At 57.4% G+C, this 140657-nt stretch overlaps 1 protein-coding gene across 1 annotated transcript; it reads left to right on the top strand.

The window, feature by feature from the left end:
* Positions 1–31549: 31549 nt before the first annotated feature.
* On the top strand, positions 31550–117852 carry LOC141575832 (tensin-3-like). The gene is given in 22 exon segments (XM_074356841.1): positions 31550–31573; positions 45194–45246; positions 46567–46738; positions 48365–48415; positions 51101–51223; positions 53969–54033; positions 56702–56785; positions 62419–62531; positions 62870–62930; positions 63803–63878; positions 71637–71766; positions 72196–72591; positions 83042–84283; positions 95535–95704; positions 96514–96640; positions 96731–96807; positions 106474–106480; positions 111556–111718; positions 112873–113156; positions 113159–113509; positions 114054–114140; positions 117427–117852. Coding segments are annotated over 20 exon segments (4011 nt in total). The 5' UTR covers positions 31550–31573; positions 45194–45246; positions 46567–46588; the 3' UTR covers positions 117681–117852.
* Positions 117853–140657: the final 22805 nt, after the last annotated feature.

The following is a 140657-nucleotide window of genomic DNA, read 5'->3' as shown; positions in this document are numbered from 1 at the left end:
CAATATCAGTTCCTGGCTCACTGGTGCCCTCTCTACCATACCTCCTGCCTTCTCTTAGCATGTCCAATACAAGGGTAATAATCCTTCCTGTGCCCCACCCTTCCATTCCACTGAACTTCTACCTTCCCATCACCTTGACTTCCTTCTTCACATAAACAGCCACTGATTTCCACGGACACACCCACATCTCGTCATGACCAGTTATTATGGTGCTTTGCCCCTCCGGACTTCTAAGTACTGGAGAGTCCCCAGGCTCAGTAATCGGTCCTCTTTTTGTCTCTGTCTCTACTTGCTCCCTGGAGATCTCATCCAAGTTGATGGCCAGAAATACCATCCACACGCCGATGATGCCCAAATGAGTATCTCCAGTCCTGTCCTCTATCCTGAACTCCAGAACTGGACATCCAGTAGTCTACTCATCTTTTTCACTTGATTATATAATACATGTCTCAAACTCACACGTCCACAACTGAGCTGGCTTCCCCCACCAAGCTTGCTCAGCCACAACATTTCCCATATTAGTGGACAGCAATTCCATCCTTCTGGCTACTCTAGTCTAAAACTGAAGTCTCCTTGGACTCACCCTTGACTCCTCTTTCTCTCACGCCCTATATCCAATCTATCAGGAATTTCCATTGTCTCTTTCTTCAAAATATACCTGGAGTCATCAAGAAAGCAATGAAAACAGAAGTCTGCACTTGAAACATTATTACATAAATCTAAGATTAAAATATGTAATCTGTTCTGCCAACTCTGTTTCCATACTGAAATGGCTTGTGTACTTTTTCCTGCATGATCATCATCATCTTGTCAGGCCACTTCTCAAAACTGGAAACATCAGAAACTCAACGCTTAAGTTTTCAATCTAATTATCTGTCACTCACTCAGTTTTCAGTGTGGGCTACAGGCAGCAACACATGGCTATGAAGGATTATTCACTAGATTAAATACACTATATAGTAAATAAACACTCAACACCTTTAGCAAAAGGAACAAGAAAGTCATTTTAACCTCATTTTGGCCAATAGCTTCCTAACTGTCCTCTATTTTCCTCCCAGTGGTCCACAAGGACCAGATATTGGCAAAGCCCAGAGCAGGTCAGCAGCAGAGCCTAGAACCTGAACTTAGCACCCTTCCCAATGTGTGTCTATGCTGTGATGAGGGCAATAAATCAGGCACAACAAGAGACATCTTGGCCCTTGCTTAGTCCTGTGCCATGAAGGCTGTAAAAGTCGGGATTTCCATCCTATTCCTCAGCCATTCTTTTTGTCATTTTATTCTACTTATCTATTAACAAATAACCAATTTGGGAACATTTCATGATCGTGGTTGAGAAAACTCTGGCGTGTTAAGGAATTGGCTGAGTGTTTTGATAACTTTTCATGGCATGTTTGGCCATACTGCATAATTTACTTCATAAACATCCCAATGTGAACTTAACTAAGTCTGGTGCGAAGAAACAACACTCTCAAGAAATAAGATAACAGCAACCAACATGGTTCTTGGCTCTTGCAAAAATTAGATTTAGACTACTATAAATATACTCCACTGTGCATACTGCCAAATACTATATTTCAGTGTTTGTTCATAAAACATAATTTGAAATACATGTCGGATGATAAACAGCCTTTTTGTAAAAGGAAGTTATTATCTGTGATAAAAGCAGTTGTTGACATTAGAAATGTGGATGTGAGGATCCAGATGGGAAATTTAATAAAAAGAAAACAAATGTGGCAGGGAAAAGGGAGGTTAACAATATGGCAAAGCAAAGCCAGATCTGGCTGAAAATATCCACCTACAGGCAAATCCTGGACTCCTACCTTTCAGATGTGCCATCAGGGGCCACAAGAAGCAAAACATGGCCTCAGGTTTAGAAAAGGAAAATAGACTATTCAATGTATCACTGCTTGCTTAGCAGGAATCCTGTGAGTAGACATAGGTACCTGTTAATTCTGAAGCACCACTTCTTTTGGTGTCTAATGTTAATTGCCTGTGGATTTCCACTTTGCCAACCTTCCTCATCCCACATCCTCCAGCAGGCCCAACCCGTAGTCTGATGAACTGGCTTTAATTATAATCCCCAAAGATTTGAAGGTATGAGGCCACACTGTAGGAACTGTATTTCAACATGTTTTCCTAGGCTCAGCTAATCTGTTAAATGTTAGCTTCTTTAAATAAAACCCACTGGAAAGTTCTCCCCTCTCCACATCTGTGCAGTTTCCTCCTGGAAGTGATTAGCACGGATCACCAGGATCCTGTGAGACTCCCAGCGTGTCTTCCGGATGCGCACCATAGCAAGCCATCACAGTGGATGCAGCCACTGGTGTTGATGCTGTTTGGAGCTCATGTTTTTAGTACTTCCTGTAAGACAGTTGTGCTTTTCAGCTAGTGTTTCACCCCAGGCTGTCTGTAGCAGGGCTTTTTCTTTAATGTCCAAAAGAATTCCACACCTACACAAGTAACTGAAAATTCATAGGTTTTCCAAAAGGGGTTTGTGGGGTACCAATTAAAATTTGTCACTGGACTCCAAGGGTTTACTTAAGTTTGGCTTTTAAGTTAGACATTTGTTCTAAAACCCAGAAAGGATATACTAAAAGCATCAAAGGAGAGTCAAGTTTTCTGATGTATTTTTAGTACAGGTGCAACCCTTTCAAGATGGAAGCTCTTGAGAGTTCTCCAAACTTCAGCATAATTTAGCAAACCACTCAACGATAACGCCATTTCAGGTTTGAGAATTCCTATCACTCAAGGCAACCCGTAATCTTGAGTACCACAGAGCCCCTGTCTTTTCCTTCTCTTCCTAAGTAAATCGCTGGAAGATTCAAATTATAATAGAACTAATGTACATGAAAACTGTGGGTGGTGTGGAAACGTTTGGCCCTGCCTCAAACCCACAAAAACTCCAGAAGGAAGGCAGCACCCAAGGGTGTGCATACGACATCACAGAAAAGGACAGACCTTGAGATCCTGAATGATTTCCTATGTTTCCTGTGTGTTCCATAGCACAGAAATGTTTCTAATAAGATGATTCTCAATAAGAATCAAACACTTCTTCAAGTCTTGCCATGAATGTATTTGAAAACAATAGCCACATGAATAGAAATCAGATCTGGAAAGATCTACCCAGGTTGATTTAAGGGCATCCAAGCTAGGGAGTTTAAGAAAGTTTAGACCTTTCAACATTTTCAAAGCAGTATTAGGCAGCACCCAATTGCTAGTTGAGACCCACAGCAGGGGGATGGAGGTCCTGCATTGAAACTCTCAGACTTAGGGGCCATTTTCAGCCTCTGGGTGAAAATCCAGAGCTGGATCTTTGGGTGGTAACTGCCTCCCAATCCTCTCTGCTGATGTGGGTTGGCAGCCCCACAGAGCAAGCACACATGGAGCCAGCTAGTTAAATTTTGGCCAAATAGTAACCTTAAAGAGGGCACTTTCAGGATCTGGGTATGAACATGTAATTATTTCTTTTAAAGATTTCAAACCTGCAGGATATTGAATAAACAGGTAGTTAAGAAGGTTGGGGAAAAGCCAATCTGAATGCATACCTCAACTTCAGAGACACTCAGTACATTCATTTGTGAGAATGCTGTGCTTGCTGTGATACAAAACAAGATGGTTATGTACAGAGACTACTAGTCTTTCATTTTAATTCTAATTATTTGCAACTTTTCTTATTGCAACAGGAATACATGAACGTAATATAAAATCTTAGAATATATATATGCAAAAAGGAGAAAATTGGTGTCATCTCTGATCTTAGCCCACAGAGGTAACCAATGTTAGAATTCTGGTGTATGTCACTCATTCCTTTACTCCTTTGTTACTCAGTTCTTTATTTAGCACCAATTAAGGGCCAGGACTACATATATTCTTTCTGTTCTTTATCTATAGATAAATATGCATATATTTAAAACATGGAAATATTTTCTACATAGGACTTTAAGCTGATATATACTAATATATTAAAAACATTTTATATCACCTACTGTATACCATATTAATAGCTATATAATATTCCATTAAATGTATTGATGGACCATTATTTAAACAAACTATGATTGCTAAGCATATGCCTTTTATGTAATTAAAAGTACTATGCTAAATGGAAGCTGTACACACATCGATGATGGTTTCATGATCGTAAGTTCTTATAGGTAAGCTTACTATATCAAAGAACACGTTTTTTAAAGGATTTTCCAAACTTATTACCAAATTATCCAATACTTATATTTTATATTCCCACCAACAGTATGTGATTTCTGTTCCAAAAATTGATCCTTTTTTCAAATTTTATCAATTTGCTAGGTAAAAATGACACATCATTTTGACCTGCAGTGTTTTCAATTATTAGGGAAATTGAGCTTTTTCTCATTTGGCTAGCTTGTTCCTTCAATCAACAATAAAAGGCACTTATTGAGTACCTATTATGTTACAGATCAGTTCTAGGCTCTGGGGAAGATTAGTGCTTTGCAAATCATGTGAAGAATAATGAAATACTAGGAGACATAACACAAAGCAAATAAGACTTAGAAGGGACAGTCATTTCAAGAGCTACAGTATGAAAAGGAAATTGGATCAGATGCATTTTTTTCTTCTTGTAATCTCTTTTTAAACTTTTTGTTTTGTACATATACTACATACAACAAAATACATACAAGTTAACATTTTAAAGAACTATAATTTGAAAATAAATGAACCAAATGCCCACACACCTATCACCCAGCTTAAGCAACAAACACAGCTGACTACCCTGAAGCCCTCCTATGATGCCTCCACCTGCCCCTCCTTCCTTCCAAGAGGTTAGCTGCTGCATCTTATATAAGCCACTCCTTGATTTTCTTTCTAAATTTTCCCAGATGTGAGGGTATCCCTGAATAACATACTGTTGAGTTTCGCCTGGCTTCGAATTGTGTGTAAGTTCTTCCGCAAATTAGTATTTTGTTTGTTTTGTTCTATTTGGCTTTTGCATACACTGTGTTTTTACCTGATCTGTGTTGACTACAGATTCATCATTTCCACTGATCTAAAGTCTTCCATTGCATAACGCACCCCAATATGCATATCCATCGTGCTGTCAGTGGACACAGAGATTTAGGGCATTTTCTCTTCAGAGCTGCCACAAGCAATACGGCTGTGAATAATCCTCCACGTGCCTCCCAATCAAACAGTGTGAGAGATCCCCTAGGATATCACTTAGATCTGCCCACATGCAATGATCATTTTTGAACGTTAAAAGTGGTTGAGTGATTAGCTTGTAGGATATAGATGTGTTAGACCTAACTCCTAATAAATTGTTTCCTAAATTGGTTTCATCAACTCACTCAGGAACAGCAGTGTTTGAAAGCTCCTTTTGTTCCAAACAACACTTGCTATTGTGAGACACTTTAATTGGGGCCAGTGGAGGGTGTACAGTGACATCTCATTGCCGACTGTCCTGATAACTAGTGAGGCCAAGCACTTTTCACGTGTTCAATAGTTCCTCATTCCTCTTCTGTGTCTTCCCTCTTCATAGTTTCTGTCTCTATTTTAAGTGGGGTATTCATCGTTTCCCTATTAATTTGTAAGCATTTGTATGTATCTTCAGAATACTAATCCTTTGCCAGGTATGTGTTGAAATATCCCAGATTGTGATTTGCTTTTTCACTCTCTCACTGGTGCTTTTTGAAGGCCAGAGGGTCTTAATTGTACTGTGGTTTAATTTATCCACTTTTCCTTTATGGTTCCTGCCTTTTGTACTTGATAAGAAATCCTGCTCTAGTCCCAAAGTCGTAAAGATATTCTTCTATGTTTTCTTCTAAGTATGTTAAAGTTTTGCCTTTCACATTTTGGATTTTAATCCACCTTGCCCTCTGGCTTCAGGATTGTCATTTGAATCTGGACTATGAGATAGCTTTTATGATTTTCCCATATACATAACAGACCCCAGCACCACTTGTCCAATAACCCATCATTTCCATGTGGACCTGCAATTGTGAGCTCTGCTATTTATGAGATTTCTGTTTTACAGGCATATTTCTGGGTTCTCTATTCTATTCCTCTGGTCTCATTGTGCTGATTGTGTCTTAACTGCTAAAACTTTATAAAAAGACTTGTTATCTTATAGAGTTATATGTTCTGCCTGGATCTTCTTAAGACTGCCTTGGTTATTTTCATCAATTTACCCTTCTATTTAAATTTTAGAATCTGCTAGTCAAGTCCCACAAAAAATATCCTGTTGGAATTTTTATTCAATGGCTTTCAGCCTCTAATCAGAGATCGAGAATTGACAGAATTTGCGTCAATTGAGAATTTAATAATCAGTGGTAGAGAACTGACATGTTTGTGATAAGTCTTCCTACCATGAATATGGTTCTTTCTCCATTTACTTAGTTTCCTTTATTGTGGTTGAATACAACTGTATGTGTCTACATTAAAGGACCTGCAGGGCATTTGTTAAATGTGTGATGGGCATTCTCCCTTTGCCCTCGAAAGTGCCCTTCACCATTCCCATCATGCCCTGTGCCCAGGAGATGAACTCTGTAGATGCTACATCAGGAAGTCCCTGCATCCTGACTCCCAAGAGGGATGGAAATAAGCAATGGCCAGGAGATCACAGGAAGAGAGTAAGCCTAGGCATTGTCCTCCTGCCCCCTCTCTTCAGGCAACTGGTCAGAAGGGCTGTGCTCTTCTACTGAAACACTCACCTCCCACTTTCAGTAGTTGCCTAAAGCTGCAGCTCCCCCTCCAGATTCTGTTAGCCACTCCCCACGCTCACCCACCGAAGATCTGAGGGTCCTCTGGTGTTACTTACCCTGGGGGTTTGGCCATCTTTGTTGGTGTCCCTTCACCCAGCCTGCATCTTTCTAGTCATCAAACTCTACCTTGAGAATGCTACCTATTCCCTATGGAGACTGTGACTAGATACAACAGTGTATGTGTGTGTGTGTGTGTGTGTGTGTGTGTGTGTGTGTGTATGCTCTCTAATCCAGCAATTTCACTTCTAGGAATAAATTCTAAGGAAATAATCAAATAAGTATAAAAAATGTATATACGCCCCAAACATTTAACATAGTATTGTTTATACTACATTGGAAACAAATGTACATAAATAGGGGACTGGCTAAATAAATTCCAATACTTTTTGAATTAATGAAAAACTATACAGCTACTAAGAATAACATTTACTGAAAGGAAAGATAGCCATACTATAAATAATATTAACAAGTTAACAATATTAAAGTGACTAAAAATCAGGCTGTTAAACAAATTGTAGAGCAGGATCCCTTTTATGTTAAAATATAGATAGGAAGGTAGATAGACAGACAGGTAGGTATGTAGATAGATGATAGATTACCTAATAAAGAAAAATCCACACTGGTAGATAAAAAGGCAATAATGGTTGTCTGTGGGGGATGAGGTTGTATTCAGTCTTTCACTTCTTGGTAAATGCAAGTAAGGTTTTAACATTTTATAATATAATATGTATAACATAATATAACATTAAGTTATACATTTTATGGTCTGATGGTTTTACAAACATTTTTTCTTCGATACAACAGAAACAGTACAAGCCCTTTAAATTGTACATAAGATCTCCTAGCCCCTCCAAAAAAAGACAATGGCCTATTTAATTCTCTGTGTTTAAATCATTCACTATAAAGGAAGGTTCAAAGGAAAGGTGGCCACACGTGCTGGGTGTCCCATGCTGGTCCTGGGTTGCACACACTGTCCTGCCATAGTTATTAAAACTGTCCACTTCCACTCTCAAAGTTTCCTGGTTGGGGGATAAACTATAAGATCACGCCACTCAAAGATGAAATCTACAAATGTAACACTGCTAAATTTTATCCTAATACACAGTTTGGCCAGTCTCCCAGAAGTTCTGTTTGCATCCTCCAGGCCCCTCAGCCTTTGCTGTCTAATCATTTCATGTATTATTTATAGACAGAGACCAACCTAAAATATTCTGCCCTTCGATTCCCTCTAGCCAACAGCTGAAGTAATTTACCTTTGCCTTCACTGAAGACTAAATTGTCTCATTAAGGCTTCCATCTAAACCTTGTTATTTTGACTTTTTGACTTGCTTTGCACTCTCTGACATATAAAGTAGCAACAATTTCTACAATGAACAAGTGTATTTGTCCACCAGAAATTCTTTCTGTCCCTCAGCTTCCTAATGGTTATGTATTTGATAATCTGAAAAATTGCCTGGCACGGTTTAACGAGAGCATTTAAACAGACTTTCCCTACAAAGCTTATCAGGTAGTTACTTAACCTGTATGAATAGGTTAAATATTTTCCATAGTATTTATACAAATATGATACCTGGTATCATGTTCAACCTAATAAAAAGGAAGTTATTCTTTCCTTAAATTACTCCCGTTTCTTTCATTTTTTTCTTTCCCTTCTTTACAACCACTTGACTAACAGAAATGCACAGGGCAGATGTGGAAATGTCGCTTTATAAATACAAGATGCAGCCAGTATACTGTTGTTGTCCTTGTTTTAGGGAAAGAAAAGATAACTATTCCTCCAGGATGTACGCTTTGGCCATGAAACTGAGGTCTAAAATCAAGTCAAAGGACTATGTCAAGTTAAAAACAACAACAACCTGGAAATGAAACAATCTATGTGCTGCATCCAGAGTGGTGATGCAGAGGCTAGTGTGATACACAGAAAGTATCCCAGCACGTTCTGGGTGCTTAACAAAGGGCTCCTTGTTTCTGTTATTTCCCAAAGGCTCCAAGCACACATACGCTGCAAATTCTCTGCCAGTGGAGAAACGCTCTGCTAACGGCTTCATTCATTCCCACAAGCTATATTTATTCATTCTTCAACCAAAGTGGCATATTGAACATGTATTCCTGGAAATTCCTGAAATCCATTCATTAGGCTTTCAGCTAGCTTCTCATGCACCTCCACATGCCAGGAGCCAACCCTAGCAAACCCAAGTCCCAGATGCTCCATGGTCAAATGCCTTCATATCCAGTGCCAGGCAAGGTAAAGGCCTTTAGGCCAAGACTGCATGATGGTGAGTGATCAGCTAGCCCTGCATGTCCCCTTTTAACTCATAGTAAACCCAACCCCCTATGACACCACCCAAAATATTGCCTTCCATTGCAGGTCCTATGCCTTCTGCCTTCTGTTTGTTTCCCTAAACTCAGAATAGAAGAAGATTAGACCAGCAGATGGCTGACACGCTCTTGTGATCTGGGACAGCCCTTGAAAGTAGGAAGGTGGGAGGGAACAGCTTCAGACAAGCAGGTCGCCCACTGGCAACCTCACCTTGATCATTCCGTGCAGCCCAAGAGACAGCATGTCATTCAGAGGGTAGACAGCAAAGACCCTGACAGCTACAGCTCAAGGACCATCATGCCCCCAGCACAGTTTACATTTCTCAGTAAACAGGGAAAGAAAGCCCCCTGGAAACACATCTGAAATTGGGCAGTTTCTAACAGAACTAGAACTAAAATGTAAACCTTTTTTAAATTACATTTTCCCATTGTAAAAATTTCTAATTCGGAAAGACTATGGTTCTAGTGCTTCAGTTTACCTATAAAACCAGAAACACCGCTAAATACAGGTAATGACAAGTGACCTCACAAAGCTGTCACAGCTGATGTCTGGAACAGCAAGAGGATATAGGGGATAGTCCCCCAAAAAAGTTTAGAGACAAATGAATTATTCCATGAACAAAAAGTGGGGCCAATCTAAACATCAGTATATGAGACAAATACTACATGGTATCACTTACATATGCAATGTAAAAAATACAACTAGTGAATATAATAAAAACACAGACTCACAGATACAAAGAACAAACTAGTGGTAACCGATGGGGAGAGGAAAGGCGGAAGGGCAATACAGGGGTAGGGGACTAAGAGGTACAAACTATTAGATATAAAATAAGCTACAAGGATATATGGTACACCATGGGAATAGAGGCCAATATTTTAAAATAACTATAAATGGCATATAACCTTTAAAAACTGTTAATAACTATAGTGTACACCTATAACTTATATAATACTGTAAAGCAACTATGCTTCAATAAAAAAATAATAATTTAAAAAAACCAAAATATAAACATGCTATATGAATGCCTCCATGAGAAAAACACTAGGTTGGGAGTTAGGAGACCTAGGTTTCAAGTCCTGCTCTGGGGGTCATCCAACATATGACCTCAAACAACTTAATCCCTCTGGGTTTCTATTTCCACATCTATGAAACAGACATTAGATTTGATGATCTCTAAAATCCCCTTTCTGCTTGAAATGCATATCGTCCTGTAAGGGACTGGATTTTCAATATAAACCCCTGCAGCCCTGCAGAGAGTTCTGAAGCTACAAAGCCCCGGGATACCTTTTCCCTGTCTTATAAGCAGCCCACAGGCTGTGTCTCAGATTCCCACACTGGGTGCCCAGGGGCTCGGCTGTCCTGGGGAACGCCTGAAATTTAGGCAGGGGCCGCTCTGGGGCTGAGGGAGCAAAGGGTGCACATACTAAGATGAAATGCTGTGATTTTCACTGAAAAGTACCATATCCAAGCAAAGCTAGTGTTCACACTTTCTCCTTAGCTTGGAGGTCTTTCCTGGAAAAGAAAAATCACCAGCAAAACCACAGTCCCTAATCAGTAGGCCCCAAACCCAATCTTTCAGCAGGACAAGAAAGGTTCAGGGAAAGCCAGAGCTGTACTTCCCGGCCCACAGCCCACCCACCGTGATCCAGCCCAGCGTCAGCTCCAAAGGTTGGGAGGGGAGAGGCAGGCCGCTTGCAGCCTCCTCCTGCCTGACCCAGCTTCACATGGATGGAGAAAGAGAACCCGCTTCTGGATTCTCAGCCTGCACAAGCCACAGCTCCTCTGATTCTATCCCTTAAATCCAGTCTCCATCAGGAAGCAACCAAGAAAATGTGTTCTGTCCCGAGGCTGATTCTGGAACAGGGGAGATAGGTGACCTCCAAAGAATCCAGAACAGGGGAATGTCTTCAGCTACAACAGAGGGCACTTGCGCTAGATGTAACAGCTCTGCTTCATGAGTTTAATAATAATAAAGAAAAGCCCAGAGATCAGAGCCACTGACTAAAGCAGCTGTGCAAAAGGAGAAGACATCCTCTGTGGAAACGTTGCTCAGTGATCTATCAGTGAGGGTACTTATGCTCAAAACTAAGTTACATAAACAAGGACCAGAGTCAATACAATGAGGCCTGCACCCCTACCAAGCACCGCTGAAGGGGAGCCGCTTGTAGCTCCAAAGTCAACGGCAAAGTTTTATCAAGTAAAATAGCAGAAAAGGGGAAAGCAAAAACATAACCTGTTGTCACAGATATTTGAAGTATTTGAAAACAAATCCGACCAGAATGAGCAACTCACCATTCAAAACGTAATTCAAGAAATTGCAAGAAAGTATTTGAGAAGGAAACACAAGTAAAAAGGGCAAGAGTTCTACCCTGGGTACAGCAAGAAAATCTGGAAACAACGTGTTCGTGTCCTGGGGGGAGAAAGCTAACCCTGAAGAGATGAAAGAGGCACTCACAGAGAAAGGAGGACTAGCAGATAAGGGGAGGCGAGATGGGGCCTGGGATAAAAGGGACCCACGTCAGTGAGGAGCTTCAGAAATCTAAGTGACAAAAAACATGCAAAGACCACATACACAAATTGTCTGCTGGGAGGCAGCCCAGTTCCCACAAGGAGGGCCATTGTCATCGGCACCGAGTGAAAGGGTAAGACGTGATTCCACCCTGCCCGGGGTCCCTCTGCCCTAGTCCTATCTTTTAAACCTGAAACAGGAAACTCTTCTTGGAAGTAAACAGAAGAAGCGGGGTGAAAAGTGTCAGGCTTGAGCTGCCTGGCACTGAGGGCAATTAGAATAAAGTGGAGGTGGCACATACAGTGAGTTATTCTGGGGAAATACTTATTTTCAAGAGAAAAATGAGACTCTGGTCTCAAAGAAGAGGAGACCAGGCATAGCCCAGTGTGAAGCCTGAGGAGGGGCAGGAGGGATGGGAGCTGCTCTCCTACGGCTGCCACCAGCTGGAGGGAGAACCTGGCATGTGGGGTCCACAGGAAAGGGATGGGCTCTGTCTCCCAGGGTGAAGCTGTGCCCCAGGGTGAAGCTGTGCCTGGACGCAGCAGGACTTAAGCTAAGGTATCCTTCCTCTGCTTGTCACTCACACCCTAGGTGGACAAGAAGATGTCTCCTGGAGTTGGGAAGGAGGAAGACAGAAAGGTAGTACTATGACATGCCCGTTCACTCCTGCATGTGTGATTCAGCCCAGCTATAAAGAAGTCACTGGCATCACTGCCACCACCCTGGTCCTGGCCCTCATTATTTCTCACTGGGCCATCATGATTAGAGTCTTCCACACATCCCTTCTGACCTAACTCTCCCTACACCTCAGCCCCACCAAATCTCTGCCACACTGCTTGCCACCAGAGTACGCTTTCCAATGCACAAATCTGATAACGTCCTTTCCTGCTTAAATGTCTACAATGCCTCCCACTCTCTACAGCGGTCAGCAAGCTGACCTGTGGACCAAATCCAGCCTGCAAGTGACAAATGGGTTTAATGTGTTTAAAGAGCTGTAATAATAATAATAATAATGGAATACTACTCAGCCATAAAAAAGAAGGAAATAATGCCATCTGCAGCAACATAGATGGGCCCAGAGATTATCTATACTAAGTGAAGTAAGTCAAAGAAAAATATATGCTATCACTTATATATGGAATCTAAAATATGACAAGTGAACTTATTTATAAAACAGAAACAGGCTCACAGACATAGAAAACAAATTTATGGTTACCAAAGCAGAAAGGGAGAAATAAATTAGCAGTTCGGGATTTGCAGATACAAACTACTATATATAAAATAGATAAGCAGCAAGGTCCACTGCAGAGCAAGGGTACTATATTCAAAATCTTATCATAAACCATAATGGAAAAAAATATATATATCCGAATCACTATGCTGTACACTAGAAATTAACACAACACTGTAAATCAACTCTACTTCAATTAAAGAAAGAACTGTAAAAAAATAAAAAAGGAATATTTGACAGAGATGTATGTTCCCTGCCAGGTCTGAAATATTTACTATCTGGCCCTTTTCAGAAAGTTTGTCACCCCTCATAACTTTGGCAAAGAGCAAAGCAGCCAAGTATACAGCAGATCTTTCATGATCCTGCCCGGCTGCTCCTCAGCCCCCTCCGCCCGGCTCTCCGGGCTCTGAGCCCCCCGGGGACAGAACCATACCTGGCCTTGGTCCTCACGGTGCTCTGTCCTGTCGTCCGTCCGGGAAGGCCAGCTCCTGGCGACGATCGCTGACTCAGGCTTCCTAGGGAACTGCAACTCCGGAAACAGGGTACTTCGGCCGCCCCTCGCAAGTCTTTCCTTTCTTTACACCCATCGGGCCATGAATTCACAGGGGTGGGTTTCCGCGGGGCTTCTGCGAGGCTTCCGCGGGGCTGGCTCCTTCCCCTCGGCTCTCACGCCGCCCGCTTCTGGCCAGGGGCAGGCTGCCACCTCACCGGAGCCCTCTCCGGCTTCCCTCTTTCTCCGACCACTCCGCCAACACGAGTCAGGAAGCGCTTCCGCTCCGCGCGGCGGGAACCTGGCCCTCGTTCGTTCGTTCACAGCGATGCCAGCAGCGCGCTGGGTACCGCCGCCACCGCTTCGTGGTGCCGTTCGCGGGGCCTGCCTTTTCCAACAGTACCTATGCCCTCGAAGGCTCCAAGGCCCCTTTTCTTGTAACTCCGCGTGTACGGGGCCCCAGGAGCCACTCCACCTTTGCTAAAAGGCCTGGAGAACACACAGCGCGCACCGCTCCACTTTCCCTCGGTGTAGATTCTTTCTGGAAGCCGCTGGAACAAGGCGGGGCGGGGGCCGGGCGGGGGCGGGGCCCTCCCAGGAAGAGGGCGTGGCCACGGTGCCCGCTCCAAGGACCCCGGGTAAGGCTGCCCTCCGCGTCGCCTGAAGAAACGCAGCCACACGGCGCTGATGGTGTTCCAGTTTCTCCCTGATGCCAAGGCACCTGTCTTGATTCTTTGGGGACATGCCATCATGTGCAGGCCAACGCTGCTGCTTCCTGCTGCCCAGATTCACCGCCCTTCTCCTCCAGGGACCCGATTCGGCCACCTGGAGCCCTGGAAAGGCTGGCGTGTCCGTAACCGCCCCCTGAGGTCCCCACCTGCCGTGGGCGGCTGGGCTCGTGGGCACCACGTCCGTCTGCCCCTCCCTCTGTTGGCCTCGGTACCCTAAGCATAGAACCTCCCTCGGACAGGACTTTTCCAAGGATGGGGAGTTCGGAGACGCAGGAAGGGCTGGGAACCGCTCAGCACCCCGTCTGTCTCTTTCTCTTGCAGCCTGCAAGTACGCCTGCCACAGGACATGTGAAGCCAAGGTAAGCGCCGCCCGGCTCCTGAGGGTCTGCTGGGGCCACCTGGCCGCGTTGGGCGGCGTCGCGGGGGGGGCGCTTTGGGCCGCGGCCACGGGCACGGCTGCTCGAGGCTTTCTGATACGGGTGTATCGTTTTCAGCCCAAGAATACACCCAGGCGCGCTGAAATCCGTGTTTTCGAATTATAGAAAAATAACTCCAAAGAATTTGGTTTCAGATAAGACTTCGGTCATTGTGTCCCGGCCGTGTGACAGCTTTTTCTCCACAACAAATGATCCCTTTTTTCTGACGCTTTATGGGGCAGGGTGGGCGTGGGGACGAGGTCGAGGGCACGCGCCCGGCCTGGGGATTTTCTGGCCTCTTTTGAGGGTAGTTCAGAATTGGGCTGGGGTTTCGGGCTGTCACGGAGGTCTGGGGCCCTGGATCGGGCTGGGTGCCTGCGTTTGTGTCTTCTCCGGAGGGGTTCAGTTGCTCGGTTGAGTTGGGACTTAAGTTAGTAGGAATGAAGGTTCCTGGAGGTGGAATGTGCCTGGGCCACAGTGTCTGCACCGGCCAGGGGGTCCACGTATGATGTTACCCATCGATCGCCCCTGCTGACTGGCCAGCCCCACCTTTGCGGACCCCTCAGGGGTCCTGCAGGCTGTGCCTTGGGTGGAGGTCCAGGGAGATGGGGTTTTGGGGAGTGTGGGGATTTTGTCACTCCTGAGAATTTCCAGCTGGTCCTGGGGCTCCAAGCAGAAGGGGTGTACGTGTGCTGCAGGCTGGCTTGGTGACGAACCACGAGCTGGCTTCACATGCGTGTGTTCTCCATGTGAGGACCAGGGTCCTGGCCCCTCCACACTCCCTGCCACGTGCACAGGCAGGAAGACGCACTCATGGGGGTCCCCGTAGTGCACACCCCCCACACACACGCACACCCGTGGACATGCACCCACCCACACGCACACCCATGCACACGCCCCCACACCCGTGCACACGCACCCACACACATGGACACCCGTGCACACAGCCCCACACATGCACACCCGTGCACACGCACCCACACACCAGCACGTGTGCACGCATACCCACAGACATGCACACGCAGAGTTGGAGAAACCAGAGGTGGGTCCAGCCCTGCTTTTTTCCAAGAAAGTGGTTAAATGACTTTTCCTGTGTAACTTTCCATTTTGGAGCGTTTGGGGCCCACACGGGAGTCGGGGAGGTGAGCTGGGCTCCGTGGGACCCGTGGCCCAGACCCCATGCTGGCCCCCCACCTCTCCCAAGGTGTCATGGGATATGTGCTGTAGCCCGTCTGAGACCAGGCCCCACTGCAGGCGTTTCCAGTCTTGCTCTGGAGAAGCTTCCCCTTCTGTCCGAGGCTGGGCGCTCCCGCTCACATCCACCCCTGGCCTGACTGATTTCTGACCCGGCTCTCTTTGGGGTCTGCTTCGCCCACAAGTGCACTGTTCTCCATCCCCACTGTGTGCTTTACGCCTCACTGCTGGTGTCTAGGGGTGTGCCCTGGCGGGAGGGAGGACGTCCCCTTGGGGGAGGATTCTGAATTTCGGAGAGGGTTCCCCACCCCTTGTGAGGATTTAGCTGGGCTCCCAGCCCCCGGGGGTCTCTGTCCTGTGTAGCTCGTGGCTCCTCACCCGGGTGGGGAGGCTGAGGGGAGAGCCACCCCCAGGGACACAGCAAGATGTGTCATTCTGCATGTGTGTGCATGCATGTGCGTGTGTGGACGTGTTTGTGCACGTGTGTGCATGCTCGGGCGTGCATGTGGATGTGTTTGTGCATGTGTGTGCATGCATGTGTGTGTGTGCGCGTGCTCGGGTGTGCCTGTGCGGGCCCCCACCTGTGACACTCTGGCCAGCCGGCAGCTCCGGACCTGCAGCTGCACACGGCACCGGCTCCTAAAAGGCAGCCCAGGACCAACGCCCCAGGGGATTGAATTCTTTGGTTCAAAGGAAACTCCAGGAGGCTCTCTTATCCTGGATCCTGGCATCGCGAGCCCCGTAACTGCAGCGTGCTTGGCTAGGTGAGCTTTTCTTCGTATTAGATCATGGTCGGGGGAAGCATATCCGTGTCCATTTTTTCGATAACGCGGCTTTGAATGGCAGGAGAGAGCGCCAAGCAGCGACAAAGGCCCTTCTGATTCCAGAACCGCAGCGCTGTTGCTGCTGGGCAGACGAGGGCCGTTAAATTCTCAGCCGCCCCCGGAGGACGGGCGGTCAGGGGGCCGCTCAGTCTCCCAGGATCTGAGACGTGCTCTCCGACGGCTGGTCCCCGCTCACTGCGGGTGTGCACCTGACTGTGTGTGCCGGGTTTCTCTGGGGACGCTTTGGTCAGGAACATGGGCTTCAGTCTAACATCTGGTCCGTCCACTTACTGACTCGGGGGTGGAGTGGCTGCGGGTCCCTCTTTCCTCCTCTGCGGCCCTGGGGAGGACCAGAGGGGAGGGCTCACTATGCGGAGCATGGGAACCTGCCAGTGTTGATGTCATGCCGACGCCACCAGGGCCACCGTCAGAGGCTCCCAGAGGGCCTGGATGGCCCCTGGGTGACGTGGGAGGAGAGGGTCCTCCTGCAGAAAAGGGGTCGGGAAGTGGGGCCGGGAGCTCGCATCAGGCCACTGTCTTCTGGGTATCGGGCCTCGTGTGTGATGAGGTGAGGCTGCATGGTCCATTCCAAGGGCACCAGGAGGCAGAGACCTGGGCTGCATCCCAGCAGGGCACTCGTCTGCTGGGGCGCATCCACTTCCCCGAGCCTCAGTTTCTTCGTGCATCAAATGGGTGCATGATCCTTCTGCAGTTCCCCTGAAGCAGCTTGCTGTTAGCTGTTAGTGGCAGTGACTGTAATCCCTGAAGCTTTAAGGACGAGGAGTCACTCATGGGTGCCCGTCGGGGAGGCTGGAACTCTGGGGGTCTTGCTCGCTGGGGGGCCGTGCGCCTTCACGGCCACGTGTGCTCTTGGGGCATCGTGATTTGGCTTTTTCCTGGCCGCTGTTCACTCCTGGTGAGAGGAAGAAGGAAGTGGGAGAAACCAAGCCGATTCAGGAAGGTGGACGATGGAGAGCGGACAGGAGGGCGGGGCTGCTGGCGGTGCCCTCAAGCTGTGACAGAGGAGGGTCCTTGCTGGGCCGCCCATCGCCCAGGCCCGTCCCTGCCCGGCCCCTGCTCTGAGAGGCATCCTGGGTTCAGTCTCAGAGGCTGCACAGACCCCCAGAAGTTCCTGCTACTGTCGGCCCCAGAGCTGGGAGCACGTGCCACTGGCTCAGAGGATGCCCCTGGGCCCCTCTGTCCATCTGGGCTGCACAGCACGCCGGCCGGGCCCCTTTCTGGACCTGCTGTGATGGGCGCCTGGTCAGAGACACAGCCCAGGACCGACCACGAGTGCTGCCTGCTTGGTTTCAGGACGGGAGGGGCATCCCGTGCTCTGCCCAGCCCCCCTGGCTCCCGCGGTGGCCGCTCCCTTCTTCGTCCTCCCTGTGGCTTCACGTGGTGTCCCAGCTGGAGGCCGCCGCCCACTTCCACTTCATACAGAAGGAGAAGTCTCTGCCCTGAGAAGGAGCATAGCACCCTGCCGCAGACCGCCACCCACTCTGCCTTTGCCATGGACCCAGGGACCCACGTCACACTGATGGCTGATGCAGGAGCTGCAGTGACTTGGTCGGACAGGCCGTCTTCCAGAAGGCATCTCTGTGCCAAGGGACGGATGAGGCCCAGAGCCGGCGACCTCCCCAGCACCAGCCACCACACCTCGCCTGGGTGTCCACAGGTACCCACTGGCTTCACGCACGGGTCTGTTTGGTTTTTAATTGAAGGATGGTGGATGACCAGTGTTGTGCTGGTTTCTGGTGTACAGCGTTCAGCACATGTGTATCTGTTCTTTTTCAGATTCTTTTCCATTATAGGCTATTGCGAGGTATTGAATACATTTCCCCGTGCTGTACAGTAGGACCATGTTGTTTATCTCTTTTATATACAGTAGTGTGTGTCTGCTAATTCCGAACTCCCAATTTATCCCTCCCCACCCTTTCCCCTTTGGTAACCACAAGTTTGTTTTCTGTGTCTGAGTCTGTTTCTGATTTATAAATAAGTTCATTTGTGTAATTTTTTTAGATCCTACATATGAGTGATCTCATGTGGTATTTTTCTTTCTCTTTCTGGCTTACATCACTTAGAATGACAATCTCCAGGGCCATCCATGTTGCTGCAAATGGCATTATGTTGTCTTTTTTATGGCTGAGTAGTATTCCATTGTATAAATATACCACAGTTTCTTGTTGATGGACATTTAGGTTGTTTCCATGTCTTGGTTATTGTAAATGGTGCTGCAATGAACATTTAACTTACGACCTGTAAACATTAACTTATATGTCTGCTGGTTGACCTTTGTCTTCAGACGGCTCTTCTCCGTGTAAGAAGGTCAGTGGCTTCCCTTCTGGGGCTGCTGTGTCTCTGGCCTGGTCGGTCACTGGATGAGATCCCGCAGTGACATGACCCACCCACTGTCACACGACTTCCAGATGCTGGCGTTCAGGGGCGCTGGGTTTCTGAGTTCAGGTTTCTGCTGTTCCGGGTCGCTTTGGTGCTTTGCATCCCTCACGCATCAGCCACAGAGCTGATGTGAGTCTGTGTGTGAGCCTGGTGGAAGCCCCCAACCGTTGGGAGCTCTGGCTTGCTGCCAGTCTCCCTGGAACCCCCACCCACAGGCTCGGGCCTGGGCTTCCCTGCGCTGCCCGGAAGGATGCCCTGAGGACCCAGGCGCCTGCCCGCCCCTCCCCGTGGCCCTGCTCACCTCATGTCTGTGATGTCTTCCCTGAGACCCCAGCCCTCCCCGGAGACACAGGCAGGAGAGCATGTCTCCCCAGCTCCCGGCAGCTCCCGGTCAGCTGGGCTGGGCCTGAGCTGCTGGGAATGTGAGTGTGGATGTCCGACGGCCTCGCTGCTGGAGCCTGAGACAGCCCTGCACGAGGGAGCTGGGGCGCTGAGCCCCATTCTCCTGCCCAGCCCTCCCATCCCTCGAGGCCCCAAGCCCACTAGCCAGCTCCGATCCGGGCAAAGCGCCCCCCTCTGCCCGCACTGAGCCTTCAGAGGCATCCGGTGCAGGAATGAACTGGTCTCATGGTGGGAGAGGGGTCTGCCTTTACCTCCCGCAGGATGTCGGCTGTGGCATTCCTTCTCCTGGGAACAAATGACCTGAGTGAGTAAAAAGGAACGAGGGAGTTTTCTCTAAGACCCCTGGTCCCGCGAGCAGGGCGCCTGTGAGGGTCTGTGTGCGCGACACCCTGGCCCCACGTCCACGGGCAGCCTGACAGCCTCGTGAAGCACAGTGGTGCCTGTGACCCAGCGGGTGGCTTTGGGGTGAGGAGATCGTGCAGCCCAATGTGGAGCCAGCAACTGGCCACTAACACATCTCAGAAGTGAGAGCCGTCAGCCACGTCCCTGAGGGTCATCCGTGACAGTCTGTCTGTGAGCACCACGGCCTCTCTGGGAGGTTGTCCTGTCCTTGCCCAGCCTCCAAGGAGGCCCGGGGCCCAGCCTCTGCGTCTCAGGAGTGTTCACCCCGCCCTCCCCTCCTCCCACTCCGCCCGTTAAGGGAGGAGCCGGTTAATGTCTAAAGTGCCCAGGTCAGCAACGTTCCCAGATTTGCTGTGGGCCAGGCCCCAAGCTGGCTGCCAGGGCCATGTGGGCTGCCGCCATCCGGGACCAAGCAGGGAGGTCAGTCTGGGTAGAGGTTCCGTTGATCCATGTGTGCATGCGTTTTCACATTTGGCCATTTTTTTTTAATGAATAGTTCTGTTTTAGGGCAGTTTCGGGGTCGCAGCAAAATCGAGGGGAGAGTACGAATTCAGGGACTCGCCCGGAGCCCTCTTCCCACCGGCGTGCATGCAGGCATGGTGCCACTTGTTCAGCGACGCTCCAGCACTGCTGCCTTATGGCTGACGGAGTCCGCGGTGCACACGGCGGCTCACTGTGTCGTTCACCCCGCGGATCTGGACAAGCGTCCGATGACATGTACTCCCCGTTAGGGTCCCACAGAGAGCAGCTTCCCTGCGCCGCACGTCTTCGGAGCACTGCCTGTTCCTCCGTCCTCCCCCGACCCCTGGCAGCCCCTTTGCTGTCTCCATGGTTTTCCGTATAGTGGGAACCATGCCGCCGGCAGCCTTTTCGGACTGGCGTTTTTCTCTTAGCCACGTGCATCGAAGGTCCCTCCCTGTCTTCTTGTGACTTGACCATTCACTTCTCTTTACTGCTGAGTAATATCCCCCTGTCCGGAGGGACCGCAGTTTATTTATCCATCAGCCATGGAAGGACATCCCGGCTGATTCCCTGTCCTGTGTTTCATTTTCATAAGTTGTCACTGGGGTTGGAAGAGCCATTAAGCTCCCGTCCCTTTTCCTGTAAGACCGCTTTCCTGGTAGGCCGTCCCCACCCATCTTTTTTGATTTTTTTTTCTTTAATTGTGTTCCACATTTTTATTTGTTTATTTTTGGTGAGGAAAGGTAATTAGGTTTGTCTGTTTATTCCTGGAGGAGGGGCTGGGGCTCGAACCCAGGGCCTCACGCATGCTGAGCGCGTGCTCTACCACTTGAAGTATACCCTACCCCTTTTTTGGCTTTTTAATTAGAAGAAAGTCACTCTGCACATTGCAACCCCGAAGCTGTTACCCCAAGGCCCAGAGTTTGGGGGCTGCCCCCACCACATGAATTCCTACCAGCAGAGGCCATGGCCCGTGCGCGGGGGCTGCTCGGGAGGTCAGCACGCCTCGTGCAGCCGTGCCAGGGAAGTGCTAGTTTTCTGTAAACACAGCGGCTTCCTTTGTGCAGAAATTTGTGTTTTTAAAACCATGAGTCGTCTGGGCCCGAGCTGGGGCTTCGGTCTGGGCCTTGGGTCTGCCTTAGGCTCGGAGGCGGCCAGCTGGACAGGTCCCCCGGGGACCGGCTGGCTCTGCTGTCGGTGGCCGCGGGTCCCCATTCTCCATGCCCGTCTCAGGGGCCTTGCTGGGCACCAGGCAGGCTGGTGGCACCGCGTCTGCCATTTCACGGGAGGAGACAGAGGCCGACGTGGAGGCCGGCATGGATGTGGTCGCGTCATTGAAAGTCTAGCCCCCCATGACTGATTCGCTCCCCAGTGCAGCCCACGTCTAAGTGATGTTTATGTAGGATTCACCAGCCTGCCCCCAGAAGAGCCCAGAAGGGAATTCTAATCTTTTGAAATACATTCATTTTAAGTAAATCATAGAATATAAAAACCTGCCCTGTTTTCCCCAAATCGTCACTTTTTGTTCCACATTGTGGAGTGGGTGGCCCACGAGGCAGGACCCACGCAGACCCAAGGTAGACCTGCACTCACCTGCCGCCCGGCAGCCTCCTTACCTGGGGAACAGGAGGCGGTGGGACAGCCTGGGCCACCACACGTCCAGACGCACTCTGCTATTTACACATGGGAGGCGACCTGGGAACCAACTTTTGGGCCACATCCTTCCCACTCCTGGAGCCACGTGTGTCACACATTCTTACTGGAGAGGCCATCCCTGAGGGGAGGGGCACCTGGGCCTGGGGGCTTCTTATGTTGCTCAAAACAGCGTCTGATATTCTGGGAACACGCGTTTCTCCACGTTCACTGGAGCCGGCTCCGTGCTCCAGATGTTTGATAAACCCCTCGACCATGGGTCCTGGGACCCTTTGTCACAGTGGTCTGCTCCTGGGCCTGACTCAGGCCCTTGGTCAGTCCCAGCGGGGTTTTAGTTCCGTCAGCTTTTTTTGCAGTCATAACACAGTTGGATGCTAGACACATGGTGTCTCCAGGTGAGCCTTGGAGAGCTGCGGTCATTTAAATGTGTACATTCTGGAAGGTTCCTTCCAGCACCGTCATCTTTGGCCAGGCACCTTGTGGTCCTTTATAGGGAGACCAAGGACCAGGGCCCTGTCCCCGCCCCCACCCCATCCCGAGGACCTGGGGGGACAGGATGAATGGTAACAGCAGTGTTTTGAGAGATATTTTAAACAAAGTGATTCCAGTTTTCTCTGGGACCTGCCTTGGGCACAGGGGACCCAGTTTCCCGGGAGATGGTCAGACACAGGTGAGCTGGCTCGCTGAGGCCGGAGGTGGGGAGCAGAGGGGCTCCTGCCTGCGGGGCATCAGGAGGGCTGTCCCACCTGACCCACGTGGCCGGGCTTTGGGGACAGAGTAAGGGCAGCAGGACCACGAGGCCCCTCGATTCAAAGCAGATGTCCCTCTGGTGACATGTCAAACGCGTGTCCTGGTGGGTCAGGCGGTGAGGCAGGAGCCGGGCCGAGACAGGCCCCTGCAGCCCTGAAACGTGCTGTGGGCGGGGCACCTGCCACTGCCGTGTAAACAAAAACAGGACGACGCCCTCGGCCGTGATTATCTGCCCTGCTGCCTGTCAGAGACGGGGCTCCCTGTGCATGGAACCCTGTCTCAAGTGGTTGTTTCTCTCCCTGCAGCTGCGCTCTTATGGGGGAACAGAAGTAGTAAACGGGCGTGTCCATGTGTGGCTGTTGGAAGCTGCCCCTCAAGCCAGGGGACCCCCGGGGAAGGACCCCCGGGACTGGGTCTGGGTTCTGATGGCCCCGTGGTAGCTCGTGACTCTGGTGGTCCCCCTACAGCTAAGAGGATGGCAGCGAGTCCCTGCCTTTCCCCGGGTCTGGCAGGGTTTTGTGTCTTCTGCTATCCGCAGATCGGTCCTCCCTGCCCCTCCTCCCCCCTGGGCCATCTGTTCTGGAGTCAGGCCTGCAGTCCCTGGTGGTTTGGGGGTGGTGAGGTCATGACACGTCCTGTCCGGGAGAGGGGGTTCCAGCTGGGTCGTGGTCTCTGAGGTCCCCCCTCTGCTGCCCTTTCCCTCTGTTGTCTCCCAAGTGTTACATTCAAGCTGGGAGGGGTGACAGAACCCTGTGCCAATGTCAGTGTCCCCTGTCCCCCGTGGGGAGGACAGGCTCATGGGCTGTGGGACCTCTGCTCTGCAGGCCTCATGCTCAGGGCACTGGCTTTGGACCCATCCACACAGCTCTGGACACCCGGTGCCTCGTGTCAGACCCCCTCCCCACCACATGTGTCCGTGTGCACCCCCGCCACCTTGGGGGGCCCCCCCCACCAATGTCAGGACCGTGGCTGGACACACGGGGGTTTCATGGGGTCTGTGGGCTCCCTCATGCCTCCTGTTTGAAGTTACTTGTAGTTGGAGGAGAGGAAGATTTCTAACCAAGCTGCTGGCGGTGCTTCTGCGAGGCTGCTTGTACAGGCTGGGTTTCAGCTGAAAAAGCCCCGGTTTCTCCTTCTTTCAGCTCCATTTTGAGCAGCAGGATGACAGTAGTCAGCCACGCATTGGAGTCCCTGCCTCCACATTTTAATTTGCAGAGTTAAACTCCAGTCTCGCCCTGCGCTTTCTTTTCTCTCCAGCGAAGCTGTTTATTTTGAGCAGGGATTCAGGATGTGCCCACCTCCGTTTTCCATCAGGCACAGAAATAGCTCCTAGGGGCCCCTCTGTCCCCTCGGGGTCCCGTCGGTGTGTCTCAGGGCATTTCTTCTTCTTCTGTGTCTCTGCTCTGCGCACCCCCCAAGCCCCCCTGGAACTTCCCAGAGCAGGTGTGCCGTGGTTTCTGCCCGGGGCTGTGCACGGGGCTCTGGGCGGCCGGCCTCCCCCGGCCCCACTCAGGGCGTCTTCAGAGGAAACTCACCCGGCCTCTCGCAGGGTGGAAGGCAGATATCCTGGTTCTGGAGTCTTAATCTGAAACCTTTTTGTCCTTAGAGATTTCCTCCTTTACTTGGGAAAAGCATTTTGTGGGAGAAGCCTGCGGGGGAGCTGGGAGCTGCCCAGGAGAGGGGAGGGCCGGGTTCTGGGGAAGGGGTGGCAGGAGGGAACTGCTAGGCCTTTGAAGGAAGGCCTGGCAAATGGAATGGGCCCCGATCAGAGGGGCCGGGGCTGCAGGCAGTTCTTAGGCTCTCAGGTTGGGATTCTGGGTGGAGAGTGACCCCCATGAGCAGGATTTAGCAGACGTGGGTGGAAGTTTCGTGGCATCAGGTGAACCCAGGCGGGTTTATGGGACATGGGTACGTGGACATTCAGACTGAGCTAGCTGGCCTTATGTGGCCTAATGCTAAATCTGCAACATTTTCTTCTAAGATTTTTTTTTTAATGGAGGAACTGGGCACGGAACCCAGGACCTCATGCCTGCTAAGCACACGGTCTACCACACGCTCTACCACTGAGCTATCAAAAAGTACCCCTCTTTTAAGATTTTTTTTACTTTGTTTTATTTATTTATTTTAACTTTTTTATTGATTTACAATCATTTTACAATGTTCTATCAAATTCCAGTGTAGAGCACAATTTTTCAGTTATACATGAACATACATATATTCATTGTCACAGTTTTTTTCTCTGTGAGCCACCACAAGATCTTGTATATATTTCCCTGTGCTATACAGTATAATCTTATTTATCTATTCTACATTTTGAAATCCCAGTCTGTCCCTTCCCACCCCCCGCCCCCTTGGCAACCACAAGTTTGATTCTATGTCTATGAGTCTGTTTCTGTTTTGTTTTTTGTTTAGATTCCACATATGAGCAATCTCATATGATATTTTTCTTTCTCTTTCTGGCTTACTTCACTTAGAATGACATTCTCCAGGGACATCCATGTTGCTGCAAATGGCGTGATGTTGTCAGTTTTTATGGCTGAGTAGTATTCCATTGTATAAATATACCACCTCTTCTTTACCCAGTCATCTGTTGGTGGACATTTAGGCTGTTTCCATGTCTTCGGTATTGCAAATAGTGCTGCTGTGAACACTGGGGTGCAGGTGTCTTTTTGAAGTAGGGTTCCTTCAAAGGCTTGATCTCGAGAATATATAAGCAGCTCATATGACTTAATAAGAAACAACCAAACAACCCAATCCAAAAATGGGCAGAAGACCTAAACAATCAATTCTCCAAGGAAGAAATACAAATGATCAATAGGCACATGAAACAATGCTCAGTATCACTAATTATCAGAGAAATGCAAATCAAAGCTACAATGAGGTATCACCTCACACCAGCCAGAATGGCCATCATTCAAAAATCCACAAACGACAAATGCTGGAGAGGCTGTGGAGAAAGGGGAACCCTCCTCCACTGCTGGTGGGAATGCAGTTTGGTGCAGCCACTGTGGAAAACAGTATGGAGATTCCTCAAAAGATTAGGAACAGACTTACCATATGACCCAGGAATCCCGCTCCTGGGTGTATATCCAGAAGGAACCCTACTTTTTTTCTTTTTTTTTTTTTAATTGAATCTCTTTTAAGATTTGGTGGTAAGTTGCAAGCTATTAAAATTTGTCACTTTTTCCTTTTCTCCTCAGACCTTCCCTGGATCAGAGGACAGTTGGAAAAGGCCAGACTGCTCATTGTCCCATTTTTAGACATGTAAATTGCATTCTTTTAGGTATTTTGGGGGAAATCCCCTCGGTATCCCCCTTTGTGGACTGCACCATTTCCATCCTTAAGCAACTGTTGTTTCTGTTTGCTTCTTTTATTCCTTTCTGTTTGCAACAAGTAAGGTGTGAAAAAGTCGTGGGGGTGGCACCATATCATTTTTAAGCTCTTCTTTTAAGAAAAAGGAAACGTCCCCCCTTTATTTGTCCTGAAGTTTCAGTGCAGCTCATGGTCCCGTGTGTCCTGGCTCTGCCTACCTTGTGCACAGAGACTGTTATCTGGGCCAGTCTGGTCGAGGTGTTCAACCCTGAGGGATGGTGTCCTGATCCCTGTCCTGGGCCGTGGGTCCCTGGCTGCAAGGACGCCCTGGCCATGCAGCTGTCAGCCTGCAGTGTTGGGGGGAGGGGGCTTGGTGTGGGAGGGTGAGGGGAGGGGCTGGTGCCTGTGTGATGGTCGGGACACCCCCCCAGGAGGACACCTGCAGTGGTCCTGTGGGGCACAGACTGGCCAGGGACAGATGCTCCAGGTGGGATAGGTGCATGGGTACCCTGCTCCTGCCCTGCTCTTTGGGGTCCTCAGGGCAGTCCTGGCTCGGTGCTGGGGTCCCCTCCATTGTCCCCATGTGCCTTCTCCTCGGCCAGGACCTTAACTTTTATCCTGAGTATGAGTAAATTGAAGCAAAACGTGCTCCTTCACTCACTAAGACCACCGGGCAAGTTGTTTTCCACGTTACCTGCCAGACCTGACATCCAGACAGGTCCTTCCCCAGAAGCACATGGAATTCCGGGGAGCAGCGGGGGTCCTGTCCCTGCCGTGGGACACCACCTTTCAGGTGTCCTCGCCTCCCGGACCCACCCAGGCAAATGCCAGCTCGCTCCCCGCTGCAGGTGATTCCAGAGCCAGCCCTGCTGCCAGAACACGCTATCTGTGCTCTGCAGGGAGTGTCCCCCAGCTCAATGGGATGGTCTTCCTTCACTGTCCCCCTCTTGTAGGGACCTGGGTGCCCCCCACCCGCTTTATCAAAGCCGCTCCTGGTATCTCTTGGTTCATGGCCCCGCATCCCCCAGGAGGTGGGATCCGCATTTCACAGCCGAGGAAGGCTGAGTTCACAGAGCAAGGGCTCCTCGAGTCAATCGGGCAGGGGCGCTCCAGAATTTAAGGTCCTCAGCCTTTTCTGTTGTATCCAGCTGACTCTGTGGCACTGGAAACTAAGCATATATTTGAAAATCAACTTTATTTAAAATTGAAGCCCGCATTCAGAAAAGTCCCATGTCCTAAGTGTCCAGCCCAACGTGTTTTGATGCTGGACACACCTGTGTGATCAGATCCCAGGTGGAGAAATGGAGCATGCCTGGCGCCTGGAAGCCCTTTTGCGCCTCTGTGGACCCCGCCCGCTCGGACCCTGCTTCTTCACCCTGGAAGCGGGCGGGCTCCCGGGGAAGGGTGTGCGCCTCTGCCCTGAGTGGGGGTCTTTGTGTCCCCCTCCGGGCCCTGTGTCTCGTCTCTCCAGGCGGGGTGACCGGAGATGCCCCAGGGGGCTGTCAGAGACGGCCACACTCCTCCTGGAGAAGGAGCCCCACATTGGCCCTGGGGCATCCGCAGCACGGTGGCTCCCTCGGAAGCCAGGTGCAGGCTGCGCCTTTGTGGGGTGTGCACTCACTGTCACACACACAGTCACACGGGCAGACTCACTCCCATTCCCCGGGGCACGGTTGCTCCTGCCTGCAAGGCCCCCTCTGTCCTGCCCACTGGCCCACCCGGCAGCTCCGGGGCAGGCTGCTGATAAGGGCAGGCAGCAGGCACCCTGCAGGTGGGTGCGGCTGGGCGCAGCCCTGTTTGTTTGTGGTCATCCTTGGTAACGGTGACTCGTCCCACGTGGACCTGTGATAGGGCCATGAAGTGCAGGCCTCTGGGGCCCCCTCTGCGGCTTCCTTAGTCACTAGTGGGCACTGGCTCTGCCTCCTATCCCATCCCTCAACGTCGCCTCCCTGACACCCTTACCGAGGCTTCCATTCCTGTCGGGAGGAATGTGGAGTTTGGACCCAGCGTCGCGCCTCCTCCCTGTAAGACCAACCTACGTGGCCCAGACGGGACGCTCAGCAGCTTCCCAGGTTGTGCAGCAGCCAGAAGGGCCTGCAGGTGTGCCTGGACCTGTTGGGACTGGGCGGAGGGCATCCCTGTCCACACATACCGAATTGCACATCCCGGTCCGAGTGTTCGTGCAGGTGCATCCCTGTCCGTGCATCGCTTGCTGCATGTGCATCTCGATCCCTGCATCTCCGTCTGCGCATCTTCCACGCGTCTCCCACGCATCTCTCTCCTCGCGTCCCTGCAAGTGCATCCCTTCCGCTCCTGTCTTTCTGTACATCCCGGTCTGCGCATTCGTGCAGATGCATCCCCAATCCCTGTATCCCCGTCCGCTCGTCTCCCTCCGCGCATCCCCGCAGGTGCATCCCCGTCCGCGCATCTCCGCATCTGAGTCCCTTCTGCGCATCCCCATCGGCTCGTTGCTTTCCGCGCATCCCGGGCCTTGCGGCTGCTGGAGGAAGCTGTCCTCATCCTGCCACTTGGGCGAGGAAGGGGCTGCTCAGGGGAGGCGTCTGCCCAGACCCCGAGGGGGTGCCTGGTGCCCCCGAGCACACTGGTCTGGCACTTGGTTGTGTGGGCCACACACACAGGATGGGATTGAGGAACAGAGCCGCGTTGGGACCCCCACCCTCCCCGGTCCTGAATGTGTGCTGGCTGCCCCCTTGGTTTTCAGCCCTATCAGTGAGTGGGGGCGGCCCTGCAGAGGCTGAAGAGACTCTTTCACGCGGAGGGTGCCCAGGCCGCCTGGAAACGCCCTAGCGCCTCGGTGTTTCTGTCTGTCCCATGAAAACAGCAGGAGCCCAGGTGGCACTGCGAGGTGTGTGGTCACAGGTCGCACCGGGGACCGGGAGGGAAAGCCGTGAGCTCGCGCCGCCGCTCCTGACCCGACCTGAACCCTGGACAGCCACCACATGGTTACTCGGGGCCTCCATCCTGAGAGAGCACTGCTTCCGACTGGGAGGCAGGCAGGGCCTGGAGGTCAGAGGGGCAGGTGGGGAGCCTGCAGCTGTGTGGCTCCAGCCCTGGGTCCCGGGAGCCCGGTGCTTCTGTCTCTGTGGTCAGGATGCAGAGCTGGGGGCTGGGGGCTGCCCGAGGCTCCAGGAGGTGCAGCCAGGGCGCCGACTGCACTCTGCTCACGCCCATAGTGCCAAGCACGGTGGTCCAGCTCCGGGTGCTGCCAGGCTGTGGTCAGCCACCCCCTCTTCCTTCCCGGAAGGGAGGACACGTCACGTGCAGGTAGTTCCCATCCTGGGGTTCTTTGTGCCATGTGGAAGGAATGGGTGTCCGTGTGTCCAGTGGTCTGTGGCCTTTACTCAGTCAGGTGTCTGCAGTGCTGATGCAAACGTTAGTTTTCTCCTCCTGGCCAGTGGCTTCCCCCCAGATGCCCTTGTCTCCGAGTCAGTATGTCCTGTGCATGGTCATTTGCAGGCATTCTGCCCCGAGGCCTTTCCTCAGACGTTTGCTGTCTGCCTTGCACAGCAGTGCGTCTGAAAGACAGACAGGAGGGTCGGAGTCGGTCCTCTGGCCCCTTTCTGGCAGGAACCCTGGGGAGTTTTGCTCCTCTGAGCTGGGGACCCCGCTCACCCCGCCCCACGCCCAGCTCACGGACTGACGGAGGGGACAGTCCATACAGCGTGTGGGAGGACTGCCTGCTCCCTGAGGGCTTGTCCGTTTGTGTAGTAACGTGTGCCCGACAGGAGAAGGCACTCCGCAAAAGTGACAAGACTGGTGCAGCTGGCACAGCTCTCAGTGACGTGACCACAGCCCAGACTCACTGTGCTGGCTGGGGAGCAGGGGGCCCGGGGGTGCCCAGAGCACAGCACCCTGCCTCGTGTTCTGGAGGACTCCCCAGGCCGGGCCTGCACCCCTGCAGCCTCGGGGCAGGTCCCTGGCAACCTCTGATCTCCTTTACCATCTCCACGGTTGTGCCTCTCCCAGACGCCACAAAGTTGGACTCATTCAGTACCTTGCCTTTTCAGGTTGGCTTCTTCCATTTAGTGAATCAGCAGTTGAGGGTCGTCCAGGTCTTTTCATGGCCTGATAGCACATTCCTTTTTTATTGCTGAATAATATTCCACTGTGTGGAATTCAGATAGTGATTTTTTCAAAGATGGGAGCTCTGATTCCTTGCACGTTCCTCACCTGTGTCAAGTGTTTAGTGAGGCACCAGGACACAAGCCTGTACCAAATGAAAACTGGACAAAGGATGGAATTAGTCTTCCTGCTCCAGTAACCATGGAGCTCCTGGTCTGACTGCCAGCACCGTCCTGTAACGCCCTGCTTTTCCAGATTGTTCCTGCTTCCTGGGAATTCTCAGTGTCGAGCAAAGCCAACTGTTGGGTCAGCCACTCTGGGCAGTGGGAGGGGCTGTGGAGTGTGCGGGGAGGGGGCTGCTGGGTGTAGGGGAGGGGATGGGGTCCCAGGGAGAGGGCCCTGCCCCAGGCAAGAGCGTGAGTCAGAGTCCTGGGGGAGTAATGACACGCCCCAGACAAATGAATGACTGTGTGTCACATTCCTTGAGGAACTTGGTAAAAGAAGTTCCTTGGCATAGGAACTATAAATAGTTGTCGTGGCAGGAGCCAAGGTCACCGGCTGCACACTCCAGCCCACAAGGACAGTTCGTCAGATCCCTGCAGTTTCTCCTGCTGTGCACACTTTCAGAAAAGTCTCTGAGGATGGGGATGCAAGGAGTCCTGGGGGAACAGAGCCAGGAGGCAGCTCACGGGAGCTGGTCCGGCTTGCAGTGCCAGGATCTGGGCCTTCCAGAGCCGCACGAGCTGGTCCCCTCCCCTGCCGACCGCCCTGCCTGCCTAGGGAGGCTGCCCTGTTCTGAGACCACAGGCTCCTTCTCCCTGTGGCTCTCGGACCATGAAGTCGAGGCCCAGGGTGATCAGAGCCCGAGGCCCCATGGCCAGGAGGGGGTGGAGCAGGGGTCCCACCTGCTCCGGGGTCTTTATCTCCATTAGGTCTGTCATCCCGGCTGCCGGCAGCCGTGTCTCTCATGACCTGACTGCAGTGGTGTCCTCATCACGCTGGCCCGTGTGTCTTCCTCCGTGCACTCACGTCTGCAGGGGCCGGTGGTGGTGGCGCCAAAGGGACCCCCTCCCACCGGCTCATGCTCGGAGCTCCAGCCTAGGGTGAAGTGTCCGCGCTGAGCTTGCCTCCTGTTCGACTCTGTTTTCAGTTCCACTTGTGGAAATCGTTCTAGGAAAGGCAGTCGCTTCATGAATGGGAGCCCTGGGTGTGTTTGTGGGGGGGCGGGGGGCGGCTGGAAGACCCCCAGGTGGAGCCCCGCCTCCTTCTCCTGGCCCCACTCCCCCCACTGCTGGGTGAGGAGGGCTGGCACCAGCTGGGAGTCCCCCGGGTCCCCCCCATTAGAGATGAGGGTCTGTGTTTACGAGCCGTGGGCACTTCTCTTGGGGGCAGGCGCCCTGGTTTCATGCAGTCTCCGAAAAGCACCCCGAATTTACAAAAGAAGTGAGCAAAAGCTTGCACTCGCTAAGTCGGGTCTTTGTGTCCTGCGATGCTGGGGCTCTGGGGCCGTGCCTGTGGTCGGGGTGGATGCGGGCATGGGAGCCTCACCTGGCCGTGATGCCTCGTTTTCCCTGGAGAGAGAGGACGCACCTGCTGACCGTGTTTCTTCTCCCTCCAGGTGGTGAGTCCCCACTGTGCACGATCCCACCTGGAACAGGTAAGCCCTCGGCCTCTCCTGGGGCTCTTCCTGCTGTGCCCTCTCTGGGGAGCCTCCTGGTCCCTCAAGGGTCCCGTCCGTCTGGTTAGCTGCAGCTTCCACTGACGGGGCTCGCAGGGATCCCGGACCTCCCCGCACTAGTCACGTGCACACCGTCCTGAAGATGAGCGAACCGTGCACACCTCCGTAAGAGCACCTTTTGGATCCGTGAGTTACCTTCCAGGATTCAGTCCCTGAGCCCGAGTTCCCCGGCCATGACGTAAAGATGCGGCTTGCCTGTTTCTCTTAGTGATAAAGGCGTGGGCAAAGCCCTGTGCCCAGGGTTCTGTGTGGGTGGCATGGTGCCGCGGCTCCGGAACAGGACGCTCTGTCAGATGGAAGGTAAACACAGCAATGACACTGTCTTTGGCAAACATGAATGGCTGTCTGCTTTTTAAGTGGAAATGTTCTTTGAATGTCCTGGTCCCTCTGGGTGCTGTCTGCTGACCCTGATGGTTGGCGACCGGGGGTTCAGCCTGGTGTGGAGGACTGAGTGGGGGCTCCCAGGACCAAAGGATGGTGGATTCCCACACGTGGAGGTGACTCACCGTGGGGGCACCTGCCTTCCCCAGCCTCACCTGTGCGGGGAGGAAACAGGTGTGCCCGTGTCTCCTCTGGGCCACCTGCTGGGTGAGTCCTCGGTGCTTCCCAGAGAGGATGCGACCCTGCGCCCTGGGCCCCAGTGTTGCCATGTACAGAACCAAAATTGTGGTGGAACTTTGCCACCTGCCTGCTTCCGGTGCCTCTGATGGCTGAGAGCCTGGCGGCCTCTACACCCAGGGGGGCCTTCCCTGCAGCAGCAGTGGATGCCTTCCAAGGGGCTCAGCTCTGTGTCCTGGGTGTGGCTTCCTCCCGGAAACTGGCGGGGTGCCTGTCCCTGCTGGAGGGGGAATGGTGGGATGGGTGCGGGCAGGGTGGTGTAAGCGGCCGGCTGTGTCTGGTGGAGCTTTGGGGACACCCACACGGTGTTACTTCTCGGGGCAGAAAGCACAGAGGCAGCCTTTCCCTGCCCGGCCCTGCACCGGCCAAGAAACTCCTGGTGCCGTGGGCCTGGCATTTAGGATCAGCACGGATGCACCTCCAGGTGACGCCAGCCTTCCGGATGCCACCTTGGGAACCACGGGCCCGACCAGGCCACCTGAGAGCCTGGTCCCGCTTCTTTCTCTGTTACCTTCACTGAGTTCCTGCACTGCCCCACGGAAGGCCACCTCGGCTCACCCAGAGACGGGGGCACAGGGCTGAGAAGGGTGAAGGGGGCTCCCCAGGCCGCAGACCCTGAGCGGCCATCGCCTCCGGTCTTGGCCTCTTTTGCTGGCCCCTGGACGTTCGAGGTGAGACAGGCTTGTTGGCCCTGCTTCTGAGTGTTTGAACCCCACAGGGACACCTGAGCAGGGACCACTCTGTGCGGCTGGAGAGGACGTCGGTGGTGATTCCATGCCCCCTGGGCTCCAGACCCCAGCTGCCCTTTCTTTTTATTTTTTAATTCAAAACCGTTTTGAAAACTTACTATTTCTATACCTGGAAAGACTGCTTTTTGTTCATGTTAACATCCACGCATTTTGATTTTACTTCCCTCATTTTTAGCAACTGTAGCATTTTTTTGAGTACTTTTCACGTTTGCTGAACACGGCGTGCAACGTCACCGTGTGAAAATGCCCCGCGGAGATGAGGGTGTCAGGCCTCCCCAGCCCTCAGCCCAGCCCTCAGCCCAGCCCTCTTGGCTGAGGCGCACAGGGTCTGTAGGGACCTGTCCCAGTCCCGTCCCTCCTGTATCCACAGTGGTCGCGGGCAGCCGTCCACCTCCGCCTTAGGGAGCAGGTGTCCTGCCTCCTTGACCCCCGAGGCTGCGCTCAGCAGCCGGCTCTGGGTGTGACTGTGCCTTCCCACACGTCTGGGTCGGCCCCCTGACCAGCTGCATCCCGTCCCCTGCGGTGCGGGGCCCCTTCTCCTGGGGGCGCTCCGCTGCTGTGGGATGTCGCCGCGTGCAGGGAGCCCTCCCGGGAGGTGGCGGGGCAGCTGCACCTCAGCTCCCTCTAGGTCTCCGAGCCGCCGGGTCTGTTGAATTCCTGGGGCGTTGGCTTGCGGCATGAGTGTTCAGACACCCCCAGTCACCGTTCACCGTTCCGGCCAGAGCGGAGGCGTTGGGGGTGCCAGCTGGCTTCCTGTGACTGCGTCGGGCCTGCGGTTCTGCTCTGCCAGGGTCTTTGTCATCCAGGCGGGTGCCCTGGGGACATGCGAACCAACCAAGGACCCTTCCTCTGCGGGTCGCATACGCACCCTTGGCCGTTTGCCCTGGTGCCCGCTTTTCTAGAATGTTCCCGGTAGCAGGCCCTTTGGTTTATTTCGATGGTGTAAAAATTGGGTGTGAGGTTCCAGGAACACACGGGCTAAAAATGGAAACCTTTTGGATCTGTGACAGTTACTTTCTGGGATTCACTTCCTCTGTGAATGGAAACCTCGCTGACGAAACGTGCTCCGGCTCTCCTTGGAGCCGCGCAGCAGGGACGCGGGGTGATTGGCACGTGCCTTCACAGCACGGAGGGGGAGATAGTGCCCCGTGGGAAGTTATGCCCTCCGGTGTGGGCTGTGCCGGCGGGGACGGGTGCTGACCCGCAGCACCCAGATCCAGTCCAGGGACTGTTTTGGGGGGCAGCAGACACAGGCTCTGTGGCTTTACGGGGCTGGATGCTCTGCTGTCTGTCTGGGTCACACCTGGGGGCCTCGCCCGGGATGGGTTCTGCCAGCTCGTGTGGCAGGTGCATCCCTGCTTTGCTGGGTGACTGTAATCTTTAGCGATGGGCTAGGGGGCAGGGTCGCCAGGACCGAGTCCCGCGTGTGTCCTGGCCGCTCTGGAGACACGCACGCTGCTCACACACACAGTGTGCAACAGAATGAGGGGCCGGAGCCCGGCGGGTCCCCCCTGCCCGTGACCGTAGGACAGCGAGTGACCCTGGCCTCAGTCCTCTCGCTCCGGGCACCACATCCCTCTCCTGGAGAGTGGGGCCTCTCCCACGTGCCCCACGGGCCCCTGTGCGGATGGGGGCAAGTTCCAGGTGGAGATTCTCAGCGGGGGCTGGGCCCCCGGAGCGGGCACCGTGGGTGGCAAAGGGCCTCAGCTGGGGTCCAGTGGCTTCGGGAGGGCGGCCCAGGGCTCTCAGTCCCTGTGGCCTTCGGCATTGGAGGCTTGTTTTGGATCATTGCTCTTCTGCCGTCGGCCCAGACGGAACCAGTTTGGTCAGTTCCAGAGCGTGTCCTTGGCTGCGGGAGGGTGAGGGCCCTTCCAGACAGAGGCCGCCTGGAAGCCGATGGAGAGAGCCCGCGGGAAGGATGCAGTTGGTGGGCGGGGGCGATCGCAGGGCCTTTTATGACGCCGGCCTCATGAAGCGCCAAACGTGGCCTGACAGCTTTTACAGACTTTCCAAAGCAGGGCTGTTTGTTTTTCCACCTTATCTTTGCCTTTTCCCTGATGCCCGAGGGAGTTGACTCAGTGCACCAACGGAAACTCTGCTGGGGGGCAGGTGTCGCTGTCACTGGGACCCTGGGTCCACGTGTCTGAACCAGCCGCCCAGCCACACCCACGGGCCACCCCTGGGGCCGCCGTCCCCGGCAGGAGAGGCCCCCAGTAGCCACCCCGTGCGAGTCTGAGAGGTGCACGCTCTTCAGAGCAGCCGCCGTCCTTGAAAGAGGCCGCAGGCCACGTGCAGGAGGCGGTCGGGGCGGCCCAGGGGCAGCGCAGGCGCAGCTCGGACGCAGGTGCGGGCCCTCACCTGGCGCTGGCACTGGCTCCCCCATTGTCTTTGCTTGGTCCTGGCGGTTTCTCGCACTGGAGGAGAGGTTGTGCGAGAACAGCTTCTGAAATCTGAGTCCTCCGTTTACCGAACGCTGATGGCTGTTTGTCTCTGTTTAATTAAAGTGAGGACAATGGGTAGTTTCTGCCAAAGGTGACACCTGGAGTCAGGTTACCGTCTGAGGCTGGCATGTGCAAGCTGGGTGCTGGCAGCTGCGTGTGTGTGTGTGTGTGGACTTTGTCCAGCCTGGTTTGCTTTAACTCACAAAGGCAGAGGACGTGACTGTGAGTGGCGAGGTTGACCCAAGGGCAGCGTGACTTAAGGACACGTGCCCATAAGCACGGGCTGTCAGGGTCACCTTTCCCTCTGGTGGCCCATGACCCATTCTCTCCGAAGCACTGAGCTGTTGCAGCAGGAACACCCACCCGACTACGTGATTGGAATCGTGGGATGGAGGAGAAGGCATCTCCTCAGAGCACGTTCCCTTTATTTTATTGCAGAATTAGGTAGAAACAGCACCGTTCCCACGGTCCACCTGTCCCACCCTGATTTGTAAGGAAGTGTCCCTGGGGCTCAGGGAACCCCGGTCTCCCCTGCTGGCTGCAGCCACGCAGACTGTGCGTGAACTTCTTGTCCCCGTGGTCACTCAGTGCAGGTGTTCCTGGGGTGCTGGTTCTCCTGCGGCCCCTGCAGTGAACTTCAGAATTCTGGAGGTGGGGTGCCTAGACGGCAGGGTTTCAGCTGAGTGAGAAGCGCTGTGTCCTGGGAATCACAGCCACGTGGACACGGGCTGTCCAGACCCGCGGCCCAGCTAGGGTGGGAGGGGCATGCTGGGCGCACCTCTGCAGGAGGGGCCCGGGTCACAGGGGTAGGAGGGGGCACATGTGAGGTCAGCGTGTGTGGGCCCCCCTGCCCTCCCAGGTGGCTGGAGGGCCTGTGTTTGCTCTCGGGGAGCCTCTGGCCATTTCTCCTGCTGCCACTTCCACAGACGCTGGCTGGTTCTGCGTCATCTCGGCAAGGACGGACGGACGGACGGGTGCACAGAGTGTCCTGGGATGCACAGCTCGGGGGAAGGGCGGGGGCGTTGAGGATCCGGTGAACCTGAGTTTAGATGTGGCCTGGGGGCTCCGTGTGCCCAGGGCCCCCTCGGTGGTGCTGACCCCCACCCCCGGCCGTCCCAGAGCAGGTGCACGGGCTCTGGGGCTGGGCTGGTGATGTCACTGCTCCACTTCAGTTCTCAGTTGTGCACTGGTTGTCATGAGTCCTCTGTGGAGGTTGGGAGCTGGACTGGCGTCAAGTCCCCGTGGGCCCAGGTGGGGCAGGGAGACCCCTTCCCTTCCTTCCAGGCCAGACTGGCAGAGCCCAGCCCATTCCCATTAGGGGAGAGGGCCTGACCTTTGTCCCGGCCTCTGCCTGACACTGCGTGGTGGCCCCCTGCCCCCACACACCCGGGAAGAGGCACGTGCCTCTGCCCTCCCCTAGCCCCAGGCCCCGCTCCCTCCCACACCTGAAGCAACACCCTGGCCTGCGACCTCGTTCAGCCCCGGGTGGGGAGAGTTGCCCAGGTTTCTGGGAAAGGTGGCAGGGAAGGGGCCAGGCTACGTCTGGTTTTCCTTAGTGGGGCCTCCCTCCAGGTCGGCCATCTGGAGCCTGCCCTTATGTCTCACTTCGGAGGCCGAGGGACCGCCCTCCACAAATTAAGAAAAAGCCCATTTAAGCTACCCACCTTGTCCCGGGGTTTGAAGGCCGGAGGGCCACCTGCTGTTGGTGGTGGCCAGGCCCACCTGCAGGTGTGGGGACCTTGAGGAGATGCTTCAGGGACACCTAACCCGTGGGCAGCACAGAGCCCAGCTGATTATCAAATCCGCAGGGACGCTCACCCTGTCTGTTCCCGTCCCGTCGGCCGTCAGCGCCCCTGCCCGCCCACCGCCAGGTGGCCCACATGGCTTCGCATCTCCCATCTGCGCTCCAGGGTGACAGCTTCCAGAGTGGCAGCTCCCCCCAGTAAAGGGCCGAGGAAGTGTCCTCAGGGGACTGGTGGGTCTGCCCCACATCCAAGGCTGGACGTCTGCAGCAGGTGGAGAGGAGCAGCTTGGTGGTTCTTGCTTTCCCTCACAGCCTGGGTCCCGTGGCCGTTGTGGGGGTTAACCGTGGGGGTGCATGGAGACCGAGGTTCTGGGTGATCAGTGGTGGGAACTGCAGGACTTTTGAAGGGAAGCCACTGCTGCTTTTTTTAATCCCCTAATCAATCGGGTTCCCACAGCACTTGAATTACCAGAGTGTATTTTCACCCGCAAGAGGTGCTCGTTCAAAAAAGCAGACAGCAGCAAGCTCCCCAGAATCTGTCTCTACTGGGGAGCAGTGGCCGGGGGCCGGGTGACCCTGCCCGTCCATCTGGGAGCCCAGAGGGGGTGGAGTTAGACACCCCCAGGGTCTACGTGCCCCGGACCACCCCCTCCAGCCCTGTCTAGTCTCCATAACTGGGTCTGGAGCAGGCGTGGAAGCCGGGATCAGGGGACCCCATCCGGGCTGTCACAGCTTCAGCTTTGTGATGGTGAGGCGTCCTTCTCTGACCTGCACAACCTAACAGGTGCTTAAAGAAATGACAAGTCCTTGTTTGTTACCCTTGATGGGGTGCTGGGGGGCCAGCTTGTGGAATTGGGTGCAGAGACGCAGAAAATGTTTAAGCCTCATTTCTTGCACAAACAGCACTTCAGGGTTAAAAATAGATGAAGAGAGAAAGTTTTCATTGGTGAGGAATTCCGCCGGCTGCCGAACTTTGAGAAAGCGGTGGACTGAGACCAGCCCGTGTCTCAGACGCTGGTCACCAGACCGTGGGCTCCAGGCTGTGACCTTCGGTAGCCTTCTCAGTCACAGAAGGAAGCAGGTGAGGTCACGTGGGCCTCACGTGAAGGGCAGTCTGCCCGTCCGCTGAGTCCCTTCCGGAGAAACCAGAACTGCAGCGAGGCCAGGCCCACCCTCAGCTTGCAGGAAACGCAGGGCCGGGGTGACCTGGGAGATAATTCCGGTGTGGTCAGTGGCTTCCAGAATGGGGAAATTCTTACTCAGTGAACAGAGCCCCTGTGGTTTTCAAATAAATTGCCAGACAAGGAGGAGGAGGAGGAGGTCCCTGCATGGTAACGGGACTGAAGAGATGGATTAAATCAACGTGGTGGGACTTGATTCCGAATCAGACGGTCAGACCGTAATCAAACAAAACCAGAGCGAAACTTGTAAGACAGGGACCTCTGAGCACTGATTACACATTTGTGTGCAAGTATGATTGCGTGTTTGGTTTTCATTAAAGAGGGATGGCTAATGTATTTTGCGGTTGTATTTACAAAAGAAGTCTGTTTCCTGAAGATGCAAATTGAAGCGTTTTCAGATGAAGTCACGTGATGTCCGAGGTGGGCTTTGCATGTGAGCTCTGGGTTCAGGGGCCGGGGATGGAGGCCCAGCAACCGGGAGCTGTTTCCCATTGTATGGTTTGCCCACTGTGTTTCACGGTCCACAGACAGCTCACTGGCCTGCACCATTCTCTCTTCCAACACCCGATGGGTCAGGACTCACCCGCGAGTGGCTGGTGTGGCCGCCTCAGGTTCCCCTGTCCTGTTTTTGCATAATGTCCACCCACAATGATGCCTCTAAAATTCCCGTTTGGGCGTCCCCAGGGCTTTGTGAAAGCTTAGAGGGACCCTGGAGGTGATCTGGCCGCACCAGCCCTCTGGGTCAGCTCCCCACCCCGGGTCTACCCGACCCGATTGGGTCTGAGCTCCGCTGAACAGGCCTCCTCCCCTCCCAGGATGCAGGGCTGACCAGCCAGGGACTGATGGGGGCCTGCAGGGCTGCTTCGCTGGGACCTCTTTATTTGGTTCTTGGGGGCAAGACAGTTTAATTCCAGTCAGCAGACTGAAGGACCCAAGCTTTGACGTGGCTTTTCTGGCTGCTGCAGCCAAGACCCGCTTTCCATTTTAATGCAACATGTGTCTGTCTTTTCTTGAACGTAATCCCTTGTCATCCAGCCTTTAATTCCAGTTTCTGTTTACCAGCCCCCCATGGTAAGCATCTCAAACATGGGGAATACCCTCACCTGTCAAAAGGGAGCCTCGTTTCAGAGATTCTCCCAAATGGCAGGCCTGCCTTCTCCGGACCCCTGGTGTGCACCCGACCAGGGCTCCCCGGCCGCCCTCTGCAGGGAGACCCCTGCTTGGGGAGGGGGCGTGGGGAGGGGGCCAGCGGCCTGCAGACCCGGCCTTCGGCTCCTGGGCCTCCCTCAAGGGCCTTCCTTTATTTCCACAGACACACGGGCCCTGCTTGGGACACCCTCAGTCCTTGGAGCTGGCGGCCAAGCCCATGGGGCCTGGTTTTGATTTGTGCACTGTTTGTCCAGGGCCCGCCCGGCGGGGCTGCCCCTCGCTGTGTGTCACTGGACAGACGTGTGAGAGGACGGAGGCCCTGGTCTGCCTCCGTGTGTCCAGCGCGTGGGGCTGGCGGGGACGCCTCTGCCGGTCTCTTCCCTGACCCACTCTGAGCCCGATTCCTCCAGCTGAAGTTGGTCCGTGGTTTGTCCTGGAGCCCAAGAAGGCACCGTCCTGTCCTGGGCTGCATGGCCATCCCAGCAGGGCAGGCTGGCGGGCTCCTCGGGCCCCTCCCGGGACCCTGAGCCCTGCGCTCAGGACAGATCCTGGCCCGGGGGGGCCTGCCCCTCGGCCCATGCTGTTGGCACCTGAGGGTCTCTGGCTGTGTGGGGTGGCTTTGCTGCCCCTTGGTTTCAGTGGGGCCATCCTGGTGGGAGGCCTGGGCTGGGGCAGGGTGGGCCTGCAGGGCCAGACGCTGCCCGGCTGGGCCCCCTGGAGTGGCCTCACCTCCCTGCTGCAGATGCCCTCCCTCTGCTGAGAGCTGACCTGGCCCGGGGTGAGTGACGGACGTTCTAAAGAGGGCACCGGGTCTCTGCTGGGCCACAGGTCACCCCGGTCTGCTCCGAGCATCCTGCGTCACTCACGTCAGGCTGGGCCACTGTCCGGAGGCTGCTGTTGGGAACTGGGCGTGTCTCTGAGAGCCGGGGCCCTGCCCCACGAGTCCTCCATGCCCACCATCCTTGGGGCGCCTCATCATCGTGATGTGAAATGCCAGAGTTGGGCTGAGCCCCCTTCCCATCCCGTGCCGCGACGGTGAAGGGTCGGGCTTTGTGCTCTGGGACTGGGGCCTCTGGACCTCTCCACCCTCCCAGGAGGCCTGTGAGATGGCCACTGCCCGCCCACTTCACGGGGCTGGGAACTGATGCTCAGAGGGGTGGAAAATCCCGCTGACATGGAGGTAAAGGGACGGGTGGCCCGGTGACTCCTCGCCCCCACAGTCCCACTCAGGAAGCCCCTGCTGTCCTGCAGGGATGGCGCTGGCCCAGGTGGAGACCCCCGTGGTTTCCTCCAGAGCCCCCCAAGGCCGTCATGCCAGGGGTGGGTCTGTGAGGGCCACGTGGGACCCCCGCCCTCCCCGTGGTCCTCGTGGGAGGAAACACCCCAGTAGGAAGTACTTGATACAAAGAGAAACCTGTGTAAGATGGGATTATAGAATGAGCCATACGCATCTCCCTCTCAACTTAGGGGACAAGCCCCTCCACCGGCCTGCAGTGTAGACAGCTGGTGGGGGCGGGTCTGACAGCAGGGCCGAGACTCCGGTCTGGGCAGCTCCCTGTCCCGGCCCGCAGCTCCGGCATCCAGTGAGCCGGCTGCGTCCGGCCCCAGGCAGGTCGGGTCACCTGCAGTCCTCCTGGTCTGACGTGCATCCAGGTGCCACCTCCCTCTTGTTTTCGCCGCCTGGGAACCCGGAGCCCGAGGAACAAGACGTTTCTGGATGTAACGGAGGTTTCACAGCACCCGCTTTTCCTTTCTGGTCCAGTGATGAGCTTTGTTCTTGTTTTTGTGTTTGCTTCCTGGTTCTGAGCTTGTTAACAAGGACAGAAGGCGGGCGGACACCTGCTGGGTTCTGGGACGCCTGCCTCCCAGGATGGGGAGCCAGCTCCCCTGGAGGCGGGGCTCCCCTGCCAGCAGGACACAGCCTCCCACTCAGTGCGGGGCTTGTGGGTCCCTCTGGTTCCTGCAGGGCCCTGGCAGGTGGCCCTGAGCCTGACCCGTGTCCCTGCCCTGCACGCCGGGCCCCCTGCTCCCGTGTGCCTGCAGCTCCTGGTGTTGGAGCCCCGAGCCCGCGCTCCCAGCCTGGCCACCTGCCCTGGGCCCACGGCAGGGTGTGCGGGGGCAGCTGCTTCTGGACAGGAAGCCCCTCCATGCCCCCTTCCCAGCACAGTAAGTTCCACCTGAGGGGGACCTGCAGCGGCCCCACTGCATGCGCTTGGCACTGAGCTTGTCCCCGGCGCCCTCCTCCATTTGTTTGCTTCCGTCCTCGTCCCACAGCCATGGGTGGTGATGGTTTCCTGGAGCACGTGGCCTGCCGCTGGCCCCTGCCCATCACTTCCTGGGGGCGGCCGCTGCCTGGGACCTCTGCCCAGCCAGCCCCTCTGGGGACAGAGGAGTTGACGGAGGAGCTGGTCTCTGCCACCTGTCCTGGGGACACCTCCCTTCCTCCTTCCATCAGTGTCTGTGTCTCAGAAATCTGAGTGTCTGGGGGACACATCAGCACAGACAGAGCCTCAGCCTGAACCAAACCCTCACCATGGAGTCGGGGTCAGTGTGCCATCACTGTAGCTCCCTAACTTCGGGGCGGGGCATGTACTTTTTTTGGTAACCCCCATGATCGCTGCTCACATGTGACAGCATTAAGAAGATAATCAGTTTGGTCCCCACGTCCTCGCTCTGGGGGACACGGTCTGGCTGGCCGGGTGCCTTTGGGGACAGTTCCCCCTGAGTCTCACAGCTCTTGGCTGGTTACTGCATTTGTGGTGGAAGTTGCCAGTCCCTTCTGGCATCCACACACGGGGCGTGGTGTTTATCTGTCACGTCCCACATGCCAGGGGCTTCTCTGAGCTCTGCGCGTGTGTCTCCTTCAACCCTCCAGTACCTCCACTTCCCAGATGAGAAAACTGAGTCACAGAGGTCGCTTCCCGAGGTCAGGCTGCTTGGGCCAAGACCCAGGCATTGGATTCTAATCAGGGTGCTCGACCCCAGCCTGCACCCCTCCAGGACATGTCGTGCGAGCTTAATTCTGGGGAAATTACAGAGCAAACCCCGAATGGTTTTCTGGAACCTTCTAGCCGAGCCAGGAGAGGAGCATTTGGCCAGATGGGGGCTTTAGGGGGCTGTGTCAGCAGTGACGCAGGAGCCCCTCGGGCAAAGCAGCGGTGGGGCGGCCTGGTCACGTGGTGGTCAGTGATGGGACATCACAGGTACCCAGGCCCCTCCACTCCTCGGGGTGTTGCTGTCTCTCCTGCTTTGCTTTGTCCCCATTTGTTTGCACAACCTGCTGACGAGAGTTTGCAGCTCTTAATGAAGACGCAGGCAGTTTGGAAAGGACCAGGGGACGGCTCGGTCCCCCCGTGCTGGCCTGCCGTTGCAGGCGGCGGTCCCCATCAGTGCCGGTGGCCCCTGCAGGGCTGAGACCTGCTGCTGTCTCTCGGTGGTGGGGCCTCAGGGAGGGCCAGCCGCTCTGTTCAGTTATGAGTTATGCACAGGGCCCACTGGGCAGACGTGTTGTGTGCGCTCCTCACACACTCAGTGTAACGCAACACGGTGAGCACGGCTGCTGGACCCGAAGGAACAGCAGACAGTAGACGGTGCTTCCAGGAGGGCACCCGAGTCCTGTGACGGCAGCGGGGAGGCCAGAGTGCCACGCCGGGAGCTGGAACTCCATCTGGGCCGACCCTGAGGTATTGTGCCGCCTCCTGCCAGCTACAGAAGTAAACTGTGCTCTAAGGAGGAAAGGAGAAAACGCCCATAGAGGAAAAAGTAAGGAAAAAATATAAACGAACGTTCAGAAGCCAACCGCTGCCCCGTCCACCCGCCGTCTGGCCAGATGTTTCCGGGTGTGTGTTCGAGTGGGAGTGAGTGTAGGTGTGATCACCCACCCTTCCCCGGGGAGCGGGCTTGTGGCCAGTGGGGGCAGGCATCACGGCCCCTCTCGGGCCCCCATGGGCCTCTCTCTCGGCCACATGGTCTGTCCTGTGTCACTGAGGCATGTGGCTGCCCTCCCAGCCATGTTTCTCCCACGTAATCGAGGCATGTGGCCGCCCTCCCAGCCACGTGATTTGTCCCGTGTCACCGAGGCATGTGGCCACCCTGTTAGGCTGTTGTCTGTTTTGTGCTTGGTGCAGTGAGCACCCTGTCCGCGTGGACTTAGGGATTTTCTGGTCATTTCCTCAGGAGTATCCCTCATGTTGCTAAATCACCAGCTTCAGGCCTTTTAAGGGATTTTTATATGTACAGACACGCTGTTTTGTAAAATGGATCAGCTTACGTTTCACCAATACTTAAAAAAAAACAATTTAAGATTTTAATCTCTGCTGTTCTAATAGGAAAAAAATCTCATTATCGGGGCCTGTCTAACTGGAGCCCACAGTGGCCAGCGTTGAATGAGCACCTCCTGTATACAGGGGCAGTCTGAGCCATCAGTGGCAGAGCCAGCGTGGGGCCCCGGGGAGGGTGGTCTGCGAGGTCGGGGAGATGCAACGGGTGGAGTGCTTGGTGGTTCTGCACCCGGCCCAGCTGTCAAGCCTGCAGGGAGCCCCCAAGAACAGTCAGCCCCGTCGGTCCCCAGCCCCCTCTGTTAGAGGAGACCACCTCGGCACATGTCTTTGCCAGGGAAGAGTGGACAGCCCGGGGCCCCTCTCATGTCTGCACGGAGGAGGGGGCTTCCGGGTCCTGCGTCTGTTTGGGGCTGAGCTCATGACCTCTGGGGTTGGGGACTGGCCTGGGTATGTGTTGTGTGGTTGCAGGACAACATCTGTGACCATCGCTGAAACAGCCTTTATCTTCATCCTCCATCCCTTCATTTCACACCGTGGGGACCACATGAGCCAGGTGCCCAGTGGGGGCACTCACCGGGCTTGGGAGTGGCGTCAGCACAGAGCCAGGGGATCTGTCTACCCACCCGGAGCATGTGTCCCGGGCTGGGCCACAGAGCAGGGTGGAGATGTGGCGGGAAGGCAGGGCTCATGGAGGAAGGCATTCAGGAGAGCCATGACAGGGGCCCCAGGGTTCTCCCCTCCGTCCCTGTGACAAGACCGCACACCCCTCTGAGACTGGGCATCCCCACTTCTGACACCACAGAGGTGACTCATCCTCACAAAGCTGGGGGTGCATCTCCTGAGATACTGTGCCTGCTCCCTAGACTGTAACTAACACAGCCCTCACCACACGCACACACGCGCACACACATGCACAGGGGAGGGTGTGTGAACCAGAAAGTAATTACAACCTGACGCTTTCCCCGCTGTTGGATAAGCTTTAAAAAAAAAAAGAGCAGATAAAATTGAAAATTCTCTCAGTCATTAGCTGGCTCATTCACGTCAGCGCTGACAATGATGATCGTCATGGTGGCCGGCGTGGACTGAGCGCCTTCTGTTTACGAGCACATTTACACGTGCTGGCCCAGGGCATCACTTCATCCCCCTTGGAATCACGCGCTGTTGGTTCCCAGAATCGTGTCCCCTGTGTGTGGAGTCTTAGCGCCGAGAGGACCTGCTAAGTGGGTGACCCTCCAGGTGGGGAGGTGGCTGGTAGTGGCGGCTGTGACTTAATGTTTACGATTAAGCTGCAGAGAGGCCGCGGCCCCTCCCTCTCCACAGGGCTTGCAACGTGTGGGTGGCGGGAGACTCCAAGTGACCGTGTCTTGTCATTTGCAGGCTCTGTGGGCCCCCTCGCCGGCCACATCTCTGTGCTGTGACAGACCGTGCAGGTGAGTGTCGGTCACCCTGGATCCTCGGGGTGCCCCTGGCCGCGGGCAGACCTCCCAGCATTACCCGTGGTCATTGAGATGTCGTCTTCAGTTTTAAGATGAATGCTTGAGGGGGCGTCACGCCATGGCGCTGTCTCTTTTTCTGGGTGTGATCGCCCAGCGTTAGAATCCCTGACTGTGGAAACGCTCAGTAAATAATTACATAGCCGCAATTTGATGGTGAAATGCAATTTGGGACAGGGGCCAGGGGTGAGTTCCAGAACGGACTCCAGCCCGCGGAACACGCAGGTGCCCGGGACGGCCCCAGCCAGCACTCCACACGCACGGGCCCCCAGGGAGATGACAGTTGCCCAGGACACACTGCTGTTTTTTAACACCAGTGTCAAAAACCACGTGACTTGGTTTTCAAAAAGGAATCAAAACTCTTTCACATCCATGTCTGGGGCATAAGGTAGAGAAAAAAACCTTGGCCATTGTGTAGATTTGAATAAACCCACTTTGAAAGGTTCATGATGTTGAGTATTTGACCTTGTAGTAGATATCTCTCAAACTTGTCTTTGTTGTTTAGAAATAAATGTAAAACTGTTCATCCCTGAGGCCACCCGCCTCCCCGGGGCCTCTGCTGGGAGGCGACCTCGGGCTACGGCCCCCGTGCAGCGCGTCCTCGTGATGGGAAGCGGGGCACTGCCCGGGCTCCCCGGGCCTCCCCACACCAGCCAGCTCTGGCCAGGGGCTGCCCTCCGCCACCGGCTTCATGCCCTGGGCGTTTCTACCCCCCTCCCTCCCTCCCCAGACCCCATCCTCCGGTTCCTGCCACCTGCCCTGGTCTGCTCGCCCTTGGTTCCTGCAGACGTTAGCTCTCACCTCCCGCAGCTGGGATTCCTCCCCAGCCCGTCCCTGGGCCTGCGGCCCCCACACCTGGCAGGGGCTGGTGCACACAGGACTAGCCGCCGGCATAGATGCCTCCACCACCCACCCCACACGATGGGCTGCTTCTTCGCAGCTCCCTGCCACGGGCCTGATGCCCTAGAGTGAGGAAGGCTCCTCCCTCCAGGGTCCCGGCTTCCTGAACCCGGCCGGCCCGCTGCAGGTGTCTCCATCAGGCCCGCAGCGCTGCCGGGAGCCCCATGTCCTCTGCATACGCCCTGCCCCAGTCTGTTAAGGCCACTGAGACGCGGGCCCTCCCATGACGGGAAGTACTCAGACTGTGGACAGGAACCCTGCAGGTGCCGGCATCAGGTCCGGCGTGCACAAAGCGAACGTCCCCCCTCCCCTGGCCCTGGTCCTCAGGGCCTCTCCTGAAAGCCGCCCCTCCCCCAGGCCTGCGACGTGGAGCCCCACCATGGAGGACAGCCACGAGCTGGACCTCACCTACATCATCGAGCACATCATCGCCATGTCCTTCCCCGCCGGATGCTCCGAGGAGTCCTACCTGCACAACCTGCAGGAGGTGACATGCATGCTGAGGTCCAAGGATGGGGACAACTACCTGGTAAGCGGGGCTGGGGGGGCATTGAGCGTCGGGGTGGGGGGACGCCAAGTGTGGGGAACGCTGTGTGGGGACGGGGGTGGACACAGGGTGAACACACTGAGGGGAGCCCTGATCACGGGTTCAGCTGGGAGGACACTGAGTTTGCTGAAACTCGAGGAAGCCGCCGCCCCTGTGTCCTGGGGGTCTCTCTGGCCGTCCATCCATCTTTCCACAGGTTGGTGCTCTGGGACCCATGGGTCATGAGCGAGGTCCCCAGGGAGCAGGACTCACAGGGCCGTGGTGGTCCGGGCAGGGCCGCCCTGGGGGACGCCCAGGTCTCCTTGGGCCAGGGCAGCCATGGGCAGGGCCAGGCCCGCCTCCCCACTGGGTTGAGGGTGGTGGTTGGCCTCCCTGGTGTGGATGCCTGCTTTCCGTCCCCCCGAGGTCAGCCTGGAGGACCGAGCATTGCCCAGGTCCACTGTGAAACGCGGGGCATCTCTGGCTGGAGTCCACGGTGAGGAGAAGTGGGGGACAGCATCTTCCCGAACCCCCTCCGTCTCCCCCAACCCTGTGCCTGTCAGTGGCCCTGTGTCTGTGTCCTTCGTGGGTTCTGATCATGACTTGACTTAAATTCCAGCTCCTCGCCTCCCTGGACCTGCCGGGTGTGGCCTCGGGTATCTCCTTGAAGCTCTAATCTTTACCCCAAGCCAACATCCTTATCAGCCCCCTCAGGTGACAAATGGCCAGGCAGGACCCAGAGGCAGCTTGGCCAGGGCCACGCATGGAGGCAGTGTCCGGTCCTCCTCCCTGCGGGCCGTCTCCTCCTGACCCCTCCCAGGCAGTGTACATGCTGAGCCTGGTCCCTCCTTCCTCCCTGCTCCAACTCACTGTCCGCAGGGGTCTTGCCAGGGCCTGGGGCTGGTGCTGGGGGGCAGGTCCTCCCCTGATGCCAGTGGGGCCTTGTCGAGGCCACAGCCCCCCTTGCAAACAGCAAGAGTGTGGGTCCCCACCACTTTTGGGAACAAGGAACTCAGAAAAATCGGAGGAAAGACATGCAGTGTCTTCTGCAACTCTAAGGACCCCAGACTGCACCTGTCTTCCCCAGGGACATCTGAATTGTCTGCTCTGATAGGTGACTGCGGGGACAGAACGTCCCCACCGGCACACTGACCCTCCAGGGTGAGGTGTGTTAGCCCCAGGCGCTGGCCCTTCAAGGGAGGTGTTAAAGGGCACATGTCCCAGGGCATGGGAGGCAAAGAGCCAGGACCCAGGTCTGTGCTGAAGTACCCCCTTGTTCCCCTTCTGCTTTCCCAGGGGTGTGGTCGGTTCCACAGACCACACTGGTCCAGGGGCGCAGCATGTGGCCCTGGGGTCTCCCAGACCGGTCCCCTCGCAGCTCCAGGGCAAGGACAATCTCCTCACCCTGCTCCCATCCTCCCAGGAACGCCACACCCTCTGGGTGTGTCTGCCGGCCTGAAACATCCATTTGTTTTGTTGGTTTTTCATTCCGTGACAGTTACACGCCGTACACCTCAGTCTTCCGTCCTCCTTGATATCTCAAAGGCAAATGGCGCTGAGAAGGCAGGTCTCTCTTCTCTGACCCCTGAGGGTGACAGTTTGACTAACGGCTGCTTCTTCCCCCCGTAGGTGTTAAACCTTTTGGAAAAGAGATGTGACCTGACAAAGCTTAACCCAAAGGTAGGTCCATGATGTTTGTCCTGCTCATATGAAAGTAGTTTGTGGCAGTGCTGCAGAAAACGTGTGACAGCTCAGTTGTGACAGCAACCTGGATCCAGGCGAGAGACCAAGCAGCACTGGGAGGGGTGGAGAACTCAGGTTTATTACACCAGCGGGCCCAGAGGAGTTAACACTCCAGGCTCTGGACCCCGACTGTAGGTTTACACAGGTATTTATAGGCTGCCAGTTTACACTTTGCAACATCATATGCAAATAAGGTATAACGAAAGTTGACTAATTAGGAACAAGCTTTGTAAAAATGGACCAATCAGGAGGGAGAGAAATAACCAATCAGGAGTGAGAGAAATGGACCAATCAAGAGTGAGAGAAATAACCAATCAGGAGTGAGCTCCATGCAAATGAAGCACTACAAATGGACCAATCAGAAGTGAGTTCAGGGAACCAATAGAATTTTAGGGGTAAGTAACCTGGTTCAGAGGCAAAAGGTGAGACAGAGCCTCTGGGATGGTGCCGGCACCCAGATGGTGCCGGCAGGAGAGCAGTGGCCCTGCCTGGGGGTCCTGCCCGTCTTTTTATGGGGCTTCCCGCCTCAGCAGGTCTTTGTGGGATACGACATAAGAAGGGGTGTTAGGGACTGTTCACATCCAGGACTAATTTTGTTTCATCTATTTTTTTTGAGAGGGGGAGTTAGGTTTGTTTATTTATTTATTTTTGGAGGAGGTTGTGGGGTCTGGACCCAGACCCTCATGCACGTGAGCTTGTGCTTTACCACTTGAGCTATATCCTCCTCTCTATGACTAATTTTTTTTAATTAACCTTTTTAGAGTTCAAAATAGTTATAAACTCCCAGGAAGTTGAAAAAAATAATACAGAGAGATCCCACAGAGCCCTGGCCCTGTCTTCCCCGGGGGTCATGTCTTGCATAACTCAGAGTCAAATATTAATGCCAAGAAGTGGACCTTGGTACCATCCACAGACTGCATGAAGCTTCCACTGGGTTTCCCTGCAGCTGTGTGTGTGTGTGTGTCTGAGACCACTGCCACGATCAGATCCAGAACACTTTCACCTCAAAGATCTCCCCCCTCCATCCATTATTCTTTTTTTGGGGGGGGAGATAATGAGATAATTGAGTTTATCTATCTGTTTAATATATTTAATATATTTACTTAATGGAGGTCCCGGGGGTTGAACCCAGGATCTTGCGCATGCTAAGCACGTGCTCTACCACTGAGCTAGACCCTCCCCTCAATATTCTTTGTTTTTGGTACAGTGTTCTTTTTAATAGGCAAGATTTAGGGGACATTTTGTGGATTGTTGTAAGTGTAAGTTATGGTATATATGGTGCATGTATATATATATATATATATATATTCCACATGTTGGGATATTTGGAACCATTGGAATACAAAGCAGGGCACAGTGAGCTGCCTGTGTCACTGCTGGTCAACAAGGCAAAAGCGAGGAATTAAGTCTTAACAGGGATTCAGCTCTGCACAGTGTGCACAGAAACGCAGTGCAAGGGGGTCATGGCACCGTACAGCTGTCGGCTCCGAGTGGGGAAGGGGTGTGTGACTTTCTCTGCTCCCGGCCTGTTTCTGAATTTCGCCATCACTTGGCACAATTTCTATTGCTTTTATAAGAAGTCAGAGCTCTGCCTCCCCTCCCCACTGAAAAAAGGAGAGGAAAGCAAAGATGACACCCTTGCACCCGCGGGTGTAGACCGGGGCGTGTGTGTCTGCGCACAGACCTCGTCACATGACGATGGCTTTCTGTGTTTCTCGGTTGTGACCCAGGTTCGGAGGCCTTCCTCTCTGTGGGGCAGGGCCCTCTCCTCTGAGGAGAAGTTATCTGCCCCGTGAGTGGGCGCAGGGGTGGCTTGTGAGCTTTCCCAAGCTGCCATTGCAGTCTGAGCAGAGGAATCTTGGCAGCGGCTGGGGCCAAGCACCCCTGACCCAGGGCCGGCCAGGCGGGGCTTCTCCCTGTGAGCCAGGCATTCAGCGGCTCCCGAAAGCCATTCCCCGAGTTGCCCTCCCAGCCGCAGAAAAACAGCTAAGACCCCGGGGGAAAACACAATCTTTCATGTTCTTCCGTCCAGTAAAGCAGCCTGGCCGCAATTCCCACTACGTTTTAGAAAAGGAACAGGCAGTGTTGTTCTTGACTCTAAAATGAAATATTTTGCTAAATTAAAAAGAAAGAAAGAAAGAAACACTGTTGACTGGAAAAAAAAAAAAAAAAGCACAACCTAATAGTTGAGAACGAGGTTTTATTCAGTGGAAGAAACTGAGGACTGAAGCCCGGGAGACAGCGTCTCAGATCTCTGGGAGGGACTTCTCTGAAGAGGTAAGGGAGGAGCCAGGATATATGAGATGTTGCATCAAAGACGGGGTAGTTGGAACATGAAGCGATGCCTGTTAATTAATGAAAACCAGGCATCTCAGGTTAAGGAATTTAGTGCTTTTTTATGTACGGGAAGGTACAAAGTCTGGGCTCATTGGAATCACCTTGGATGTGCACCTGAGCTCTCCAGGGCCAGTGTCCTGTCCACCCCTGTCCTGAGTACCCCCGGGCACCGCCGGGGGTGGCGCAGCGGCTGACGGCTGGACGGCCGCGGCATCCTTTGTTCACTGATGCTGCGGGGCACCCTTCTCATTCGCACCATCATCACCTTCTCTATGTGCCCCACAGATCCTGGATGTGGGCTGGCCTGAGCTGCACGCGCCACCCCTGGACAAGATGTGCACCATTTGTAAGGCGCAGGAGGCCTGGCTGAACAGCGACCCCCAGCACGTGGTCGTCATTCACTGCAGGGTGAGCGCCCGCCCACTGGGGTTTGTGGGTCGGTTTTCAGAACCCATCCTTAGGGGAAAAAAACCCAAGAGTCCTGCAGCCTCCCAGCATCCAGCTTCAGCACGTGTGGGGCTGAGCTGCACGCAGTAAAATACCACAGGAGAGCGCGTGCCTTCATTTCCACACACTGTTATCAACGGAAGCCCCTTCTCCAGAAGCAGGGCGCTGCTACGACACGGGCCATCTGCTCTGCACGGCCGAGCTGGCCGGACACGGCGGACAGGCTGCTTCCCCTGCAGGCTCCCGACGGGACGGGATGTGTCCACCCTGGCATGGGCAGCATCTGGGCTGCCCGGACCCACTCCCCTCCCTCCTCCCGTGTCCTGCTTCTGCAGCTTCTCGGCTGCCTTGGAGTGTTCCCAGCCTCCCCCGCAGCCCCCGATTCCGCACGCTTGATCCTTTCCCCAGACACCACGATCTCGTGCCGCGCCCGGAGAGGAAATCTCTGCCCAGGGAAGGTGCGGAGGGCGGGCTCCGGCCTGGAGGGAGGGGCTGCCCCTGCTCTGTGCATTTTACACCGAACTCCGAGGCCATCAGCATGTCTCGTAGGTGAAGACGTCTCTGCCTGGAAGTGTTTCTTCTCTCCGACTTGGCACGCTCAGAAACTGCACAAAACCCTCTGCATCAGGGACCTGCATTTAAAAGAGCCGCCCCTTCGTGTTGTGGCCCCGCAGGAGCCCTGAGACCGGCCCCTAGGGTGAAACAAAGCTCCCACGCCCCGGGCACCTGACGGTCGCTTGCCCGAAGAATAGCCGCCGGGGGCACAGAAGGCGTCTCTCTGCCTGTCTTTCTCTCGCATCTGACGTGATCACTTTGTCTCATCAGCAGCCAGGTGGTTCCAGTGGTTCTCCTGCCAAATTAACCAAGTTAAAATGGAGAAAAAACAGAGAAAAAGTAGTGAAATCAAAAGCTGCGTCTTTGAAGAGACAAGCGAAGCTGATCATCTCTGGACCACAAGGGACTTGGCATGCAGTGACCTCTAGAGCGCGCCCTTTCCTAGACAGCGCTTGGCTCTCCAGACGCATCTTGTTAATGGGATTCACCGGCAACACCTTGAAGTATCTCAAGAGCAGTTTGCCCACCTCACGCTGTCGGGGAGGCCGTGAGCCCTTCCCGAGACGTTCTAGGAAGCATGATGTGGGGGAGAAGCGGCCTCGTGATTGGGACCTGCAGGCGTGGATGCTGAGGGAAGTCGGTCACCCTGCTGCTGGCGGGATATTGCGGACGTCTGTCCAGACGTGCTGGGCCTGCAGGTGTGCCCCTCCTCCCAGGAGAGGGCCCAGTGCATGGGGCCGACGGGCCAGCCTGCCACAGCCCTGCCCAGGTGGGTACATGGGGTGGCGTTTGCGGGGAAGTGTCCCCAGACCCCCCTCACTCGCCAGTACCGGTTGAGCAGAACCACCCCGCGATTCTTCCGGACGGTTTCGCCCCCTCTGCACCGTTGAGTTTGGAGTCGTTGGAGAGGAATGTTCATGGCGAATCTTGTGATCAGTGATCCGGATGAAAACTTCAAGTCCCAGAGACGGTTGTTTGTGCTTGAAGACTTCCTGCCCATCAGCAGCGCCCTGGAAACAGTGGCTGGTGGTTGGGGACAGCCGTGCGGAGGCCCCCGCGGATGCGGACTGGGCAGAGGTGCTGTCTACGTGCAGGGATTGACAACAGAAGCCCCCCGGGGGGTGCACGGTTCCAGCTGCAGGCGCTGGGGTCCATTGTGGATGGCTGGCTGTGCGTCTGCCCGAGTGCACTGAGTGTCCACGAGGACACAGGGGTCACGAGGCCGAGGGGAGGATGCTCCTGATGCCGTTCACGCGTCAGGATCCAGCCCCAAGTGTCCTCCGTCCTCCCTTGTCCAGGACGCACTGGGGACCTGCGTGCTGGTGGCACAGCCGTCTGGCACACGTGATTCTGGACCAGGTCTGTCGCCCACTGTTCTGGAGAGACCCAGACGAGCACCCACAGCTCTGGGCCCCATGGGCCCGTCACACCTCCTGTCGCCGGTGGACACAGCCCCGAGGTTCCTGAGCAGCCAGGCGTGGCCGTGTTCTGACAGAGTTTCCCCGGGGACACCGACGTGTGACGTTCATGTGACTTTATGTGTCATTGGAATGGCATCCTTTCAGTTTTTCTTCAGCTGTTTGAAAGTGTAAAAACAGCTCTTAACTCACAGGTGGCCGGTGCTCCGGGCATGGGCAGAGGTGGCTGGTCTGCCGACCGCTGTCCGGGGTCGTGGCGGTGTGTTCCGGAAGGTGGTGGTCCCTGGTTCCACCAGGGGGAGGGGGCCCGTCACGGAGCCCGGGTGCCTGCAGCCAGCTTATGGTGGCAGCAGAGACCTCGGTCCTGCCGGGCTGCCCTGTCCGGGCTCCTTGGTCCTCTGTGATGCTGGCGGCTGGCTGGGCTCGGCTTTCCTGCTCCTCTGGGCCATGTGTGCAGCCCTCCAAGCCCTGGGCCTGTGCATGGGGCATGAGTCGTGTCCATTGCTTCTGCCCCGGCTTCACTGGGACACGGGGAACCGAGTGGCCGCCTCTGTGCAGACCAGCCTGGGGGGCGTCCTTGGATGCCCGGGGAGCACCTGCTTCAGCCGGCTGCTGGCCAGCGGCCTCCCGTAGGCGTGTGCCCCGCCCCAGGGCAGGTCTGCACAGAGGACGCTCCCCTCCAGACAGGCTCCATGCCACGCCGCGGGGTGACCACCTCTCTCCCCTCCTGCAGGGCGGGAAGGGATGCATCGGAGTGGTCATCTCGTCCTACATGCACTTCACCAACATCTCCGCCAGGTAGGAGGGCGTCCTCGCTGCCCTGGGCATGGGGGGGAGGCGGCGCGGCCAGGACCCGACCCGCAGGCCGAGGCCGGCCGTGTGCTCGGCGCGTCCTGGGTGCCCAGAGACCCGGCCGCGAGCTCGGGGCGTGCGGCCATGAGAGAGACGCTTTCCTAGGTGTGGGGTGAGGGTCACCCCGGGTCCTTCTGCGGGAGATGAAGCGAGTTAGCAGAGCCAGGGCAGGGCCGTGTCACTGCTCACCTGCGCTCTGTGCACCATCACGGCAGGGCAGTCCTCGCTCCTACTTCAGAGGTGAAGACACTGGGGCCTGGCGGGCGCAGGCAGCTCGCTCGCAGTCTCATGGCCCATGAGCGGGAGGGGTCCAGGCCCCTGGGGACAACGGGGTCCACAGGGTGGGGGACCACATGCATGTCCCCGTGGGTTTGCATCTGCAGCTGAGGCTGCGTTCAGCAGCCCCTCGCAGGGCATGAACCCCTCCTTTCTGACGGGATCCAGGCCCATTCACATCGGCCCATCAGCCTCCCTGTCTCGCATTTGGGAGTGAAACCTGACTTTCCACGTGTTTTCTCTGGAAACACACTGGGGGTGGGCCATGCTTGCCAGGCAGGAAGCCCAACCCCCAGATGCAAATCAGAGCCCTTCCTGGGGACACTCAGCACCTGTGTGTGTGGACCACCTGGCTTCCTGGTCACACCGCCTCCCTCGACAAGCCAGGGACTCGGTCAGGGAGCCAGTTCCGCCCGGCGGGCTGCGGGGCACACCTCTCGTCTCTGCCCGCGACAGGGAGGCTCTGTCCAGAGCCAGCATTCCGGCGCCCTGGGCAGGCCCGCGTTTATGGAAAGCGCGCACACGCAGCTTTTTCACTCACAGCACATCACCGATACCCTCCTTAAAAGCCCTGCTCTTTCCAAATAGTCAGTGCGTCTCAGCTACGCCTGTCAGGAGGCCCTCGCGGGCGGCTCCGAGCCTCGGGGCCTCCCCTGGGAAGTGGGGGCAACGCTTGTGCCTCGCAGGATGCTGTGACACTAGCCCAGCGGCCGTGCTGGTACCGGTGGGGGTGACGCTGGTGCCCCCTCCCTAAGACGGAGTGACCCACCACGCTCGCTGTAACCCGCTTTCCTCAACGAACGCTCCTTCCTAAATGTCTTTCCTGACATCATTTCAGTGGCTGCACCGTTCACCGCTCGGTGGACAGGGTGTCATGTATTTAAGCATTTACTGACACTGCCTCTCCGGGTCGTTTGAAGATTTTCTTTAGAATTTTGGTTTTTTCCTTCTGTGATCTTGTGTCCCTAATGCATGCATGAGATGCATGCGTTCTCACCAGCACATCATTTTTCCCCCCATTAAAAAAAAAAAACGAAGTGTAGTCAGTTTACAATGTGTCAGTTTCTGGTGCACAGCATCACGCCCCAGCCAGACACACAGTAAGAACATCTCAGTCATTCCTACCGCTTCCTCTTACATGTTCTTCCCAGAAGCAGAGCAGTCCTAAGGAGCAGATGTCTGGAAGGCCTTTGCCACACACCGTGCGCATCTCGGAGCAGACACTTCAGGTCATGAAGGAGGATGAACGTTCTTGTAATGGCCCCAGGAAGATGAGGGTCGATAAAGCGTCGGTTCTGACGTCTTGAATGCTGGCCACAATGCAGTGTCAGCATTTAGTAGAAGTGAATTCCAGGGGACCGAAGGCTTAGAAATGCACGTGTGGGTATGGAACTCTGCTTTGTGACTTAAAACACATGCACATGCAGAGTCTTAGATATTCAGGGAGCCTGCACCTACCCCTGCCTCCGTGCAGACCCCACCCAGCCCCTTGTTAGACGGACGTGAGCAGCCCGTCTGTGCACCTATCTCTGCATGCTTGTCTAGGTCTTTCTGGCGTCCACGTTCCTGCACGCCCCGTTTTCCGGAAGGGGCACGCGCACACACACACATTCCAGGGAAGGGCCACATTGTGTGTGATCAGGGTTTCAAGGAAGCTTTGGGCTCAGGTGATCTGAGGACTTTGTGCGTCCTGCCCCTTGGCTTGTGCTGAGGTCAGATCAGGAAGCTGCATGAGTGCCCGTCTGGGGTGAACCTGTGGGCCCCGTATGGCTGGAGTATAAGGTCCCGTGGGCTGTTGGAGAACCGAGTGGCCATTGTGGCGGTCACTTCGGAGACATGGCCTCTGTCAGCTCTCCGCCCCACCAGCTGAAGCCTTCTCCCCGTCTCAAGGTGTTCCTAGACTGGAACTCAGAGTGTCCCCTGCGGGTCCTAGACTTGCCTCGTGGGGCTGGTGGGCGGCACCAACCGCAGGGCGTGCGGGGCCCCTCCTGGTCCAGAGGCCTGGGTGTGCCTGCTGGCCTCCGCAGAGCCCACTGATGCTGCCCCCATGTGGTGCCCATGTGGCAGGAGAGTGGACGCCGGGCCTGAGCCCGCCTGTGGGAAGCAGGGGTGGGCGACCCCCTGCCAGCATGCGTGGGGCCCAGTGATGCCCAGCAGAAGGGACTCAGACCCTGCAGGCCTGGCCCCCTCGGCCCCTCATCTTCTGGTGGGGGAAGAGGCCTGAGAGGAGGTGCTGAGTGGGTGTGCCAGGCAGTGGGGCTCCTGAGGGTGCGGGTCCCTCAGAGCAGCCTGGGGGCCCCCGTGGTGGCCGTGGGGCTCTCTCCCTCTGCCTCCCCAGTGCCGACCAGGCCCTCGACAGATTTGCCATGAAGAAGTTCTATGATGACAAAGTCTCGACTTTGATGCAGCCTTCCCAGAAACGGTGCGTGTTGTCCCAGAGTCAGAGCGCAAAGACCGACGAGGCCTCACACCTGAGGACATCGGGGCGGAGGGGGTGAGTCCTGGGAGCGGCCGAGGCAGGAGGGGTGGTGGTAGGTGCCCGGGGTGAATCCGGGGTGGATCATGACCCACCCTGGCCGGCTCTGGCGTGGACCCAGGGCCCCTCCCTGCGCTCAGTCATCGGTCCCTCCGTGCACTTGGCTGGTGTCCTGCCTCCAGGACCAGGGGCAGGGAGCTGCATCTGAGCTGAGTGGGGGGCCACGCAGCCTCTGCCAGGGTGGCTGCGGGCGGCGGGATGCGGCCACACGCTCTCCAGGACGAGTGTGGACACATGCAGGTTTGGGGATGGTGGCCCCTGCGCCCGGCATCAGCCTCAGAGGCAGAAGCTGTGGGGGGCCAGGGAGCAGGCCGCACCCAGGTGAGCCACGCCACCCTCAGGCCCGTGGAGCAGCGCCGGGTGCCGGCAGCCCGTGCCCGGCAGACACCCTTTCTCTGCATGTGGGGCCGGGGGGCTAAGGACACGGTCACCGTGTTTTCACTGTAAAGTGAACAGTTACTGAGACGGTTTTCCTGCGTTCATGTCTGTTTCCCCAGGGCCGAGGGCTGGGCCCACAGGTGCGGGGCACAGAAAGTTCCAGCAGCACCTGGGGGGAGGCAGGGCCGTGGGTGTGTTGGTCCAGGGCCGAGTCACGATGTTTACACTGGGGAAGGGGCTTCAGGGACTGCAGAGGCTCCTGCTGCTCCATCCTGGGAGATTCTCGTGGCTGGGGCATGCGTTGTGGGTGTGGGACCGCAGGACACGTGAGTCACCGAGGGAAACCAGGATTTTATTAGCCTTTCAGTTAAACGGCCCCGTGTTCTATTTTGAGCCAGCGAGTGTCATTTCTGGGCTGAGCTTTTTCTAAAATGGTGACATTTGTACGTGCCCCGGCGGGAGGGTGAGCAGGGGTAGTGCAGCCCAGAGCGCAGTGCTCACTGGGGACGGGTGCTGGTCACCCTTCCCTGCAGCTTATTAACAGCACTGATGGAGGAGGGGAACTTCTCCCTCTGACATGCCCCAGTCATGGTGCATCTAGTGAGGATGGAGGCCAGAGCGTTGACGAGTGGTCAGGGCGGCGTGGATTATGTTTGCACTCCGAGGCTCATCTCCAGCCCCGCAGGTCACCCCGCCCAGCGCCTGCCGGGGAAGATGCTGGTCACACCATAATCCAGCTGGTCACAACTGAGCGAAGCAATGCAGGAGCATCTGAGACCTCCAGGAGGCGCGGTGACCATGTCCGCGGGCACAGGCCAGGGTGGGAGCCGTGGCTGTGGCCCCAGATGGCCCCGAGGGCAAGCCTTGCAGGCCATTTCAGGACTGAGCTCAGGAAAGCATCTCAAAGCCAGTCTGGTGGTGAGAGTGGATTCATGAGCTGAGGCTTGTGGTTCTGGAAGCTCGGAGCCTGGCAGCAAGGCTCCTCCGGCCTTCACGTGATTAGTTTATGGGCCTGGGAGGCCGGAGGCCCGTCTGACGGATGGCAGATTCTCTGTCACTTTGTGCCTTCCTCCTAAAAGCCACCGAGCAGGCGGCCTGCGGCAACAGAGGCCCCTTGGAAGTCGCTGGTTCCCAGCGGGGTTTCTGGGCGGGGGTGCCCTCTCCCCGCACCTGTCACCTGAGCAGACTGAGGGCAGCGGGTGGAAGCCCCGGGGCGGCCTCCGGCGGAGGCCGACGGCCCTGCTGCATCAGCGTGGCCCATGAACATGGAGGCCCCTTCAGTTTGATGGGGAATTAAGAAAAGAAACTTCTTCTCTGGCCTTCGTCAGCACAGCCCGGTGGGAGCAATGAGTGAAGTGGTGGCAAGCTCACCCTTTCTTCCACTTCCCTGTTCCCAGAAGGAGCGAGACGGCACACGCTTCTGGGGTCCCCCCTCCGAGAGCGGTGGGGGATGACAGGTGACCGGCTCCTTTGGGGCAGCAAACCCCTCGCAGGGGTGCGGAGAAGAAGGGACCCTGGGGAGACCCCGGTGGGGTCGTTCCCATGTCCCCTCTGCGAGGCGAGGGGGAAGCCAAAAGTCCGGGTGTGCGGACCCCAGGATTCCTGGGTGTCTAGTAGCCAAAAGTTCCCCAGGCTGTAGGATTATGTGGTTTGGAATATTTCTGTCATTTTGGATGGAGGGGAGGTAGGTAGTTTTACTGAATTATTTTTAGAGGAGGGGCTGGGGATGGAACCCAGGACCTCGTGCCTGCTAAGCACACGCTCCACCCCTGAGCGACACCCTCCCCATTTCTCCCGTTTTTGACACGATGCCATGAGTGTCCGAGAGGACCTTGGATGGGAAGCAGGGAAGGTGCAGAGGGCACATGTGCAGGTCTTCTCTCCGGAGGTTTTCCTAAAAGGCCGTTCCGATCCCGGTCAGGTGTCTAACAACTGGGTGGTAAAACCACAGTGTCACAAAATCCAGGCCTGGGGCTTGGGAGTTACGGCTGCATCGAATCCTGTGAACAAGTTGCCTGCAACGACTTCAGCTCCACAAGGTCAGGCAGCAGGATCGCCGGGAAGTGGCGCTTCATGAATAGGAAACACTGACTTACAAAATGACTTTGTGTTTCTTCCCGACAAAGGAAGCGCGGGGAGGAAGAACTCAGCTGCATTTCATCCTAACACTTTATGTCTTTGATTCACCTAGAAAGGTGAGAAGTCTGCATGCACAGCAGACGTCTGAAATGGGCAGGTGAGAATTTACACATGAGCTGCTTCAAGAGGAGGGTTTTTGGTGCAATGCCATGAGGAACTGGCCCCGCTGGGCAGTGCGCCTGGGGCCCAGGCAGGGGGATGCCCACCTCAGTTCCGTCTCTGACCCCTGGGAGCGCGGCCTGGGCTCTGGGAGCTTGCAGGGAAATGGTCTTCTTCTGCCGTCACCCTGACCCTTGACCCTCCTCACCCGAAAGAAGCAACGTCCACGCTCCCTCTGGCTGCTGGGTGGCAGTGGTGGCCGGGCTGTGTCAGTGGAAGTGGAGGACCCTCCGTATGTGCACAAAAATGTGAAACAAACTGACCACCACCCCTCCTTCCTGACACCAGGTCTGTGTGCTCATGGGTCCCCGAGTGAAGGGCCACCTTGTCCGGAGTGACCAGTGCGGGCGGAGCGAGCAGCCAGGTGCCCACAGAGGAGACACACTGGCTTGGCCATGAGGAGGCCGAGGGGTCAAGGGTTGTGACCAGGGCTGCCTGGCACTGCAGGGAGGACGACCGCTCTCTGGAACCGGCGATGACCACGTCCGTGGTCCATTCTCTTGTGCTCAAGACCAGGGAGCTGCAGGGCCTGCAAACTGCAGGGTGTGCACTGGGTGATAAGCAGGCAGATGGGTCCTGAGGATGGAGACACCCATGTCCCTCAGTCTGCATGAGAGGATGGACACCTGCATCCTCACGTCTGAACGGGAGGATAAAGACACCTGCTGTCTGGCTAGAAGGTGGGACAAGAAGCCGAGTGGAGTCACCTGGTGATCCATCCCTGCAGCCACAGCCCGGCCACGGGGCCACCCACCACCCAGGGCTTCCATCCAGCCTTGCCATCCTGCGGTGAGGTCTCCGAAATGGAAGAGGGGCACCTGCCACCCGGAAAGTGGAAACACTGTGAAGGACACCCAAGCTGAAGCCAATGTTCTAACGTTTTTTCTAAAAGGATAGATTATAGGTAGGGGGATTTTTGGTCTTATTTGTTTGTGGGTGGTAATTCGGTTTATTGCTTTATCTTTAGAGGCGGCACTGGGGATCAAACCCAGGACTCGTGAGTGCTAGGCATGTGCTGTATCCCTGAGTTCTACCCTCCCTCTACTATAAGTGGAGGTTTTAAACTTCTGTTTTTACAGTTTACTAGAAATTTCCTTCTTGTTCTGTTTGCTTTACTTGCAAATTCAGCAGCTTGAGATAACGGACTGCCTCTGAATTGCTGGGGTCAATCAGATACTTTTAAAAAATGTGAGTGTGCCCGGCATGTGGCGTTGTGTAAGTTTAAGGCATACAAGCATTGATGTGATGCATTCCCGTCCTGTGAGGAGACCTCCGGGACTCACTCCTCCTCCGTGCAGGTCTGTACCCTCAAACCCCTCTTGTCCCCAAGCCCCCAGACCCTGGGGACCACCATTTCCCTTTCTTTTTTTAAAAGTTTGGCTCTTTAAGATTCCATATATATGACTGACACACTGTGAAGAGACGCTACCTCCCACCATTCAGATGGCCATCATCAAAAGGATGAGAAAACGAGCATCGGCGGGGACGTGGCGGGAAGGGACCCTCGTGCACTGTGGGTGGGGATCTAAACTGGTGTAGCCACTGTGGGCGACGGTGTTGCAGGATCCTCAAAATATTAAAAACAGAACTGCCGTGTGACCCGGCAACCCCAATCCCGGCTGTACACCTGAAGGAATGAAAGCAGGACCTGGAAGAGATGCCTCCACCCCGTGTTCACTGCAGCATTGTCCACAGCAGCCGAGATGTTGGAGCACCCAGGTGTCGCTCCGGGGATGGGTGGACGAGGAAGACGTGGTGTACACACTTGAAAGAGGACTCAGCCGTAACAAACGGATGAAAATGTGCCACCTGTGACAACGTGGGTGGACAGTATGCTGAGTGAAATAAGCAGACGAGTTTCTTAGCATAAGTACACTGAGCCTGGCAGGGGTCCCAGTCATGGGGCGGGGGTCCCTGGCTCCAGGGGGAGTGGACAGGGTGGGGGGGGCATGGAGGAGCCCATGAGTCAGCGGGCACCTCCTCCCTGCACCTGGGGGGTTCCGTGTCGGCGTTGGGGTTCCGAGGTGCACGGAGGTGCTGCGTACCGTGGGCTTTTGGTTTGCTCCGGAGTGAGGCGCTGCAGGGGGAGGGAGAGGCTGAGGCCAGGCTGTGTGTGAGATCCCGGCAGGTCTGCGCCCACCTGGGGTCACAGCCAGCACCTTGTGTCCCGGGAGGAGCAAGGGGGAAGCACTCCTCGGGTAGGGTCTCTCTGGACTGCCAGGTGCACCCACAGGGCTGTCGGCCGGCAGGGTCTTCAGAGAGCAGGGTGAGACAGGCCGTGGGGAGGGCGGGCACAGAGGAGGAGAAGGGAGAGGGCAGGAGGGCAGTGCAGGAGCTCATGTGGGGGCCCTCACCATCAGATGTGTCATGGAGTGCAGACCCCCGTGCCTTGGGTTTCCCAGGGATAGCAGGATGAGAGATGGGTTGGGTGACTTCAGAGGTGTGAGCTGGTTCAGAGAACACGTGCATGGGACCGCAGGGCTCCTGCTGTCCCGTCTCCCGGCCTGGGGACCATGACCGTGCCATGCCCTGGCCTTGCCTGGCTTGGGGTTCCTTGGACAGAGGTGGTGCCCGGTGCTTGGGGTGCAGAGCAGGAGGTGCCCAGGGTTCTGTGTCCAGGTCGTGGGCCACGTCAGCATGGGGGCCCGGAGGTTCTCAATGGGTGTTGGGCCTGGTTTGCGCTCCAGGGCAGGGACCAGAGCCTGGGGTGCTGGGACCCCTCCCGGCTGTGAGCAGTCACATTGAGGTCTCTCCTAGGGCTCCTCCCTCCTCCCCGGGGGGCCCCCCCAGGGTGTGGGGGTGGGAGGGACCTCGTGGGCGCTCTAAGCCACTGCCCTCCGCAGGTACGTTCAGTTTCTCAGTGGGCTCCTGTCAGGAACGGTGAAGATGAATGCGTCACCCCTGTTCCTGCATTTTGTCATCCTGCATGGGACCCCGAACTTCGACATGGGTGGAGGTGAGTGTCTCCACACCTGCTTCCCGGTGCCGGCCCTGCCTCCCGTTCCCTCCTGAGACGTCCACGCCGGGGGCTGGTCCTCAGTCCCCCTGGCCCCTGACCACACAAAGCTGCCAGGGTGCGGCAGGGCCGACCTGCCTATCAGGGGCACGGGTGGCCAGTGAGGGGAGCGGGACCTGCCCCGGGAGCGCGGTGTCCCTCGCTGTGGGTGACTCCAGCACTGCTGCCCCAGGCCCCGAGGGAAGGCCCTGGCTCCCCTCTGTCCACGCATCCATCCGTCAGACTGCGGTTCGCCTGTTGGCTTCGCATCTTTACAGAGCACTCTGTGTGTCTTTCAGCCTGCCGGCCCTTTCTGAAGCTCTACCAGGCCATGCAGCCGGTGTACACGTCAGGGATCTAGTGAGTGGGTTGCCTGCGTGGGGGCACTGAAGAGCGAGGGAGGGGCCTGGCCAGGAGTGGAGGGTGGGGGTGGGGTGGGGGCGGGGGTCCCACTGCAGAGCTGGGGAGGGGCCTTGCCAGGGTGGGGCGGGGTAGAGGTCCCACTGCAGGGCGGGGGCGGGGGCTGTGGCAGAGCCCAGATGGACCCCCAGGAAGCCGCCCGGGAAGCCGAGGTGGGGGACCCCCGCCATACCTCTGGCAGGCGTCTTGCTACTGTCACAGTGGTTGGCTCCATCCAGGGGCCAGGACGCTGGGACCGGAGTGGGGCTGAGGGGCCCCATGCTGCATGGAAGGAATCGGATACGGCTCTCATTTGGGGGCCGACCACAATTTGCCTCTCTCTCCTTTTTGCGTTTAGACAAAGGGCAGGCACACATTTCCAGAATGTGTATGAGTTTCTAGATCTTTTTGATTGGGTTTGTTTCTGTTTGGATGAGCATTTTATGCACATTGATGGAAAATGAACAAAGGTGAAAAAAAGGCTTCTCATTGCTCGGAAGGAGCTGTTACCACATGTCTGGACTCCTGTTGGACCCGGGCGTTGGTGACACACGGGTGGTCACACTCTTAGCTTATTACAGAAGCGGGGCCGTGAACACCCCTGGGTTCCACGCTGCCTGGGGTCTCTGGTGTTGCCCCCAGGACCTTGCCGGCCCCATGGCTTTTTCGCACCTTTTGGACCCTTTTCTGCAGAGGAGAGTCTAAGGATTTGGGTTCCTGGGCGGAGCAGGGTACCTTGTGTGATGTCCATCATGGGGCTGCTGTTCTCAGAATGCATTCTTCCCACTAAATCACGAACCCTGTGACAACGAACCTTTTTGTTTGTTCTGAAGCAACGTTGGCCCAGAAAACCAAGGCAGGGTCTGCATCTCCGTGGAGCCGGCCCAGCTCCTGAAGGGGGACGTCATGGTGAGTGGTCCCCTGCCCCTCTCTCCCACATCACACCCCAAAGGCCCCTGCCATCCCCCCACCCAGAGAAAACCCACAGGAAGGGTGAGAAGCAAGCCTTTCTCTTTAGGCAGTTGGTTGATTTTTTGAGTAAAGCTGTGCAGGTTTTTGTTTGCTTTTTTTTAAATTGAATATAGTTGATTCAGTGTTAGTTTCTGGTGTACAGCATAGCGATTCAGTTACACATACTTGTTCCTTTTCAGATTCTTTTTCATTATAATTTATTACAAGAAATTAAATATAGTTCCCTGTGCTGTACAGTAGGACCTTGTTGTTAATCTGTTTTATATCCAGTAATTTGTACTTGCAAATTCCAAGCTCCTAGTGTATCTCAACCCCCTTCCCCCTTTGGTGACCATAAGTTTGTTTTGTGTCTGTGAGTCTGTTCCTGCTTTTGCAGTGGAATACTATTCAGCCATGAAAAAGAAATAATACCTTTTGCAGCAAGATGGATGGACCTAGAGGTTCTATACTAAGTGAAGTTGGTCAGACAGAGAAAGACAGATACCCTATGATACACTTATATGTGGACTCTAAATAAAATGAGGCAAATGACCTTCTTTACAGAGTGAGTACAGCCTTTTTAACAAAGGGAGTAAACAAGGCTACTTGCAATTTGCACCCTTGAAGTTCAAGTCCTAACCCAGCCACTGCTCTTTCCGGGTTCCCACTTCTCGACTGTAATGCCCGTCTTTACGTGACCCAGGCCTCCCAGGTGTAGATGCAGATGGAAAGTGTTCATTCATCATTAGTAGTCTGCCCCCTGGCTCTGGGCCCCGGCTCTAGTCCTCCAGCCAGAAGGAGGCCAGAAGACCCAGAGAGGCCGAGAGAGAACGGCGAGGCTGCTGTTGTGATGGGCACCCAGCCGCTGGCTCCAGGCCTCGCCTCCAGCCCATGGCCTGGGGGAGAGCCTGCTGCCAGCATCTCCAGGCTGGGGGCTCGCTGGGGTCTATGGTGGGTCTGTGGACCCACAAAGGGCCCAAGTCCCTTTGTGATGGCCCGAGGGAGGTGGCCAAAAGCCCGGGAAGTGGCAGGTGACTCCCACACCAGGTCGTGGGGTCCTCTCCCAGAAGGAGCTCCTGACTGTGGGCTGGAGGCTGCAGGTCCTCCCCCTGCCTGGGCCAAGGGCCCGTTGTCAGCCAAGGACCTGTTGGGGGCCTCACTGGCCCTGCCTCTGTCCCTCCCTCTCCCCTTCCTTCCTTCCCATTAATTCATTTGTCCAGCAGCCCTTTCTGAATGTTGGTAGCTTTCTGAGTGTCTGCGTGGTGCCTTGGCACTGGGGGGGTGGGGGGACATCTTTGTCCTGGAGGAGCCTGGGGAGTGGTCATCTCCAGGAGGGGATCCGGAGAGCCCCGCAGAGATGGTCCTGCCAGACAAGGCTGGTGGGCCAGGGGCTCCAGGAGGACGTGCCCTCGGGCCGGGCGCAAGGCGCTGGGTGGGGTGTGAAAGGCGCAGTGCCGACCCTGAGGGTGCCACTGTGGGGGTTAGCTGTCCTGCGAGACTGAAGCTGGGTGGTTCAGGGCTTTTGCAGCTTGCTTCTGGGAAGCGTGGTGTTACCGAAGCTCTTTCCCGTGTCCTGACGATGCACTGAGCTACACCCGAGGGTCCCCGCCGCAGGACTGAGTTGGAGGCGCGGTGGTCAGGGGAGAAAGCCCTTGGTCTCCGACTGAAGGCACGCTCCAGCCACAGCGGATTTGGCCGGGACAGGCCTCGGCCCATGCCTGGGCTTCCGCCAGGTCTGCGGCTTAAAGGGACTGGGTGGCCTCGGATGGGTCACTGTCCAGACCCGAGCCCCCCTGCTGCATGGGAACCACATGGGGGTTCGTGAGGATGCGATGGGTCAGCGTAGCTGGCGGGGTGAAGGCCACTTGATGTGACCGTGGGCCTGCTGTGGCTTGGCCTGGGGGCCTCCACCTCGGGAGACCCCCAACCCCAGGAGGCCCCAACCCACCGGTCTTACCGCTGCCCAGCCCTGTGGTGAGCTGACGGGGTGCTCCGCCCGGGGCCCCGTCCACACCTGACAGTCCAGAGCCCACCCCCGGCTGGAGTCCCCGGGCAGGCCCACAGCCCACAAGCACCATGAGCCGCTGTTTTCCCCAGGGGACCAGCCGTGGTACTGCTTTAGGGACACATGTCCAGGCCCGTCTGCATCACAGCACAAGTCGAGGTGCAGGCACCCCGGCAGCTCGAGGGCTCGGGAGCCTCCTGGGGGAATGTTTCCAACATAAAGACATCTCCGTGGTTTTCTGTTCCTGGGAGAGCTGCTGGCAGGCAGATAGGGTCTCCCAGACCCTTCCCAGCAAACAGCCCCTCTGTAGGCCAGACCCTCCCACACCTCTGTGCTCTCCCAATGCAGAGAATTTTGGGAGTGCATTATGACTTGCTTTGTACTTCCTGTGTTTACTGTTCACTTTTGCACACTCTGCACTTATTTTTGCAGCATTATCAGATGGGAGGAGGAGGATGTGAGTTACAGCTGGAAAGGCGTACTTTTCCATCACACAGGGTGGGTTCCCCTTGTGCTGTTTGTAGAAAGGAGGTTTGGTTTACTGATCGAGGAGGCCTCCAGGTAGCTGTGACCTCCCATGTTGGTGTTCCCCGCGCTCCCAGGACAAAGTCCCGCTGCCTGGGGGCTCAGACAACCCGTGATCATCCTCTCCCCATCCTGGAGGCCGGAGCCCAAGAGCAAGGTGTCGGCAGGGCTGGTGTCTCCTGCAGACACTGTCTCCTCCCTGAGTCCTCACGGGGTCTCCCTCTGCGTGTCTGTGTCATCTCTGCTTACAAGGACACCAGTCCCATGGGGTTGCCCCACCTCAATACGACCTCATTTTATGTTAATCACCTTTAGGACTTCAGTGTAGGAATTTGGGGGGGACAGAATTCAGATCCTAATACTTGTGTCCATCAAGTAAACCTGCCCTAGTGAGATCAGCAGTGAAATTGGGCTCATTGTTCCCCCCTCCCCCCGCCCCGGGCTGTGACCTGACTGCTCGTTCATTCTTAGAGGACGAGAGGGTGAGTCACACGCAGCCCCCACTCCCACGAGTTTAGATTCCAGCTGTAGAGTGGGACGAGCCGGCGGATCCTCGTGCGTGCTCACCTGTGCACAGAGACACACGGGAGGGTCGCGCCGGGACGGTCATGGCGGGAGTGGTGATCCCAGCCTGGGGAGGAAGAGGCACTCGGGGACGGGCCCCGGGTGTCAGCGCAGCCACACTCAGAGCACAGTCCATTGGCTCCTTGCTCGAAACCCCAGGGCTGTTGGCTCCACCTGAAGACAGCCCGAGAAACCGCACGGGAAGGGCAGGTGCCCGGAATGTCCCTCGCGGTGGCAGAGTGTCCTGGGGGCAGCCTGAGCTGCCCTCCTGCACGTCTCCTCCCAGCCTCTCCCAGCTCAGGTGAACTTTGGTTTGCCTGGTCCTGCATTCTGGCCAGTTAGCGCCTGGCATCCTCTTCTGTGGACCCAGCAAACGGCCCTCGAGTGGAGGAAGCTGCGTCGGGGGAGGGGATGCTTCAGGGCCTTTTCTGTGTAAAGGTTCAAATACACAGGCGTTTTCATCTCTCAGCGAGAACCTGACAGAGGCCGGGACTTGGACGGACTCCTAGCTGCAGGGAATGAGTGTCTGAGTTCCCACCGCAGGGGCTGAGGGCTCAGCCAGGATGTCTGTCTGGTGTGTGCTGGGCTCTGGATGGCAGGAGGGGCTCCCCGGGCCGGCTGGCGGCCCCGGCCACCGTTCTGAGATGACATCGTCCTCGGATTTTTCCCTCCTGGAGTTTGGTGAATGCATCCTTGTCACAGGTGCCGTCTCCTCCCCGCATCCTCACGGGGTCTGTGGGCTCATCTCGTCTGCTTACAGGGCCGCCCACTTCCCACCCCTGGGATTCTGTGTCGAGACCGGTTAACACGGGTCTCGGGGGTCGAGTTCCGAGAGGTAAGGCCGCGTCCGCTCTGGTGGGTTGGGAACCCTGTGTGGGAAGGTTGAGGGCTCTGTCCTTCCTCCCTTCCCCTGGGGGGCTGGCAGGAGGGCTGTCCCTCCCTCCCTCTGCACACCCCCACCCCACCTCCCCGTCTTTGCACTGTGCTCCCCCGAGGGCCAGATTTTCGAGGCCACCCCCTCGGGCGCTCAGCAGACTCGCTGCCATTGGGGTCTGCCGGCATGTCAGTATGTAACCTCGCTGAGGAATCCGCGTGGGCGCGGCCGCCGGGAGCCTGGCAGATGTCCAGGCCCTGAGGGCTGGTAAACACTTTCTCAGCCACGTGCCTTGTCTTGCTGTCTCTGCTGGTGCCCCATGGCCACTGAATCCTGCCGCCTTGGTGGCAGCCCCAACCCGGCCCCAGCAACCAGCCTGTGTAGCTCCTGCTTCCTACTCAGGGCACTTGGGTGACGTCCGGGCGGAGGACGCGCCCGGGGTCCCCGGACTAGCTCTTGCAGGGGCTGTTGTCGGAGGCGGTCGTGTGTCTGTCTGTGTATCGCCCTGCGAGTATGCGCTGTCAGGCGTCTTTCTCCCCCGCTGGGCCGCGGGGCCCTGCCACCCTCTGACATCACTGTGGCCTCCATCTGAGTGAAAGCACACTGGCCCTGGCTAACGCAGTCACTCTGATTCACCAGGGCAGCTGACAGGCTTGTGAAACCTTAGGGTGTGTGGCTGTGGCTGTGTCTTTGAGGACACACGTTCCTTGGGGCCGTCTAGATGGCCACCGGGGCCACCAGCAAAGTGGGTGGAAACAGGTGACCCTCTTCCTGGAGGGGGCACATGGCAGCTTTGATGACTGAGGGAGGATGGAACTGAAGAGGGGCCTCCACTGACCAGGCTGGGACCCCAGAGGGCCGACCTCTGACCCTGAGGCAGGTGCTCCGGGGAACCCGTCCTCTGGTTTGGAATTTCTAGAACGCATCAACCCTTGGCCTTCAGATTTTAGAATATTTGCATTTGAAACAATTCCAAGAGCTGGGTCTCAATTTTGCACGCAGGGAAAATACCCCTTGGTCCAAGGTGCTTTACCTCCTGTAGGTGGAAAGTGTGAAATAAAAACACACCAGTGCCACCTCAGGATTAAGCAGGTCTGGTAGTATATCAGTCATTTAAATTTTTTTTTAATTTTTTAAATTAAAAAAATTAAAATGTGTCAGTCTTTAGGCTCCAGATTGTTGGAGAATGTTTCTCTCAGGGCCGTTGGTAACAAATGCATAAAACCCAGCAGATACAGCGAATGTTTGGATTCACATACTGTGTTCCTACATGGTGCTGATTTGATCCTTGTCACAAATTCACAAGGCCGTCATTTTAATACAGAGAAAGTCGTGTCGTCAGAGGAAGTAAGGGTGTTCCCCGAGCCTCAGGCCCACCCCGCCCACACCATGTGTCTCCACTGTGGGCTTTGGAGGATGGCCTGTGACAGCCGATGGCCTTTGGTGCCCCACTCACTGTTTCAGTTTTTCCCTCTGTTTTCCCACTGTTTCACTGTTTTCCCCTTGTGCAAAGTTGAGCACTGGCTCTTGTGAGTGTCCTTTCAAATGCAGATAGTCTAAAATCTGAAGGCCAAGGATTGCTGTGTCCTAGAGACTCGCTGGGGAGACCTAGGTAAATAAAACTGCTAATGTAGATGGATGAGGGGTAAATTGCAGACCTCGGTGGCTCGAATCTTTATGCAACGTCACCAACACTTGATATCTTCAGCAGTTCTCCCATGGCATGTAGACAGGTGATTCTGGTCTCTTGTCACCAACGCCACGGAGGTTGGCCGTCGTGGATGGTGATCAGTCCGGCTCTGCGGAGGCCCCCAGGCAGGGCTCCTGTAGGATGGGTCCATCCCTTCTCCTGTCAGAGCCGCCCAGACCCTGAATGAGGGAGATGCCCATGGTCTTCTGTGCCTTCGGGAGACAGCCGGGGTCATTCCTGAGGTGCCCAGGAGCAGGACAGGTGGGGGGTCCACCCTAAGCAGTGGGGAGGGAGGTCCATCCACCATGAAACAGTGGGAGGGCTTCGGGGGGGCTCAGGTCTCAGGAGGGGGCTGTTCTTGGGAGGCTCCCCCTCCCTCCCCCTGAGCCCTTCTTGTCCCTGGAAAAACTAGGTGTCTTCAGACACCGAAGTCTCGCTGGGCCCAGGGAGGTGCCCGGCCCCGGGTTCCCCAGTCTCCACCTGCCCATGGGCACTGGCCCGCTGCTGGCGGTCCGGGGTGCCATCTGCGGGCTGGCCTGGCCTAGGGCCGCCTGCTTAGGGGAGATCAGTGCCTGGAGGCCGTGTTTTGGGCAACTGGGCCACACCTCAGTGTTTATAAAGACTTGAGCACCCAGACTGGGGCATCTCTGAACCCCTCTTTCCTTTTGTCCAGCTCATCCCCTCTCGTGCCCTAACTTCCAAGGCACCACGGGGAGAGGGCAGGTGGGTCACATCAGCCCATGGACACAGGCTCGTGGGGGACCACTGTCCTGTGGGGTCTCCCCTGCGGCACTGGGGTGGGGGCCTCGGCCGAGCAGTCAGTGCAGGACGTGGGCCCCAGTGCAGTGAGGGGCAGGCAGCACATTCTGGAAGGAAGCTGAGAAGTCAGCCTCTGATCCGACCCTGCTAAGGGGCCGGAGGACTTGTGACTGGCAAGCCATCTGCTGTTGGCAAGCAAGTTGAAGTTTTCAAGTTTCTGCAGAATTCTTGTTGGCTGGTTCCAGATGGCTGGGCAGGGCCCTGAAGCCTCCAGGTGCCCCTTCTGCTGGGCACGTGGGGTGAAGGGAGTGCCCCCTCCATTCTGTGCATCTGAGAGCAGAATCCAGGCTGATTCTGGCCACAGACCCCTGGGGGCCCTGGAGAGGAGCCCCCGCCCTGCTGTGGGAGGGAAGAGGGGTCCCCTCTCTGCAGCATGCCACCCCTCTGTGGCCTTCCAGCCCTCCCTGTGGCCAGCGCTGCCCAGGTTGGGGTGGGAAGTGATGCTCAGGGCCCCTCCCCTGCCTGTCCTCCCCTGGTGGTACCAGGTGCCTAGAGGGGTGCCTCCACCCTGTGCGTCAGTGCGGTCACCCCGGAGGCCTGAGCTGCACCCCGGGACCCTGGGCTGCCACAAACAGCCCAAGGTCAAATCACATCCCTGGTGCTTCTGGAGGCTGGTCTCAAATGACCACTCAGGACGCCTGGACAGCCTGGCACTGGAATTTAAGAGCCAGGCCTCTCTCCCCTCCCCTCCACCCCGCGTCTCCATCTCTGTGTGAATTACAACCTGCAGAGAAGCATCGAGCACGTTACAGGAGGTCCTGACCAGCATCTTCTTCCCCGAGGACAGGGAGGCTTTAGGTGAAGCACGGAGAGTTCAGGTCAAACTAGGAAAAAGAGGCCACAGAATTTCGTTCTGTGGATGTCTCTCAGAGTTAGAGGTGCAGTGCACCCAAGTTCGCAGGGCTGCTGGCTTCCTGCCCTGCTGGGACAGCTCGGCGTCCTTCAGAGGGACCCACACCTGGGGCAGTGATGCCAGCAGCCCGACTCGGGGGCGGGGCGCTCCCTGGGCCCTCCTGCAGTGCTCCGCCTGTGCGCCCCTTGAGTGTCACCTGTGGTCTAGTGTCACCCATGGTCCAGTGTCTGTGGTCCAGTGTCATTCGTGGTCCTAGTGCTGTCTGTGATCTGGCTGTTGTCCGTGGTCCCGGTGTCGTCCATGGTCTGGTGTTATCCATGGTCAAGTCTCGTCCATGGTCCATTGTCATCCGTGGTCCAGTGTCCACAGCGTGCCCTTGTTTCCAGGTGAAGTGCTACCACAAGAGATACCGCTTGGCCACCGGCGACGTCGTCTTCCACCTGCAGTTCCACATGGGCACCATCCAGGGCTACGGCCTCGTGTTTGGAAAGGAGGACCTGGACAATGCCTGCAAAGGTGAGGCCCCCCCACCAGGTGTGTGCAGACGTCCCCTGCCGCCACCTTGTGCCTCCCTCCCCACCTCTGTAAATTAGCCCATTGTTAAGTTATCCAGTCCCACAAAAGACTGATTGATCCAGCAAGGAAAAAACTCTTGCACAGTGAAGTTACCAGCACCTTCTCGGCCGTGAGCGCACTGCTGCGCATGTGGGGGTGGTGCTGCCCAGGCTGGCCTGTGAGGTCAGAGTCAGGCCCACCGTGAGTCCGCATGCACAGCAGCGCCTGGGCGCGGGGGTTGTTCGCGCATCTGGCTGTTGTGACTGCTGCCGCGGGATGCTCTGCGCACGGGTTGACCCCACGCTGTCCCCCGCCACTGCTGGTCTTCCCTCCCACGTTGTGAACTTTCCACCTCTTGTCCCGTCGTCCTCATGAGGTTGCGCTTTCTAGGTGCCTTCTCTGTGCTTTCGGGCCCCGCCCTGGGGATCGCTCGCCACTTGCCGCAGGCCTCCCGTCTGCAGGGTCGTGCGGGAGAACCTCCAGGTCTGCTCTGGGTTAGCTGCGGAGGCCTGGGCACAGAATCCCCCCGTGCAGCATTGGGAGGCCGGAGGCCCTTCGGAGCACGGCGCCCAGAGCCCCCCGTTGGCCACACAGACCCCACCGTTGCAGGGGAGCTCAGCTGTCACCGCCCGCCCGCTGGGGCTGCATGGTCAGGCCCCGCCACTGGGACCCGGGGACAGGGCAGCGTTCCCAGCGCGAGTGCCCGGAGGCCGTCTGCAGCGGCACCGCCGAGACCTGAGGCCCGCTGGCGCCCCTGCCACAGACTCCTGGAGGCCATCCCAGCACGTGTGTGACGCCCCCGCCACAGGAGGAAAGCGCGCCCCGAGCCCCAGGCAGTGGGAGATGAGCTGCAAGGCGGACAGGCTCCCTCTGACACAGCTGGAAGTGGAGAGAAGAGACCAGCCTGCCGCGATTTCATCCCTTCCTCATCATGGGTGCCTTAGCTGGTGTTTTCCGCACGGCTGTCAGCCTTGGGATGGAAGGGTCAGCTTTGAGGACTCCGTCTTGCAGGAGGTGGGGGACCCAACCCACTCTGGCACCCCAGTCCTCAAACCTGATCGTTCAGAGTTCCGTTTCTAATCTCGTTTCTTTTTCTTTTTGTTTTTTGGGAGGCAGAAGTAATTAGGGGTCTTTTTTTAACGGAGGTGCTGGGGATTGAACCCAGGACCTCGTGCACGCTAAGCACACGCTCCACCGCTGAGCTAGCCCCTCCCCCATCTCGTTTTTTCCTACGTGAGCTCTTTGGAGGAAAATGGATGTGGTCAGTCCAACCCTCCTTTACTCGCAGTGGCACTGTTATTTGTGAAGTGGGACAGTTCCCTGGAGGGGAGGCGGGCTGCTCAGTCTCCTCCACCCAACACCAGGCGGAGTGGACCCTGCCCAAGAATTGCAGTGTGTCCCACAGCAAAAGACACTTTCTCCACTGTGCAAATGTGCCGCATGCCGGGATGGCCGTTCCAGGGGCGGGGGGCGGGCCGTGCTGACATGCTGGCTGTGCCCCATGTCCCTGACAGGTGCCAACGTCTGTGAAGTTCCGGCGTGTTCTGGCATCAGAGGGGGCTCTGCTGTTTGCTTAGTGTGTTCTGTGCATTTAAAGACTTGGAGCACCTGGTCAGCCGCTGGCCGGAGCCCCCTCAGCTGCACAGACCACAGCCCCAGCAGGTGCCGGGGCAGGGCATGCCCTGGCTCATGTGCTGAAGAACCAAGTGAGGCTAGAACTGCATCGGGTCAAGCGATGGGCTGGCTCTGGCTCCTCCGGTCAGCCTCTCCACTCGGGGAGGGACACGCTGGAGGGAAGCCCTTGCCTCGCCTCCTCCTCTGCCTCCAGGGTTCAGATTGCACTCCACCTGATTGCAGGGAGCCCCACCCTCCTGTTTATGTTGCCCTGGCTTTTTTTGGTGGAACCAAAGTCCGTCACTTAGTGGATCTTCCTCCTTCTGCCCAGACTAGAGAGGGAGGCAAGGTCCCTGGGAGGGAGGGGGACACGCCCCCGCCCCGGGGATGCTGTGTTCTGGGCTGGAAGGCTTTCCTTCGTGGAAGAGAGGGGTGAGCTGTTGTGGGCTGAATGGGCTGCCAGGCTGGTTGGAAGGAAGGTAAGCAGGGAGCCTGTGTGCATGTGTATGCGTGTGTGTGTGTGTGTGCATGCACCCACACACTTCTGCTAGGCTGTGTCCTTGAGACCAGAGGGGCAGGACGGCGCCCCGGGATGGCAGAGGGCATCTGATGACATGCAGTGAGCTGAGGGCAGTTTTCACCTGGCAGCGGGGAGGTCAGGCGGCCTCGGGGAAGACAGTTTGCAGGTCAGGGGCATCGGGACTGCTTCTGCCCTTGGAGGTCAGTGATGGCCAGAAGCCTGTGGCTGCTCCGTGGCTGGCTGGCCAGCTGGCTGCTGAGTCAGCCCCGGGCACCCCCATGTCCCCGGCCGGCCATGGCTCGGTGTGTTTGCTCAGTTAGGAGTGCTGTTGACAGGAGACCTGAGCTTGGGCGTTGGGTGGGCAGGACAGGCGCCCATGGGAGCGGCCCTGCCAGCGTTCCGTTTGTGTGGGCTGTCCGGGCGTGGTCACTGGCATGGGGACACACCTTCCCCAGCCCTGCCGTGAACCCCAGCGGCCCTCCAGCCCGTGTCCTCAGCCAGGGTGCCAGGAATCTGTGATGCTGGTGGCGCCGACCCCCCTTTCTGGCTGGAAAACCCCACTCTCGCCCTAGTTTTTCTAGTCTGGGTTTCTCAAGGCACTTCCAGCCTGCTTTGTTTTTAGGAAACTTTTACAAGGGAGGGAGCACTTTCCATCCACCCCCTGGCAGGCCAGGGGTCTCAGGGTGTGAGCTGGCCAGTCAGGAGCAGTGAGTGGTTTCTGGAACTTGGCCCTAGCAGAGGAAGGGAGTCGAGGTGTCTGGAGGTTCCTGGCCATCCAGCACCATGTTTGGCCTCTAATTTCGAGGAGCAGGCACTTTGCATCTCTCCCAGTCTCTGCTGCTGTAACAGGACTAAAGATCGTAGGCTCAAAGGCCCTGGCATGGCCATCACTTCAGAGGTCTCGATTTTCTTGGGAATAGAAACTGATTCAGTCCACGTGCAGGGGAGTCTGTAATTAGCACAGAGGCAGATTCCTGCTGCAAGAAAAATAAAAGCAAACCTCGTTTCCCAAGAGGTTACAAACACCACACTTGCAAATGTCCAAGTGGAAGAAATGAGAGAGAGATCTCAGTGTGAGTGACTTGGTGAGATGACGGGTCTCCCCTAAGAGGGACACCGGCCAAGCCCAGGCGTTTCCCGTGGTTGCGAGGCAAGCCCCTCGGCCCCCGAGGGAGGAGGCATCTCGGGACACTTCCAAAGCCACCTGCAGTTCCACACCTGGTCAGAGGGCGTGCAGGGCCACTCACCCCCTGGAACAGCCTCCTCTCTGGGCCCACACCCCTTCCAGCTGCCCGGTCGGTGATACCCCATCCACGCCTCAGAGGCTGGGACCCCTCGGTGCATGAGACTGCGGGCACTGAGATGCCTGCCTGCTTCTGGGCACCTTGCAGGGCTGGACCAGTGCCACTGGGCCTGTTCTCAGAACTGAAAGGTGGGCAGTTTGTCGCTGGTCCTGCAGCTGGTCACTGAAAGCAGCAAGCCTGGGAGAAACGGTCTCTGACCCCTAGGCTGAGGGTTCCCAGGTGCACTGAGGGGGCGAAGGCGTGGCTGACACCCTCCCCCTGAGCCCTGTGGGCCGGGGCATGGCCCCATGATCCCCCGGGTCCAGCAGGGGCCAGTGAGTGTTGAAGCTGCAGGCAGTGCAAAGGCCCGGGGTTCGCTCAGGGTCATCGGTCCCTGAAGAAGCAGAGACGGCAGACTATGGGGCTCAAACGGTGTCCCAGCTGGTGAGAGCTGGAGGGGGCTGTCTGGGGCCAGAGGGCCACCCTGTGCAGATGTGCAGGACAGTTGACACCTGGCAGTTTGGGTCACTAGAGACAATCAGTGACATAGAGAACTTTCCGAGAGGGTTTAAAGATTCCATTTTTTCTTTACATTTCCATGAAAAAGCAATTCCTCACCATAATCCGTCCCAGCTAACGAGGCTGAGTTAAGAACAGTCATTGCCTGGGCACCATGAGGCATTTTCGTTCCTGGGCTCTGGGCCAGCGGGAGCACAGGCAGGAACCGGTCACAAGTGCAGGTGTGGGGACACACAGGAAGGGGGTCACACAGTGCCCACCCCTGCTATTCCCTTTGCCTTGGCCTCTCCAAATCACCACGGCCACCCCAGGACAGCCCTCGTCACACACCCCGTCACCAGGCAACTGCTCTGCCAGTTAGGGGAGTGAAGCACAGAGAGGTTGAGTAACTCACCCAAGGCCACACAGCTGTGAGGAGTTTTAATCGGGACTCACGCCTGGGTGGGACTCTGCCAGAAAGTCTAGAAGGGGACAGAAGATGTGCCCATAAATCACATTGAAGAGAAAGTTAAAACTAGCTCTGTTCCACAAGGTGGGCACAAAGGGACCACAAAGCTGCCCCGAGGAAGAGAGGCATGCACTGTCTCAGAGTCCAGGAAGAGGAGGCAGGAAGGCCCTGGGAGGGAGGGGGAGGGTGGAGGGATGGTGGGGAGGGGGACATGGCAGGGTGGGCCATTGGCACGGTGAGTTTCATTTCTGTCTTGAAGTCATCATCCTTTTTAAAGTCGAGGCATGGTTCACAAACAGCAAAGTTCACTCTGTTTACCGTGCACTTCCAGGAGTTCAGCGTCCTCTCCTGAAACCCCCGCTACAACTAAGATACAGAATGCTTCTGTCGCCCACACAGTCCCCGATGCCCGTCTGCCGCCTCCCCTCCTGCCTTCCCGGCACCCATCTCTGCCCACGGAGCCCGCAGTAGAAGCCTTTGGAATGTGGGTGCTTCCACTCAGTGCTCTGGGGGCAGGTGCAGGTGGTGGTGTCATCTGTGTCCTCATCTCGCGCTCTTTCCCTGGGAGGACCCTCCGCGGGGCTGGTGTCCGATATGGGCATGTCTTGCTGCTGCCTGGGTTTAGCCGGGTGGCCCCGGGCCATGAGTTATTTCAGGGGCGAGCGGGAGGCGGTGTTGTAGGACCAGAAGTGAGCACAGTGGTCAGCAGTCTGTGTCCAGAGAAACAGCCCGGCTGTGGTGAGTCAGGGCGGGCCGGGAGCCTTCCCGTTACCAGGCCCCCACACCAGGTGCAGTGGGCGCGGTGTGCGGGAACCTGGGAGCAGGCCGTTCATGGTCAAGACAGAAACACACAGCCCGCCCCGGACTCCCAGCAGGCGGACAGTCCTGCCACCATCTCCCAGCAGCCTCACCGCCCAGACCGCTGTCCCTGGGCCGTGCACCATCTCAGGATTTAGGGAGGAAAACACAGCGTGCTTAAGTGGTTTCTGAGGAGTGTGTGTGTGAGAGAGAGAGCTGCAAAGAAAACATTCAGGCAAATTCCTTTCCAAAATTAAACTGTTAATTTCACACTGAAGTAGTTGGTCAGGTTTAGAATTCCAGCGTCTTCAAAAAGGAAAGCGTGGACGGCGGAGGGGGTGGAGGCAGGCTTGAATTCCAGGTGATCTATTCAGGAGACTTTATTGTAGGGAATACTCTGTTTTCTCCTCTGAGAAATGGGCTTGTGGGTGCCTGCTTCATGAGAGGGCTTCAGGAGTTGGGTGAGGCCATCCCGGGAGCAGAGCGATCCTAGCACATCCTTCAGCAGAGCCTGGCTCCAGGACGTTGGCCACATCGCAGGAGTGGGTGTTCCCCGCGGTCCCTCTTCCTCTGATGATGGGAGTGATTCCTGCGGCCTCACCTGGATGCACCCCTTCCTGCAGTCCTGCTCCCCTTTTCTGCCTCCTCTGACCCACCAGAGTCCAGGAAGCGTCCCTGCCCCACTCCACCTGGCCCTCCTTTCCCGGATCCCAGGCTGGTCCGCTCGCACACAGTCAGGACTCTGCTGAATATTCCGCGTCCGCCTCCTTTCCCAGCTAACTAGCAGCCGTGACCAGTGCCAGGTAAACCTTTCTGGAGAGGATTTTTCTGTTTTCCTCCATTGAAGACTTGCAGGGAGGCTGTGGTGAGCGCTTTTGAAATGAAAAGTTGCTTTTTAAGCGAACCTGTCACAAAAGTACAACATAAGCTTATTAGACTCGATACGTAGAAGAGAGGATGGTTACAGGGAGCTTAATGAACCCCTCAGGTTTTGCATCCATTTTTTTGTGGGAAGTGGGGCCTGAGCAGCTGAACGTATTCCAGGTCAGTTCTGCACCTTTTTAGTGGCTGAGTGGCTGGTGCATGCAAGGAGGTGGAGCTGAGATGCAACCCTTCACACACCTGTGGGCTCACACCCGTGAGCACACCTATGAGCACACCTGTGGGCACACACCTGTGAGCACACACCAATGAGCACACCCGTGATCACACCTGTGAGCACACCCCTGTGAGCACACCTGTGGGTGCACACCCGTGGGTGCACACCTGTGAGCACACCTGTGGGCACACACCTGTGAGCACAGGTGCACATTTATCAGTCTGTGTTCAGCTAGAATGAGGATTTTTTTTTTCATTTTCGTTGTTTTGTTTTTCCTGTCTTCCCCATTGTCTTTGCTTAGTTTTGCCGTATTTTCTGGGTGTCCCTCTCCCTCCTGGTGAGATCGCCCCCTTTCAGCAGTCACGGGGTGGGGGGTGGGAGTCTGTCCTGCAGCCCCTCCTGGGGCAGGACCGTCCACTGGTTCTTTTCCAGACAAGAACCTCCCTGGTGGGTCGTCAGCAGAAGTGGCCGGAGCTGTCACGCTGTTTGATGGTGCACTGGGCTCTGGCTGTAGGGAAACCATTACCAGACAACACGCAGGCCTCCCCTGGAAGGGCTGGGGCTCTGGTGGTGGGGGCGGTGGGCAGGGGGGACGTGGAGGGAGGGGTCCATCCCGAGCTGAGATGGGCAAAGGCTCCCGTCCTGTGTCTGCAGTGGAGAAGCTGGGGTCTTGGGTGTGTCACTTCCCTGACTGGGGACCTGGGTCCTCATTTGCAGAATGGGGATCAATTCAGACTACCCCACATGCCCCTGAGCTGGACACATGGTGTTCAAACAACTAGTTCAAATGTCCGAAAGGATGCCTGGGGCAGGAGTGAACAAACCCACTTTGCAGAATTCACATCCTGGCCCCACACCCACACCATGGCTTCCACCTCCCCCTGAGTTCTGAGCTGGAGCAGAGCTTCGCAGCACCGAGCCTCCTTTCCCTGAGGGAAGCCCCTGGGGCGGGTGGTGGTGGCAGGACCCCAGCCCCAGCCATGCCAGGGACCCCAGAACGGGGTTTGAAAGTTAACCTTCTGCATCAATTTTCCTGAGCTGGGCCACAGTATAAGGGGCACTCCACCATCAGGTAAACCAGGGTGCCCTTAATGACTGACCAGAGTTCTGGGGGGCTTCGCATGGCAGGAGTGGGTCTCCTGTCCCGTTTCACACGGAGGGCTTGGCAGTCGGCTCTGCAGTTACCCCCCCCAGACCCCCCCAGGCTCCCCGAATAAGTTGTGCTCCTGGTTGTGATTCTGGCCTCGTTGCTCTCACCCTGCAGTTCTCACGTGGGGGTCTCAGAAGACAGGACCCCAGCCTGGGTGGGCCAGCTCATGCCCTGTAGGTGTGGTTACAGGTGGGTGGGCCATGCTCAAGTTGGGGGACACGGGTGTGGGTGGGATGGGCGTGCCCCCTGCACACTGGTGCCCGCCATGTGCCTGGGCCTGTCTGGTCCCCATCACACCCCCGGGGGCTGCACAGAGTGTCCCAACGCCCCTCAGACCCTTGGCCCCTCTGCCTGCTTGGCAGGCACACTGGGCTCACACGGCACGTACATTCACAGCATCCATTTCCTTCGACATCTTGGAACCTCGCGTTGAGGGGCTTCAGCTCCTTTCCAGTCTTGTTCGGGGCATTTGAGTACCAGCCAGGAGGGTGGGGAGTGGTGGCATCCCTGGAAATGCAGCTGGCGGGGCTGTGCCACCCGCCGTGGGGAGAGCTTGTTCTGATGTCTGGTGGGGAGGCCCAGGGGCGGCAGGGAGAAGGGGACATGGGGGCGTTGACCTTCGGGAAGGGTGGGCTGGTTTTAGCTTCCTTTGCCCGCCGAGGCAGCTGCCCATCTTTCCATAGTGGCTCCTGGGGCTTTGCCACGTGAGAACAAGCTAGAACGTTCTGCCTCTCAGTGACTCGGTGCCCCCGGGCACAGGGCTGGTCCCTAATGATGGGGACACCATGGGGAGTGAAAAGGGGACTTCGCTCCTGGAGCCCACGCTCCTGTGGGGGTGAAGTTGGACACATATGTGGGATGTCACACGTCAGGGTGTGCCACAGACCAACACCCCGTGGGCGGGAAGGAACGTCAGGAGAGCCCATCCCGAGGAGGCTCGGGAGCACGCCAGGACCGCTCTGGAGGCAGGGCACGGCTCGGGCAAAGGCCCTGGGGCAGGCGCGCCTGCTGTGGTCTGGGAGCAGCAGGGTGGGCCAGGCGGCGGTGAGAGCAGGTGGGACATGCCAGGCCTCGTCCACCCCGGGAGGAGCTTTTAGTAGTTACGGCTGTGGGCCCAGGACCTGGGGACATCGTACGTGTCCTCTCATTCTTGTAACTGCACTGAAGGATACAAATAATCTTTCTCTGTCATAACGGGAGAGTTGGGGGCTTGAATATTCATGTTGTGCCCAGGAAGGCAGAGCCAAGGCAGAACAGGACCCCCCCACCCGAGGCTGTCGGGGAAATCGGGCATCTCATTTGTCCATCGGGAAAGTCAGTCGGACTCCTTTGGCCAAGAATGCAGGGCGGGGGCGGTGGGTGCTGGAGGCCCTTTCCTCCTCGCACCCCCCAGTCCGACTCCCCCTCCCTGGGGGCGCAAAGCATGGACGAGGCCCCGACAGCCCCCCCGGGGCCCTGTGAGCTCCTACAGAGAGCTTTGGAAGGTTGGGCTGGCCTGTTGCGAGGGTTGCCTGATTTGGTTCACACTTTGCTGTAGATGTGACATTCACTGGGCGTTTTCTGCTGCGGGCAGTGATCTGTGTGCATGGTAGGAAGTTGGGAAGAGTCTGTGGAGGCATCTGGCTGGGTCCCGAGCTCCCGGGGATGGCAGCCTGTGCCCGCCTGGCCGTGCGGGCCAGGGAGACCCAGGTCTGGACGCTCAGCCCCTGCTTACTCCGGGCAGCCGTCATGTTTTTATCCTGTGTTCACTCTTATTGTAAGATTTCTCTTAATGCAAATATCAAGAATGAGATTCCTCGTGGCTCCCCAGACAAGGGACTGTCCTGTTCTGTCTCCTGCAGGCGATCCCGGGCCTGCCATCTTCGGCCTGGGGCTGCCCTGGGGCCCCAGTCAGACTGGTGACCCTGCACTTGTGGGCACCGCCCTAACTCAGATCAGAGGCATTTTCACCCAGCTCATTCTTGGCTTCTTTTTTTTCTCTTCTTAACTCATTGTGACAGTCCATTTTCATTCCAATTCAGGGAGAGGGAAGTAGACGCCCAGCCTTTGTGCTATGACATCTGTTTCTAGAAATCGCAGACTCCCACCGACCCCACCCGTCGCCCATCCAGCTGTGAGACCGGTGGTCTGTCCTCTGGCAGCCCGCCCTCCCAGGCCTGGCGCTGGTCTGACCCTCCGTTCTGGGGTTCTCAGGGAGCGGAGTGTCGTCCCCGCTCACACTCAGCAGAAGAGATGAGAGAGACCTGGCTGCGCGCTGGTTGCAATTTCCTGGCCACCCTAGCAGGTCCCTCTCCAAAGCCAGGTTAATCTGGTGTTTCCTCAGGGCTAGAAGGACACTGGTTCACGAGCTGTGACCTCTGGGCCCACGCTCAGCAGACGCAGGGTGGTGGCCCCAGGGCGGGGTGGGGTCGAGCCAGGATGTGAATGACGGCTGTCTGATCTTCAGCTCCAGCCCTCCTGCATGACCCAACAGCGACCTGAGTGATGACCTGGAAACACACATGCAGGTCCACGTGGCACCTTCACGGTGGTGGGGGTGACACCGGCAGGTGCTTGCTCCAAGTGCTCAGTCCAACTGCTCCCCTGAGGCACGCACGTCACAAGGTGCCCGTCTATGGCCTGGTTTATGGACAGCGCTGTGTGCGCCATTTCTCTGCCCAGCTCTCCCCGCCAGGCACGGCTTTAGGCTGAGTCACTGAGATTCCACCCCAGCCGGGACCCCAGTGTCCGCTGTCCGCATCACTTCTCACCCTGCTTTCCCTGGGGTGCAGTTGAAACGGGAAGGAAGCCCGGGGTCGTGCCTGCCCTTGGCCCCGCACCCTGCAGACCCCACAGGTCTCTGTGCTCAAGTGTCACCTCAGCGCCTTCAAAAAAGCTGGGGCCACTGACGGTGCAGCACACCCAGCACACTGGGCCTCTGCAGAGTAAGTGGCTCCAGGCCCCGTGGCCGCTGGGACTCAGCGCCCCCCGGGGCCCACACGGCATGGTTCAGGCCCTTGCTTGGAATGCAGTTTCATGGTTGGGGAAATGGGGACAGAGGAGGGTGGCGGGGAGGTGCTGATGGTAAGCCTCCTACCTGCGGGGCGCCCTCCCTCCCAGTTACCAGGGACTTCGGCAGCAGTTTGGGGCTTGGGGGGATGGCTGACTGAGCGGCGCAGTTTCCCATCAGAGGCCGGACTCTGTTTTCCCGGCCATCCCGATGCGTGGAGGTCTGTGGTTCCAGACCTGGTCCAGTGTTCTCAGGCCCTGCCCTGTGTTCATGGCACCTTCCGGGCCCAGAGATGCTGCACTTACAGGAAGGCCCGAGGCCTTCCACTGAGTTCCGTTTTAGATTTCAGCAGCTCCCGACTCAGAGGCTCTGTTTGCTAGGACTTTGGTACCCAGCGCCCAGGGAGGCACTCAGCAGAGTTGGCAGGAGCTCCCTCTTGTCTGACACACGCCATCCATGCCTGAATCCAGGGGGTTTGTGAGCTGAGCTGAGCTCAGCATTCAGATGAGGGGTGACATTAATAGTGAGTCCTCCAGTCGGGTGACGCCGAGGGTGGAGAATCCCATAGCTCTCTAAGGGACCCCGTGCCCTTTGCATGAAAAGGTGGAGACGAGTCTGGGGCTGAGACGTGTGAGTGTGCTAACTGCTTGGTGTTCACGTCGCAGGGGTGTATGCAGAGCTTTGGGGAGTCTCCGGGCCTGACTGTTCTGGATTGTCTGCTGTGAGATTATTTACGTCTTCAGTCAGATGAGCAGACCCCTTCCAAGAGCCTGGAGCGCCTTTCATCCCTGACTCACCTCGTTTTCTCCCCACCAGTGCTGCACATGCAGGGCCCCGTCGATGGCAGCCTTTACGCCAAGGTGAGAAAGAAGAGCAGCTCGGACCCCGGCGTCCCTGGTGGGCCCCCGGCTGTCCCCGCCACCAGCAGCCCTGACCACAGCGACCACACCCTGTCCATCAGCAGTGACTCCGGCCACTCCATGGCCTCAGGGAGGACCGACAGGACCGAGGAGCACCCAGGCCCAGGACCCAAGAGGGGCCTGAGCCCCCAGGAGAAGGCCGAGCTGGACCAGCTGCTCAGTGGCTTTGGCCTGGAGGACCCCGGAAGCCCTCTGCAGGACATGAGCGATGGCCACAGCAAGTGCGGTGGGACCCACCACATGGTGCCGGCCCAGGTGCACGTGAACGGGGACGCTGCCCCCAAGGACTGGGAGATGGACATTCTGGATGATGAGTTGCCCGGCCACGACCTGTGCAGCGTGGAGAGCACGGGGACGCTGTCCTCCTCAGAGTGCCACGCGTCCGCCCACTTGGGACCCTTCGCCTGCCACCAGAGCTGCCAGAACTCGCTCCTGTCAGACGGGTTTGGCAGCAACACCGGCGAGGACCAGCACGGAGCCCCTGCCCCCGACCTGGGCCTGGGCGGGGACCCCCTGTATGAGCGCGAGTGGGCCTTCGGGGGCCGCAAGCCCAGGCCGCCGCAGCCCATGCTCAGGAAGCCCCACGCGCCTGCCCTGATGCAGGCCTATGGGCAGAGCGGCTACTCCACGCAGACCTGGGTGCGCCAGCAGCAGATGGTGGACGCCCACCAGTATGGCTTCGCCCCCGACGGGGAGGCCAGGCTCGGCGGCCGCAGCCCGGCGCAGACCCAGCCCAGGGTCCCGGTCACCCCGACCCAGGGGGCCAGCAGTCGAGTGGCCATCCAGAGGGGCGTGGGCCCCGGGCCACATCCCACCGACACGCAGAGACCCCCTCCCGGCAGAGCGGCCTTCAAGCCCAGGGCTCCGGACGTTAGTGTCGTGAACGGCGCCGTCCCGGAGCTGAGCGCAGACCCCTCCCCGGGCTCTCCAACCCTGGACATCGACCAGTCCATCGAGCAGCTGAACAGGCTGATCTTGGAGCTGGACCCCACCTTTGAGCCCATCCCCACCCACATGAGCGTGCCGGGCAGCCCGGCCAATGGCCCTGTGCCCCCAGATGGCGTGGGAGGTGGACTGCGGGCCAGCAGCCACCTGCAGGACATTGGGGGAGGCCCTGGCAGGGGCCCCGTGAGACAAGGTGAGCTGGCATTTCACGGGAGGTGTGCTGGTCAGCGTCTGGGTTTGCAGGATGCCTGGCTCCTTACTGCGTCTGGAGCATGGGCTTGTTGGGGCAGGGGAAGAACTGCCCCAACTGGGTGTGGGAGATTCTCTGAGCCAGGACTGGGGAGGCTGTTCCTGGGGCAGCAGCCTACAAGCCAGAGGAAGAGGGTCTCGGGAGCGGTGACCGAGGGGCAGGTCCAGAGAGTCGGGGCTGAGAGGTGCAGCGGAAATCCAGGCCACAGAGCAGTGGGGGCTGTGCTCCATGGTGGCCGGGGCTGGCAGGCTGTCACCCCTGGGACGTGGCAGTGCGGCAGCAGTGCCAGGCCTTCCTGTCCTGCTGGGAGGCCTGGAAAGGCCAGGGTGGCTGTGGTGGACAAGGTGACCTGGGTTCGTGGCTGCATGGACGTGGGGGCAGGCACTGGGGTCTGAGACAGGCTCTTCAAGGTGGGAGACACAGGCCATGGGGCCCAGGAGAGGTGGCCAGGGTGGCCTGGAGGAGAGGGCACTGGAACAGAGTGGGGGCATCTGGCTCTAGGAACGGTGTGAAGTCACAGGGGAAGGTGTGTCTAGAGGCTTCCACACAGAGGAGAATGGGGCCGGGTCGGGCGTCCAGGCGTGGGTGCCCTGAGGCCTGGGGAGGTGGAGGGAGAGGGGCTGCGAGGACCCATAGGCCACCTCAGGGCTGGATGTGGGGCCCCCGGTGAGGCCAGGCCCTCCCTCCAGTGTCAGTGTGCCCGTATATCCCCACCTGGGGCATCACTGGTTCCTTGGTGGCCCTGCCTCTAAATCTGAGGACAGGAAGGGTGAGGAAGGAAGGGCCCCACGGCTGCCTCCTGCTCCCAAGTCTGCCTGCATGAGCGGCCAAAATCCGAGCTGGGATCACCGATGGGGATGGACTGCGCTGCCTTGTCCTCAGGCCCTTCGTCCTCTGAGGCCCCTCGGTGCAGGGACCTCTCATCTCACAGTGGAGCCTCCGGAGGTGTCAGTTAGTGGCCTGCCCAAGGTCACATGGGTCATTGGCAGAGAACAGGAATAGGCCCCTGTGGCTGCACCCAGGGACCCTGCCCGCTTGGCAGTCCAACGGGGAGGATTTCAGACCCTCCCGGGTCCAGGTGGCTGGGGGAACCTCAGCTCTGCAGACCTGGGTCCTGTTTAGGGTCCCCTGTGTGACTTGAGTAAAGAACTTCTTTTCACTTCGTCTGTTAAAAGAAACCCTGTCCCGTGCCCGGGTGATGGGCGGGCCAGGGAGCGCGGGTCTGCACGCAGCATCCTGCACCTGCATCAGGAGTGACATCCCGGCCCCCCGAGCACCTGAGACCCTGGGTGTTGGTGCGCAGAGCTGGGCGAAGCTGGAGGGGTCCCCGGGAGGAGCTGACCACAGCCGTGATGGCAGCAGCTGAATACGGCCGGGCCCGGGTGGGAGGGTTTGCCTTGTGGACTCGCTCGGTCAAGTACGTTCAGGAGATTCTGAGTTTAAAACACGCTTCAGTGGGAATAAAACTGTCTCAGCTCGCTGAACCTACTTAAAAGAAAGCACTTGGGAAAGTTAAAACCAGAAATCTTATTTTTCCTTCGATTGAAACCTCCTTTGAGACCTGGAGGAGGTCGGAAGCATGCGAGTATATTGGGGGAAAGAAGTCCAAGGCTCCGGTTACTGTCTGATGGCCTCTCTCTCCCGTGATGGGTGTCAGTCCTCATGACGACCATAAAGCAGAGAGCCCGGGGTTTGAGGAAGTCCCTCATCTCCTCCCCTTCCAGGTTCTCATCTCCCCCCGTTCCAGGTCCCTCATCTCCTCCCCTTCCAGGTTCTCATCTCCCCCCGTTCCAGGTCCCTCATTTCCTCCCCTTCTAGGTTCTCATCTCCTCCCCTTCTAGGTCCTCATCTCCTCTTCTAGGTCCTCATCTCCCCTTCCAGGTCCTCATCTCCCCTTCCAGGTCTTCATCTCCCATTCCAGGTCCTCATCTCCCCTTCCAGGTCCTCATCTCCTCCCCTTCCACGTCCTCATCTCCCCTTCCAAGTCCTTATCTCCTCCCCTTTTAGGTCCCTCATCTCCTCCCTTTCCATGTCCTCATCTCCTCCCTTTCCACATCCTCATCTCCTTCCTTCCCACGTCTTCATCTCCCCTTCCAGGTTCCTCATCTCCCCCCTTCCAAGTCCCTCATCTCCTCCCCTTCCACATCCTCATCTCCCCTTCCAGGTTTTCATCTCCCCTTCCAGGTCCTCATCTCCTCCCCTTCCACGTCCTCATCTCCTCCCTTCCCATGTCCTCATCTCCCCTTCCAGGTCCTCATCTCCCCTTCCAGGTCCTCATCTCCTCCCCTTCCAGGTCCTCATCTCCCCTTCCAGGTCCCCATCTCCTCCTCTTTCCAGGTGGCCATGCTTCAGTGACTTGATAAACTCACTACTGGAATTACTGGAATTTTTATTTTGATTTTTAGATCTTCTCCAGTTCCTTTTATCATAAAAATAATTCAGTGTCATTTTTGAAATGAAAGGACTTGAATACATCAACAAATCCGTAACACTCAGCATGTTTGGTTATTAATTATGCAGATCCAATTGGAGTGTTTCTTAATCCATTTCTTGCCTGGTAGGAATCTCGGGCATGCGTTGGGTTTTTTCCCCTGTGCTTTTAGAGCTCTGGTGGTGTCTGGGGAGTAGAGGTGAGCAAATTGGATGCTCATCCTCAGAGACCTTCCTGAAGTTTGGAAGTGAGCTTCTGGTAGGAGCACGAGGGTGGCTCACGGCTCAGGGACTGGCCTCCCACCCCAGAGCCGGTGTTCCACCCACAGTGAGCTCCTGTGTGAGGGCAGTGCCAAGCTGGGAGGTGCAGTGCATTGGGACTCACACAGCATCTGATGCAGCTTGTGGACAGTGCGGGGGGCTCTCAGAACAGCCTGCACGCTGACTTCTGGTTCTCCTTCTGGGACATCTTGTCTTGATAGAGATCCTGCCAAGAATGCACACATCTGTAGCTCTCAGCTATTAGAACTGAGGGGGCAGGAGACCGTCCTTCCCTCCCTGGCAGGTACAGAGAGATTTTTGTTTGATTTTTAAAATTTTTAAATTGAAAAAAATTTTTAAGTATAGTCCAATTATAATGCTGTGTTAATTTCTGGTGTACAGAATAGTGATTCATTTATACAGATAAATATTCCTTTTCATGTTCTACTATTATAGGTCATTACAAGGTATAGAGTGTAGTTCTCTGTGCCATACAGCAGGACCTCATTGTTTACCCACTTGATTTTAATACTTAAATGTCGGTATTTACATCTCTCAGGTGCAGAAAGCTAGATCAGCCAGGGAGAGGAAAAAAGTCATTGATGCAAGGGAAGTCATAAAACTGTAGAGCTGCCCTGCTGACCCTGAGGCGTGGAACATTGCAGAAGGCTTGGGGGTGCTGGAAACCTGTGCTTTGAAGGCACTCCAGCCCCAGCAGGTTTCCTTCCCCCAGATCGGGGAGCCAGGGCTGTGCAGCTGAGCCGGTCCACACATGGCTCTCAGTCCAATCTTACTGAGTTGGAGGGCGCAGCGAGTCTGAAAGGCCCCATGACACGCCGAGGATGGTGGCTGTCACCCCCACAGGTGTTGTTCCATGTCTGTGTGCCTGAGGCTCAGCCCTCTTGGGATGGGATAGTGTCTGATCAGAGCCACCTCCAGTCTTGCTTACAGATGGGAAATAGGCTGGAAAGTTCCAAGACGCTGGCTCTTCTGCATGAGACCCTCCCTGGCCTGCCTGGCATCTTGACCCCAGGTGCTGACTGCCACACGTGTCTTCATTCTGGCTGTAGACAAGGGGTCGTCACAGAGACCCCAGTGTCATGAAGTTAGTAAGGATCATACAGGTCATGCCCTGAGGTGATGATGATGGTGGTGATGATGGTGGTGATGGTGGTGATGATGGTGACGGTGGAGATCATGGTGATGATTGTCAAGACGATGATGGTGATGGTGATGATCATGGTGCTGATGGTGATGATGATGGTGGTGCTGATGGTGATGATGATGGTGATGATAGTGGTGATGATGGTGGTGATGATGATGGTGATGATGGTCGTGATGGTGATGATGATGGTGCTGATGGCGATGATGGTGATGATGTTGGTGATGATGATGGTGATGATGATGGTAGTGATGGTGGTGATGATGGTGATGATGATGGTGGTGATGGTGGTGATGATGGTGATGATGATGGTGATGGTGGTGATGGTGATGGTGATGGTGGTGATGAGGATGCTAGTGGTAAATGTGCTGGTAAGCCCTGCTGCTCTGAGCACCTGTACTACTCCAGGCACTACATTGAAGCTTGTTGGCGTCACCCTGGCCTTCACACTCACCATGATGTGTAAACTGAGCTTCTGTGTATCTGACTCTGCATCCCATGGCTGTGTCCTTATTGCACAGTCTCATGTTTTGCCACCAGCCGTATAACCCCTCAAGGGCAGTGCCAGTGACGTATTCATCTTGTTTCCTGGCACGTGCTGATGTTGTGAATAGAGGGTGCAGTGCTGGCGGAAATGCAGAGGACTCTCCCGGGTCCCCTGTGGCTCCACTGGGTTGGCATGGGGACCTCAGCGAGATTCATCATGGGACAGGTCAGGGAGCCAGTCTCCCCACAGGACAAGAGAGAGGCCCTGCAGAGGTGGGGTCTGGTCTCAGAGAGCCTCGGAGGAGCTTGTAAATGGGCTGAGATGTGGGGGCATCTCACGGTGCCCCCGTGGCTACCCAGCTCTGGTCTGGGCGCCCTGGGACCTGGTGCCACCCCACACCCCAGGTCTCCCCGCTTCTCTGCCGCCCTGCCCACAGGGGTTTCTTCCATCACATCCTCTACATGGGGGGAGATTTCAACGGATGATACCCAAGAAACAGAAGAAGTCTGTGACAATTAAGGATGGATGGCAGGCAGCCCTCCGTTTCCCGCATACCTAAGGGCAACTTGCCTCCTGTTGTCCAAATACCGTGTTTCTGTTACATCAACCGCCGCCAACAGTCGCAGGGCCCTGGCAGCCCCGCGTTCTGCTTACAGACACTCTGGGACGTCATGGCCAGTGCTGCCTTTGAGGGCTTCTGCAGACACAGGTGTCTTGCCTGCGTCCAAGGACTGATTTATGCTGCAGGCAGTTCAGAGCAGTGACAAGTACCGACTTCAGCCACTGACAGTGGGAGCCCATCAGTTTAAATTACATAAAGCTACATGTGCCCCGCCACAGGGATCCAGTGTGGAAAGCAAGGATCTTAGCCGTGGATTCCCACCGTGTGGGTCTCTGGGGGCGTGTGGTGGGGAGGTGGCGTGCACGAGCCCCAGGTGGTGGGTGGGGCAGAGAGCCAGGGGCACTGGGGAGCAGGAAGCATGGACTTTCCTGGAGGATGGCTGCCCCGGGCTGTGCAGACGCGGGGAGAGCCGAGGTGTGGGGAGTCCACGGGTGTCCCAGGGCTGGGGGGCCAGGTGCCCGGACAGGCCCCTGACCCGGTCAGGAGATGGAACGGCTGCCCTCGGGGTCACCTCCTTTCCCCGGGGATGCAGACTCTGCAGGCATCTCAGAAAGGGCACCTCAGGCCGACCCCACAGCAGCAGGACCCCCGCCTGCCGGGGACCCCAGCCCGATGCCGCAAGACTGCGCCCCCTCTGCGGCTCTGGGGAGCAGCCTCGTGCCTGCCCAGGCACGGGACAGAGGAGCTGGGCTGCACAGAACAAAGGAGGCGCCGTGCGTGGGGCGCTCCTGGCTCCTCTGGGTAGACGCGCCCAAGGATGGGCTGTCCTGTCCATTCAGACAGGAAGTACCAGGTCAGAGAGGGTGGGTGACTCAGGCTCAGACCCGGCTTGGGGCACTTCCTGCATGGCCACCCTGTGTGTGTTCCCAGGCATGTCCAGGAAGAGGGTCCCAGCTCAGGGGCAGAGCCTGAGGTCTGGGGACGTGTGGGGCCAAGAAAGAGGGCTCCGGCCTCACCTCTCCACCCTCGGGCCTGTCCTCCTTGCCATTCCAAGTCCAGGAGACCAGCTGCAGATGGGGCTGCTCCTGGGTCCCGGGGGCGGGCCGGCCCGGTGTCCCCGCGCGGCAGCTCTGTGTCCCGCCTGGCAGAGGCCCAACGTTGGCAATGGCAGGCGGTCTCAGGGATAAGAGGGTGGAGGTCACGCCCCCGGTCACCCGGGAGACAGCAAGAGCTCACCCCCTGGAGCCACGGTTCGGTTCTCTTGGTGGGTTTCAGACCGCGAGGGGGCCTGGCCACAGACAGACCTGTCTTGAGATGTCAGGCTCTCAGGCCTCATGCAGCCTGGGTTTGGGCTCATTCATGCCATTTTAAGAGCTGAGCAAGTCCCCAGGGTCAGCCCAGGGTCACGTTCTCTCTGAGATGCCTCCCGACCCGTCTCTTCCCCTTGTGCCCAGGGGTCCCAGCTCCTCCCAGGCACCACTGTCCCTGCCCCCATCAGGAGCTCCTGCAGAGCAGGGGGCCCTGGGAATACGGGGGTGCTGCTCCTGCCAGGCCCACCAGGGACCCAGGATGGGGGAGGTTGCGGGCTGAGGGCCAGCGACCAGGGCCAGGGGGTCGGTTGTGTTCCTGTGAAGGACTCTTCCCTCTGTTCGTGGCCGCAGACGAAACTGGAGTTTCTCCAGCTGAGCTCTCATTGCCTGAGATGAAGTGGCGGGTGGGGTGTGCTTGTGCCGTGAGATCTAAAAAGACACTCCTGCCTGGGGTCAGGACGCCGGGCGCCCCACGTGGCTTCAGACGGATTCTTCAGGACTGTGAGCAGGGGCCGCGAGTCGGGTGCCCGCAGGCACACGGAAGCTCCGCGCTCCGGGTGGGAACATCCTTCATGGTGGGAAGTAGGGTAGCTCTTGTTGGAGATGCTTTCTGTTTTTCTGCAGAAGCGCCCTTTGAATTTGGGGTGAGTGACTCAGTTCCTTTTGCCCCCAATGACCCTCGCTCCACACACGGGTTTCAGGGCCCCACGAGGTCACATTGACGGGCGTGTTCCCACGTCCCTGGATGCTGGGCTGGCCTGCAGCTCTGGTTCTGAACCCTCCCGGGCCCGCGGTCCTGCTTTTAGAACTTCTGTCTCCTGGCACCGTCTTCACCATCGTGAAACCAAGGTTGTGGCTCCCGTAAGCTGCTCACACACGCAGCCATCAGAGATCTGTGGACCACCCTCACATTCTCACTGCAGAAAAATACATGTGACATAAAATTGACCATTTTCACCATTTTCAAGTGCACAGTATTGTGACATCATGTGCCTTCCATGTTGTGTAGCTGTCCCTACTGTCTGGGTCCAGGACACTTCTGTCATTTCAGGAGGAGTCTGCACCCACTGCAGTCGGCCCCGCTCCACACTTCCCCAGATCCCACCGCCCCCGGTCTGCCTTCTGTCTCCGTGGATCGGCCTCTTCGGGGTGTTCCGTGTCAATGCAGGCATAACTAACATTTGTCGGGCTCATCCCTGCTGTGCTCAGGGCTGAGTGGCGTTCCTCTGCATGGCTGCACTGCGCTGTGCTCCGTCCGTGGGTGGGGACCTCCAGTGTTTGTGAGCAGGGCCGTGTGAACGTTCGTGCACAAGTGTTCGTTCCATCACCTCTTCTCAGTTCCCTGGGGCACACACACGGGAGTGGGGCTGCTGGGCCACATGGCAATTCCTTCTTTCCTTTTTCTTTAACAGTTCTTTTCTGCTGGGGATTGAACCAGGACCCCGTGCCTGCTAAGCTCACGCTCTACCCCTGAGCTATAACCCCCTCCCCCGGTGGCTCTTTCATTGACGTGCTGAGGAGATGCTTCCTCAGGTGCTGGCAAGCCCTCTTTGGAGACCCCGGGCGTCCGGTGTCGGGGGCGTGTTTCTGGAAGCTCTGTCTCAGCGTGGTGGACACGAGCTGGTCCGCACGGAAGTGACCCCCGATGCATGATGGGCCTTCACAGGCGAGACGTGGAATTTGCCTCATCCCGGGGTGGGTGGTGGTGAGCCCCCTGGGTCAGGACAGGGAAGAGATGATGGGAAGATGGCCCGGGACCTGAAGTCCTGTGCTGTTCCTCCTCACCGCCATCAGCCGTGCGTGCCTGGGGCTGCACCTTCCTGGCTCACCTTCTGTGGAAGGAGGCCCCACAAGTGGACAGTCCTTGTGACCGTCCTGAGGTGTGTGGTGGAAACATCATGCTTCCTCAAGTGTTTGAGGAGGCGGCCGGTGAGATCCAGGGCTCTGGGGCGGGGGCGGAGTGGGCAGGTAATGACAGAAAAGGAAGAGACTCAAAGAAGCAGAAAGGAGTGGAAAGTAGGTGCCAGCCTCTGCCGCTGGCGCCCTGAGGGCAGCAGTCCCATGGGGTCTGTGCCGTGAGTCACAGGCACGCCTGCGCAGGACACGGTCTCCTGCACTCCTCGCAGTGCAAGGGTGCGCCTCCTAGCTTTCTGGACATGATCATTTCCATTAAAAAACGTCTTTAGAGGAGAGGCTCCCTCCTGCCCAGCTCTTCTGCGTTTCCCGGTGCGGAGGACTTCCAGTCCCACAGTCCTCAAGGCAGCTGCCCTCCCTGGGCCTCTGGGCACAGATCTGCGGAGCCTGCTGGCCTGGTTCCCACGTCCCCTGAGGCCCTGGGGTCGGATGGGGACTAACTGACAGATGTCCCCGCTCCCTGGGAACACGCCCTGTGGGGGAGTCCGTCTGCATTTCCGCATCAGGGAGAGCAGAGCCGCTTGAATCAGTCTGGAAGCGTGTTTGGGCGTCTCCTTGTCGCTCTGCCCTTCTCCCATTGACACTCGCTCTGCAGAGGAAGCACGTTTATCCAAATGGGGAGCCTGGAGCTAACTCGGGGGCAGGCCATCTGTGTGCATCCCTGGTGTTGGCCTTTGCTCCCAGGAATGCGAGGGAGTTTCCAGAACCCGTGGGCAGGCCCCCGTGTGAAGATGCTGCCCCTGGCAGCCACCCAGGTGGAGGCGAAGGTCATGCGTCCGCCCGCTCGGCACTGCCACCTGGGAGTGTGTCAGTCGCAGGAGCTTTGCACATGCCTGCAGGCTTCCCCCAGGAGGTTGGGGTGAATTGGCCTGGATCCTGCTTGGCGTCAGAATGATTTTAAATGCTCCCCCATGCGTGACTCTATGCTGGAGACTGGCCCTGGTCCTCCCACTGGTTTGTGTGTTTGGAAACGCTGGGGAATTTTACGAAGACGCCAGCCTCCTGGCCTCACTCCACAGGCTGTGACTTCACAGGGCAGGGTCGGCCCGAGGGTCCAGACCATGAATGTGATTCCCGTGCACAGCCAGGTGGCCTGAGTGTCGCCTGGAGCCTGTCTGTGTTCGTCTGTGTCCTGGCCACCTGGAGCCTGGCCGCTGCCCAGGGACGGGGCACTTCTGCCTGCTGGGGGCAGTTCCAAAGCTGGGAGGACTCAGACGTCGTTACCCAAAGTTCACGAGGGGTGAAGGACATGAGAGGTGGAGGGGGCTTCCACGGCCGCGCTGGCACGTGTGCAGAAGGAGGGGTCCCCGATCTCAGCCAGGGGTCCCCCCTACTCCATGGTCCACATAGATCATTCCTTTTTGGTTGTATTTTTGTGTTTGTTACATTCTTTATTGAAGTGCGGTCAGTGCACAACGCCGTGTCAGTTTCTGGCACGCGGCACGGTGATGCAGCCACACATGTGCTTAATCACTGACGTGCCTACAGCACCACCTGGCTGTGGAGGTGTGTCCTGCCTCCCAGGGGATGTTTCTGGGGCCTGGAGGAAGCCCAGGAGCGGGGCCACCCACAGATCCGCACCAGCTGCAGGGACGGATGGCTCCTGAGACTGCCTGCTCGGCTCTGCGTGTTTCCTCGTGGGCCCTGGTCCCACCCGGATGTGTTTTCACAGCAGTGCCTTTGAGTGCATCCTTGAGGCTGGTCTCATACACAGGACCGCACGCTGGAGGGGGCCTCGGTTCCTGAAGCCCTCTGGCTCAAAGGTCAGGGCTGAGGTCACATCACGTGGAGGTCAGGGTGCAGGTTGTCCTCTGCAGGCCAGCAGCAGACCCCTGGGGAGCACCCACAGCCTGCTCCCAGCGCGCTGGCATGGCCGCAGCATGCCACGTCTGCAGGACACTGTTTCTGCCCTGCCTGTCGGACAGAGGCCATCTCCTGGTCCCCCCGTCCCTTCTGGGAAGGCCTCTGCATTTCTCAGCTCTGATGGGCTGCAGGAGGCAGGTCAAGGGCTGCCCCGCTGCACACCATTTCAGAGCAGCGCATTTGGGTGTCTCCCTGGGTGACGTGCTTCGCGTGCTGTGACCCGACAGCCTTGGGGGGCATCAGTCGTCCCCTCCTGGGGTGGCCAGGCTCACAGGGTCCTCCTGCCCATCACTGACTGACACCCACGGGCGTTTCCACCCCGATCCACCTTCCAAAAGCGCTGGGCCCCCACCATGCACCTGTCCTGCCCTGGGAATGGCGTCTGGGCCCTGCCTGTGTCGGGGTGGGGGCCAGCCTCCCTCCGGGGCCCCGCACCCCCCTCCCACACCCTCTCTGTAAAAACAAGAAGGGGTAAAATGTTTCTAAAAGATGCAGTACAACATGTAAAGAAGGCGACCGACCATGTAGGCAGGTGGAAATGTGTACACATTGGTGACCCAAGAAAAAGACGTCTGTGTCTGGTCAAAGTGGCTGTTCCCTCTGTGGTGGTCCTGAAGCGGCACGCAGGCCCTCTGGCCTCAGAGGTGCCTGCAGGTGCTGCAGGAGGGGGCGCTGAGCTCAGGCAGGGGTCTCAGACTGTGAGTCCCCATGCCTGCGGCCGCTGGGGCCTTTCCAAGCTCGACCACCACGGAGAGTCCTTGCTGACTCTGGGGGTTGGGAAGTGGGCTCGGTCCAGGGCCCCGGGTTCCCCCACCCCGTGCTTCCTGAGCCCCCGCTGGGTGCCCAGCCGGCTCTCCATTCTGGGGAGCCCGCTGGACACAGGTCCTGGTGGAACCGGCGGTGGGAGAGACTGACAGTGGGTGGTAACCGGTCATGCCGGGGGAGAGCGGCCGGAGCCCTGGGGTTCCCTGTCAATGAAATGTCCAAACAGGCAAACCCATCAAGACGGAAAGTGGGTTAGTGGTTGCTGGGGCCGCGGGAGGGGGCTGGGGTTTCCTGTCGGGTGAGGAAGGTGCTCTGGAACCAGAAAAAGAAAAAATAATGAATCGAGTGTCTCTGAGAGGTTTAAAGTCGGTCGCGGTTACGGGCTGGCGGTCTGCCCCGCGCGGAACGCGCCTCCAGCCCACTTGTTTCCCTCCCTGCAGGTGACGAGCCCCTGAGAGGAAGGTTCCAGAAGCTGAGCATTGGGCAGTATGACAATAACACCGGGGGGCCCCCAGCCTTCTCCAAGTCCAAGTGCGGCTGGGGGAAGCCCACCAGTGTGGAACAGGCCCCAAGCCTGGTGTTCTTTCTCTCTCCAGCCAGCGCCAAGGAGGTAGCCACAGCACGCCTGGGGCCTGGCCCGAGGCAGGGTGTGGGTGCAGAGCATGGGTGCACGGTCGCTGTCCCGAGCGGGCCCTGGGCGTGTGCCTTGCTCCGGTCATCGGACCTCTGTGTTCTGACCCGTGGGAGGGATGAGGGCCCGGAACTCCGTGGGCGGACAGCAGCCACCAGCCGCAAACAGACTTCCTCCAGGTCCCCGCAGGGGGGCCCAAGTCCCCACCCAAGGCCCCTCGGGGTCCCTGGGAGGGGGGCAGGGAGAACGTGTGTGTCAGTGTGGACATGGGACGCCCGCCCCACCCCCTGGGGAGAACATCAGAGCATCTTCCGGGAGGCATGGTTCAGGCTTTTAACCAGAATCGAAGTAAGATGGGTCGGCAAGCCCCCAGACCAGGAACCCTTTCATGTCAGGTTTCATGTGCTGTCCAGGCGGGAGCGCTGGGGCCCAGAGCAGACGGGGAGGAGAACGTCACCGTTAATGTTAATCCAGGCACCGAGCCAGGGCCCATAGAGGAAACGGGTCCAGGCAGCCTCTTCCCTGAGCTGTGGGTTCAGTGCGCCGTGTGCGTACCTGCCTGGGGACACACTGCGGGTGAAGGTCACTCACCTACTTCGTTCCCCGGGCGCTCACCCCCGCACAGACTCCCCACCAGCTCCACTCACCACGTGGCTGTCACCGGCTGGACCACCCAACGCTCCCCCACCTTTATGGCCACTGCACTTCCTGGGTTTCCACCCCTGCCTCCTGGGCCCGCGCTCAGACCAGGGCTGGCTCACCTGACCCCCACCCCATGCCACTTCCAGACGGCGATCCCCGTGTACCCCCAGGACCTGGACGGGGTCGACGGCAGGGTCTTCTCGCCCACTGGCAGTGGCAGTGAGACCCTGCCCCTCACGCCTGCGTTCCCCATGTCTCCGGAGACGCCGTACAGTAAGGAGGGAGCAGAGCTGGCCGCCTGCACGATGGCCCCTCAGAGAGGACTCGGGGACGGACGGCGCCTCACTCTGCTTTATTCCGCAGTGACGACCCCCCGTTACCCTCCATTCAGCCCCCCAGGGCCCCCGATGGGTGGCAGCAGCCTGTACAGAGGAGCTCAGGTTAAGACCCCGCTCTATTCCGCCCTGGGCGTCCTCTCATGCAGGAGCACCGCCACGTGCCTGGGTCGCACCGCAGCAGCCTGGACAGCAAGGGCAGCACTGGCCATGGGGTGGAGGGGTGCAGGGGTGAGCTGGGGTCTGCTGGGGCGTTGGACCTCTGCCGCCTCCGGGGCCCTGTCCTGGCTCCTACGTCCTGGGTGTGGTCCCCATCCTGGGTCCCCCAGCACAGGGGTGGTTCTGCTCCCTCCTGGGCACCTAACACGCCCCTGCGCCCACCCCACGGAGGGAGCGTGGATGCGTGCTGGTTGGGCTACTCAGCTCCGCCTCCCGGGTAGATGCCACTTGCCTGGAGAGTCCATAGTCAGGCGGTGGAGGGGCTGCGGCTCAAGCCGTGTTCCCATTTAAAAATTGCTCTCCTCAGTCATTGTGGGTTCTCCATGTCGCTGCTTTCTGCCCCGGAAAGCAGGGAGTGGGTCCCTCAGGTGCACCTCTGGGAAGGTGGGAGGCTGACTGTGTGTTTAATCCCACTTCTTGTCCTGGGGACGATGGCCGCTCCACTGCCCCTCCCTCCTGAGGAACCCAGATCCCAGGTCGTTTAACAGAAGGGCCGTCTGTCCTGCAGAGTTTCCCGTGTGGCCCAGTGTGCACATGCAGAGACCAGCTCCTTAGCAAGCATGAGTGCGTGGAGGGTGTGGAGAAGCGTGTGCTGTGTTGGCGCCTCTAACGTCGAATGCAAGGACGGCGGAGAGGTGCCCATGCTGCCGTGTGTAGCCTCGTGCGTGTTCTTCTGTTTCAATAACTCAGACGCAAAGGGATGGCATCTCTGTCTCCACACAGCCCCGTCCCCTGTCCCCCACGATGGGCAGCTCGCTGGAACCCAGTTAGTGGGTTTGGGCCAAGTCAGTGGGTGCCATGCCGCCACAACCGGGTCCACTGGAGACACGCTGGTCCGGCTGCCGTGTGCAGAGCAGTGCCAGGCGGGTGGAGTGCTCGGGCCACAGTGGTTTCTGGAAAGAGGGGAGGACGGGGCTTCACTTGGGGGAGATGCGGGTGGTTCGAGCAGCTGACCTGACTCGGGGCTCCGTGGCTGTTCCCAGTTTGCCTGGTTCTGATGTTATGGTCTCAGCTGGGCTCTGACTTCTGACTAGTGTGTCTTCCCACATCGGACTGAACCGGGTGCTGGCTTGGCATAATCCAGACGTGTCGGGTTGTCCCCCAGCCAGCCAGCCGATGAGGTCAGGGAGAAACAGAGCCGGACGCCAGTCAGCGGTGCGGGGAGAGGTTTACTTGGGGCTGGGGTTGTGGGGGCATCGGGCGGGGCACGGCCAGGTCCCAGGGTTGGGCGGAGCCCCGGGGATGCGCCCCATCATGTGAGGGTCCCTGGCTCCATGCAGGAAAGAATTCAAGAGCAGTGGAGTGAAGGTAGGTTTATTCAGGGGGACGCACCCCACAGACAGAATGCAGGCTGTCTGGAGAGGCCAGAGGTGGCCCCAGAGCACGGGGTCATCCAGGAAACTGAGATGAGCCCCGAAGTGCCCCCATAACTTCATATGCTAACAGGCAGGAGGGTTATTCCAGCTCCTTGGGGAAGGGGTGGGGTTCCCAGAGATTGGCCCCCCCGTGGTTGCTGCCCCCCACCCCTGCCGCGTGTCACGGTCTCACATCACCACCGGTGTGGCTGCGGTGTGCAGTGGGTCAGGAGGGGTGCCCAGCCCTGCCTGTCAGGGTGGAGGGGTGGCAGGCTGTCCCCGACGGCCCTCCTGTTCTCAGGGGCACTGGGAGGGTGGGCTGGCGGGGACGAGCCTGCAGGAGGCAGAGGCCTGCATGGGGTTTCCGTCTCTCCCCCCCTTTAACTTCCAAACTGTCCTCCGTCTGCTCCTCACTCACCCTTACGTTCTCAGCATCCAGCGTCCAAGAGGTTCTAGGTGAAAGTCTGTGTTGTTTTTAAGGCGTGAGCACCTGTGAGTGAGTGGGAGGGAGACGCTGTTCCTTCGGGGAGCCCGGCGCATGGTGGCTGCGGACATGGGCGGGAGGGTCGGCGTTGCTGATGGGACACTGTGTCTGCACTGGGTGGTGACTGCACAAGGGGTGAGTGGGTGCCCGCCTCCCTCTGACCCAGGTCCTGGATACTTCCTGGGGGCAGCACGGTTTTAGGGACGAGTTTTCTGAATGTGACCTTTCATGGGAGTTGCTTCCACCTGGAGCACACCTGTGCCATCAGCCGAGTCCCCGCTGCTCCCACCCCGCCAAGCAGAGGGGACAAGGAGGAAGGGCAGGCCAGTCTGCAAGCGTCCGCACCAGAGCTGCCCTGGTCACAGAGAGGCTGGACACAGCACAGAGGTGGAATCTCAGAAAGCGGGCCCGGCTGTCCCCTCTGCCCACCCCATGGGCTGCCCCGCCTGCACCAGGGGAAGGACCCACCCTGGGGAGCGCTGTCCATCTCAGCCCTTCCTGGGCCTGGCTGCCCTGCCAGATGGCCGCCTTCCTCTCTGTTCGGGGAGCCGTGGGCCACGGGAAAAGCCCGTCTGTCCGCCGGCTGGGCCTGCCCTGGGCTGTGGCCGGGCATTTCCTGCAGACCCTGCAGGCCATAAACAACCCAGAGGAAGTGCCCTGCGCGGCCCTCAGGGTGGAGGGTCCTTGGGGCCTTCCTGGCCTCGAACTTGGGGAGGTGGGCCAGGCGTCCATCCTGTGAGAGGTGAGTGCCTGTGAGCTTCCACTGGCTTGATGAGTGGGTCAGAGGGTCACGGCAGGGCTGGGCAGGGGTGACTCTGCACGGCGTGGCTAGAAGGTGTCCTGGAAGCCTGCCATGTGCACCGTGCCCAGTGCCTCCGTGCAGCCCTGGAGGCGGGGCGAGTGCTGGCCCCCTGGACTCCCAGGAGGGTCATGGGTCCCTCTTCCAGGGAGGACTTCAGGGAGTGTGGTGTCCGCACTAGGATTTGGCGGACAAGTGGGACTGTGCATGGCCCGTGAGGCAGGAGAGGCGAGGGGTGAGCACCCACTCTGTGCTGCACTAGGTGGATGTAGACCTCGTGGTACACTGCCTACCACCCTGGGCTTCGATATCAGAGGCCACACCCAGGACAAGTCCCTTCTGCTCTGCTGAACGGACTTCTTACGGTCAGATCTGAGGCCATGAGGGACGGAGCATGGACTTACCTGACTGAGGGGGGACAGTGTCCCAAGTGTAGGGTCATTTGAAATGGGCTTTGACGAGTATATAGGAGCTCGCCAGATTGCTTAGGTTCAGGGATGGGGGAGGTCTTCCATGTAGAGTGAAGAACTTGAGCAGAGCAGAAGAAAGGGATCTAGTGTGTTTGAGCTAAGCCACCAGCCAGGTGAAGCTGGCTGATTGGTTGGAAAAGAGAGTCAGCCAGCAGGAGGGTATGGGAGCCACTGCTGTGGGAGGAAGCCCTGTGGGGTTTGAGGAAAGCGCTCACCCCCGGCTGCCCTGGGCAGGGGATGGAGTGAAGGCCTGGGGCTGGTGCCCGGGCGATGAGAGGTGGTGCCCTGGTCCCAGGGAAGGGGACAGGGCAGGAGGCTTCCCTGTGAGCCTGGGATCCCAGGGAAGCGCATCTGCCTCTGTCAAGGTGCAGGTCCTGGATGGGGGCCTTGGGGGGCTCGTTCGGGTTGGCTGTCTCCCTGGGGTCCCAGCCCCACGGACACTCGCGCTAGCCACTCGGGTGGCACTGGCCATGGACTGGAGCCCAGTGGTGCAGGGTTCAGCCGGGAGCCTGGAGAGATGAAAGGGAGGGAAAAGGAAAAGGGGGCAGAAATGGAGAGGAAGCAAACCAGGCAGGGAGCGGGTGGGGCCGGCCGTGCCATCGGAGGGAGGCACTCGCTGGGCAGGCCGCCGGACAGCCAGATTCTTTCCTCGGAGGAGCTCTCCTGCCGCCCTCTGAATGGGCCTCCTCGGAGGTGGCCGCCCCGCGACCCGCCCCGACTCCCCCAGGACACCGGAACCAGAGTCCCCGGCCCCGGCGGGTGGGGGCCGCCTCTGGGGACAGCCCTCCTGCGGTCGCCTCCCGCTGCCCGGTCTCCCGGCCTATCCTAGGACCGCCCGGTGCCCGCGGCGCCCAGGTACACGCCGGTCCTCTCCCAGCAGCCTCTGGCCATGTCTCTGCGAGGCTGAGAACTGACCTCCCAGAGGTGGGGGAGGGGCGGAGGGGAGCGGGAGGGGCTGGGATGCGGGCACAGGGCCCGATGGGGGACCCGGCTGCGGAGGGTCCCGCTCTTCCCAGTGTCCCCGGGTCCCACAGCTGTGGGACAGGACGCCCGGCCCTGCAGTCCGGAGGCGCCTCCTTCCAGAAGAAAGCTCTGCTTTGTCTCAGCAGCCAGGGCTCCCGGGGCAGAGGGAAGCCTGCTTACAGATGTGCGGTCTGGAGCCTGCTGCTTCCCGGCTCGGATCACTCCTCCGCCTGCCCGGTTCCTCCCCGGCCCGGAGGGGTCGCCGGCTGCCCCGGGAGGACGCAGGGCCCAGGTGCTCCTGCACCTTCCTGGGAGAGCAGTGCTTCACTCGGCGCCGAAAGCCGGCCTGGGGGTCAAAGTGGGGGCTTCTGAATGAGCCTCGCCTTGCCTGCTGGAGGGATTCAGAGCCCAAGACTTTAAAGCAGAATACACAGTCAGCGAGGTAACCTGCCCGGTTGTCACCAGGGCTCCCGGAGGCTCACCTCTGCAATCTCCAGGTGAGCCTGGCGGCTTGTGGCCCAGGCTGCCGCGGCGGGCGGGTAGGCACGGGCCTGGCCAGAGTGACGCGGCCTGTGTGCGTGTCTCAGCTGGAAGGACGGGGTGGGGCGATTCCTGGGGAGGGGACAGTCACGCTCAGTGCAGCAAGCCTGGGCTGGTGCTCCCGCTGCCCGCTCGCCTCTCCAGCCTGAACGTCCTGCGAGCAGTGCCTTCCAGATGTGGGAGACTTAACTTATCCGTGGCTGAAGGGAAGATAATGTCTCTCCAGACATCTCCCGTCACTTTAATGCCATCTGATGCATGGCAGTAATTTTCCACACGCTTCAGGTGGGTGTTGACATATTAGAAACTGTCCGGGTGGGACAGAAATCTTTTTCCAGCTCCAGAGGTGAATTTAAGAGCATTTTGGCCCCTGTACATCCAGGGAGAGAGCGGTCTCTCTCTGCTGCTGACGGTGGCTGGCGGGAGCCCGGGAGCCTCGGTCCCAGGGCTGCAGGCTACCCCAGAGGCCCCGGGCCCCATCCACGTGCGGGAAGCTGGCTGGCAGGCCCCTCCGAGGCAGGCGTTCCTCTGTTTTTGGAGCAAAGAGGCAGTTCCTTTAGGACAGGGCTGTTTTACTGCGTTGATTCTGCTGACTTTGAGATTTCCCTGATGGAGGGGCAAGGGTGTCTTGTTGGAAAACACAGCTTTCAGGCATAGAGATGAGCTGACCGCCTTTGAGCAAGCTGCATTCTTTCTAAATGAAGTGTAGCTAATTTACAAACTAGTGTTAGTGTCCGGTGTATAGCACAGAGATCCATTTATATATATATTCTCATATTCTTTTTCATTACAGGCCATGACAGGGTATTGAATATAGTTCCCTGTGCTGTTCACCTTACGTATAGTAAGTTGTTTGAACAACTTTGTTTTTTCCTTTTTAATTCTTAACACCTTTGCAGTGGTGTGGTTCCTGTCTGCAAACCACACATTTCAGATGCTCAGGCTGATGGATTTGGTGGAGGCGTCCGCACCCAGGAAACCACCACCACGGTCATGACAGCCAGCATTTCCATCCGTCCCCAAGAGCTGCAATTCCCCGAGCAAGTTTCTTGAGCTCCCCTTTCAGCACTGCTCTCCTCGTCCGTAGGAGGGGGCGACCCTTTTCTGTACAGCAGTAGGCGCTCCGCAAAAGCCGCTGTCTCTCCAATTTCTGTTACTGTCCTCGCTGTAAAGGAAGTTGGTATATGTGACGTTGCCCAGATTTAAAAACGTCTGAGACACTCATGATTTCAGAGCTGCGGACACTCCGATCGGCGCCTGGGGACGGGGGGGGCGCGGCTCTGAGAGCAGGAGGAAAGTGAAACCGGGTGGAGTTTGGGTGTGATGGTCAGTGTGCATTCTAGGCAAGCAGTGCGCGCACTGAGGACCGTTAATCGACAGTCATTCTGCTGCCGCCCACTTGCCCCCTTCAGCTTCCCCTCCCTGTATTTGAAGAAAACGGTCAAATGACATCCAAAGGCACGAAGCGCTCAGCTGAGTCGGAATCCCCACGTGGGGGTGAGGGGGGTGTGGCCAAAGGGTGTTAAGGCCAGTCAGGGGTTGGCCCTGGCCCTGGGGTCCCACCTGCTTTGCAGACGGCCCACCTAAGCGTCGGCACTGCAGGTCTGATCTTGGGACTCAAAGGTAACCTAGTGCAGTTCATGGAGGCGCTGGGTGTCTAAAAGCCCCTCCCCCAGACCCCACTCTCCCGTGTCCTGCTTCAGGCTGGTCACTGCCTTGTCCCATCCTGAGGGGGCCGGGAACCAGTTCACCTTCCAGCTCTGCTGCTGAATACCAGGCACCTCTGGTATCTGATGTGCAGGTCGCCTCAGGCAGGGCAGGGGCTGGATTGGCTACATGAAGGCCAGGCGGGCCTCACAGACGCGGTGGGAGGGGGCGGAGGGGTGGGAGGACTGGGATGACGGTGTGACGGCTCTGGGACGCACTGGGCAGCCAGCTCTCTTGGGCGCCTGGGCGCACAGAGACACGCTCCTAGAATGCCGGGGGTCCCAGGCAACCCTGTGAAGGTGAGCGCACGCTCTGGTCCTGGAAGGTGTGGGTCTCAGGGTCCCTCCTGGGTGTCTGTGGGTGTCTGTACCCCGCCATCCTGTCCCTCCGCTCCCGAGGTCCTGCCGCCTGTGGGTTTAGGTTGTACCCTGGACTTCTCTGGTGTGCGCGCCCGAGCTCTGGTTGCCCCCTTGTTTTCAGGCAGCGCACCTGCCCGGCGGTGGTCCTGAGCCACGTGGGTGTTTGGATGTTCAGACGCACCTTCCAGCCGGCAGTGACCCTGGGGCAGTGGGGTGGTGGGTGCAGGGCCGGCCCTCGGACTTGCAGCCCTGCACTCGGTCTGGAGGCTCAGTGGGGGGCGCCAGCTCTCCCTGCACCCTGCGGACCACGCCCCACTGGGCAGCCAGGGCCACTGCTCCTGTGACGGGGTTGGGGGTGCTGGTGACATGAAGGGTCCACTTTCCGCTCGGTGTGGTATGGTGGGCTAGGCTGTGGGTCCCCTGGGTGTTGGGTCAGAACAGGGCAGGTATTGCCGAGGTTTGCTGCTGTTACAACACTGTTTTTGTTTCTGTTTTGGGTCTTTGGTTAGCCGCAGGCTTTCCCTGGAGCTGTTTCTGTCTGACGGTCCGGGATCCTGGGAGGCAGTCAGGGCACCTCTCCAGCCTGCATCCTTCCTTCTGTCTGTCAGCATCCCCATGCCCGTGGCCGTGTGGTGCCCGGGGCTGTGGCTGGACATGGTGGGACCCGGGAGGAGCGGGCTGCTCTGTTGTGGCCAGAACCCAGTTCCCAGGCCTGATACTCGTTTTTTAAAGATCAGTTGGTGGGGGGGTTGTAGCTCAGTGGTAGAGTGTACTTAGCACGTGCGAGGCCCTGGGGTTAGGGTTTCATGGGGATGGCGCTCCTGTTTTGCAAGAGAGTCCCAGAGAGCAGTGGGCGGAGGGCTGCCCCACATGTGAGCCGTCTTCACACCCATGACTGCGCACAAGAAGCGTGTTGTGTCTGGTTTGGCTCAGCTTTTTCTAAAGAGGAAAGCGTACGAGGGCCCCAGAGGGTGGTCCTGCCTCAGGCTCGGAGACACGAGGGCCCCTTCCCCGGCCCCCGTTCCGCAGCCCCGTGTGCAGGCTTTGGGGGGCCTGCAGCCCCGATGCCATTCCTCCTTACAGCCCGCAGGAGAGCAGGGGTGTGTTTTCCTGAGCCCGGTTTGCGGTGTGCTCGTTCCTTGCCAGTTGCCAAGTGCCCTCCATCATCAGTGGAGAAGCTGGCTTCTCTCCGGGCATCTTGCAGAGCAGACACTGCTTGGGCAAGACTCACTGTGAAGAGAAAGCTGTTCCCACATTAGGATTCCCTGCACAGCACCCGTGGAACGGGGCCCAGTGTGTTTTCTTCCCAGTGTGTTTGGATCGAAACCTCTGAACAGAAACGGGACGTCGTCAGAAGACGAGAAGGAACAAGGTCCCAATTGCAGTGGGTGGTTTTGCCTGCATTCTCGGGTTCTTGTGTGTTACTGAGTGAAAGGAAGGTGGTGGTGGAGTGTTTTTTGGAGGGGTAACTCCAGTTTGGATACGGGGACTTCACAGAAGAGTCCCCGGCTGTGGGCAGCGCAGGGCGCCCGACGTCTGCGCTGCTGGCGCCTTGTCTGGCTCTGTCGGGGGTGATGAGGGCGTGGACGCTGCGACAGGAGGGAGCGGGTTCATCCTTGGGAGGGCCCCCCGCTGGCCTTCACCCACAGGGCACGTCCGTGTGATGTGACTGTTTGACATAAGGATTCACAGAGGAGAATTTTCACTCAAAGCCAAGGAAGTGTGTGTTTATCCATTGGGGACCATTGATCATTTCCTTCTTACTCCTTTAGTAATTGAAGTGCAGTCAGTTACAGTGTGTCAATGTCTGGTGCACAGCACACCGTCCCAGTCATGCATAGACACACATGTATTCGTTTTCATATGCTTTTTCATTATAGGTTATTACAAGGTATTGTCTATAGTTCTCTGTGCTGTGCAAAAGGCATTTGGTTTTTTTTAAATCTATTTTTATAAATAGTGGCTAACGTTTGCAAATCTCAAACTCCCAAATTTATCCCTTCCCACCCCCTTTTCCCTGGTAGCCATAAGTTTGTTACTATGTCTGCCAGTCTGTTTCTATTTTGTAGCTGAGTTCACAGTGTCCTTTTATTCTCTTTTTTTAGATTCCACATGTGGTATTTTTCTTTCTCTTTCTGGCTTCCTTCACTTGGAATGACGATCTCCAGGTCCATCCGTGTTGCTGCAAATGGCATGTTTCATTCTTTTCTATGGCTGAGTAGTATTCCATTGTGTAAACACACCACACCTTCCTTATCCAGTCACCTGTCGATGTGATCATTTCCTTCTGTGAGGTCTTTGATTTTCATCAAAAAACAGCTGTGGCATCACTTTTTCAGTCTTTAGGGATTTTCTCTGCTAAATTGTCTTTATATCTGGCTGCCTGTGCCTCATTCCCCTGCTTGAAAGAAGGTTGGTGAAATGGTCTGTTGTTTGTAGACAAACGAGAGGATTATAAGCTTCCCTTTAAAAAAAGATCACTGCTATCAAACTTCTTGTACGCTCTTGCTTTTAAAATAATACTTTAAATTTGGAGTTTGGCAGCTGGAAGAGGACTGTTTTACCTACGAGATGTTTTGTGGGAAACTCGTGGTAAACAGAAGGCAAAAATCAAGAGCTCAGACATGAAACACAGACGATTCCCCGTGGACGGAAAACACAGAGCGATTCCCCGTGGAAGGAAACCTCTGATTTACAAAGGGAGATGGAAGGAGAAGGAAACAGTGGGGAGGTGAGCTTGGATCCAAACCCACCCACCAATGCGTCAACTCTGCTGATGGGATTCTGAGGGTGAAGCAGCTGGGGTCCCAGAGAGGGGCACCATGCTCCGTGGTCCACGACCAGAACCTGGAGGTCTGGGCTCTCCTTCCAGCAGCCCCGAGGTTCACACCTGGAACTAGAGAGAAAGGAGGAGACCAGAGAGGTGTTACCGCTTCATTTCGCAGAACTCTCTCAAGTGGTGAAGACAAGAGCTTCCCAGTTTGCTGCCTCACCCCAGAGTGTGACCAGGAGGAAGGGGTGGAGGGATGGAGACAGGGGGTGGAGCATAGATGTGGGAGGCAGATGGACAGCAGTCGATGAGAGATAGATGGAGAAGATGGATGGATTATAGGTCAGAAGACGGATGGATTATAGGTCAGTAGACGGATGGATAGACAGTCAGACAGACAGATCAGTAGATGGTTGGATAGACAGATAGAGAGACAGAGAGACAGACAGACAGACAGATGCAGGTGGTCTCACTCACTTCTAAAAGTTTACCGTGAATTTGTCTGTTTATTACGGGCCAGAGGTGGAAGCTGACTTTCCAGGCAGTTAAATAACAAAACTAAAGTTTCTTCACCTGGATGGGCAAGTACAGTCTTGACCTCAGCTAAATTTATTTTCTTTTTCACTAAGTCATAGAAAAGATTGAATGGCAATTTGTAATTATTGAGAGTAATTTAATGCACAAGTGAATACTTTTTATGTTTTTAAGATTTTTTTAAATGTAACTAGGAAGACAAGGAAATGTTTTTGTTTTGTTTTTTGTTTTTTTGTAATGTCACGTGCCTGACTTTTGTTAAAGGTGGTGGGTCCTGCGTCTCAGAGAAGAGCTGCATGTGGGTGAAGGGTGATGTTTGGCCCCCTCTGTCATTTTTTCTGTCAGGCCACTCCCTCCAGCCAGCACCGGGCTGTGGAGGACCGGGAGTCGGGGCCCCGCCTGCGAGCAGCGCTAGTCCCCTTTCTTCCTGGGAACTGACGTGTGATGTAAACTGTGGCGAGCAGACAGCACACACGTCAGCCAGCTTCCCACGGAGCCTCAGTCAGCGTTCGGACCCCTGCCCGGCCTGACTGGGTAAAGGAAGTGCAGGGAGGGGGCTGGACATCCCCGAGCCCAGCGGGAGAGGCCCGCTCCCTCCTTCCACCTGCGGTGCCCCAGTACCCCGTCTGCTGGGAACCAGGAAGGGGGACGAGGCGGATTTCCAAACTGAAGGTGTCATCGTCTGTCTCTGGGCATCACCAGGGAAGGCACAACGTGAGAACATGGTGAGGAGGAGCCAGGAGATGCCGGGACTGAGAAGAGGCCCAGAGCAGGTTGGCCCAGAGCTGTGACGGCCGTTAACGGAGGAGGTGATCCCAGGAGCAGGGGCTGCGCTTGCCCTCCGGGCCGTGACCTCTCCATGTGGCCCAGCAAATGCTCTCACATCCCTGAAGCAGGTGCACCAGACTCGATGGATAAACGTTCTTCTGATGCCACAGTTCTGTGCTGTTTCTTGTCGCGGGACCCTGGGGGCTGATCAGCTCCTCTCCTCCCCCGCCTCGGGCCAGCCCCCGACCCATATTTGCACATCGCGCCCTGAACTTTCCCCTTTCACCTCTTGGCCTCTGTGGACTCACTCACTGATTCACAGAACCATTGACCCAAAGCCCCCGCCAGCTGCCAGCTCCTGTTCTGTGAGCGCAGAGCCCGGGAAGCTGCCCATCGCACCCCTACCCGCACAGCTTTTGCTCTGTCAGAATCCCGCCAACCTTTCAGGCTTCTAGCAGTTACCACTTCCTCCAGAAAGCCTTCCAGCTCCCCAGACAGAAGCAGTTCCCCCCGCAGGCCTTTCTGAAGCTCATGGGCCCCTCAGTGTGATGCTAATGCCAGTCTCCCCATGTGGACAAAATGCTCACCTGGCAGGCAGGGGCCTGGTTTCCCACAGCACCCAGCGTGGTGCTGGCAGGTAACCACTCGGCAGACACACCTGAGGGGGAAGGTGGACCCAGGCAGACGTGAGGGAGGAGTGCAAGGGCCCTCTGTGACACCAAGCATCCGGTTTCCTATCCCAGCTTTGATCAGCAGGGCTGAAGGGTGGGCTCTGAAGACCATCTGGTTGGCTAATTAATTCAGCACACATTTGTCTTAGAATATATATATATGTGTGTGTGTATTGACCGGGGGTGTCACCCTGGCTTGCGCTCCACCCCCCGCATGAGCCGAATGGCTGTGTCTGCTCTGGGGACTCATGGGTGAGTCTGGGCAGCAGGCGGGCACCGAGCGCAGCCTGGGGTGCCCATGGAGCATTTGCAGGGGATGCGGGAGGCAGTGCCCGTCCCCAGGGCTCACAGAGTGGGTTGTACAAATGAAACACCAGCCCCGGGCTTTCCCATGATGAAAAGTTGACTAAATATTAAAAAAAAAAAAAATCATGCTGCGTTGGGCTCCCCCCCTTGAAGTGTCTGTCTTTGGTTTCCCTAAGTTTTACGACTAAGTGAATATGCGTACTTTCCTGTTCATTGATCCTGCTTAGAAGCTGTAAGTTGGTTTTAAACCTGAGGCTTGATATCTTCGGTCTGTTTTGGGAAATTCTCTGGGAAAATCTTTTCCAGTCTGCTTCTGCCTCATTACGTTTCTCCCCCCTCTTCTTGGACTCCAGTTACGCACATGTCAGCAACTTTCACCACGTCCCCTGGGGTTTTCTGCTCTTTTCCATGTTTCCATCTTTTCCCTCTCACTGCTTCAGGCTGGAGATTCACGTCCGACTTACTTCCCAGCTCACTCATCATTCCTCCTCGTCTGATCTGCCCACGGAACCACCGACCCCGTGCTCACTGGCGTTAATTTTGTTTTGAAGTTCTGGGGTTTCCACTGGATTGTTCTTAATGGACTTCAGTCCTCTGGTGAAATTCTCCTATCTGTTCTTACATTTTCAGCTCAGGTGTGTTAGAGGCTGTGTCTTTTAACTCCCATGTTTATACTGGTTGTGGGCATTTTTTATCTTCTTTTTTTGTGTCTTTTTATTTCTTTGTTTTGTTATGTGGCATGCCTGATCAGGTTTTCTATTAAATATTTGAAATATCAAATGCCTAAAAATGATAGATAGATGATTTGATGGGTGGATGGATGGAAGGATGGATGGATGGATGAATGGATGGTTAGATGGATGGATGGATGGATGGATGGATGGATGGATGGATGGATGGATGGATGGATAGATGGATGGATGGATGGATGGATGGATGGATGGATGGATGGATGGAAAGATGGATGGGTGGATGGATGGATGGGTGGATGGATGGATGGATGGATGGATGGATAGATGGATGGGTGGATGGATGGATGGATGGGTGGATGGATGGTTAGATGGATGGATGGAAGGATGGATGGATGGCTGGATGGATGGTTAGATGGATGGATGGATGGATGGTTAGATGGATGGATGGATGAATGGATGGTTAGATGGGTGGATGGATGGATGGATAGGTGGATGGATGGTTAGATGGATGGATGGATGGATGGTTAGATGGATGGATGGATGGATGAATGGATGGTTAGATGGGTGGATGGATGGATGGATAGGTGGATGGATGGTTAGATGGATGGATGGATGAATGGATGTTTAGATGGATGGATGGATGGATGGATAGATGGATGGGTGGATGGATGGATGGATGGTTGGATGGATGGGTGGGTGGGTGGATGGATGGATGGTTGGATGGATGGATGGTTAGATGGATGGGTGGGTGGATGGATGGATGGATGGATGGATGGTTGGATGGATGGGTAGATGGATGGGTGGATGGATGGATGGATGGGTGGATGGATGGTTGGGTGGGTGGATGGATGGTTGGATGGTTAGATGGATGGATGGATGGATGGATGGTTAGATGGATGGATGGTTAGACGGATGGATGGATGGATGAATGGATGGTTGGATGGGTGGATGGATGGATGGATGGTTAGATGGATGGGTGGGTGGATGGATGGATGGATGGCAGACAGACAGACAGCGGCAGGCTCTGGATGGTGGTGTATTCCCCAGAGGACAGGACCGTCTCTTGGGCAGACTGTTTAGCCCTAGGCAGGCTGACTTGTGACTGGTGCCTGTCCTCCGGGGCTGCAACCTTTGGGGACCTGCCCTGGAATCCTCGCAGTGTCTGCAGAGTCCTCTCTTCCTGCTTCAGTGCCTTGAGCTCCCCCACCCCCTGGGAAATGCCGAGCTCCCCACTTAGCTTTGTTTCCTCAGCTGCTGTGTTTGTGTTGGTCACCAGGCAGACGCCTCAATTCCTGGCTGCCTGGGTCATTCTGGACCCGTTTTTACCTCCCCAGAACTGTGGGGTTTCACAGGCCTGTCTGGCCTCTGTTCCCCCTGCTCCCAATGGGTCCAGGGCTGGGGACAAACCACCAAGGACAAACCACTTGCCTCGGTGCCGTCCTGGTCCTGGAACTGAGTAACATGAGTGAGACGGAACTTTGTAGTATTTTCTGATCAGTCCCCCCTTGTTCGAAGGCAGAAAACAAAATAACCTGTTCTCAAAATATTATTTTCTTGAGTGTGGTGGATCTGTCGGGTTCTCAAATCTTAGTGTTTTTCTTAAAAAAGGCAACATTTAAAAAAATACCCAGAAGTAGTGGTGATGCGGGGCCGTCAGCCGGACAGACACCTGTCAGTGGGACATGAGATGGCTGGGTGGTTAGATGGATGGATGGACGGGGTGTGCGGGCGTCGGGAGGCAGGCTTTCCTGGTTCAAGGCCTCTGGCTCCCCGGTGGCGGACGGGGGCCAGGCAGGGTGGTCTCTGCCCCTCTCTGGGGCGAGGACATCATTGGCAGGGCTGTGCTGGAGGTGGGAAGTGTTACCCCAGAGCACGCGGCCCAGCCTGGGGCACAGAGGGAGGTCAGGCACCCCCGGCCCGCAGCCGCTGTGCCAGCACTTTATGCGAAGTGTGTCTTTCCTTTGGGGGCCCGGTGGCTGGTTTGCACGGGGGCCGTGCCCTTCTCAGAGTGGAGGCAGCCGGCCTCATCAGCGTGGCACCTGCGTCAGGGTAACTGGGGCCCATGCTGTCGCGGATGCGGGTGCCCACTGGGGTTGTTCCTTGTGCTTGGAGAGAGGCAGCGCGCTCAGTGGCACTTGTCACCTTCTGCAGCAGAGAGCTTCTGCAGGGACCCCGTTCCTCACAGCCCACCCTGTGTCTCGCCCCAGAACCATGAGGCTGCCCTGAGATTCTCGGTCACTCCGTGGGGATGTCACAGAGCCCGGCTGGACCCACGCCTGTGGTGTTCTGGGCCGACGTGCCCACGGCGCCCTCCTTGCAGCGGGCCTTCATGTCCTCCTGCACGGTGTCCGGTGGCAGCCCTGGCCAGCGGAGTGAGAGGTGAGTGGGCCTTGGAAGCCAGCACAGCTGCCCCTGCCAACGCCGAGCACCAGTGCCATGACAGGGAGGCGGGTGGCCCCCACATGACACCACCATCAGTCTTCAAAGGGGCTGTCAAGGTACGGACTCCTGGGAGGGCACCCTGGCAGTCAGCAGGCGGGGTGCCCACAGGGGGGCCCTGCCCTGAGAGTCCGGGGACAGTGCCAGCTAGCAGCTGGGCATCCGGAGGGTGTGGTCTGAGCTGAGGCTGGAGAGGGGTGTGGGGGCTAAGCCAGGGCTCCGTCTCTGGGACGCGGAGGCCAGGCCGGGAGGGAGCCCACCTGCCCAGGGCTGCAGAGTGCTGAGGCCTGCTTTCCCCGGGGACATGGAATTTGTGCTGGGGTGTGGGAACACCCCCGCCATGGGATCCAGGGAACAGGAAGGAGGGACCATGTACAGAGGAACATCCTGTTTCCACTTCTGGAAGGACTGCCGTTGAGCAAATTCAGATGCTCCAGGTGGGACCCACTTCTTCATGTTTCCCTTGTGTGTGGGGGCCCGGGGCTCAGCCCTAACCCCCCTTCGTCCCTCCCCCTTTCTCTTTACAGAAAGGGGGGATCCTGTCAGGACTTGGCATCACACACAGAGCACGTGTGTGTCTGCTAGTGAAATATTTCTGTGTTTCTAAATGCAAGGGGATTTCTGAGATGCTTAATGCCAGCATTTCTGATTTCCGACATGGAAATCTCCTGTTCTTATCGGTACCCCTTCATCAGCTGGGTGTCCGGCAAGCACGTGCTGGAAACTGACTGTGCAGGCACCTCTGTCGGCATCGGGGGAGAGCGGGACGGGGGGTTGAAGCAGACACGTGGTCGATGCCCGTGTGATGGGACCAGAGGGAGTTCCCACACACGTGGACGCAGTGCAGCTTTGTCTTGAAGAAGAGAAGGGTCCGCCAGGTGAGGGCTGAGGGAGGCGGAGGCAGGGCAGTTGTGGAGCTGGTCAGGGCTGCCCGGGGTCCCCGAGGCTGCACACTGTGCCTCTGGGGTGAAGGGTCGAGTGGGGTCCAGAAGGTGGGCCTGAACCCTGACACTGGGGTTTGCCGGGTGGGGACCCTGGCTGGTGTCAGGGCCTGGCCCTGGACTGGTCCTTCTCTGATTGCTTTGTCTGTCCAGCAGCCCTCCCGCTGAGCACCCGTGGGCGGAGAACAGCCCCAAATCCTCGCTGGCCCTGCTGGGGAGTGGCCGGCCGGCAGGCAGCCTCCTGGGCACCAGCAAGTTCCCAGGGCCCGGCCAGGACGGCTCCGGGAGGCCCCAATTCCTGCCCGCCGAGCTCCAGATGCCCTTCCATGGCCACCAGCTGTCCCTGATGGATCCCCCGGAAGCACTAGGGCCGCCGAGCGGCCAGGCCTTCCTGAGCTTCTGCTCGGCCCCCGGGGGAGCTGGCCTTCCTCCCGGGGGTACATGGGGGCCTTGCTGACCAGTTCCCACAGAGCATCCCCAGCCCTCGGCCCCCCGCGGGCTACCGTGGAGCCTGCCGACGACGGCTTCCTGTCTCACGGCTTTCTCACGGTGGCGCCAGGACACAGCGGCCACCACAGCCCGGTCCTGCAGGGCCCGGGGCTGACCCTGCCAGGGCAGCCACCCCTTCCCGAGAAGAAGCGGGCCTAGGAGGGGGACCGGTCCTTCGGCTCGGCCTCCCCATCCTCCAGCGGCTTCTCCAGCCCTCACAGTGGGAGAACCATGAGCATTCCTTTCCCAAACGTCCTCCCGGACTTTTCCAGGGCCTCAGAGGCGGCCACGCCGTCCCCAGGTAGGTGCGTCCCCACTGGCAGGAGGCTCACCTCTGCCCACGCTCGCACGCGGCGAGGGAGGGCCCCGGGGTTGCAGCTGGGCTGCCCTGTGAGCTCCTTGGAGGAAAAATCCAGAACCTCTGGGGGTCCTTCCCGTGTCGCCAGCCCAAAGCCAGAGACTTCAGCAGCAGAAAGTGCAGACATTCGTTGGTTTCTTCCTCTCGCTTGGAATCCCTGTTCTGCTAAATTAACGTCAGAGACACATGGGATGGAGCCACTGGAAACTTAATTGTGAAATGTTCAGACGTGGAAGAGGTGGTCAGATGCTGGCAGGAGGGAGCAGCGCCCGCCACGCGGTTTCCTGCCCAGCCAACTGTGTGTTTGTGCCATGAGGCGGGCACGCCCTGCTCCATGCCAGGGCCTCCCCTGTAGGCAGATAGAGTGCGCTCCCCAGACACCCCGCCTGTGCCCCAGTGGGACTGTGAACTCCCAGCGCCCTGCGGGGTGAGAGGCTGCTGGAAAGAACGCCCTCCGCAATGACTGTCGTTAAATTCTGTTTTGCAGATAATCCAGGTGAGAAGCAGGTGACCGTGAACTTTGTCCAAGACACATCCAAGTTCTGGTACAAGGCGGATATCTCCAGAGAGCAAGGTGCGTGGGCAGGACGAGGGCTCGGCGCCGAAGGAGGCGGGACTGGGCGGGGGACCCAGGGAGCTGTCGCCCAGACAAATGTTTCCCTGCCTTGGGGAAACTGCTGGGACCTTGGCATCAGGACTGGAAGGTCTTGGTCCTAACGAGGGAGGCGCTGGCCATGAGCGGCCCGTGGTGTGTGCGGTGGAGTTTCTGGTGGCTTCTGTCAGCACAGGCTGGGCGGTGTCACCAGTGACGACTGCAGACTGGGACAAGAAGACAGCCAAGGCCTCGAGCCGTGGGGGCCAAGGGCCGGGGGGGCGTCTCTAACACTAGGCCTCGCACCACTGCCTTTGTCCATGTGGAAGACCAAGCACCCGACAGGTGATGGGGCCTGCGGCCAGCATCTCCCGTGCAGCCCGCGCCCCTGGGTGCAGTCTCAGGACAGTGGGAGGAACTGAGAGCAAGTTAGGGTTGTCAGGCGCTATTTCCCCAGAACCCGAGTGGAAGTGGGGGCTGGCAGCCTGTGGAGCTGTGGGCCCCCTGGGCGGCCCCTGGGCAGCGGACTCCCTCCGAGAGGATGCTGTGGCCCCTGCTGGGGGGCTGGCAGGTGCCCGGAAGGATGAAACTCCTCAGGGGCTTCCCGGGTGCTCTGGGCTGAGAAGAGGGTGGCCTGGCTTCCACTGCTGCTCGGAGCCGGCCCTCAGCCTGGGGAGGAAGTCACCAGCTCTCGGGGTTACATCCCCAAAGTGCCTGGATCTGAGGGCTTAAACAGGTGAGAGAACAGCTCTGTCCAGCTTTTTATTCAAAATTCTTCTACTCAATTAAGCAGATCATAAAAATGCTAAGAATGTCCCTTACTTCCCGGGAGCTCAATGGACCCATTGTGGTTTCATATGGGGAGCCCGTGGCCTGGGGGGCTGCCGAGACCCTGAATTGGCCTTTGTGCCGGACTGAGCTCACGGCCGGGCTGCGCTGTGGCCAGATGCCCGGTCCAATCCCCTCCCTGCTCCGGTGGCAAGAGTCCCCGTGACCGTGGAACTCATCCTGCCCACAGACTCTGCGGAGTGCTTGTCGAGGGCCCTGTCCTGGAACGTTCTCAGCAGACCCTCCTACGGGTCTGCGTGAGCTCAGCCCTTCATCCCAGGGCGGAGGGCTGGCCTTCCCCATTTGGGATTGGCACTCAGAAGAGGCAGGCGTGGCTGGTGTTTGCCTGACAGTTCCTGCCTGGGGGGGCCTGGGGAACAGTCCTGGGCAGAGGGCACCTCCTTGCTGGCCCTGCTGGGCACACAGAGGGTGGTGGAGTTACTGTGGTCGTCAGTCTGAGCCACAAATTTAAGAACATTTCTTCTGGGCCGTCCCCCCACCTCAAAATAGCTGATATGCGGCCTGGGTGTTGATTTTTTCCAGCCGAACCCCAGAAGCGGAGCTTCCTCTGTTTCCTGGGTGTTTTGTGTGGACCCCTACTTGCTCTGTCGGGGGTGCCACTTCTCCCGAGGGAAGAAAGCCACCAGAGTTTCTGTTGTAACCTCTGGAATGTGCCTTTTCCTGGAAAAGCTGCAGTGAAATTTCAGGGAGGTGGAGGAGGGGAAAGGCCCCGGGGCTGTTTTCGGGCACAGCTGGTCACATGACTGTGGCACTTAGGGCCTTGGCATTTTTTAAAGGTGGACATAGAACTGGCGGGAGTTCAGGTCTCTCAGCCTCTGCTCCCTGTCCTTAAATGCAGCAGCTGCACGGAGACAGGTGGTGAGGGCATGTCTTCTGCAGCCTGGCGGTGCCCTAGTGGGTGTGAGCTCCTGTCTGCTTCAGGAAACAGTGAGTCCAGCCCAGACCTCAGGCTGCCCTCCACATGTGGCCCCCGTGTCCCAGGCGGCCTGGCCTCTGGGGAAGGGGCTGGGAGCCGGGAGCCGCCCGGAGCAGCCCCAGCTGGCCGTCTCTGCCCCCCACGAGTCTGGGCTGCTTGTCTCCACCCCCATGGGGTGGAGTCATGACTTAGAAAGGCAGAGCTAGTGAGGTTGTCACAGTGGAAAAAAATACGACTTCTGTGAGTGAGATTCCCTTACTTAAAGAATAACAGTCATACACGTTCAGCCCCAGATCTGGAAAACAGCCTGTGACCCAGACCCTGCTCCGTCCAGTCCCCAGAGCAGGTGGGAGAGGCTGCCGGTCCCTCCGCCGTGTCAGGGTCACCCCAGACCCGGTCCCTCCACCCCTCCCCGTGTGCCGTGTGCAAGCCCCCGCCTGGGGGCCCCGTCCCGCCTGCGGGGCTGGGGGCAGCCCCACAGAGAAGTGCAGAAGGAACCCCATGTCTCACCAGGCCAGGAGGTTGGGGCTGGAGTCGGTGCGTACGGGGCTGGGACAGGGCATTTCCCAAGATGAGACAGGCTTCCTGCTCTCCCGGGTTTGTGTCCTGGGCCCTGACCCACTGCAGACAGGGCTGCAGGCTCCACAGAAAGGCGGTGTTACAGCTGCCGTTTTGCGCTGCATTACGCTTCAGATTGCTAGTTGTCTTTCTATAAAAGGTGCAGGTCTGTGAAGGAAGCTCTGGGCTCTGCTCCTCTCTGGGCACCATCAGGGTTGCCTGAAGTTACCACTGCCCTGACCCATCGCTCTTTCTTCCTGTGTCATCAGTGGAAGGCCTGCGAGAGCCAGGCTTCGACCCAGAGGCGAGGCAGGGAGGGATGTTCTTGTTAAGTGACAGTCAGCGCTCACCTGGGGCGGGTGGAGAGTGCGGGGCCAGGCTCAGCCCTTGGCCCTGACCGACAGGTGACTGCCACACCGAAAAGGGGCTCACAGCCCCACCTAGGTGGGAACCGCTGACCAGAGCAGCCACATCTTCCCCGACAACCGGATGGAGGCCCACCCGTGGCCACATCTTTGCAGTTCCCTGGGGCAGAGAGGGAAATTTGTAGTAAACATGCAGTGACTTTGGGGTCACATGCGCAGACTTGGGAAGTGCGATCAGAAACTTCTTTCCTTCTGTTGAAAGTTGACAGTGTCCTTTCTAATATCGCAAGAAATGCCAGGCCGGGAGACGGCCCAGGTGGCCTCCCTTGGTGCTAGGCACCACTGCTTGTGGGGACGTGCAGTCTGGGCGTGTGTGCCTGTTTCCTGGTGGGGGTGCTCACGGGGGCTTTGCAGGTGCTGTGGGGTTGACGGGGGTCATGTGTGTAGTATGTGTGTGTACATGAAAGCCGCACCTCCATCTGGTGCCCCTGCAGACCCCGGCCATCACCGGGCGCGGCCGTCAGAGAGGCAGGCCGTGGTCCCCGCTGCACACACACTCACGCCTCTTCCCCTCCTGCAGCCATCGCCATGCTGAAGGACAAGGAGCCCGGGGCCTTCATCGTCAGGGACAGCCACTCCTTCCGGGGCGCCTACGGGCTGGCCATGAAGGTGGCCATGCCACCGCCCTCCATCCTGCAGCTGAACAAGAAAGGTGGGTCCCGGATGGCTCTGCTCAGCCCCACCTGCTGCTTAACCTTCCCGCCCATGAGGCCCTGGGGACAGGAACAGCCCTCACGGGTCTTCTCAGCATTTCCTGTCTCGGCTCTGTTTTAGGAAGTGCTGCCCAGCTCAAGAACAGAGGTTAATTGTCAGCTTTATTTTTCTGATTGCTTTGAGCAGGTGACCCAGCCCATGGGTCAGATGCCGGACACGGTGCCCACTCTCAGCCTGTCTGCCTCGGTCCCTCTGACTTCCGAGCGTAAATGTCTAATAAGTTCCCCTGTCTTCTCCCTGGCTCTCTGTCCAGTGCACACAAGCACACGTGTCCTCCCCTCTTACACCAGAGGCGGCTCACCATATGCCTGGCCTTTGTTCCCCCTCCCAGCCGAGCATTCTGGTGGATTGAATGCAAGCCAGTGAGGGCCTGGTGTCACCAGGTCACCCCTCGGGGGAGAGGACGGAGCCTTCCGCCCTCCGGGCCAGGGCTTTGGCCAGTGCCGAGGGCCAGCGGGTACCATGTGGTTCACTCGGGCCTCTTGCTCTGTAACGGGCGCTCCGTGGCTTGACATCATCACGCCCAAGGAAGTGCGTGGTGCCTGCGCACAAGGCGAGCGTTGTCCTGCACCTGGTGGGTGTGCAGCGGACCCAGGCCGCAGGCCTGTGGGGAGCCCACCATGCCCTTCCCTCCCCGGGCATCGTAACCCAGCACCACCGTTCCTTCGGGGCCCCAGGTCCCCCGGCTCCACCCCGCGAGGCCCGTCCAGCTGGCCCCGTGTCCTGTTGGCGGCCCCCCGGGAGCCTGCAAGCCACCAGCTCCCGGGAACAGCAGACGCGCTGTGCTCGGCCCGGCCTCTTCCCCAGAACCCTGGTTCTCTGCCGGGAGCAGTGCCTAGAAACTGAGCTCCAATCGCCAGGTTGCCCTTTGCTGCTGACTCTTGGCTTCCCTCCAGACCAGAGCTGGGGAAGACACCATTTTTAAAAATTCCTGAACTAAAGCTGATGCCACCAGCTCGCATACAGGGTCACGAGGTCCTTCCTCGCCTTCTCCCTCGGGGACAGGCTTGGCTTCCAGCAAATCAGTTTACTTCCTCCCTTCTCTGACCCCTAACACTTACTCTCATTTTTTTTTTTCTGTCAACCTCCTCTTTGCCTTTTTTTTTCTTATCGTTATGCTGCAAACGCTAAAGAATGGGAGTTTTTTGTTTTTTGGTTTTTTTTAATGGGAGTATTTTTTTACCTCTCTTTCCCCCTAAACGGAGATTGTGGACGTCAGCACGTCACATGGCTCTTCTGGGGGGCACCTGGGCTTGCCTGGGGGCAGTGGGCATCAGAATAAGCAGGTTCTGAAGCCCTGGTGTTTAAAAAAGGTGCCGCTGCCCGCTTCCCTCTGACTCATGCCCAGCACCCAGTCCTTGGGTGAACACTTTGCTTAAAGCTTCCTGGTGGAAAAGCGCCTGGAGTGAGTTACACCCTGCGGAATGTGAGACTCGGTGGCCCAGGGGTTATCAGGACGCAGGTGGTGGATGTGTGCACAGCAGCGGGGAGGGGCTGGGAAGGGGTGAGCCCGGGGCCGTGGTTGGAAGTGAGGGAGGGAGATGCTGTGTGCACACCAGCCAGGAGAGGGGAGCCTGGGATGGGAAGGAAGGAAGGAAGGAGGGACCACCACACACTCACTCCTGAGTGGAAACCAGGGCTTCTGGAGCTCAGGAGCTGCATCGGCTTGACTGTGGGGGATGCAGGCGCTGGGCTGCAGGGAAACCCGTGGCTGATGGTTACAGCAGGAGTCTGGAGGCAGGAGCCAGAGCCCCGCAGCTGCCCAGCTCCTCTGTCTCCGCTGAGGCTTTTAAAGCGAGGCCACCTTTACCCCTCCTGCGTGCATCGCCTTTCAGGGAACACAGATGGTGGTGTGTAACTGTCCCCTCCAGGTGTGCAACCCACCCATCTCTCAGGCTGACCTGCCTCAGCCTTGAGGCAGAGGCCACAAATAGGGGCTCTTGCAGGGGCAGACATCGGGGCTCACCGGCTTCGCCCGGCCCCTGGATGTGGCATTTGGATTTCAGAGCCCAGGGACAGATCTGAGAGGAGAGCTGGCCAAACCCAGAAAGAGGCCCACAGGTCCCCACGCCCCGCTGGTTTCCCTGGGAGTGGGCAGCCATGGCCGCACGGCTGGGTTCCCGCAGTCACTTCGTGCCCTGGAACCCTTCCTGCCGGCTACCTTTCCAGCGCAGTGCCGGCACTCAGATGGCTGATGCCGTCTCTGTGTGTAACATGCATCACGGGAGCCAGCTGGTCCTGCGTCAGAAGCATGAGTGGTCATGCAGGCTCGTCCCCATGGAGGACCAGGAGCGCCGTGCTGGTCAGCGCAGGGCGGCGGCTCCTGTCCCTTCTGCTCATCTGTGCTTTCCCTCCCTGGACCACCTGCCGTTCCCTGGCATTTCATGCTGTGCTTTCTCTTCGGGCTCGTGGGCTGGGTGAACGCAGGTGTGCGGGGGCCCGCCCTCCGGGGGCTCCTGCAGCTGGCTCGGGGCTCAGTTACCCAGGAGACTGGCACCACCTGGCTCTTTCCCACAATGAGTTCTGGGGCATCATGCAGGGTCTGGGTCTCCCTGGCCTCCCACTCAGGAGGGGAAGGAGCTGGAGTCCACATCCCTGGCTCTTAGCTGCTTGTCTGGTCCCTGGGGACGGTTCTGCAGGATGTTGCAAACGGTCCCCCGGGGACTCCCCAGCTCCAGGCATGGTCACTGGAGGGGTTCTGGCCGCCCATCCAGGCCATGACCCCCCCAGCTCAGCTGCCTCCCGCGGGGCCGAGCTCTCCTTCCCATGTCCCCACCTTCCCAGGCACTCGGTCTGTAAAACTTCTCTTCCTTTTGAATCTCTTGCCCCAGCTGGAGACTTGGCCAACGAACTGGTCCGGCATTTCTTGATCGAGTGCACCCCGAAGGGAGTGCAGTTGAAAGGATGCCCCAACGAGCTGTATTTCGGTGAGTGGCCGAGAGCCCGTGGTTTGCGTCCTGAACCCACAAGCCCGTTCATAGTGGGAGCTGCCTCGGATCCCGCAGGCGGTTTGGCCGGTCCTTTACAGATGGGCGGGGGGTGTCTCTGCCGAGAACCAGCCGCAGTCCCCTTCCCCCAACCCTTCCCCACCTGCCACGTTCCTCAGTTATTGAGGCTTTGCCCAGAGCCCCCCAGTAACAGAGCGTGCACGCTGCTGAAGATAGAAGGGCCCCCTTTCAGAAGGTGCAGCGTGCTAATGCCTCTTTTGTCTTCGCCCGTCCGCAGGGAGCCTGACGGACTTGGTGTGCCAGCATTCCATCACGCCCCTGGCTCTGCCCTGCAAACTGCTCATTCCAGACAGAGGTACGCTGCCGGCTGCCCCAGGGCTGCTCTGGCTGGCTGGGTGGGCTCGCCCGCCCGCACAGATGCAGTGAGAACTATCAGACCGGAAGTTCCTTCTGCTCCCACGCTGGGGGTCCGCCCTGAGTAGCCCACCCCAGTCACGTAAGAGGTGGTCCTTCTGCACACACAGCCCTCGGTCGTATCTTCACATTGTGGGCTTTGGGAACAGTTTCAGTGGAGCAGAGTCCCGTGGCTCAAAATTACAACATGCCTGGACTCAGGGACCTTCAGGGCCATTTACGTGTGAGTTTTATAATTCTGCACGATCACCAGCTGTTGATATTGTTGGCCAGAGGTGTGGGAAGGGCTCGGCTCTTTCCCTTGGTGTCTGTCTGAAAACACCCACAACACAGATTTAACACAAAGTGGCGTCCACTTCCCCGGACAGCCTCGAGGTCACAAATTGCATCATGGTCCAGAAAGACGATTCGTTTAAAATACAGGCAAAGCTGACTTGCTTTCTAAGATGCAGTTGTTCGTCTCCATTCACCCAGAGACGAGGAGGGTGTTTCACTGGGCTGCACCTGCCCCGGACATGGTGACGGTTTCTCCAGGCTGGGCTGTTTTCGCCTGGGGAGACCCCTCTCTCCGCGAGCTCAGTCACGGGCTTCCCCGCTGTCACGAGGGTTCTTGCCGGCGAGCCAGACCCATGTCTGTGTTTTCTTGCTCCTCCCGGCTGATCCATTGGAGGAAATAGCAGAAAGCTCTCCCCAGACCGTGGCCAACTCCGCGACGGAGCTGCTGAAGCAGGGGGCAGGTGGGTCCCTGCTGCGTCCCCCACACCTCCCGGTCCTGGGCACTGCCAGGCTCCTTTCCTCCCCGTGCATCCCGGGAGGTTTCCGTTGGGAAGCTGCACTGGGGCTGGGGGGCCCAGGGGTCGGGGCAGCTGGGCCAGGACTCCGCAGGCTGATCAGGACCAAATTCCGTGGAATCAAGGTCGAGTCCTGGGTTTTGTTTGGGGGGTGTGGTGAGGCAGGGCGTGGTGACCTGCCCCTCCAGCTGCAGGCGTGCAGATGTGCACGTGACCAGTGAGTCCACAGAGGGACTCACGCTGCCCCCAGCCCAGGCTGACCCCAGGCGGCGACTCCCCGGAGCACTGTGTTCTTAGTAAGAGGCTTTATTTTTCAGCACAGTTCTAGGTTCACAGCAAACCTGGCAGGAAGGTACAGGGATTTCCCATGTGGCCCAGTCCCCACATGTGCACAGCCTTCATCCCAGTCCCTGAGCCTGCAGGGGCCCGTCATCATCACCAGCTCCCACAGTTTACACGAGGGCTCCCTCTCGGCTGTGTAAGGACACGTGTCCAGCATTGCTGTCCCACAGAGCAGTGTCTCCACGCTCCACCCACTCGCCCCCCTCCCTCACCCTGGCCACCCCTGGTCCTTGATGGCCCCGTGGTTTTGCCCTTTCCAGAGTGCCGCATAGTTGGAATCATACAGCACGTAGCTCTTTAGACTGGCTTTCTTCTCTGGGTCATATGCATTCAGGACCCCTCCATGTCCCTTCACGGCTCTGTGGCGTGGTTCTTTTTATCACCAAATGATATCCCATCGTCAGGACGGACCACAGTGTATTTGTCCATTCGCCCCCTGAAGGACATCTTGGTTGTGTCCACGTTTTGGCAGTTGCGAATAAAGCTGCTGTAAACAGCCACATGCAGGTTACGACGTGGAAGTAATTTTCATCTCCTTTGGGTAAAGACCGGGGAGCCCAAATGCTGGATCGTAGGGTAGGAGTGTGTTCATTCTGTAAGGAGGCACCAAACCATCTTCCAAAGTGGACACACCGTTTGCATCCCCACCGGCAGTGCTGAGTGTCCTGTGGCCCCACGTCCTCCCCAGCGTGTGGTGGCGTCTGTGTGCTGGGTCATGGTCCCTCTTGTTGTTTTGATGGCATCTCGTTGTTTTAATTTCACATTTCCCTGGCAACATTTGACGTGAAGTGTCTTCTCAGGTGCTCATTTGCCATCTGTGTGTCTTCTTCGCTGAGATGGCTCCGAAGGCTCTTTGTCCATTTTTAAATAAGGTTGTTGTTTTCCTATTGTTGAGTTCCGAGGGCTCTTCATATGTGCTGAATACAGTTCTCTGTGCAATTTGTCTTTTGCAAATACTTTCTCCCAGGTGGTGGCTGGTCTTCCCGTTCCCTTGACAGTGTCTCTCTTGGGGCAAAAAACGTTTTGTGGGAATGAAATCCATTTTTCATTACTTCCCTCCATGGATCGTGGCTTTTGTACTGTATCTAAAAATCATCACCAAACCAAGGTCATCGAAATTTTCTCCTTTGTTGTCTTATAAGAGTTATAGTTTTTGGTTTTACACTTAGGTCTACGTTCTATTTTGAGTTAATTTCTGTGAAGGGTGGGAGGTCTGGGTCCAGATTCATGGTTTTGGACGTGGATGTCCAGTTGTTCGAGCCACATTTGTTGAAGAGACTGTCTTTGCTCCTGTGTCAGAGATTGGTTGGCAGTGCTTATGTAGGTCTATTTCCGGGCTGACCGTCCTGCTCCATTGATCTGTCTGTCTGTTATTTCACGAACACCACACTGTCTTGATTGCTGTAGCTTTAGAGTAAATCCTGAAGGCAGGTAGTGTCAGTCCTCCAACCAAGGTCTTCCCCTTCAGTCCCGTGCTGGCTGCCCTGGGTCTCCTGTCTCTCCGTAGACACTTCAGAACCAGTCTGTTGACGCCCACAGAGTGTTGGAATTTCAGTGACTCCACAGATCAGCTTGGGGAGAAACGACACTTTGACTCTGTTGAGTCTCCCTGTCCATGAACATGGGACATCTCTCCATTTAGTTCTTTGATTCCATTAGTGGGACTTTAGCCATTTTCCTCATATAGATCTTGTACCTATTTTAGCAGATTTACACCTACCTATTTCATTTTGAGCGAGGTGCTAATATGCATGGCATTGTGGATTTTTTTTAATTGAAGTATGCTCAGTTGCAGTGTGTCAATTTCCAGTGCACGGCATCACGTTTCAGTCATACACGTACATATGTATATTTGTTGTCATGTTTTTGTGCATGATAGGTGTTTATAATTCCACATTCCACTGTCTTCTGCTGGTGTCCAGGAAAGGGACTGACTTGTGTGTGGTCACCTTGTACCATGTTGTGTGTGGTCACCTGCAGCCTTGTGCAGTAGCTCACTCTTCTCAGGCCAGGTCACTCCTGCAGCATTGGGTGCCCAGCTAGTGACCCCAGCTTGAGAGGGTTGTGGATGAGCCAGAGACCACAGGGCTGTTGCGGGTCTGCGGCTCTGAGGGACGGACACGGCTGGAGAGGACTAGGGGCCCCATGACCTGAGATCCCCGGTTGGAGGCCTTTCCCACAAGGTGGACATTGACTCTCAGAAGTGCTGGTGAGGGAATCCCTGTGTCTGTGGGAGGCTGGACTAGGCTGCCCCCGTTCTCCACCTTTCTCTGCCTGTGGAGTTCTTCGTAGCTATGACTCCAGAAACAAAGGAATATGCAGGAAACAGGCATTTTCTTGTTGCTTCCTCTGCCCAATGTGCATCATTCTTCTGTGCCGGTTTTCTCAGCAACGCTGCTCAAGTAAAACCTCTCTGTTTTCAAAGGAGACTTTTAGTGCTGGACTCTCTGTAGACCATCCTTAAAGGATACGCTCTCCGTGGCCAGAACAAAGGTGACAGGAGTTTGCCCAAAATAGCAAACACGCTAGAACCGAGACCCCGAAAGGCAGCAGGGGTCGGTGTCAGTCCCAGTTCCGATCCAGGCCTGCCGCCCCCGCAGGACCCTTGGCCTGCAGACGTCAACATTATCGTGATAATCTCTCCCCAAGTCAGTAGCCACAAAGGCCAGATGAGCAGGTGCCGAAAAGTCCCTCGGGGACCAAAACATGGTCACATGAACCGCCGTGCCCCTGCCGCTCTGCTTTTGTGTAAAAAGGCTTCTCCTGGCCCAAGAGGAATGGCCATCCTCTCTGCAGGGCCCAGTTGAAAGGGCCAGTCCTGGGTGACAGCCCGTGGCAGCTTGGAAGCTGCGTCCCCACGGCAGAGGCCATGAGCTCACCGCCTGCACCTTGTTGCCGGGGGTCATCCCCACCCAGGTGCCAGGGCAAATTACGCAGCAGGTGGACAGTCGTCCGGGTCTCCTTGGCCCCAGACAGGGTGACTCTCACACTGGCCTTGGGGCAGGTGTGTCTCTGGGTCGCCACTGTCCACGCTGGTGGAATTAGGAGCAAAGGGCGTTGGCCTCGGCCGCACCTCACCCGGGCCGCGGGGATGTGCGGTTCACATGCCTCCCCTCCGTGTCTTCCAGCCTGCAACGTGTGGTACCTGAACTCCGTGGAGGTGGAGTCCCTCACCGGACACCAGGCCATTCAGAAGGCCCTGAGCATCACCCTGGTCCAGGAGCCGCCCCCCTTGTGCACGGTCGTGCACTTCAAGGTGTCGGCCCAGGGCATCATGCTGACGGACAACCAGAGGAAGTGCGTGTGCAGGGCGGCAGGGGCGGGCGTGGAAGGTGTCATTTTTGCAAATGCAAACATCTTTCAAGTCGTTTCTGAGAAAGACTCAGACTGTGATAGGAGCCACTCCCCTGCCCTTCAGTGTCACTGCTCCTGGCTGGAGGTCATCCCGTCCAGGCGAGCCTGTGATCTTTACGTCCACGTAACATCAGTGATTATGTAATAACATAGTAACACAAGGATGCTTGATGCTAACAGAAAGCATTCATTTCCTAGACGTGAGAGCGCGTCAGTACCGTCTGAACGCCCAGACGGCAGGCACCACCTCCGCCCCCGGGGCTTCCCTCTGAGCAGGGCTTCCGGCGGGACACCAGGGAGGGACACCGGGGAGCCTGGCCCGAGTGTGGGGGCGCGGACAGAATGGCGGCAGACGCGTTCCTCCCCTGGGCGGGGCCTCGGACCAGGGTCAGAGGCATTTCAGAGGAAGTTGCTCTTTGTTATGCAGATGGCCTTGCTGACCAGGGGGCCATGCCATCAGCCCTAAAGGTGGTGGCAGGAGCTTCATGGGGCAGTGGTGGGTTGGGGGGGGCCGGCAAGGAGCACGGCTTCTTTCTTCAGAGCATCTCTGTTGCTCCCAGCTGCGTGCTCTTCCTGTGTCTCCGGCTTCCCTGTGTCCTGATAAATCTGCGGGGGCAGGCTGCATCCACTGCACTCAGAGTCCTTCCTGTGGCTAGAGACAGGACTGAACTCACTGGCTGATATGGGCAGAGGGCCTGGGTCCCCGGTGACAGCCAGCCTCGGGGTCCCCAGATGCCTGGGCTCCGCCTGTGCCCTCCCTGACGCTGGCCCCTCCTCTCTTGCCTTCTCCTATGAGAGCACAGCCGCCAGCCTCTGGGGACACCACCATGCTGGACTGTGTCATGGAGCCTCATGACCCCAGGCCCATAGGAGCAGGGCAGGCTGTCAGGGAAATGGGGACCTGGGACCATGGACAGAGGGGTCCCCTGGGGAAATGGGGAGCCAGGACTGAGGACAGAGAGAGGGGTCCCCTGGGGGCTCCCCCGCAGCTGTGCGGGGCCCCTGTTAGCAGCACGTCCCTGGGATTTCCTGAGCACAGCCCTCGACAGTTTGGCCCCTGTCCTGGGGCTGCGGCTGGCTCTTCACATGCTGTTTCACAGGCCAGCATCCAGATTGGAGACCGGGGTGTTCCCCAGGGGTGAGGGCAGGCAGTCGGGCGTCACTCCCTGTGACCTGTCCCCCACACGCTCTGCAAAGAGCCCCTCACCCAGGCCCTGCCCACTTTCCTAGAGCGCCAGCTTCAGGTCTGCTCACTTCCAGTGGGTGAAAACGCAGAATACGCTTCTGCCCCGAATCTCCTCTTGGGGGCCCCAGTGCCTCACTGTCCCCGGGACACCCAGTGACGGGCTCGCCCGCCTGTCCCCCACAGGCTCTTCTTCCAAAGGCACTACCCCGTGAGCAGCGTGATCTTCTGCGTGCTGGACCCCCAGGACAGGAAGTAAGGAGTGTGTGTGTGCCAGCCCCGTGCCGCACCCGCCAGGCCAGGGGCCTGAACCTCACTCTCCCTTGCTCTCTGACTTGCCAGGTGGATCACAGATGGCCCCTCCTCAAGGTATGTCGCCAGCGGTCTCCACAGCCTCTTAGTGGATGGTTGCCTCTGAAGCTGAATTCTTTCCCAGATGCCCAAAGAGGAAATGACCCCATAACGCCAACGGGTTGGGGTCTGGCTTTAAACAGAAATGAAAGTGTTTGTAGACAGAAAGTGTCCACAAAGGGTTAACTTTTCTGCTTGCTCTTTGAGCAGTATGTACGTCCAGCCCATAAGATACAGTACAGAGAGCATGGGGCGGTTGGCACAGCATTTCCAGCCTGGCCGCGGGGCCTTGGACCCTCCAGAGCCGTCTGCATCATTCCCCCAAACATGACTGCCACGGCGTCCAACCTCGGGGGTCCCCTTCCAGGATTCCGATTTCACACTCCTCATTTGTCTGGGCATCTGATAAAGTGCCGGGCAGGTGGGGCGTGACCCCTCAGCTCTGGCCAACAGGGTGGACGGCACTCCCCGCTGCGTGGACGGGGCCGCCCCAAGGGGGCCACTTGGCACCATCGGCCAGTCCCTCCCTTGGCATGGAAGCCACTCGGCTTATACAAAAAGATTCCCCATTTCCCTGAGAAGGAGGAGAAGGACTTTTGCCAAGGATTTGGATTCAGATAATGGTAGTTACTGTGTTAAGTCAGGGCTTGAGAAACCCTGTTCAGATAAAGGCTTCAATTCTAAGGAAAATAGTTCGACCGTGCCGTTCTGTCAGTGTCCTCTCCTGTGTGTAGCCTGTAACTCAGGAGCACGCGGCCTGAGAAGGGGGCCCTGCTGTGTTTTCACCCCCCATCCGCTGGCCCGGGTGTGGGAGGAGTGTGGGCATCGGGCAGAGCCCACCGGCATCCACACCATCTCAGGACCAGAGCTGGGATGTTGTCACTCACGAGGTCTGTGAGGAGAGACCAGGTGGCCCCTTAGGAAGAGCCAGGTCCTCCCCTCCAAGACTCAGGTGAGGCGCTCAGGAGCCGTGCAGCGTCTGGAGGGCTCTGGCCAGGCCTGGGGTAGCCGCTGCAGTGCAAGTCCAAACCCTGTCCCTCGGGCTCCTCCCCTGTGACACCTGGGCTCAGCCCCACCCCCACAGGGTCTGGGAGGTGGAGGGAGGCGGGGCAGGTGGCTGGCGGGCTGGCGCCTGGGATGATGCAGTGGCCGGGAGGGGGAGCAGAGGCTGGCACCCGATGGGACGAGGCCCGCTGCTCGCTGACCCGCGTTCCTTTTGCAGGGTCTTCGGTTTCATGGCCTGGAAGCAGGGCAGCACCACGGACAACGTGTGCCACCTGTTCGCAGAGCATGACCCTTAGCAGCCCGCCAGCACCATCGTCAACTTCGTGTCCAAGATCATGATCGGCTCCCCGAGGAAGATCTGAGCCTCGCACCGGAAGACCCCAGAGGGGCCGGCTGTGCCCCCGACCTCCCCAGCCCAGGAGGGAAGGGGCCCCTCCAACTTACACACCAGAACGAGCCACCCCACGGCCCAGTGGCCTTCCCGGAAAGACACGTTTCTGCCACCCAGGGCCCCAGCGGAGGAAGACGGGCGCCGGATGGGCTCCCAAAATTGCGTTCTTACATCTACGAGGGGAGGGGAGCCCAGCCCACTTGGCAGTGGCCCGAGTGGCCGCTGTGCCTCGGGGTAGCCGTCTCGGGGGGCTTCTGTCCAGCGGACACCCTGATGCCTCTGTCCTCTGGCGATCACCACGGAGAGGCTGATTGGTGGGCCTGAAAAGGGGTGCATGCCTAATGGAGGTTCGTGCAGGTCAGGCCCTCCGGATCACTGGGGCGTGAACAAGGGGTCGGCGTGATGGGCGGTGAGGCCAGGAGGTCCCTGGGTCCCCATGGAGGGACTGCCTCTGCCTCCGCTCGCCCAGCTCTGAATGGCACGCTGGGCCATGAGGGGAACACCGTTTCCATAAAAGTTACGTTTTACTTCTGCCAAATTATTTATGGGAACAGTTTGCCAGTTCTGTGCAGTACTGGGGTCCAGTTACTGCCGCCTCCCCAGCTGGGTTCTCGGCGGAGCGTCTGCCCCGGGGCGGGTCACCGAGATTTGGAGGCTGTGGGTCCCCACTGGCGATGCTGTGGGCCGTGGCTGCTGCCCGCAGCCTTTCCGAATTCCTGACCACCCGTGCGTCCTTTCTGGGGAGGACGGTTCCAAGGGGTGGGACGCGCTTAGTTGTAGCCTCAGTCCCCACGCCGCACCGTCGTCTTGGGGTGGAGACTGCCCTGAGGACACTGCCCCGGGGACCTCTCGGTTGTCTTGTCCATGCCTGTTGGCTCCTGCCCGGGTCCTGCGTTCCGGCAGGAGGATGAGACCGGACGAGTCTCGGTCCTTCCAGGGAGCTCTGACTCAGCTCTGCTGCGTGTCCGCGGCCCGGATCAGGTGCGCTGTCTGCGCGGATGTGCGCACTGCAGTGCCGTGGTCCGTCCGCCCGTCGGGTGGTGGTCCAAGGTCCCGCGGATGCCACGGAGCGAGAGACGGAGCTGGGCACCACCGTCTCCTTCCCCGTCACCTGGGCGCTCGCCCCCAGGCTCTCCCTCAAACAAGGGCCTCCCGGGCGCCTCCGCATCCCCAGTCAAGCACCAGCCCTCAGGTCACCAGGAATCACCGCAGCCAGCGGTCACCGCACAGGGCTTTGGAAATGTGCTTTGTGGACTGTTTCAAAGTGGGCAGAGACAGACTCGGCCGCGGCAGAGGTGGGATGGGCCGAACCGCAGTGGGCATCGAGCGTGTGCGCCTGCACGCGTGGGTGTGCGTGCCTGTGTGACTGTGTGCGCGCGAGTGTGTGAGAGCAGGCACTGAGTCCACTGTGTAGCTCCTATTAATGCACCAAACGCAAGTGCCTCATTTCTGTGCCAAATGTTTGCCTTGGTCTTCGTGGACCACCTTCCCTGCCACGTGGCTGCATGGCCGGTAAGAAGATTGTACCGGCATCTTCGGAGGCCCGACGCCTTGGTCCTCAGCAGTGGCCTGTCTGGCATTTCCGTTTTCCATTCTCAGCAGGAATTCAGCCCAGGGGGCAGCAGTGTGCGCTGCCCCCAAGACCTGCCCCCCTCCCGAGATGCTCGAGCCCAAAGTCTGACCTAAGGGCCCCAGGCAGGTGCCTCGTCCTTCTGACGAAGCAGGAGCGGGGAGGATTGAGAAGCACGAACCCCGAGTCAGAGAGAGCTGGGCCTCCCTGGCCGAGCTTGTCCAGAGCATGCAAGCCACAGCATTTGCTTTATAGACTGACCAGCCGCTGAGACGCGTGCTCTCAGCACCCAAGGGTGTTGGAACGCTTCCCGCCAGCAAACGGCTCCCTCGGAGGTGACGGACCGAAGGGAGCCAATCCCTGGTTCCCGAGGAGCTGGTACGACAGTGTTACATATGCAGCCGCGAACTCTGCGCTCAGGCCTCGGGGAGCCCCACCCCGGGGCCCACGGGGAGGGAACGGCCCCCAGCATCCAGCCTCCAGGTGCCGGCGGGCACAGGGGCACTGTCCCGGGGCGCGCACAAGGCCCGCGCCCCGCAAGTGTCATAGCCAGGGTCCCTTAACCCACCCATTGACCTGTGCTGTGTCCCTCCAATGTTAACCTGTAATCTCCTTGAGTCACACCGCACCTGAGGGCCCCCCAACCGCGCATCCTCTGTGTCTGACCTCACCGCGCCCCCTTATCTGCCCTGCCAAGTAGTGGGTGTTTCTACTTCCGCCTTGTAAAGAGTGTACCCAGTATGTAAATGAACGTTCCACGATAACCCTCTGTATAGCGCTCTGCTCTGCTCTTTAAATATCGCTTCTATTCAGAGTGTGATAAAGTTATAAACTTGGTAAGCCTCGGGGAGGCAGGTGCTTGTTTGTGGTGTCGGATGGAAGCTTCCGGAAGGGTGTCTTGGGGTGTGGACGTGTGTGTGCACGCCTGGGTGTGCCTGCGTGTGTGTTTATTTGGGAGTTTTATTTGGGACTGTTTATGGGTCAGTAAATTCAGTTATACATTCGTGTGTGTTTTGCCTCCAGGATTATAGTCTGAGATTTCTGCCCAGCGACTTCAGAAAATTGTATTTGTAGGTTTTAAGTAGTGAATGATAGTAACTGGTTTTGATCATGGGTTCTGCTATGTTTTAGGGTTTTTTTTTTTCTTTTCTTTTCTTTTCTTTTCTTTTTTTTTTTTTTTTTTTTGCTGCTACATTTTTCATGTTGGTATAAAGCTCGCTGTTCCAATGGCTGTGGGAGAAAGGTCCCTGCTTAGACCAGTGTCTGATGGGACTTCCCAGATGTCTGCTGAGTTTGTTGGTGACCCAGAATAGGAAAAGCCTGGTGGGTTCACCTAATCTTTCAACGGATGCTGGTGACAGTCTCAGCCAGCTCTCCTGGGTTAGCAAGGTTCACCCCACAGCGAGGCGGGGGCCCACTGTGCTGGCTTTCTGCCCGCTGGGGTCTGGAGCCGTCCTGAGCTTGACCTGCCTCCCCTGTTTGGTGAGGACACGGGACCCTGCTGCCTGCCCTCCCTCTGTGTTCTGGAGCCTGGAGCTGCTCTGTCCCCGCAGGAGGCCAGGTGACCCCTGGGCGTGCCTGGACCTGGTCTGTGAGGGTGGGCAGTCACTGGGTGGCCCAGGCCCACCTGCCTCTCCTGGTGCAAGCTCTGCCACGGAGTGGGCGCCGTCCTCACCAGGTTCGGGCTGGGGGTGACCCTTCATATGGCTTAGAGTGGGCTGCTTCTGCTCCCACTCAGGAGAGAAACTGCCTGGCCCATGGCAGCCGTGGACAGATGGCAGCTGACCCCACCCGCAAACCTCAGGTCTCCACCCACACTGCATGACTGTGCTGGCATGGCCCTCTGGGCGCAGGCTCCGAGGACACTGTACTGGGGAGGGTGCCCTGCAGTGGTCCCCATGTCAATGCCAAGCATGGAAGGGAGGGCAGGTGGGGAAGGGGGGCTGAGTCTTGTCCACAGGAGGGTTCCACTGGGTCCTGGACCCTGGACCAGTGTCACAGCAGGGCTCTGGGCCTACTGTCTTTATGGGCACACTTTCAAGGACACAGTCTGGATTTGTCACAGTGGCTCCAGGCTGCACAGAGGACCATCGGAGACCCAGTGACCACGAGGCCTTGTGGAAGGACCCCTGCCTCGTGCCAGAGTGTCATGCTCCCTGTTCATCACTGAGCCATTCACCCATGATGCCCCCGGCCCCGCCCACTCGGGTCATGGACCCTCCCGTGATGCCCCCGGCCCCACCCACTCGGGTCTGGATCTCTCAGGGACGGCCGGTCGCTGGGGGTTAAATGTTGGTTTGGACCCTTTATCATGGTTTTTTTGTCTGCTAGAGGTTTGTGTGTGGTCTCGTGTCCTGGGATGAGGGGCCCATGGACCTGGGGGTCACATTTCAGAGCAGGGGCAATGGAGCTGGGCTCAGAGCTGAACTGAAGTGTCCAGGTGGACCTGGGCTTCAAGGAAGGGACATTTCATGATGTATCTGAACACACTGGAGCCTCAGGGCTATTGAACAGATAACAAGAAAAATGATTCAAAAGCAAATGTCTTTAAAGTTCCCCAGGAATCAGAGGCCACGGTCCCAGCCTGGGCAGGGGCAGCAGTTCAGGTGGGGTGGACTGTCCCTTGTGGGGATTCTGCCAACTGACCTAGCCCCTGCAGCTTGTCCCCAAGGACCTAAGACACCAGGGTGGTGCTGGGGACTGCCACTCTCTCCCTACCGAGACCCTGTCTGCCTCTCAGGCAGCCCCGCAGGGGCCAGTGGGAGACACAGCCCCAAACTGTGGAAAGACCAGGGCAGCCGACCCGTGTGGGAGCACAGCCCACAGCTGCCTGGATCCTGGGGCTACACCTGCCCAGGGAAAGCCCTGCGGACACCTGACACTGGGACCCAGAGTCTTCTAACACAACAGCCAGATCCCCAGGATACAACAGAAAAGGACCTGCTGAACCAGGAGTCAGGGAGTTTACAGCCCAAATGAGAAAAGATGGGAGCTGAGGAAGCGGGTGCTGGGATTGCGTGGCCAGGGAGGGGGGCGTTTAAAGCAACTGCAGAATCCATGCTTCAGTGAGCAAGTCTGAATGGAAAAGCAAAAACAGAACCCCAGCACAGTCACGAAGTCACGTAAAAACCGAAGTACGGAACTAAAATGCAGAAAACAAACTAAAAACCCACTGGGAACTCCGTAGCAGAGTGGAGATGCCGGATGAACAAATCCGTGACCTTGAGGACCGATGGATAAAATCCCTGATCTGAACAACAGAGGCTTAAAAAAAAGTGAGGGGACCTGGGGACAATCATGTGAGTCACTGAGTTCCAGGAGGTGGGGAGAAGGGAGGGTTGAGGAGTATCTGAAGAAATGGCCCCAAACTCTCCAAATTCAGCCAAAGACACAAACCTGTAGATTCAAGGAGCTGAGTGAACCCCAAACAGGGGAAACCACAAAATCCATGCGAGATTCACCAGAATCAAACTTCTGACAAGTAGAGATGAAGGAAGAATCTGGGAAGTAGCCAGAAAGAAGCGATGGTTTCCGTGCACTGAGTGAAGGTGAGTTTCTCACATCAAAACACAGAGGCCAGAAGGAAATGACACATTTTTCGAGGCTGAAAGTAAAAGAAATGCCAGCTGTGAGGTCTCTGTCCAGTGAAACGGCTGTCAGGAATGAAGGGTCCATAAGGGGCCATTCTCAGGTGAAGGGAACCTGCAAGAATCGTCTTCAGCTGGCCTGCTCTTAACAATCTGCCTAAAAGACGTTCTTCAAGCAGAAAGGAAACGGTGACGGGGAAACCTGGAGGGTCAGGAAGGAAGGAGGAAGGAGGGGGTACAGTGGACGCTGCTTTTCCTGGTGGGGATTACAAATAAGGCATGGCTGGCGATGGCAGCAAGAATTCCAGCTCCAGCCAGCACTCAAGCCTGGGACATCCCAAAGTGAAGGAGGCAAAGGGACCTCAGTGGAGGTGGCACCTCCACACGTCAGCCCCAGTGCTGAAACCTGCTGACAAGGACAAATGACATTTGTGTATGTTGTGAGATTCCACTAAATGATTGAATTAGTGATTCATCCCAGCCAGCCATTCCAGGGCCTGTGTCCTCCCGGTGGCCCTGAGAAGCCGGCCCTGTGCACTGCCCCCCAGGGAGCCATCTCCTGTGAATTGGTCCCCTCCCCCTGCACTGTGACCTCCATGGGGACAGGAAGGCTATGGCCGAACTGATGCCCGGGTCTCCCAGGACTTGTGCGGGAGGTGGTGGGTGAGCGCTCGCGAGCATCCCCCCCCTGGTGGTCAGTGTGGCTTCACCGCAGCAGGCGGAACGCCGCGGACCCGGCGGAGCGGGAAATAGAGACAGCTGCCTTCATGCTGGAGTGTGGGTGCTGCAGCCCAGCTGCGTTCACCTGCAAATCTCGGCTCGCGGGCGTAGTCACCCTGTGCCTTTGACAAGCTACGCGACCAGGCCAGTCTTCTCCTTTATCAGATGGGAACACTGCTTACGTGCTGTATCTTGAGGTCCTCTGTGCTCCCAGGAGCAGGCCGTGTGCGGGGCAGACACCGTATCCTCCTGGCTCTGCGGGAGCAGCCTCTGCCCCAGGAGAGGACTGTGCCCCAGGCTCAGAGGGCTGCAGCCCCGCCCGTATTTCTACCCCCTTGGCCACCAGTGGGCTCAGTCTGCTCTGCAGGGTACCCGTGAATGTGCTGTGCACAAATGTGTATGTGTGCGTGTGTGTGTGTGTGTGTGTGCATCTGAGGCCTTGCACCCTCAAACCCCTGCTGGGTAGTGACTATGTGGGTCCCCAGCGACAGGCACCACGAAGTGTAAGGGCCTCCTGCTCCTCAGCGGCCCGCAGGCTCACCAGGGACCCCAGGGGTTCCCTGCTACTGGGCTGGGGTTTGGCGGGGTGTCAGGAAGGTTCGCAGAGCCCGCACCTCGCAACGACCAGGGGGCTGCAAGGTGAAGCCACATTAGCTTCGCCTTAGAGAAAGTGGGCAGTGCCTTTGCAGAAGCGGGTTGGAAACTGCAAACTCACATCAGCTCCTGGGGTAGGCACGCTGCTGCCCTGCCCGCTGGCGCTTTCCTGTGATGCCGTCGCCAAGTGGGAGCGAAAGATCGTGGAAGGAAGGCTTGAGAGAGGAACACAGAATGGGAACTGTGGTTGTGCCAGAATGGATTTCCTTTTTTCTCCCTTTTTTCGTAATTTTCAGAATTGGCCATGATGCTAAGATCTTTTATATGAAGGGAAATGTCTGCTGGTAGGTGCCTCGCGGCCGGGTCTGCGCAGGGACCGGGTGGCCAGCAGGGGGAGCGCGCCATCCGGGACTCGTAAGGGGCGGAGGAGGTGGGGGGAAGGAATCTCTGCGCAGGAGGCGGGGCCGGGGGGTGTGAACGCGGGGAGGGGCGGGGATCCTCAGACAGCACGGAAGGGTGACCGTGGGGTGGGCGGGGTCCCGGCGCAGGAAGTGGGGCCTGGAGAGGGAGTCTGCGTGTTGGACACGGGGGTCGGTGGGGGAAAACCGCAGGGAGGGCGGGGTTCCGCAGACCGCCCTTGGGGCCTGGGGGCGGGGGTCTGTTCGTGGGATGCGAGTCAGGCGCGGAGGAAACCGCCCGGCCCTGCAGGGTCTGTTGGCCTGGGCCAGGGGCTCCCTCAGTGTTCCCAGGGCTGGGGAGGCGGGATGGGCTGGGGAGGCGGGATGCGCTGGGGAGGGAGAGGTGTGTATCCGGGATAGAGGGGGCCCCAGGGTCTAGCCCGAACCCCGCGGGAACCCACCCGAGGCGGGGAGGGGGCAGGGTCCTCCGGAGGGCGTCCTCCGGCCGGACACGTGGCAGTGTTTTGCACGACCGCCCGGTAAGGATACCACCCCGCGCGGTCCTGGGGGGCGCGGACCCCTCCTGCCGGGCTCCTCCCCAGCGCTGGGAAGAGGGACCGGGGTTTAAGAAGAGAACCGTGAGGGAGTGCCCTGAGCGCGGGGGCCGCGTGGCTGTGACGCTGTAGGGCGCTCGCTGCGCCGGCAGACCTCCTCTTTGGCGGAGGTCGTTTGTTGGGACCCACAGCTGAGCTTTCTGGGCACAGAGGCCGGATGCGGGTTGAATGTCAAACAACCAGCAGAGTTCCTGGCATTTCTGAGCATCAGGATGGAGGGGAAAAAGGAGGGGAGCAGGGAGGGGGGAGGGGGAGGGCCCACCTGCCCTTTCAGAGCATCCAGGGTCGCAGGTTCCAGATGTCCTGAGACAGTGGCCTTTTCCACGCTAAGGACGGGCCGCCATGGATTTGCAAGTTTTGTATCAGGCACCACCAAGTCCCTGAAAGGTTGAAACAAGCAGCCTTCTCACGGGTCTCAGAGCTGCGAGTCTGTGATCAGGGTGTCGGCAGGGCTGGTTTCTCCCCAGGCTTCCTCCCGAGGCTTGTGGAGGGCTGCCCTCTCTGTATGCATCTCTGCTGTCGCCCTTCTTATAAGGGTGCCAGCCCCACCCGTGCAATCTCAAGTAACCTTAATCACCTCCTTAGAGGCCCTGTATCCAAGTACAGTCCCACTGGGGGCTCGGATTTCTCCCTATGAATTTAGGGGGCATCCAGCAGTGGGGTGCCTGCTGACCTGAGAAAAGCCCAGTGTCCTTGCAGTGGGAGGGAGGGGCTTCCGAGTGGAAGGAAGCAGGAGAGGTGGGGCAGCCCAGAGCCCACCTGCAGAGCATGGGGACTCCCCAGGGCGTGGTACCCAATGGCTGGTAACCACCAGCCTGGAGCCCCAGGGTCTCTCTGGGGCCAGAGCACCGTGTGCACCTGCCAGGCAACAGCCAGAGGCATCCTGCGCTGTGTCTTCACGTGGCTGCAGGAACCACCTCCTCACCATTGTCAACTGGAGCAGGGACCGTGGTTCCCCAGCAGCTTTTCAGGGACTTTGCCCAGTGTCCTGAGGCCTTGTGGGAAACCAGGCCTCTCCTCCCTTCCTTTTTTGTAAACAAAGAAATTGCCAGCATGGAAACTGCATCTCCCTTGTTCTTCCTTCAAAGGGTGATGATAACCTGGGTCATCCATCATTTTTATTTCCGAAGGATGGACGCGCCTGCTCCACTGGCCCTGGAACTTTCCTCCCCTTCAGCCGTTGGCTCTGGCCTCTCCCGATGTTTATTTCAACCTCACGATTAAAGAAAAATGTTAAGTGTGCAACAGCTCTTTTCCAAATGCTGGAAAGATCTGGAACCAGGCAGTCCCTTGGGAGAAGCTTCGAAAAGGGGGGAAAAAAAACCCACGTTTACAAATAACACACTTGGAAATAACAGATCATCTCAGTTTGGGACACATGCAACTTTCCTAGACTTTTTTTTTTTGTAACGAGGATCTTCTGAAAATCAACAGAAAGAGGTCAACCGTAATAACAATTTCAGAATAACCATTAGAAACCAAACAAAGAAAAACATCTGGAGATGATAAGTAGGAAGCTGTGACAATCTGTATAAGGGTCATTTCCTAAAAGTGACTGAGCAGGTACAGAAGTGCAACCGCAGAGCTCTCCCGTGTCCTCACAGGTACCCAATTAACAGAATTTTAGTGCAGGATTTTAGAGGGAGATTCGTTGCCTGTTATGGCTGCATCGTTTCATTAAACTGCGACAGCCCAGGAAGACCGGGTGTTCTAGCCTTGCTGATAGGGAAGTGCAGGAATTCCCCCGAATTGCAGGGGTGGTGGGTCTGAGAAGGGAAGGGGGCAGGGCACAGCTATTCAAGGACCGCTACTGCAATTAACGTCAAACTGATGGAAGATTCAACCCCCAGGAGGCATTGGGGCTCAAGGTGGTGGGAGATTTGCCCTCTAGGAGACATTGAGCTTCATTATACGCCCACTGTAATATATCAGCATGGTGAATAACATGCCCACAGGCACCATGGCGGTCCCGAGGCTATCCACAGAAAGTCAAAGAGTGGGAAAAGGCCAACTTCCTGGGAATCCCAGCCCCTGCCCCAAGCTAGTTACACTGGTCCTTCTACTTCTTTGCATATGAAGACACCAAGCCCATAAAAATGAGCAACACTGCCCCTCACGGCCTCTGTCTCTGTTTGGAGACGGCCGGCACTCTGTCTATGGAGTGTGCACCTACTTTTACTCTAACCTGAGCCCCCAACCCCCACACTTCATGGCCTTTCTCTTGCCTTTCGATGTATCTCTCTGAATAAATCTACCTTTACTCAATGGTGGCTCGCTCCTGAGTTCTTTCCTGCGTGAAGCCAAGGACCCACACTTGGCGGGGCACGTCCCAGGGGCTCCACCGAGACCAGGGACATGGCCCCCCTCACGCCCCACGTCTGTTTTTCCTGCATCAGGTCCACAGCTCTTTGGAATCTGTCTCTCTTGGCTGCCAAGCAGGTGTCTCCCAGCTGTGCTGCCCTGGTGGGCCAGGCCCTACCAAGCAGGTCACATGCTGAGGGGGTACCTTTGGGCTCTGTGATTCATGAAAGGGGGCACTTGGGGGCTGGTGATGCTCCTCCCTGGGGACCTGGGAGGCGGGCTGTTGTGACGGGGAACATGTAAATGAGACACAGGCAAGGAGGCTGAGCCGTTTCCCACAGTCCACCACGCATCCCTCTGTCTCTTCTATCCCAGGGTATTAGCTTTTCCAGGGGAGAGGGCAAAGGAGCGGTAATTCAGCCCTTCACCATCAAAGTGCCCACATGCACGTCCCCAGCCCAGCTGGGAAAGACTGCTCAGATGCCTTCAGTCTGACAAGCCCAAGACAGACCCTGGTGGCCCTGTAACCAGACCACCCCTCCGGAATTGCTGTGGGCGGGACGGCCCTCACGTGGTCAGATGCCGGCATCCCCGTGGCAGCTCACCCAGGTCTCCTCCAAGCGGCCACTCCCTTGGGGAAACCTGTGTCTCAAGAAATGTCTTCGTGCCGATTGCTGTCGTGGAACCAAAGGGTGTAAGGTGCCGGGGCAGAGCAGAGGATGCCAGGGACAGCGTGTCCTTAGGGTGTCCCCAGGTCCGTCAGCAGATGGGGGAAGGAGGGGTGGTGGGGGCACGGGGCCCTGAGCGATTTTCATTTCAGCGCTCAAGGAATGTGACCTCACAGGGTTGGGGATTTGGAGAAACACAATAACTGATGCCGGGGGGTTAGAAATAAGAAAGAAAGATGGACATCTTATCTTCTGTGTGCACAATTCTGACTCAGAATCCTCAGCCTCATTGCGCCCCAGGGGACAATTTTTTGTGGGGAGGGAGCAGCCCTCGTAATCAAAGCCGATGGCATCAGAGCTGCAGCAAAAGCACAGGGCAGAGCACAGAAAGCTGTCTGCAACACGTCCCAGCGGGAGCTCTCCTGGGCTCCCCCCTCCGGCCTGCGGTTTTGCCCTCTTGCACCATCTGTCTCTCCGAGGCTTCTGCACCTCTCCCCAGCAACACTTACAGGCCGTTCGATCTTAGCAGCAGCCACTTTGCTTGGCCACAAATATACCTCGATGCTTTCAGAGTCCCATGAGAAAAGTGGCTGACCTGGGTGTTCCAGGGATGACTCACCCTGGGGTGTGGATAAGCACCGAGGACCAGTGGAATCACAGGGTTTGAGGAGAGCCAAGGGGTGGGGGAGAAGAGGGAGGGACGGGAATGGAAGACAATGCCCACTGATCCAGAAATACAAAACTTCTGAAAGTATGCATTAATAATGAACTTAAATTTTTTTTTTAACTTTGGTTTTCAAATTTTTTGGGGGGGTTGTTTTTGAGGGAGAAGTAATTAAGTTTATTTCTTTATTTTAATAGAGGCAGGGGGGATTGACCCAGGACCTCATGCATGCTAGGCCTGTGCCCAACCCACCTCGAATTTCTGAAATGGCAGCATATCTCCTGGTCTCCTTAGAAAAGGGTGGAAGGGGTGACTTTCCAAACACCATGAACAGGAACGTCTCGGGATCGTCTGCTGGGGGTGACGCGTCCCGCACCCGCCCACGGAACCTGACGCCGGGCTTGGAGACTGCTGCGAATTTAGCCCTGTGCTCACAGAATTGCCGTCAGACAGAGTCCGCAGAGCGTGTCCTCTGTGACTTTGCCTTTGGCAGTTATTCTGGGCAGAGTCTTGTCCACCCCTCCTCCAAGTTTATACGTCCAAGTCGTAACCTCCTGGACCTCAGCATGTGACTGTATTTGGAGGCAGGATCCTTAAAGAGGTAACTAAGGGGAAGTGGACCCTGAATCCCACGGGACTGGTGTCCTTGTAAGCACAGGAGATCAGGACAGAAGGAGACCCTGTGAGGACACGGGGAGGAGTCGGCATCTGCAGCCAAGGAGAGAGGCTGTGGGAGACACCGGCCCTGCCGTGCCAGCACCTCTCGGACTGCAGCCTCCCAGGCACTAAGGCACACAGCCCTCTGTGGCGTTTCTTACAGCAGCCCAGCAAACTCACACAGCAACATAAGGTTGTTAAGAGCCCTTGGTGAGAGGTCTGCTTTTGAAAGCGAGTGCCCCTAAAACCCAGTCCCTCTGCCGAGTCTATGATTAAGCCCTCTGCCCAAACCTCACACCCTTTCTTTCCCTGAACCCGTTCCCCAAAAGACTGAGGGGTAACAAAGAAAAGGACGTGGAAACTACATACAGGGCCCTGGGACCCTGCCCTTTGATGTGAGAGGCTTCTGCTTCAGTTTTCCAGGCCTCCCCTGAGTCTCAAAAGGCTGCTCAGCAGTGAATGACTAGGAAGCGAGAAGATGCAGA

This window comes from Camelus bactrianus, chromosome 33, assembly GCF_048773025.1.
Source record: "Camelus bactrianus isolate YW-2024 breed Bactrian camel chromosome 33, ASM4877302v1, whole genome shotgun sequence".
NCBI classification, from domain to species: domain Eukaryota; kingdom Metazoa; phylum Chordata; class Mammalia; order Artiodactyla; family Camelidae; genus Camelus; species Camelus bactrianus.
The sequence above is the reverse complement of the archived record's forward strand: the minus strand, read 5'-3'. Positions and strand labels throughout refer to the sequence as shown.